At 49.1% G+C, this 116,622-nt stretch overlaps 2 protein-coding genes and 1 non-coding gene across 12 annotated transcripts in view; 2 read left to right on the top strand and 1 right to left on the bottom strand.

The window, feature by feature from the left end:
• The first annotated feature begins 1,073 nt into the window (after positions 1-1,073).
• On the top strand, positions 1,074-91,676 carry Pcnt (pericentrin). 9 transcript variants are annotated; one of them, XM_052164444.1, is made up of 42 exons: positions 1,074-1,395; positions 3,708-3,920; positions 8,001-8,072; positions 8,700-8,955; positions 9,791-9,846; positions 10,050-10,224; positions 10,759-10,895; positions 13,587-13,698; positions 17,332-17,575; positions 18,411-18,498; positions 23,416-23,873; positions 26,242-26,806; positions 28,334-28,543; positions 38,846-38,997; positions 39,308-39,459; positions 39,736-39,968; positions 42,751-42,913; positions 43,482-43,694; positions 47,891-48,120; positions 48,575-48,691; positions 48,797-48,817; positions 50,972-51,175; positions 52,735-52,905; positions 56,644-57,489; positions 59,974-60,654; positions 62,014-62,116; positions 64,156-64,319; positions 65,457-65,621; positions 67,484-67,651; positions 68,110-68,302; positions 69,090-69,366; positions 69,480-69,630; positions 73,063-73,743; positions 78,076-78,320; positions 79,465-79,567; positions 80,665-80,838; positions 86,071-86,187; positions 86,792-87,024; positions 88,012-88,088; positions 88,797-88,938; positions 90,006-90,133; positions 91,213-91,676. In XM_052164444.1, the coding sequence occupies exons 1-42, from the start codon at positions 1,342-1,344 to the stop codon at positions 91,251-91,253; spliced, it is 8,985 nt and encodes a 2,994-aa protein (XP_052020404.1). In that variant the 5' UTR covers positions 1,074-1,341; the 3' UTR covers positions 91,254-91,676. The 9 variants fall into 9 exon arrangements, with proteins under 9 accessions (XP_052020404.1, XP_052020405.1, XP_052020406.1 ...); XM_052164445.1 differs by having other exon boundaries at positions 28,337-28,543; XM_052164450.1 differs by having other exon boundaries at positions 1,075-1,395; positions 73,063-73,512.
• A 5,772-nt stretch (positions 91,677-97,448) lies between these two features.
• Dip2a (disco interacting protein 2 homolog A) overlaps positions 97,449-116,622 on the top strand; it is a 78,760-nt gene continuing 59,586 nt past the window's right edge. For both annotated transcript variants that reach the window (XM_052163580.1, XM_052163581.1), the window contains exons 1-2: positions 97,449-97,657; positions 115,009-115,080. In XM_052163580.1, the coding sequence (XP_052019540.1) occupies positions 97,567-97,657; positions 115,009-115,080 (163 nt within the window). In that variant the 5' untranslated portion in view covers positions 97,449-97,566. The remainder of the gene's footprint in view (positions 97,658-115,008; positions 115,081-116,622) is intronic.
• On the bottom strand, positions 107,976-108,082 carry LOC127670301 (U6 spliceosomal RNA). Its single transcript, XR_007974517.1, has one exon. It is a non-coding gene; the product is annotated as a U6 spliceosomal RNA (small nuclear RNA).

The raw sequence follows: 116,622 nt of genomic DNA on the forward strand, positions 1-116,622 counted from the left end.
TTTCTGGTCCTCTCATTTTTGATACGTGAAATATGACCCCCCCAACATTTCTTAAATATTTCATTGCTCAAAGATTGAGACCAACATATCCTGGAGGATAGGTCAGCCCAGAGGGACCCCCACCCCCACCCCAGTGTTTTCATCAGTGCAAGAAACACTTCCTAAGAGGCCTGGAGTCTCTTGAGTAATGAAAGTGAAACAATTTATTTTTCTGATCTTGTAAAGTCCGGTGTCAGCCTAGAGAGAAGGCAAAGTGGCTGCCGTGCAGATGTGGTATAAAACGGTAGTTTCTATAGCCTTTACCGCATTTCCAACCCAATGATAAATTAATAAGTGCCTAGGCAGGCAAGAACCAGCTGCTGTCTGGGGAAGAGAGGGACCCAATCCTTCCTAATGATCTGCAATTCACTGATGAGCTCTAAACGCGCCTCTTACTAAAAATGGACCATAGTTTATTTCCTTACAGCAGAAAGACTGTTTCCCTGTAGAGGTAATGGAGTGAGGGTCAGGAGCCCGAACACAAAATGACTCTACATTGAAGTGTGTGCATGAATGCAGAACGGCCCTCAGTGGCAACTCCGGAGCTCATTGGGGACAGCGGTCTAAGTTTTAGGTGTCATTCAATGAATAACTCTGGCTGTACTCTGTTCTTTGGATCTGGGTTGAAGACAGGGGTCAGTGTTTAGGAGGGAGGGGCAGAAGCGGTCAAAGAAGGGAGGCAGGAGAACTCCCGAGTGATCCTATAGGTTCACTGCACCTATGAGCCCAAAAAAAAAAAAAAAATCGCAATCACAGCCCCCTCTCTAGAAGGACTAAAGAGGAGGGTAGCGTCCTACCAATGATGAGGGACTATGGGGCCTAAGGTGACAGAGGATCCCCCAGGGTTCGCAGAAACACCTCGAGACAGAAAATCGACTTTTGCCAAGTTCCGCGGGAGAGCATGGACGGAGCGCAGCGGAGTAAGTCCTCCTCCGGTCGGGAGAGGGCGCTCGGCAGCACCGCCGCGGGGCAACGGTTCGCACAAACCTTCCCGCCGCCCAGGCGGCGAACAACCGCGAGCCCCGGGAACGCCGCCGTCTCGCTCATTGGTGTTGCTTGAAGAGGGTGGGGAGCGTCCGCGTACCAATTGGGGACAGGAGAGATGGCTCCCCGCCCTTGGAGCGTCACCGGAGCGCGCGTGCGCAAGGCCACAAGGCGCTCTTGATTGGCGGGGCGGCGCTGACAGTTGTGTGTATGGGGGTGGGGAGGCGAGTGGGTGAAGGGAGGGAGTGTAAATAGAGCGAAGGCGGTTTCGCCGCCGTGCTGCCGCCGCCGAGCGATCCTCGAGGAGGCCAGGTGGAGATGGAAGACGAGCAGGAGCAGCGACGCAGGAAGGTGGAGGCTGGGAGAGCCAAGGTTAGACGCTAGCATCTTTTGCTTTGCTGTGGGGAGAAATCCTAAGGAGGCTCCGGTGCTCGTACTGCCGCTGGACGAAAGCGGTGGCGGCAGGGCAGTGGGAGCTGCCGGGCGCTCGCCCTTCCCGCCGCTTCTGTGGAATTCACTTCCTAGGCGCCGCCATCTTGAATCCAGCGCCCTCGGTTTCGCCCCGCCCTATTGCGGCCGCAGCCAATCAGCGTCCGGGACGCCAGACCTTTTTCCCCGTAGGCGGGGCCGGGACCGTGGGCGGGTCCTGGTCACCTAGCATTCTTAGTTGTTGTGCTTCCGGTGCACCGGCACTTCCTCGGGGCTAAACTGTCCTAGGCTTTTTAAAGACTTTCTTTAGACTTTCGTTTTCTAGGGAACCTGGAGCTTTGCTCCCGAGTGGTGTCCGGTCGTTGTGTTTCGTTGTTCGCTCTCTGCGAACCGGTCCTGCAACTGACATACTTCTCACCTGCTTCAGATTTCGAATATTTGTTTGATACTCTACGCTGGGAACACTTGTGTGTCTTTTAAGATAGTTGGTTGAAAGGTGGTGGGGACCCAGAAGGCACGAACGTTTTGCACGTGGATCCCTGGCCACCTATCATAGCTTCCCATCCTGTACTGTCAGGAGTAGCTCGGTATATCTTCCATCAAAGAGCTGTGTTGATTTTGTGGTTCTCCTAGTAGCAGCATTTTTTTTTTCTCGAGACAGGGTTTTTCTGTATAACCCTGACTGTCTTGGAATTGAGTCTGTAGACCAGGCTGGCCTCGAACTCAGAAATCCGCCTGCCTCTGCCTCCCAGAGTGCTGGGATTACAGGCGTGCACCACCACTGCCCGGCACAACAATTCTTCACTTGAGTCAACAACCCCACCACCACCACCACCACCTGGCCCCCGCCCTGTAAAAAACGTACACAATACACAGTGGAAATGAGAGCACAGCAATATCAGATTACAGGTGCCAGCTAGAAGCCATTGTGGTATTTATCCCTCTGATAGGGCATAAGCCGGGCACATGCTGATGCTAAGAACTGCCAGGGGAACTGGTGCCCGCCCTTGGGTGGTTTGTGAACCCCATTTGGTGTACATAAGGGAGATGGAGGGTAATGAGAAGAACCAAGAGGCCACTCATTGATGGTCCATGGCCGGAGAAGAAGGGGAGCTCTGTGGCCGAGAGTTGCGTTCAGTGGAGGAAGGCAATAGATTAGAACAGAGTTGTTACTGTAGGCAGTGCCCTTCAAATTTCTCTTCACACAGATAAGTAAGTGGCCATGTTAATTTCCTCTGCCAACGAAACTGTGAGTTTCTGTTTTCATCGACAGGGGCACATTTGTTTGGCCTCCGTTGTGATTTGCTTGTGATAGATGTTCCCCCGTGAAATGCTGGTGCTCCAGAGCTGCTTGCCATTTTGAATGGGGTATGAGAGGGAAGATGGTGTGGGAGCTGGAGAGATGGCTCAGTGGTTAAGAGCACTGACTGCTCTTCCAGAGGTCCTGAGTTCAAATCCCAGCAACCACATGGTGGCTCACGACCATCTGTAATGGGATCTGATGCCCTCTTCTGGAGTCTGAAGAAGGCTACAGCGTACTCATATACATAAAGTAAATAAATAAATCTTAAGAAGAAGAAAAAAAAAGGAACGCCGAGAGGGATGCGGTTGAAAAGTCTTGTGTCTGAGGGACTGAAAGAAGCTAGGCTGTGCCTCAGACTGGCAGGCAGGCAGGCAGGCAACATTCTGGGATGGTCCCTAGTGCTTTGCTGCGCTGTGTCAGGAGAAGTAGAACATCAGATTCCGCAAAGGAAGATGCTAGATTGACCTGGCTTAATTAAGTTTTTGCTATTTCTGTACCTTGTCTCAGACTCTATGGCTAAGAAGTTTTGGCTGGGTCATATATTTCTTCCATTAGGGAAGAATGGGGGCAAGAAGGGGATGTTCTAGCTTCAGATAATAGTGTTAAGACTTGAATATGCCTTCATTAAGTTCTCAGTGTGTTAAATAGATGCATTTTTTAATCTGCTGTAAACTTTCCAGGCTGAGACCAGCCAATCTTCCAACCAGCCATATTGTTTTCTCTTGTCTGCTTGTAGGCATAATTAATGGCCATTTGTAGACCATTTGTATAATTTTGAGCTTAATGCCCAGGGCATAGGTGTCCATGAAGCAGCGGTCGCTCGGCCCCCGTGTGGCTGAGTGGGCGGAGCTAGCGCCAACCTCATGCTCCCCACGAGTGTGGTGGCTTTGTGGCTCTGTTACGTTTTTCTCCTTTACCTCTGTTTCTACTCCTTGTCTCAATTCTTCCGCAGCTTGCTAGCTTCCGACAGAGAAAAACAAAAGGTGACAGTCCGAATCCGAAGAAAAAGACGGCGAAGAGGAAGGGCTCGGCTGTCCATGCGTCTGTCCAGGAGGCGGCTTCGGTAGCCGCACCCAACAGCGAGCTCCCCCGAGGGGCGACTGTCTTTGAAAGCCAGGCATGCAGCAACACCCTGGACGGGACCGGAGGGGCGTCTGCAGCTCAGGTAGACTTAGTTACTCGTCACTGTCGGCTAGTTTCTATTTGTTGCTGTAGTCATTGACTAAAAGGGGCCTTCTGCTTCTGCTTTTCAAAAATGGAGAGGGTGAGATTTTGCTTTATAAAAGGTGAGTTAATGGGTTTTCCATGAGTAGATGACTCATCTTTAGAGTTTGTTTCTTGTGTGTGTCCTGCCACTCCTGGGGAGGATGGCTGTGGAGTAAGTCCTCTCCTCCCGCCTTGATGTGACTTCTGGGAACCGAACCAAAGTTGCTTGGATTGTGTGGCTAGGGCTTTACCCAGAAGCCGGGGACTTGTCTTTATTATGATTTTGAAGAGTTTCGGATAGTTGTTTAAAGAGAAATGCCGACCAGGTGGTGGTGGTGGCGCACTCCTTTAATCCCAGCACTTGGGAGACAGGCAGGCGGATTTCTGAGTTCAAGGCCAGCCTGGTCTACAAGAGTTCCAGGACAGCTAGGACTACCCAGAGAAACCCTGTCTTGAAGACAGGTGAGAGTGCTGTGGGTGTGTGTTCTCTGTGTGACATTCCTTCATTTGCTTTTGCATGCACCAGTGTGTTTCTGACTTGAGGATTTGGGGAAGGGAGAGGGTGGGGCAGAAATGATGTATGGCAGAAAGAGCTGGCCTCTGGCTGCTTAGTTTTATGAATAGTGGGGAGCACCCCGACCCCACCCCTCAGAGTCTCCCTCACCTCCCTGGCCCTGCACACTACTCTTTTTTTTATTTTTTGGTTTTTTGGATTTGGTTTTTTTGAGACAGGGTTTCTCTGTGTAGCCTTGGCTGTCCTGGAACTCACTCTGTAGACCAGGCTGGCCTTGAACTCAGAAATCCGCCTGCCTCTGCCTCCCAGGTGCTGGGATTACAGGCGTGCGCCACCACCGCCCAGCTCTGTTTTGTTTTCATACTTAATGTCTTGCATTTTCTCCTGCATTCCATAGAGTCCCATAGCTTCATTACCTCAGCTACTTTTGGGTCGGGGGTGGGGGGTTTGGGGGGTGGACACTTGGCTTTCATGCCTTCCCTTGGTAGACGTATTCTAGTTTTTCTTATAGTAAAGCCTCCTGTATCATCTTTTTCTTAGGACCGCTTTCACAGTGTTCTTTCCTGAGTATCTGAGTATCTGTAAGCCCAGGTTCAGGTTCCTTACGGCTTGCTTGCTTGCACAGGAACTGAGCTGTAGCAGGAGCTCATGATTGTGTGGCTGGCTGCCTCTGGCTTTTCTCTGAGCTGGCCTTCACACGGCTTCACCAACGCCCGGTTTGTGGACTACTCCTAAGTAGACTTTCCTCGGAACTCCTGTGCGGATTGTAAATGGGGGCCCTTGATATGTGCAGCTCTGGCCGGGAAACTCAAATACCTCTTAACCAGAAAAGAATTTCAAGGGCAAAATTTCACTGAAAGTAACGATATGTCTTGACTGCCCTATCTGAGAAAAAAAATAAAAGATCGCTGTCAGTATACCAGGTGTGAGGTCTACCTGCAAATTCGGGATTTTGTTTCTTTTGAAAGATGCCAGACATTCCCTGGGTGCCCCCTCGTGCTCTGGCAAGCTGGAGCTCTCTGGGGCTGCATGTGTGTGCCAGGCTTACTTTCTCTGCGCGCTGTGTTCTCTGGGTCCGGCTTGGCTGTTAGCTGCTGTTCACTGTACTTTCCCCTCAGCTTCTCTCAGTGGTGCAGAAACTAGAAGCCATGCCAACTGGCCCCCCGCTTAGCTCTCTCTGCTGCTGTGTGCGTCTGCTCCTCAGGCTCCCTCAGGAGACGCTCATAAGGAATAGTTGCAGTGAGAGTCGCTTCAGATCATCCGCAGCAGCTGACTGTGCTCTGCCCCGTGCTCTGGCAGGGGCGTGACTTTGCCAGCTGCAGGTAGTTTTTGTGAGTGGTGAACACTGGGAATTCTGGGGACTTTTCAGAGGCTATATAAATGCTAGAGTCCCGATAGAGGGTGACTGGTTGTTGGTTGGTTGCTGTGGGTTACGATTTGTTAAGTAGTCGAGACAGCAAAGATCCGCCTTGCCCCAAGGAACAGGTCACCCCCAATCAACCTTCCTTCTACCCAGTGTTGGGGGATTGCAAGGGAAGGAGTGAAGGGGTGGAGAGGGGTGGAGGGAAAAGGACCGCACAAAGTAGTAAAAGACCACTACATGTAGTGGGCACTTTGTAGTTTTTAAAATGTTTAAATTAGGGCAGGAGAGATGGCTCAGTGGCTTGGAGTACTTGCTGCTCTTGTAGGACACAGGATCCTAGTACCTGGTGACTCATCCCTCTTCGGTTCTAGGAAATATGGTACCCTGCACCCAACACTTACGTGGTGTGCGTACATACATGCAGGAAAAATGCTTGCAGACATAAATATAAATATAAAAATTTCTAAAAAAGCAGTAACTTTTTTTTTTTGTTTGTTTTGTTTTTTTTGAGACGGTTTTTCTGTGTAGCCCTGGCTGTCCTGGAGCTCACTCTGTAGACCAGGCTGGCCTCGAACTCAGAAATCCGCCTGCCTTTGCCTCCCAAGTGCTGGGATTAAAGGCATGTGCCACCACTGCCTGGCTAGCAGAAACCTTTTTTTTTTTTTTTTAAAGATTTATTTATTTATTATAGGTAAGTACACTGTAGCTGTCTTCAGACACCAGAAGAGGGTGTCAGATCTCTTTACAGATGGTTGTGAGCCACCATGTGGGTGCTGGGATTTGAACTCATGACCTCCGGAAGAGCAGTCGGTGCTCTTACCCACTGAGCCATCTCTCCAGCCCCCAGCAGAAACCTTTAAGCAGAGAAAAAAAAAATTTTTTTTTAAAAAGCCAGAGATAATAGCATATGCCTTTAATCCCAGCACTCAAAATGACAGGCAGGTGGATCTGTTTAAGTTCAAGGGGTTCTCAGCCTTCCTAATGCTGGGACCCACAACCATTCAGTGCTACTTCATGTCTATAATTTGGCTACTGTTATGAACTGTAATGTAATATCTGATATGCGGGCTATCTGCCCTAGGACTCCTGTGAAAGGATTGTTGGACCCCCAAAGAGGGCGCCGCCCACCTGTTGAGAACTGGTGATCTTCAGAGTGAGTTCCAAGGACAGTCGGGGCTGCACAGCAAAACCCTGCCTCAAAACCAAATCAAACCAAACCAACCAACCAACCAACCAACCAAACAAACAAAAAACATCGGCTAAGCAACAAAGGGGGTGGCGTGTGGGGCGCATGTGGGCCATGGCTCAGAGTGTGAGGGTCAGAGGACACCTTTTCAGGGGTCACTTCTTTGTGAGATAGTCTCTTATTTCTGCTGCAAGGCTGCAGACCCCAGCTTCCAGCAGATCCCCCAGTCGCCGCAGCTCCGCCCTCCCTGCCTTGCAAGTGGCCTGGCTGGGATTACAGGTGTTAGCGGAGGCCTCCAGCTTTTCCCACAGGTCCCTGGGCTAAGCGAGTCTACCACTGAGATGCCCGCTGTGCTGGCCCTCCTTGGCCCTCCTTTTTGAGTCAGGGTGCTGCTGCTGCTACTCAGGCTGGCTTTGAACTTGTGACAGACCAGGTAGGCCTTGAGTTTACAACTCTCCTGCCTCAGCCTCCAGGGTGCAAGGATTACGGATGTGCCTCTGTGCTCCACTTTCTTTTTAATTTAAAGATTGAGTCTAGCTATCTAGCCTATCCTGGTCTAAACTATGTAGCCCAGGGTGTCCTTGAACTCAGTATCCTCCTGTCTTTCCCTAGATTTCTCTTTTTTTTTTTAAAGTTTATTTTATACTCTATCGCTGTTGCTGTCTTCACACACACCAGAAGAGGGCATCGAATCCCATTACAGATGGTTGTGAGACACCGTGTGGTCGCTGGGAATTGAACTCAGGACCTCTGGAAGAGCAGCCAGTGCTTTTAACCGCTGAGCCATCTCTCCAGCCCCGATTCTGTCCTTCATGTAGCCTGTTCTCACAGTTTGCCTGTATTGTAGTATGTGTTAGTATTTTCCTCTGTTACATTTCATTGTAATGAAGTCAGCTTTTCACATCAACAGATTCGACCAAACGTCAATTGAAGCATTTAGGAATTGTCTAGGCTGCATTCTTTGCTTTCCTCCTAGGAACAAGAAGACTGTGACCTGGATGTGACTGACCTGCAGGGACAGCAGCAGCCACAGCCACAGCCACCCCAGGTGATCGGCAGGGCTCTCAGCCTTCACAGGGTGTTAACTCGTGCTCTGCCAATTTCACCAGGGCACAGTGGGTACGGGTTGCTGGGGGTCAGGTGGGAGAGACTCATTCCAAAGTGGTCAGGTGGGGGCGGTGGCTTGCCGTCTCCCCCTTTGTCTTATTATTTACGCCTTCTGTGAGTCCATTCCCCAAGCAAATGGAAGGTCACGTGTGGACACGCGGGGCTGGGAATCTACCTTGGCTATGTATGATGTGTGTTTGCAGTCAGTCACGTGCTAGCATAGAGCTGGGGGGCCACCCTCTTGCTGTCCATCATTCAGCAGCATAGAGACAGGACACCCTCTTGTTGTCAATCACATGCCAGCATAGCGCTGGGGCGGTACCCTCTTGCTGTCAATCACACAGCAGCATAGGGCTGGGGCGGCACCCTCTTGCTGTCCATCTGCAGCATAGAAACGGGGTGGTACCCTCTTGCTGTCAATCACACAGCAGCTTAGAGACCCAGCGGCACCCTCAAGTTACAAGTGCCTTTCTCTGCCTCATTCTTTTGTCATTTCTGCTTGGTGTGGCCCTTGCCATCCTGGTTTCTGACCTGGGTCTCATCAGGCCTGGCTCCTCTCTGCCTGCAGACAGCCCACAGCCTTGAACTAGAAGCACTCCGCCTGAGCCTGAACAACATGCATACCGCACAGCTGGAGCTGATGCAGGCCAACCTGCAGAAGGAAAAGGAGACCGCGCTGACGGAGCTGCGGGAAATGCTCAATGGCCGGCGGGCTCAGGAGCTGGCGCTGCTGCAGAGCAGGCAGCAGTGCGAACTGGAGCTGATGCGAGAGCAGCACGCCCGCGAGAAGGAGGCGATGGAGCTCCGCAGCGGGCAAGAGACAGGTACAAAGCAAGGGCAGGATGTGGACCCCGCTGAGTCATCTTCCCAGACCCCCTTCAAACACAAACGCCAGCAAACTTGACTGGTTCCATGCTGCTGGCTGGACAGTGCATGGGGTCGGCATGGTCATATTGCAGGTCTGCGTGCTGGATGGACTACACTCGTAGTCTGCTGCCGACCGCCCAGAGAGCAGCCTTGGGGGACCTTCTGTTTTGAGTTAGTCAGTCAATTGTATTTTGAATGTATTGGTGTTTTGCCTATGTATGTGTGTGTATGTCTGTGATGCCCAGCCTTCTAGTCAGCTTGCCTGACTTGTCTGCTGCCACTTGTCCTGCCCCCTGCCTCCTGTCATCAGCTTCGTCAGTCCTCCCCTCTGTTAATCTTTCCATCCTGCCTCTCTGGGAGGCCCCGCTGAGGGGAGGCTCTGTGGGACCCTGTCTTCTTGGGCTTCTGCCTGCTTGAGTTGGAACTTCTCATGTCTTAGTATCCAGTACCTTACCTCAGCGCTGGCCCGGCGGGCACCTGAACTGAAGTGCCCTGCAGCTCTCTAGCCTGAAGGTTCACATGCGTTTGGAGGTGCTGGGACTCCAGCAGCTGATGTCGGCTGTGCTCTTAGGAGATCCTGAGAGCCTGGGAACCACAGTAGTCTTTCTTTTGATGTGAATACGTGTCTTATTTAACCGACCATCCTCTGGATGTCTTGTCCGCCCGAGTGCAATGGCAACTTTCCACAAGTGGACAGTGGGTACTTGAGCCCTGCATCTCCTGGGTAATGAGATTGTGGAGAAAGTTTTAGATCCTGTGGTCTGAATGACTTGTTAACGTTCTGTCTTGCAGCTGAGCTGAAGGAGAAGTTACGTTTAGAAATGGAGAAAAACGTCCAGATGATCGAGGTGTGTGACTGATTGGAAATACAGTTCTGTACGTCTTCTGTCTTCCATTTTACCTTCACATTCCATTGAACTCCCCCACCGTGATGTAGATAAAGTCAGTCAAGGGAACTGGGACGAATGTGCGGGTAGGAAGTCAATTCTTTGTTGACTGCGTTTTCATAGATTGGGTTGGACCACAATCTTCTTTTTTTCTTTCAAATTAGACTCTGAAGCAAGATTGGGAGTCTGAAAGAGAGTTATGTTTGGAAAATCTCCGCAAAGAGTTGTCTGCAAAACATCAGTCAGAAATGGAGACTTTGCAAAACCAGTTTCAGAAGGAATTGTCAGAACAGAAAGCTGAACTGGAGAAGATTTTTCAGGCCAAACATGAGGTTGAAGGTGAGCCCCCTGATTACAGCGAGAATATCTGGGGGAGCACGGGGTGGGTACAGGGTGCTCTGAGTGTCCGTTAGAGTGAGCACTGTCTGCAACTTTCCCGCCTTTGCTTCCAGTCAGAGCTGCTGGGGACATACAGACCAGGGCATGGGTGTTTCATAGAGCCCTGTTACACCTTCAGTTGCTAAGTTATTCCTGAGGCGGGATCTGGTCCCTGCTCACTTTTAGTACCCCAGATGTTACGCAACACAGCAATTCTTCTGAGTTGACATGTGATCTTGTCTGGGTCTGTGTGCCTCTTCTTTCTCTCCATGGGAAGAACAGGCTGGCTCCTGAGGCCATGCCTAGGCAGAGCTTCTGCGATGTGCCATTGGTACATCCTGTCAGGCAATCCTGGGTGTCCAGGATGGAAACACAGTGGACACAATAGTCTGCGTGCAAATTGTGGGTTTGTGGGGAGGTGCCGTTCAGTAACTGCTACTGAAGATGGAAGCATCATCTTGTCACAAACTAGGTGACCTCTGTGCTGCTTTCTAGTTTCCCTGAAGAACCTGGAGGCTCAGCATCAAGAAGCCATCAAGAAGTTGCAAGAAGACCTGCAGTCAGAGCACTGCCAGTACTTACAAGATTTAGAGCTGAAGTTCAGAGAAAAGGAAAAAGCAAAAGAGTTGGAGGTAGGCCCAACATAGCATCTTGAGTTACTTGATTGTATGTGGAGTGTGTGTCTGCCTATCTGGTGTGGGTTCACGTGCACACTGTGGTTGGTGTCAGTGCTTTCCTCTGTTGTACGCCATCTTATTTCTTGAGACGGGATCTCTTACTGACCCGTGAGCTCATAGGTCAGCTAGACTGGCTGGCTGGAAACCCTTGGAGTTTGTTACCCCAGCGCTGGGTGCCAATCACAGTTCTCCCATCATGCCTTGCGTTTACATGGATGCCGCCGACCTGAGTTCAGGCTCTCCTGCTTGAGTAGCAGGCTGTTTATATACCAAGCCATTTCCCTACACCTGATTCTTGTCTTATTAGAGAAGCTCTGGAACAATGTGGAGATGGGCCACTTCATATTTTGATGTCTGCTGAAACTTGAGTGCTGAATTCAAAGAGACTTAGTTCTTGGTACAGAAGGTACTAGGCCAGGCCTGTGAAATAATGTTCAATTTTAAAAAAAGATTTTTATTTTATGCACATAAGTGTTTAGCCTGCATGTATGTCTGTATGAGGGTGTCAGATCCCCTGAATCAGTTGGGAGCTGCTACATGGGTGCTGGGAATTGAACCCGGGTCCTCTGGAAGCGCAGTCAGTGCTCTTAACCATTGAGCTGTCTCCAGCTCCCCACCCATTTTGTTTGGTTTGGTTTTGTTGAGGCAGGGTTTCTCTGACTGTCCTAGAACTCTGTAGACCAGGCTAGCTCTACCACTGAGGTAAATTCCCAACCCCTCAATGTTTAATCTTGAATTCAGAAAATACATCATTCTCTACATAGGTTCCTGAGACTTTTATAAAATCTCTGAACACTAAGCACATACCCTTCAAGCGGCACCACTGCCCAGCTAATACTGTTATTCTCAATAGCCTCAAAAGAGAAACAACACATATGTTCATCACATGATCAGTGGTTAAACATGCGCTGTCTGTGTGCCATAGAATAATATCCAGCCATAAAAATAGAAGACTGAGGGCTGGAGAGATGGCTCAGTGGTTAAGAGCACTCACTGGCTGCTCTTCCAGAGGACCAACGTTCAATTCTCAGCAACCACATGGTGGCTCACAACCGTCTGTAATGGGATCCTATGTCCTTTTCTGGTGTGTCTGAAGACAGCGATAGTGTACTCACATACATGAAATAAATTTTAAAAAAAGAAAAAAAGAAATTAGGGAAAGATAAGTCAGAAGCTGGAGTTAGTGCTGTGTGCAGGGAGGTACAGACCTGAGCAGACCAGAGCGGACCTGCCTGGCCTCCTGGTGCCTCAGGGCCTGTGTGCTCTCCTCATGCAGAGGCCGGTCTTGTGTAGAACCTACCCTGACCTCACGTTTCAGGTTCTCTACAAAAAAGGGCTTTGTGTACCTTCTGTTCCGGTGCCTGTGAGCAGGGCAGGGCCACCTTGCAGTTTCTGCCACTCTTGCAGTCAACTGGAGCCTGCCAAGGCCTCGTCTCTCCATGTCTGATCCCAGGCTAGGGCCCACGAGGAGATGCACATGAGGGTGGTCGGTCCTTCAGCCCAGCCTTCCTGAGCAGGCCTAGAGCCCTAGGCTGGGGCCTCCCCACCGGTCATTGGCACAGTGTGTGTCCTTGCTCAGAGGGAGAGAGAAGCCTTGTCCCGAGAAGGAACTGAAGCACAGGCTCCTGAAAAGAGGGCCAAAAACCAGACTGCATGCAGACAAAACTCACTTAAAAAATGTTACAAGGTTTAACTAAAGTATATCATCATTCCGTCCTTCCCTTTCCCTACTCTGAGCCCACCTATGTCCTCCAAGCCCATACCCCTCAAATTCATGTCTCCTTTTCTCTGGTTATTACTGTTGTACATATGCATATTTATTTCGTTGTTTGTTTGTTTAATGTATATGAGCGCTCTGCTGCATGTACACCCGCAGTCCAGAAGAGGGCATCTGGTCCTGTTTCAGATGGTTGTGAGCCACCACGTGGGTACTGGGATTTGAACTCAGGACCTCTGGAAGAGCAGCCAGTGCTCTTAACCTCTGAGCCATCTCCTCAGCACCACATATATATTTTATATACGCATATATGTATAAGTAAACAACTACAACCTACTGAGTCCGTTTAGCGTTGCTTATATGTGTATCATTCCAGGGCTGACAGCTTGCTACTGAATAACTAACGAAGGGGCTCATCCTTGGGAAGGACTAATTGTAAGGCTCTCAGTAGCCAGGCCTTAGTCGCCTGCAGTTCTTTGTCTAGTAGCCTGGCCCTGGGAGGTTTCCCCAGCCATGCCTGTCAACCTTGTCAAGTTGGGATCTTGTGTAGACTGTCACATTGTGGAGACATTGTAAGCGAAGCTTCCCTGTCATTTCTAAGACACAGTTCCACAGCAGATGCCCTGGTGTTCCCGGCCTATGATCTTCCTGTCTCTTCCTCTGCAGTGTTCTCTGAGCCTTGGGTGTAGGCAGTGTGTCGTGGCTGGGACGACAGTGTGTATAGCACCGTTGATTTTTGAGGTCACCTCGGCCCTGCTTTGTCCTGGCTACTCTGCTGCCTTTGAGCTGTAGGCTCAGGATCTGAGCTCTTCTGTGTTTTCTGCTTCCCTTTGAGATGTGAACCCCAGGGGGGCGTAGAGCCCGCAGCCACACAGGGGCCCTGCTCGGCTCCTTTGGTTCTAATGAGAACATTTTCTTCTTCTTCACAGTTAGAGACTCTTCAGGCATCCTATGAAGACCTCAAGGCTCAGTCCCAAGAAGAGATCAGACAACTGTGGTCCCAGCTTGAGTCTATGAGAAGCAACCGAGATTCAGTGAATGGTGAGGCTTTTTGTGGGACGTCTGGATCCTTCAAAGCTGACCTGTGCAGGTTGTTATGTGTTTGTGGTTTGTCGAGATGGCATATTGGAACCTAGGGCTTTGTACATTTTTTTTTTTGTTTTTACTTTTTAGTTGATTAGTTGTGAGTTTTATATCACGCACCTCAGTTCTGCTCATCTCCCCAGACTCTCCTAGCCACCATTTGCCCTTGCAAACTGCTGCCCCAAAATAAAACACACACACACGCACACGCACACGCACACGCACACGCACACACACACACGCACACGCACGCACACACACGCACACACACGCACACACATGCACACACACACACACACACACACACACGCATGCACGCACACACACGCATGCATGCACACACATAGACACACACCCCCCAGACACACAAAGACACCCCCCCACACACACACAGCATAGAAGACATCTCATTGTCTTCACATCTTCACTTGTGAATGTTCATTGCAATGAGTCATTGTCCTGGTTTGCAAGCTCTGTGATGCCATCAATATTGGATCCTCATTGGGATTCCTCCTGGTTATCCTGTTGTTGGCCTGTGTCATGGAGGTCCTGCAGCTTTGGAACAGCAGGACCGGCCCTTTCACGCGTCTCGGTTGTTCACAGATAGTTTAGACTTTTGGATTGGCCAACTCAGAGCCCTGGGTGTAGGCCTGGGTGGTAGCGGAGCTAGTCAGCCCTCTGACTCGAGAATACTGCCCTGGCTAGGTTAGCTCTCCTGCCCCCATGTCCTCAGGGCTGGCTCACCTGCACCCAGGCCTCCAGAGCCAGCTCCACTGTGCTGCCAGTCAGGGTGCAGCACCTGCTCTAAGGGCTGCAGCCTGTGAGGGGCTGGGCCAGCTCTCCAGCTCTCGCACCCTCAAGGTTGCTCACCGGAGCCTTTCCCATCAGGACTGGCTCTACTGTGTTGACCGGGGGAGGTGCACGGCTGACTCAGCCAGCAAGGGACAGGGCCAGCTCACCTGCTGTCATGACTTTAGGGCCAGTTCTCCCACCTGCCACAGGTGGTGATGGGTGAGAAGGGGTGGGCACTACCCCTACCCCCATGCCACCGCATGGCAGAGGAGTGCTGAGGCTACCTCTCCTAAGCTCTGTGGGCCAGCTCACCTGCACTCCTGCCACCAGGGCCAGCTCTGCTGTGCTGCCTGGGTGGGGCACAGGGCCCCTCTCCCGAGTGCTGCTGCAGGTGAGTGATGGGGCCAGCTCTCCAAAGTACTATATCCAGTGAGGGGTGGGGCCAGTTCTGCACAGCCCAGCTCCACTGGACATCCGGGTCCCCAGCAGTTGCCCTGACCAGGGACATCCCCATGTTCTCTAGTGGTAATGTGATCACTGTAGACATCAATGACAGTCCCTGCTGATCAATGACAGTCCCTGCTGTTGTATAGCCATGGACCCAGACTGGCCCTCAGTGTCAGTTTGGGCTGGGACTTCACCATGAGTCAGGTGGTGGGGCAAGATAGCCATCTCCTTCCTCGAGTCTCAGTTCCATCTCTCTTCATAATGCTCAAGCTGCTTTTCTTCTCCCCTCCCCCATCTGCTCCCCACACACTTACACCTCCACTGTGCTGGCACTAGCTCAGGCCACGCAGCTAGTGCTGCGTGACGTTGGTGCATGGTGTGATGGCGAGCGGTGTCTATGACCCGCCTGTGCTATGCACTGGAGTGCAGGTCTGTGGGTGGCAGGGCGGTCTAAAGGTCTCTTCCTCCAGCACTGTGCTGTCTGGATTTGATGTGACTTGATGTTTGAGTCTCAGATAATGGCATAAGACAGCTTTGGCCACCAAGCCAGGCATCAAGTTAGGACAAACGGTGAACTGCCTTCTGCTCTGCCCCTGACCGACATACAGGGTGTCTCTCTTTGCCCATTGCCAGTGGGGTGACCTTGTACATTCTTAGCAAGGGCTGTAGCACTAATCAAGTCCCAGCCCCAAAACTTTGACTTTTGATAGTTGAACCATAGAGTTTACTAGTGGGGAATGGGGGGAGGGAAGAGGGCGGAGTAGGGAGAGGGAGGCCTGACTTTGACAGAGGACCATGCCTGGTTCCCATCTCCTTCATGGCCGGTCACAACCAGTGTGTAACTCCAGTTCTGGCCATCAGATGCCCTCTTCTGGCCTTTGTGGGCACTACATGCACATACATATATGCAGGCAAACACTCAACACATAAAATGAAAATGAACCCTTAAGAAAGGAAGGGAAATCAGTATATAAAGATCTCTTCTTTTTCTTTTTTGTCTCTCAGCATATCAGCTGAGTGTAGTCACATGACCGTGTTCCTGCTGGTACAGGTTCTTGTCGTGAAAAGTGTCCTTCATGTGTGGGTCTTACCTGGCGACGCTTTTGGGTGCTATAGCAGGGTGAGTCTTACTTAGCCAGGATCGGGGCTCCAAGACGGGGTCTTTCTGCTCACTGAGGAATAGACCCTGTGAGCTTCCCCAGGGCAGCTGCTGTCAGATACCTGTAGCTGCAGCTCTACTTTTGTGAAGCAATTAACCATTGAGTCGCCAGGGCCCAACAAATGTGGCTGCTTTTGCTGGAGGCAGCTCCAGTCTCATCCTGCCTTGAGCTGAGCAGACCTTCCGACTCAGTTCTCTCCTTCTGTGGCAGAAACATCTCCGTGTAGCCAGGCAGCCAGGCGGACATGGCCGCTCAGAGAGCAGCAGAGTCACTTGTGTCCAGTGGTGGAGTTAGAGTTGGCTAGGTCCAGTTCAGGCCCCCACCGCCCAGGGTCGCATCAACCTCATCCCAGCTAGCCTCCTTTTCCTGGCGTTCATCTGTAAACAGAGCCTTGAAGACCCTGCTGATTGCCCTGGAGGGTAAATGTGATTTGGAGCAAGGAACAGTTATGAGAACGGGCCAGAAACAGGGACATTTGGCGAATTACCCTTTGTTACGTGGTGGCGAGTGGGGCCTGGTCTCTACCTTCTGTGAGCTCTGTTCATGGCCAGATGTAGAAGCCAGGATGTCAGTTTGTTGCTCTCTTGGGGTCCTTCTTCCACGGGACTTCACCCTGCTGGAAGTTTGATATAAAACCTTTGGGGTTGTAACTACGCGGTCCACACTGTTAATGGTTGCCATAGACCAGTTGGTAGCATTTGCGAGGTCTCAGGCTTACATGTGGTCTGCGTTACTGTGCAGAACACTGTCACTTTGATAGCCTTAAAATTGGAGCTCAAAGCAAGTTTGGGATGCTGTCTCTCTCTCTCTCTCTCTCTCTCTCTCTCTCTCTCTCTCTCTCTCTCTCTCTCTCTCTCTCTCTCTCTCTCTCTCTCTCTCTCTCCAAGAACTACAGCTCACATCTGGGTGTCAGCAGCTGGGCCTCGGTCCAAACCCATTTCAAGAGTAACTTGAGATTGTGACAAGATACTGTTCTTCATTGTAAAGGGCCGTGTTCCTTGTTGCAGTCAGTCGCTCTGACTCCCAGTTGCTGTAGCTCTTTAAGGGACTCCTGAAGTGTTGAGCGAGCCATGGGGCAAGGGGCCCTTCCCGACTCAGAAGGGGTCGGCCCTTCTCAGAGTCTACCCAGCGGCCATGTTGTCTCTTACCCTGTGTTCCACTCTGGGGTGATTCCGTGCTTCTCCTGCTGAAGGGTCGTGGGAGCCCCTGCTGGCCCAAGCATCTCACCTGGAAGACCTGGAGCATCTGCGGGCAGATTTCTCTCAGCAGCAGCAGCAGCAAGAGAGAGCCCAGCATGAGGCAGAGCTGGAGCACCTGAGGGTCTATTTCGAGAAGAAGTTGAAGGACGCTGAGAAGACATACCAAGAGGACCTGACGGTGTTCCAGCAACGGCTGCAGGAGGCCAGAGAGGACTCTCTGGAGTCTGCGGAAATCAGGTAATGGAAACAACGTTCCGACTCAGCGTACTTCTGCAATGTGGGGACCCTGGGCTGAGTTTGCACTTCAGTTTGTGAGCTCACACTAATGGAGTACAGAAGAGCTGGCTTTTTCGTTTTTGTTGTTGTTGTCGTCGCCTTGGCTGGCCTGGAACTTACAGAGGTCCAACTGCCTCTGCTTCCCTGGTCCTGGAAATAAGGGTGGGAATCACTATGTCAATACTTCTTCCCTGGCCCTAACACCCAGGTTTTCACTGCATTTCCAGCGTGTGGCCCTGTGGTCAAAGCTCATTCTCCAGCGTTATGGTACTGTCTACGCAGCATGGAGACCTAGCGTCATCGGGTCCTCAACTTAATACCTTACCTGTGTGAGGCTGGACCCAGGGTCAGAGAGGGCAAGAAAGGGCTGCACTAAAGCTTTTACGTTCCTTAAAAACATCTTTTTTTGTAAACGAATCTTTTGCCTGCGTGTATGTCTGTGCGTCACATGCCCTTGAAGTCAGAAGAAGGCATTGCCACCCTGGAACTGGAGCTCCAGATGCTTGTGAGCCAGTCCTGGGTGCTGGGAATTGAATTTAGGTCCTTTGTAAGAGCGACCAGGGCTCTTAGCCACCGAGCCGCCTCTCCAGCCCCAAAGGCTTTGTTTTTATTGTATGTATGTATGTATGTATGTGTGTATGTATGTGTGTATTCTCGAGAAAGGATTTCACTGTGTAGCTCTGGCTGTCTTGAACTCACAGATTCGCCTGCCTGTGCATCCTGAGTGCTGGAATTCAAGGTATGCCCCCGCTGTGGGCAGCACACTAACGCTGTTATCCCTGTCTGCTCTCTCTAGTTCGTCCTGTATGTTTCCAGAGGAGACATCTGAGAGAGAAGGGAAGGAGCCGCCTCATCCGCTCCATCTTCAGCTTGAGCAACCGAAGGTGACAGGCCGTGTGGTTTTAATCTGAGAAGGTTGAGAGTCATTCGTCTTTAAGTTAGCAAGTGGCCGTCTCTCACATCATAGAGTGCGTTCTGTCCTTGTCACTTTGTCACCCCGGGGAGCTTGGAACACCTCTCTAACCTCACTCGGGCACCGGGCTTGTCTAAGGAGTAAGGACCCAGTCTGATGCTATTGGGTGCTCCCTTCTCCCCACTGCCGCCTGCTTGCTGTCCTCCTCCTTCCCCAGCTGTCTCTGAGGCTTCCTCTGTCACCTGCCTGCACACCTGTCAGCCTCGACTTGGGCATTCTGACAGGTGTGAAGATGTTAAAAGACATCTATTTATGCACAGGCCTGCGTTTGTGTGTGTGCATGACTACAAAAGCACATGTGGTGTGTGTGTGTGCACGCGCTCGCGCTTCCAATCTATCTTTTTCATGCTTTTTTTAAAGATAAGGTTTCAGGTAGCCAAGGCTAGCCTTGAACTTGCTGTGTACTTGAGGATGACTGTGACACCTTTTGATTTTCTGGTCTTCATCTCCTAAGCACTGGGATTATAGACGTGTACCATCACTTTGTTTTCTGCAGTTCTGGGGCCTGAACCCGGGGCTTGCGTGTATTAGACCAGCTGTGTTCCACTCCAGGCCGTTTGTCTCACCTCCTTAGAAAGATGCTGTCAGCGTGGATTGTGGCTAGCACTTTCGATGCCCTATCTTAAACAGTCCTATCCTGAGGTCCTAGAGATTAGGATGATAGCAGAGATTAGGATATAGCATGTGAACTCGGGAGGGCAACACACACTGCTCAATCCATGACAGGCTTTTTCCAGCCCTTGAAATCTTTTTTGCCCATTTGTCTATGAATACCTGGTTTCCCCTGTTCTGGTAAATGCGCCAGTTTCCCTGTGTCCTGTCTTATATCCATACATGACTGCATCCTACCTCTCGTGTTAATGCTCTGGGCTGTGAGACCCTCACACTGCCTGCAATTTTTATGCTACATGAGGCCTTTGAGTCCCAGGTTCTCTCTTCAGGTATATTCTGTCTGGTCAGACCGTTCGGTGGCCTGTGGGGTTTTTTCCTGTCACCTGTAGCTCTTGTGAGCCCATGACTGGGTTTTGGACATGCGCAGACATTCTCAGGGGCTCCCAGGAAAGGCCCTGGCAGTCTTCTGATCTTCACGCCACTGCCTTCAAGTACGTCCAGATACTTCACCTCCTTCACGGTGATTGTTCAACCACCGTGGAAAGTTCGGACATTTTGTGAGCTTGAGAAAGCTGAGGCCACACCATCATGGGTGGTTCAAGGAGTGTGAACTGGTGTTCCTGTGTTTTGCTGCTTGTATGGTAACTAAACCGCGCTCTCTTCCTCATGCGCTCTCTTCCTCATGCGTGTGACCGTGTCTGATAACGTGCCTTTCGTGACTTCTGCGTTCATGCCTTTGTTCTTCACGAGTAGCTCTGTGGACTTCCATTCTCCATCAGAAGAGAGCTTTTGAGGAATTTCTTTCCTTTTTTGCCTCCAAGTTTGATTACCAAGTTGTCTTTAGAATTAAGGACCAGGGAAGGGCCTGGCGTAAGATAGAACTATTAGAGCCTTGCGCAAAGCCTTCTGTGTCACCTTGGCCCAGACCAGCATCTGTCCATGTGTGGACAGTCGCGGTGTGTGGCCTGCGGTCTGTCCCCACACTTTGCCTGAAGACAGAGTTTCCTAAACATGCTTGTTTCCCAGACTTCGTGTTTGTCTGGAGACTCAGTTTAAGAAAGGAATGTGGCCAGGCATGGTGGCACACGCCTCTAATCCTGGCGCTTGGGGTCAGAAGTAGGTGGATCTTTGAGTTCAAGGCCAGCCTGTCTTCCATAGAAAGTTCCAGGATAGCCAGGGCTACACAGCAAAACCCAGTCTCAAAAAAACCTCCAAACCAATCAATGAACAACAACAGTAATAATGAAGGAATGTGGAATTCTCCTATAGTAATTTTGTTAAATTTTATTGAATTGCTTTAAGCATTTTGAAGTTTTGTTATAAACTCCTATGTTTGTGATTATGTCTCTCAGGAAAATTTACCTTTTATTATTTATGAAATATCTCCTGCTATTCTTTGCCTTAAAATCTTAAATCCTGAAATATTTTCTTTTTAAAAATTATTATTATCATTATTATTATTATTATTATTTTGGTTTGGTTTTTTGAGACAGGGTTTCTCTGTGTAGCCTTGGCTGTCCTGGAACTCACTCTGTAGACCAGGCTGGCCTTGAACTCAAAATCCGCCTGCCTCTGCCTCCCAAGTGCTGGGATTAAAGGTGTGCCCCACCAATGCTGGGCTTTTAATTATTTTTTATCATTCATATATATATGTGACTACACTGTTGCTGTCTTCAGGCACACCAGGAGAGGGCATCGGATCCTATTACAGATGGTTGTGAGCCACCATGTGGTTGCTGGGAATTGAACTCAGGACCTCTGGAAGAGCAGTCAGTGCTCTTAACCACTGAGCCATCTCTCCAGCCCTTGTTCTTAGAATTTTATATATGTATATTTAAAGATTTATTTGTTTGTTTTATGTACATGAGTACACTGTTGCTGTCTTCAGTGCTCTTAACTGCTGAGCCATCTCTGCAGCCCTTCTTCAGCATTTCTTTTTTTGTTTTTGTTTTTTGGATTTGGTTTTTTGGAGACAGGGTTTCTCTGTGTAGCCCTGGCTGTCCTAGAACTCACTCTGTAGACCAGGCTGGCCTCGAACTCAGAAATCCGCCTGCCTCTGCCTCCCAAGTGCTGGGATTACAGGTGTGTGCCACCACTGCCTGGCTTCTTCAGCATTTCTTATTGTGTGGCCCTTTCATATAAGTTTTCTTCTATTTAAAGTCTTTTTCCATCTTTATATTTTGGTGTTTTTTTAATTAAGATTTTTTTTATTGACTTTATATCCTGATCACAGCCCCTCCCTCCTCTCCCCCAAGTCCCACCCTTACAGATCCCTCTCTCCTTCTCAGAGAAAAGGAGTCCCCCACCTCCAACTTTGGTAGCACTCCACCCTGGGACATCTAGTTCCAGCAGGTCTAGGCACATCCTCTCCCACTGAGACCCAACCAGGCAGGCCAGTTAGATGGGAAGAGACCCAATGGCAGGGGACAGAGACCAAGACAGTCCCCACCCTGCTTGTCACATAAAGACCAAGCTGCACATCTGTGACAAGTATGTGGGTTGGGGGGTCTGGGTCCAAAAAAAAAAATCCTGTGACTGAGATCATGGAGAGATGCTGAGGAGTGACAGCACTGTCTGCTCTTTGAAGACAAGGTGTTCCCTGTGCCCACAAGTCAGCTCACAGTGCTCTGTAACTCCAGTTCCTGAGGAGCTGATGCCTTCTTCTGGCCCTCAGAGGATACAGGCTTGCATGCAGGGCATAGACATGCATATAGGCAAAACATCCATACACAGAAAACAATTTTTAAGAATTTAAGTACATGAAAACAATAAGATGAATGAAAAAATAAAATTCAATTTATTATAGAAAAGACCATTTACCAAAATTAAATCAAGATCAGGTAAACTATTTAAACAGCCCTATAACTCCTAGGGAAATAGAAGCAGTCATTGAAAGTCTCCCAACTAAAAAAAGCCCAGGGCCAGATGGTTTTAGTACACAATTCTACCAGACTTTCAAAAAAGAGCTAATACTCTTCAAACTATTCCACAAAATAGAAACAGAAGTAACACTGCTAAACACATTTCTATTGAGGCCCCAGTCACCCCATACCTAAACCACCAAAGACTCAACAAAGAGAATTCCAGACCAATTTCCCTGATGCAAAAAATAGTAGAATACTCACAAACGAATCCAGGAGCACCCTAAAAACATCGTCCACTGTCTTCCTTCCTCCCATCTTTCTTCTTAATGTCCCTGCTGTAGTAATATGCCTGTAGTGAACAGTTCTGCTGTTTTGGTCCAGATTTAGAGTGATTGTTCCAACCCTCTTTTGATGATTTCATCACCTGTGCCATCTTGGGATTGTTGGAAATAGATTGTATTATCTCTTCAGCCTTAGCATGGGCTACAGCTTCCTGGGTTTTGTGGTGGTGGTGGTGGTGGTTTGTTTTTGTTTTGTTTGCTTTACATTCTCTAGCTTTTTGTTAAAATCTGGATATTGTGGGGCATATCTTTCGAGAGTGGATTCTACAGGGCATTGAAAGTCTGCTTTAGCAGGCAGTTATCTTGTTTCCTCCTCTGTTTTGGAAGCGAGTGTTTTGTTCAGTTCTTCTAGCTTTAGCCAGCTTGCGTTTGGAGCCCGTCCTACATCTGCATTAATTTTGGGGTCAGCCTGAATTTGGGCTATGTCTGATGTTGTACTCAGTTTATAGGTCTCACACCAGGGAGAGTTGGTCTGGCTAGATTTGCTTCCCAGAGGATGGCACTCCCTCCCCACTTCCGTTTTCGGTGCTAATTGGCTTCTTACTGATGAGTTTATTCCATACTTTTTTCTGTCTTGAAATTTTAGGAATCTGGTCATCCTTAGTTTTTTTTTTTTTTTAATCTTCCTGTTGAAGAGACCTTTAGAATCCCTTGGTTTGTTATATAGATCAGGTGACTTAAATTGCTTAAACTCTCTCTCTTGGGTTTCTCCTCTTGCGGCTGTTGGGTGTGGTCTCCCCTTGAAAAAGAGCTATAGGTCCATCTTTGCTCCAGGTGCGTGCGCGTGCACGCTTACCTGCTTCTGTGACTGTCCCAGGTGTTGTTTTTGTGGAGGAAAGCGTAGTTTTACATTATTTTAGAGTCTTAGCATTCCCATCAACACAAGATGTATTCCCACTGCTGGATTTTGAAATAAGTTGTACAAGTCTCCATGTTTGGGGTACGCTAGAGTCACTGCATCCGAATGAAGAGAATGTCTCTCCTCTTAAATGAAGCCATGTCATCTTCCAGGTCCAGGACAGTCTGGTTGAAGACTGTCAGGAGAAGCTCAGTAAAGCTGAGGAGAAGATTCAGCAAATGAAACAAGAGTTCCAAAAGAAGGAAGCTGAGTGGGAGCTCTCACGGGAAGACCTAAAGAGAGAAGCCGAAGACAGATTAGCCTCCATGTTTCTCGAGCTGCAAGAAAAGGCCGAGTCCGAGAAACTGTCCATCATCAACAGGTTCGAGCAGCGAGAGTCTAGCATGAGGCACCTGCAGGACCAGCAGGCCGCCCAGATCGTGGACCTGGAGAGATCTCTGCTGGAGCAGCAGGGTCACCTGAGGCAGCTGGAAGAAGAACTCACCCGAGACGACACCCTGCCGTGTAGCCGCTGTGGCCAGGAGCCCTCTGTGGCCCAGGACGAGAAGAACGCCACGCTCCTGCGAGAGAAGGAAGACTGCGCCCTCCAGCTGCTGATGGCCCAGAATAGGTGGGTGAGGTTGTGGGTGGTGCCTTTGGTGTGGAGCCTCCTGCCCAGTGCTGGCAGAGGCTGGAGCTTGGCCGGGGAGGACTTGTGGGAGGAGGTAGGAGCAGGTATTGGTACAACCTTGCACCCCGAGATAGGCTTGCAGGGGTAGCATGGCCCCGTCCCCCTGGAGCTTGAGTCCCTTGCATGAAGCTGAGTGCGCAAGCGTCCCAAGCATCATTCTTGCTTGTTTTTGAGGTCCCTTTTGTCACTAAGCTTTTTTAAAGATACACTACAGTCCCCTAGCCTCAGCCTCCTAAATGCTGGAACTGTAGGTACATCTAACTTTTGTTTTGAGACAGAACCTTCTCTATTGGTTTTGATGGCCGCATACTCTGTGTGTAGCCCAGGCTGGCCTCTTTAGCACCTAACCCTCTGCCTTAGTCTTACACATATGCACCACACCCAGTTTTGCCTTTGTTCTGTGCTGTGCATGTTTAAATATTTTAGTGACAGACTATCTTTTTTTTTTTCTGGTTTTTTTTTTTTTGGATTTGGTTTTTTTTCGAGACAGGGCTTCTCTGTGTAGCCCTGGCTGTCCTGGAACTCACTCTGTAGACCAGGCTGGCCTCGAACTCACAAATCTGCCTGCCTCTGCCTCCCAGAGCAGACTTTTTTTTATAATAAATGGAATATTATTTTTTCATTGCTCACCTTATTGTTTTCATGTGTTTAAGATCTTAAAGATTATTTTCTGTGTGTGGGCGTTTTGCCTATGTCTACGCCCTGCATGCATGCCTGTGCCCTCCGATGGCTGGACCACTGGGAGCCGCCTTGTGGGCGCAAGGGTGCAGTAGCCTGTGCCTGTAACTTCCCAGCATCTCGCCACACTCCCAATGACAGCACCTTTTCTTTTTCCTTTAAGACAAAGTCTCTCTCTAGTTCTCTAGTCCTAGATGTCCTAGAACTCTTTATCTAGATCATTATTTAGCCTTGATCCTTAGAAATCCTCCTGCCTCTGCCTTGGATTAAAGGCGTGCCCTACCATGCCTAGCTTTCTTTTAAGAATCTTAAAGCTCACTTACAAGGTCTTGTGTGGACTTGTCCTTCATTGGGATGAGTGTTTTGTGGGTCTTTTCAGCTCAAGCATATTGTCTTAAAACACAGACATTTCCTTCTAAATCCCACACTTCCGAAGTTACAGGCTTAGGCACAGGCAGATTATTTGCCTCCTTCCGTGCCTCTTCCTTTGTGGCTCTCAATCCTTAGGCTGTAGAGGCTGAGGTCTCATTCCCAAGGGACTGTTGAGTCTGCAGGTGGCTCGGCCCCACTCGCTTCTTCTCCATCTTCCTCAGCTTTTCAGCACCAACCAAGGATGCTAAGGAGTTCTCTGGGTCTGAGATTTAAGTTCAGACACAGACCCGTTACTGTCTGGGCGAGATAGCCAAATCCCCAGGACCTTCGAGTTCCTGTCTCACAGAAAGCCTACAGCAAAGTCTGTGGGAGACCCACGACTGAGTTGTATATAGAAAAGCAAAGTTCTTGGCACTAGGAGATGCCTCAGTGGGTAAGAGAGCTTGTTGTTAAAGCATCAAGGACCCGAGCTTTGAATCCCTGGCTCAGGTAAAAGCTGGGTGTGGCTGCACGCCCCTGTAACTCATCGCTTGGGAGCAGAGAATGTGAGCCTCAGCCGTCCTCGCCACAACAGCGAGTTCCAGGTGCAAGGGAACGAGACAGAGATCAATAAAGAAAAATACCCCTTGCCCTGCTCCAGCCTGTATATGTGTGCACATGGATACATAACATAAGACATATGCAGGCTCTCAAAAGTCAGAACTGACATGTATGTAAACTTGACACACTTAGCATGAAACATAGTCCATTCTGCCAGGGACCTTGGCTGGTCACAGTCCACTGGTGGGATCAGGTCCGCTCATTTAAATTAAGCTTTCTTTCTTTCTTTGGCTTACTATTACTTCCCCGACCCCCCTTTTTGGCCTGCTGTTACTCCCTCCCAACCCCCATCCTAGCCTTGGACTGCTTTATGGCCCCCTAGGTATTATCTTCCCTATCAAGGCACAGAGAATTCTGGGGTAAAATGCTGTCATAGCTTAGCTGTTGAGCCTGCCGTTTGAGGTCTTTGTTGTAGGGATGTATGTACAATTTCCCTTATGGGCACAGTGTCTTTTTTGTATTTTTAAGAGCTGGGGACTCTGTGGCTCTTACAGTCTTTCCCTGGCGTAACTCAGGCTTTGTGTGGCCCCTGAGTTTTTCTGAGGGAAGGTTCAAATCCAGCTCCGTGTGGGCAGGGTATCTCATGGCTCAGAGGGGTTAGGTTTGTTCCTGTGGCCACGTGCGCTATTGCCTGTGTTCTCCTTGAGTGCCGTCTCAGGTTTTTGGAAGAGCGGAAAGAGATCATGGAGAAGTTTGCCAAGGAGCAGGATGCCTTTCTTCGAGATGCCCAGGAGAAGCACAGCCTTGAGCTGCAGCTCCTGCAGCAGGGCCACCAGCAGCAGCTTCTGGCTCTGAGGGTGGAGCTTGAGACCAAGCACCACTCTGAGCTCTCGGAGCAGCTCGCCGCCTTGGAGAGCAAGCAGCAGTCGCTCCTTGAGACCCAGGTGGCCGAACTGCAGGTAACACACAACGCTGAAATGAGCGCCTTGGAGAAGAGACACCGGTCAAATCTGGACGAGTTAGAATCCTGCTACGTGGCTGATGTTCAGACCCTTCGGGACGAGCACAGACAGGCTTTGGAGCGCTTGCAAGTAGAGCTGGCAGAACAGCTCCGGAAAAGGGATTCTTCTCACAGGGAGATTTTGACGCAGGAGTTGGAAAAACTGAAACTCAAGCATACCGAGGAGCTTCAGTCCGTAAGAGATAGCTTAGGAGTCAACCTGAGTGCCCAACACATGGAGAGCGGGAAAGGGCTGGCCGCTGACTTGCCAGGAGCACACCAGGTGAGATGCCAGGGTCACGTGCTGCGCCTCCTGTGTTGGCCACATGTTGGATATGTCTGGGCATTTGTGGATATGCGCCTGCGTGTTTTGGTTCCACATCTGAATGTGTATTCATGTACCCATGTCTCTTGTGCCTCTTTGTGTATACATGTGCATCTCTATGTTGGCACATATGTGTATGTGTGCTAGCATCCGTGTGTGTCCATGTTGTGTGTGTGTGCTAGTGTGTCCATGTGTGTCTGTGTATGAGCAGTGGTGATTGGTGGTCTCGCTGCAGATGATATGGTGACTGCCGGGGTTCTTCTGGGCTTGTGTCATATTTGCAGTGACTGCATTGAGAGCTCTCGGGAGCTCCCTGAAGCCGACCCCGAGATCCCTCCTGTGAACCTTAGTTCTGAGACCACAGTAGGTGAATCTGATTTCTCTGTCCTATGTGCAAAGCCTCACTTCTCTTCCTATTGCAATCTCCTGAAATTAATTTTTATAGGACGAGGGAATTTCTGGCAAACTCGCAGGTGCCCTATGTCTGCCCGCAGGACTCAGGAGCCCTATCTATAAAGTCATCTCCTGTGCTTCGTACGCCCTTTGACCTTCTTTGATGGTGGCTTCTGTCTTCCTGAAATGGATTAGGCTGTTGTGTGGTGATGCCACGGAGCAGCTATAAACCGTGCATCCGTCCTAGTGTCTAGAATGGCCCAGAGATCGGAGTTACTCTGTCTCTCTGGACTGGTTTGGAGAACGGTTTGATACTGCAGAGAGGCCTCCCCTCAGTCCAGTCCTCTGGAGCTACAACCTTGGTCTTAGTGGACATCTGTTCGCGCTTATCACAAGCCAGTACAGTTAAGGGACTGGACCTTGTTCCCAGGTCACAGACCTGAACCTGGAGGACATCTTGATTCATTTGTCTTAAAGAAAATTAGGCTCTGGGCTGCAGTGACGCCTCAGCACTTGATGCTCTTCCAGAGGATCCAGGGTCGGTTCCCAGCATCCATGTCAGGCAGCTCAGCCTGTGCGCTCCAGCTCCAGGGGACTCAACACCTCTGGCCTCTGTGGGCAGCTCCGTGTCCACATGCAGACAACACATGCCATCCATAATTAAAGATAACAGAAATAGAAATAGCCGGGCATGGCATGGCATGGCATGGCATGGCGGTTTAATCCCAGCATTGAGGAAGCAGAGGCAGGCTGATCTCTGTGAGTTCTAGGCCAGCCTGGTCTACAGAGTAAGTCCAGAACAGCCAGGGCTACACAGAAAACGCTGTCTCTGGAAAAAAACAAAACAAAACAAACCAAAAAACAACAACAACAGAAATACGTCTTCAAATAAAATTCTAAGATAATATCCTAAAAACAGAAGCATCCAGATCACACGCAGATACGTAGTTTAAACCCTGGCTGGGCTTTCTTGGCAGAATTACATTACAGGAAGCATTTGGAATCGTGGCCACTTCTTGCATGTACTTTACTCCTTGGGATGGGGAAATCTGGGATACGCCCTTAGCTTGACCCCTGTGGAAACTCTCTCAGCAGAAGGACCAGGCCGTGGCTCTGCACAGCGAAGGTCACCTGCTGCAGGAAGATGGTGGTGCAGCCTCGGGTAGTGAGGACGCTGAGGGCCTGCTGCGCCAAGCTGTGCCTCGTGACCTGGGAGACGCACACACAGCTGAAATACCGAAGTCACAAGCAGAGGTGGCTGAACCTCGGGAGCTGCAGGTGTCACAGGACCAGGTTGCACAGGTAAGCACTGCTGTGGACAGTCCGCCCATCCATGGTCGCCCTTTGGGTGATGCTGCAGTCTTCAGGGCGAGCAGTTGATGGGCATAGCGGAGCGGCGGGCCAAGGGTCCTGGTGTCTCCTCTTGCACCCATACTTTCTTCTCTCATAACTTACATCAGGACCGAGGCTCCCCACCCCCCAATGCTCCCAGTTTAAAAAAAAAAAAAAGACCAGGTCTCCCAGGGAGATCCATGGCCTAACAAGTTGAAGAAAGACTGGACGCAAACTCTCAAATATCAAACTGAACGAATCAGCCCAGTACGAGGAAAAGGGTCCCGAGCCACAGGTAGCGGAGTCAGAGACACCTCCTCTCCCACGGGAACACCAAGCTACACCACTGGAAGGTATATGCCGAGGACCCAGCTCAGCCTCATACGGGGTCTGTGTTTGTCACTTCAGTCGCCGTGAGCTGCTGTGAGTCCTGCCTGCTTGACTCTGTGGGCCAGATCACCTTGTCTTACTATTGAACGTGAGTCTCTCTCTTGAATCTAGAACTCACTGATCCAGCTAGTCTAGATGGCTTGGTGGCCCTGAGGATTCCTTTGTGCCTTCTGCACACTGGGATTGTGGGTAAGCCCTCTTGCTCCTGTGTGGCACTGTCCTGCTGAGCCATCTCCCCCTTCTGCAAGCAGGGTTTCACAAGTGCCTGCTCGCAGTGACAGACACAGTGGGCATCAGGTGAACCTGTTGATCCTGTGTGGGAAGGAAGAGTAGAGGCTGCGATGGAGCGAGCTGCTGTGTGTGGCTGGGACTGTGATGTGGCTGTGACAGCTGAGCACACTTAGGAGTCTCTACACATTGTATGGCTTCTTCAGAATGCGTATTATAAGGCTTATCTTATCGCGTGGCAACTTTGAGATAAGTCTAACAATAGGAAGCCTTCGACTTGTGAAGCTTGCGGAGGGACCTGGCTGAGGCCCATGTCATCTGTGTGGCCTCTGGTTGTCTCCCAGGATGTAGTATGCTAAGAGGTCCTGACCCTGGCAAATCCAATCCTGCCTGCTGGGCCTATACACATAGGCCCAGGTACACACGCATGTATACACAGCACATATGTGTTCATATACACATATATAGAACACAGTGTGTTCACAAATTCTCCATTCTGTGCCTGTGGGCTAGAGCCCCACCCCGCAGTCACTTGAGGACCCCTGGAGCTCACCTGTCTCCCTCTGTGTTCTTAGATCTGAAAGACTGTTTCATGATCATCCGGGTTGGGAAGAGCGAGTCAGGTTGCCTCAGAGGTAACTAGGTGTTTGTGTGAGCCATGCACCAGTACATTGAGATGATTTATTTGTATGAATACTGTCTTTTGAGAAGCTTTTTGAAAACAAGGGGACGGGCTGGAGAGATGGCTCAGTGCTGCTCTTTCAGAGGACCTGAGCTGGATTCCTAGCAGGCTTGTAGCATCTCCCCGTGGTCTGGAACTCCAGTTCCAGAAGGGTCCCACACCCTCTTTCGGCCTTTGTGGGCACCAGGCACTCAAGTAATGCATGGACATACATGCAGACAAAATTCTATTATACAGACAATGAAGCAAATAAGACTGCTAAAATTTATGAGAGTGGGAGAGATGGTTCTCCACAGGGAAGAACACACCAGTGCTTATCCAATACCAAGTGGTTGTCCCCGAGAACATGCACATGGGGCCATTATACAGACTGAGCAGGCTGTATGTGTGTATTTAGGAATATATATGTATACATATGGACATATATGTATGTAAGAACAAATAATGAAAAAAGAGGCCATGGACTTGAACAAGGAGGGGCATGTGTAAGAGTTTGGAGGGAGGAAAAGGAAGGGGGGGTGATGGCATAATTATAATCTTAAACTATAAAGGAAATAATTTTTTAAAGATTTATTTTATGTATATGAGTACACTGTTGCTGTCTTCAGACATACCAGAAGAGGGCATCAGATTCCTTTACAGATGGTTGTGAGCCACCATGTGGTTGCTGGGAATCAAACTCAGGACCTCTGGAAGAGCAGTCAGTGCTCTTAACCACTGAGCCATCTCTCCAGCCCCAAGAAATAATTTTTTAAAAAAAATCTTTAAAAATCCTATTATGAGCCGGGCAGTGGTGGCACACGTATTGAATTCCAGCAGAGGCAGGTGGATTTCTCAGTTCGAGGTCAGCCTGGTCCACAGAGTGAGTTCCAGGACAGCCAGGCCTCACAGGAAAACCTTGTCTCAAAAAACAAAAACAAACAAACAAATCCTATTATGAGCACATGCCTTTAATTCCAGTACTCAATGGGCAGAGGCAGGCAGATCTCTTGAGTTCAAGGCTAGCCTGGTCTACATAGGTCTAGGCTACCCAGACCCATATAGAAAGAGACCCTGTTTAAACAAACAAAAATCAAAGCTGTAATAATATTTTTATGTATCAGATAAAGCCCTCGAATTTGCCTGGGTCTGCTATATTAATAGTTCATCGTTAGAGAGATTATAAAAGTAAAAGGGAGACTGAAAATGAGACCTGCACCCTGTTAGTTACTTAAACACGCAGGCCTTGATCTCTGGACCCTGCTCACGCTGCAGCCCTGCAGGGTTGTGGCAAGTGGCAGGGTGTCACTGGAAGGCCAAGATGGCCACTGCAGAGTAGTACTGAGGGGTGAGGACCAGAAGAGATCTCGTTTGGGGGGCAGCCTTGTATTCAGGGGCTGTAGTCTGCCCACCTCTGTCTGGAGGTGCCGTCCTGAGCTGCCGGTGGGTGTGCTAAGCCAGTGTCCTTGGAGTGACTTGCTTTCCTCTTGCCGAGGTGCCTGTCTCCCATCCTCTCTGTCACAGCACACAGAACTGGCTTTTGGAACTGTGAATTCAGCTTGTTTTCTGGTTTTCCTTCCATGCTTGTCTTGGGTGGTCATGGTCAGTAGTGCTGGAGAAGTGCTTGGGGCATCTGGGGCTACCCTGGAGTGGTGCTGTTAGGTGCTAAAGGGATCTGATCATTTCCAGGGGTGGCATAGCTTTGCTCCCCTGCCCCCCCAGCCTGGGGACGCACACAATGGATGCCTTTTCCTGGAACGTCTGTGTGCAGCTGCTTTCAAAGGAAAGAACAGTTGGGCTGTATGGAGGTGACTGTGGTGGCACATGGCCCTTGGTGAGGCAGAGGCAGGTGGATCTCTGTGAGTTCAGGGCCACCCTGGTGTACAGAGAGTTCCAGGACAGCCAGGGCTACACGGAGCAAGCCATCTTTAAAAAAACAACAACAACAACAATTAATTCTACATATATGTGTGTGTGTGTAATCGTTTGGGTGCAGAGGTTCAGAGGACAAATTACAGAAGTCTGCAATTTCCTTCTACACTGTGGGTTTTAAGGATTGAGTGTCCATCTGTATGACATGCGCTTTTGCCATTTTGTAAGCTCTTGTGTTAACGGTGGATGTTTCTTTGGGGGATTTTGGGGGAGAGCGTGGACTTCAACATTCACAAAATCGAATAGTTCAGTAAGCCTTACTCCTCCGTACGCTGGTCGCATACCAACATTGGCACATCAGTGGCCCCTGCGTAACTTCTCCATAACCCTGCTGGTCCCTGCTGCTGTGGTACAGCAACAGGTCACCCTCATCTATCATACGGTTTCCAGCTTACACTTCTGCCTCTTTGCAGCTGCGGTTGTACGAGTTAGGGTCTGCCCAGGGCGCGTGTGCACTGAGTGTTAATTGTCATGCCTGCGACGGTCAGCCTTTTACCCTTTGCCCTGGATTTGGTGGGCAGGTCTGTAAGCATGGCCAGTCTTGTCACATGGTCAGACTTGCCTTGGCTTTGAGACATTTCCTCCAGCGTCTTCTCGGAGTGCTCCTCAAGATGCCACGGCCGGTGTCCCAAAATAGCAGGGACGCACTGTCCTTGCCGTCCTCTCCCAGGCTCTGTCGAGCCACAAATATCTTGCACCTGTCTGCAGAGCCAGGCCTCTTCTCAGCAGGCTCCGCTAGTGGAACACTTACGGGCGGGCGGGGCGTTTTCCGGATTACTGCCCTTTGGAGTTTGGTTGTGAAAAACCAGTCTCTGAAAAACGTAAGCTGGGTCTTTTTTTGATAGAAGTGCAAGACCAACAAAGGAGTCTACCTGGCTCCTGACCCTAAGCACGAAGCGTGGTTCAGGAGTAGAGGTGACCAGTGCTGGTTGTCCAGGGCTGTTTCGTGTGTTCTTGTATAAAACCCGAGCCTGTTTGCAGGCTAGCCTTTGAAAGCGGTAAGAGCACTGCCATCAGCTTTCTGTAGTTTGAGCGTCTGTACTTGACTGCTGACAATGTCTCTCTTCACTCCAAGCCGTGTTCTTTGTGCCCTGTCTCTCCCTTAGATTCTTTCCCAAGCGTGCTTGGTGTGTTTGCTAATGACTAACCCATATGCAATACTTTCACATGTTTGGGGAAAGCTAAGAGTATGCTTTAAAAAAAAATTCTTGAAAGATTTATTTTTATTTTTAGTCATGTGTGCACACATGTGAGTGTTTGTGTGTATGTCTCTGTGTGTTACCAGAAGAGGGTGTTGGATCCTCGGGACTGGAGTCAGATGCTTGATGGGTGCTGGGAACCAAACTTAGGTCCTCCGGAAGTTCAGCAAGTACTCTAACTGCTGATCCATCTCTCCTGCCCCTAAAATGCCATTTTTTTTACTGGCTGTACCTGGTCACGTCAGCTTTGTGACTGTCTCACGTGAAACCTAGTGAGATTCTGGCCACAGACCTGCGGAAGTGCCTCACATGTTCCTGACCACGTAGAATGCTCCTGGTTTATCCTGCTGTGGGCTAACCTGGGATAGACCAGTGTGTTCTGCCTCATGGCTCTGCTGTCTGCTGAGAGGTCGGACTGCCTGCGTTCTGCTTGCTTCTCGTGGAATACATCTGTGTAGACACACACCTTGCGTGCTTTTGTCCACTGCCTTAAAGTCCTCCTGAGACAGAGGGAGAGCAAAGACTACAGAGCCGGGCCCCCAGCCATGGGGCTGCAGCTCTGCTGTGAGGCAGAGGTCCGTGTCAGCCTGCTTAGCTCTGGGTCAGTGGGGCTCCCTGCTCCACTGCTGGCCTTTCCTGACGGGTTCCTACATGAAGCCACTCTTGTCTCTGCTCTCTGTCAGTGGCCAGAACAGAAGGCCACCGACCGAGTACCAGTGCAGAGTCTGGTAGGCTCTCCTGGTCTACGGCAGAAGAAATCTAAAAGTAACTTTGAAAAAGCATCATTTCTTTTCCTTTTTGAAGGTTTGTTTTGATTCACATTGAATTTATTGATATGTATATGTACATACATACATATATATACACATATATATATGTATGTATATACATATACATACATACATATGTATTTAAATATAACCTGCTTAGTCTATATAATGTCACACACACACACACACAAACACACACACACACACCTTTATCTGGTAAGCCATCTCAACATTTTTTAATTGACTGGCTTTATTTATTTATTTATTTTTAAAGATTTATTTATTTATTATACACAAGTACACTGTAGCTGTCTTCAGACACACCAGAATAGGGCATCAGATCTCATTGCGGATGGTTGTGAGCCACCATGTGGTTGCTGGGATTTGAACTCTTGACCTTTGGAAGAGCAGTCAGTGCTCTTAACCACTGAGCCATCTCTCCAACCCCTTGACTGGTTTTATTAAACACCTTTCCATACAGTTGATCTTCAGTGATTCAGTGCATCACAGCACTGCTATTATCTCTTCTAGCTGCCATGTAGGGCTCAAACTTACCAGTAATACAGCAAGGTCAGTGCACGCGTGCGCATGCACGTGCGTGTGCGCGTGTGCGTGTGTGTATGCGCGCCTTTCAGTTCCAGGTAAGTTGTTGAGCACATGGCACATTGTCATTTCTGTATCTCTTGCTCCTGTGCTGAACACTGGGCACTGGGAATGTGACTGTTTGTGTATGCTTGGCCCAGGGAGTGGCACTATTAGGAGGTGTGGCCTTGTTGGAGTAGGTGTTGCCTTGTTGGAGTGGGTGTGTAACTGTGGGCGTGGGCCCACACCCTTGCTGCCTGGGAATTAGTCTTCCATTGTAGAACTGTCAGCTCCTCCTGCACCATGTCTGCCTGGATGCTGCCATGCTCCTGCCTTGATGATAATGGACAAACCTCTGAACCTGTAAGCCAGCCCCAATTAAATGTTGTCCTTATAAGAGTTGCCTTGGCTATGGTATCTGTTCACAGCAGTAAAACCCTAAGAGAGAAGTTGGTACCAGGGACTGGGGGTATTATTGCTCTGATAGACCTGACCATGCTTTGGTTTATGGGAATGTGGATTTGGGATTTGGATTTGGAAAGTCATGGAATACTTTAAATGGGGCTTAATGAGCCATCCCAGTGGGAATGTGGACGACTTTGTTACTGAGAGGGATTTGAATTGTGCAGATCTGGCCCAAGAGATTTCAGGGGAGAATTTCTGTTTGTGGTGTAGAGACTCTTTTTGTGGTATTTTGAATGTAGCTGCTTTTTGCCTCTGTCTGAAGAGACTCCCTGAGGCTAAGGTAAAGAGATGTTAATTGCACTGACCTAGGAAGTCTCCAAAAAGCCCAGCAGAGACTTTGTTCTCTGGTTAGGTCTCTTGAAGAGCATTTTGAACAAGCTTAGCAAGCTTAGAAAGCAAAGATATAAAATACATGGTTTGAGTATTTAAGGGGGCACCAGGAAGTGAAATGGAACCGAATCCCGTGTTCTAGGAGATAGCAGATTAAGAGACTTGGACTTTGGGGCAAGATCCTACCCACCTTTAATTCCAGGGGATAATGCCAAACAGATCCCTGAGTTCAAGGCCAGCCTGAGATAGAAGAGCAGTTCTAGGTGAAGAAAAGTTTAAGGTCTGAGTTCAAGGTCACTCTACAAAGAAAAGATGGAGGACAGCCAAGCGTAGGCAGTAAGGGAGCTGGAAGAGAGGAAGCTGGTGATGACGTAATAGAACAGGGGCCACGCTCCAGCTCCTGCAGCAGCAGAACTCGGCAGCTTTGCCACGTGGCTCTGGTTTTAGAGTGAAAAATAGAAGAACCTACTGGAACTATTGATGCTTGGTCAGCTGGAGCTGAGAAAGTAGCAGTGATTAAGAGACCAGCATCACTGAGGTGAAATCTTCTGGAAAGTGTTTCCTGAGAGCACAAGAAGCTCTGTTCCAGAGATAGCCAAGGTTGTACCTTATGTTGCGGCTGGACTTGGTAATGTGTACCAGGTGGTACTGGTTTTGAAGGCATGAAGGGAACATGGAGAGCAGTGAGGCTCAGCACTGTGAGAGGTCGCAGCAGGCCATTGGTGAAGGTGCAGCCTCGGATGTAGTAGATGGCCCAGGACTGAAGGGGTCATGCAAAGGATTTGAGGCTTGGCACCATGAAGAGAGCTATGAGAGGCTATTGGTGAAGCCTAGTTGCAGCGGAAGACCCCGGAGTATTGGAGATGCCAGTACCATGGGATGACCACCAAGAACAGCAGCAGCAGTGGAGTGGATCAACCTGAGCTTAGTGCTACAGGGACAGAATGCTTACATAGAATGCTAAGACAAGTCAGTGGGAATTCTGTCATTTTCCAAGTCCTGTGGCCAGCACCACTATCTGCACTATGCATTCTGTTGGAGTGTTGGATGGGATCAGGGCAGCTGTCTAATGGCAGTAACAGGTCAGAGGGGCGTAGTCCCAACTCCGGAGACCTCAGCTGTGCTGAGAGGTGGACTGACGTGATGGTGACTGCACAGGAAGGTGAGCGGCCAACAGGACAAGCAAAGTCTAGGGTGAGGCTGTGGGCACGGCCTGATCCAAACCTGTGGGGTTACGTGGGGGAGCTGCAGCCTTGCAAAGAATTCTAAGGCATAACTTATATGTTGTCAGAAATACTGAAAATAGCAAAGCCCGCCTAGACTGCATAGTGACGCCCTGTCTCAAAAAGAGGAGAGGCAGTTACCAGAGTTAGAAAGAAATCTTAAGCTGCAGCTGATAGAGAAATCATGAAGGTGATGTAGTGGTCCACCCTAGGGAGGTGAGGCTCACAGCTTGTTGGGTGTGTGTGAGGAAGGGGAAGAGGGAAGGACTAGGCCTGCAGATGCCTGTGGCCAGTGGGGTGAGTGGCCCCAAGGCAGGTGCATCTGCTGTTCACGCTGCCACATGTGTGCGTGGATCTGTGTGGAGCAAGGGAAGCTGACCCGGAAGCTGCCTCAGTACCACGTCCTTGCTCGAGAGTTACACACAAGGCTCAGTGGTATCCCCAACTAAGAGAAGGACAAACATTCCTCTAGGTAAACCACACTCCAAAATACTGTGTTTTCATCGTGACCCAGTCTTACCTAGCATCTTTAAAACTCTACATGCTCAGTTAAAATACCATTGTGAAAAACTTACTCCTGTTCTCCGGAGTAAGCACCTCATAGCTCACGCCTCAGTGGTGTTTCTGCGTGAGCTCATACTCCTTCCCTTTTCATCCTGTGGTTTTAGGGTTTTTTGTTTGTTTTACACATATTAATGCGTTTCTTTTTCTTAATGCACTTCTGAATAATACCGCGTGACTTTGTTTTTGGATTTTTGACTACCGTACTCTACTGTTGCATGGGTGGGCATGCGTGTGTCATATCACCTGGGTGGGGGGTCAGAGAACAGCCTGCTAATGCCAGTTCTCTCTGCCGTGTGGAAAGCAGGCTTTGAGCTCAGGTTGTCTGTCTTGGCAGCAAGAGCCTTTACCTGCTGAGCCGTTCTGCCCGCCTTGTTACCTCCATCGGAGCCGAGGAACCGCATGGGCTTCCTTCTGAGACAGTAACCAAAGTGGGGCTGTTGGCCCTTTCCATTTTCCTGCTTTCATTGCTTTTGTTCCTGTGATTTTCCCTTTGTGAATCTTCTCAGGATGTAGCAGAGCTCCGAGCACTCTGCACACACCCCCAGATGCCTAGGTGAATCTGGACTCTCTCTGCTGACTGTGCCTGTGCTGTTCCAGCTCTGGGCCCCTCCCTGGCTGGTCCTCCCTTCTCGCTCACCCTGCTGGCTTTGTGGCTATGACAGGATGCCCTGTGCCGTAATCTGCATTTCCATATTACTCAGAAGACTGTCTGTGCATATGTTTATAGTCAGTTTGTGTTCTTTCAACTGGAGGCCACCCAGTCCCTGTGATCCCCCTGACTCTAATCCTCTCGAAGCTGGGTTTATGATCTGTTGTTCACGACATCTGGGTTGCTACAGGGATGCTGATTTCTGAGAGCAGTCCTCACGGCTGCCCAGATGCTTTTAGCATATCCTGTTTAATGTTTGTACTTTCTAGGTCACTGACTTCTCATGGGCCGCTGGCCCACCCGTGCCCCGCTCTAGTGCTCCCGTGTTGTGGGTAGGTGTGCTCCTGCTCGGTGCTGTACAGTGTGCCACGTCTCTAGTTGGTGGCCACTGGTCTTTGGTGCCTTCTTTCTCTTTTTCCTCCGACCTGGGGTGTGTCAGCACGTCCTCGGCCTGACCTCCGCTCTGATACAGATGTGGGTGTGTGTTGTGGGGTAGAGGAGTGCTTCCGTTTGAGCAGAGGTACCTAGTGCCTTCACGGGCATGTGTGGTAATTGTACTTTTCTCTTTCATTTGAAAGTTGCCGAAACTCTGTCATTCACAGCTGGCCCAGGCCAAAGACCCTGGGATTAATGGTGCTGTGGCTGGTGTCCTGCCTTGTAAGCCAAGCTCCCCCAGATTACTGGGATCTGTGGCTACTGCTTCGGACATCACGGGAAGCCCTAGTAGCCAGCCACAGGAAAGGCAGGTCCCCCTGCTACCTGTCCCGAGTGCCTGAGACAAGTCTTGGCTTTGTTTGTTTGCTTTTGTTTTGTTTTGTTTTTGAGTCTCTTACATAACCCTGGCTGTCCTGGAACTCAGTATGTAGATCAGGCTGGCCTCAGACTCAGAGATCCTCCTGCCTTTGTGTCCTGGGTGCTGGGATTGAAGGTGTGAGCCACTGCTCCAGGCTTGCCTCTGGTTTTGAAGAGAAACACGTAAGAAGGACCCGTGTCTGCGTGTTGACTAATTTCATGGTGAGCGACTAGGCACAGAGATTTTTATTTTGATTTGTTATTTGCGATATGACTCTGCCCTTTGATTTCCTGTGTATCGGGGACAGGTAGACCTTCTTTATATATTCTCCGGTAAATAACGAAGGAAGAACAGTACTCTGACCTTTGCTCCCTCTCATGCTCACCATTGGCCTTTTTTTTTTTTATTTGACGCAATTTAAAACCCGTGATGGACTTTCCCAGCAGTTGCTGGCTTTAACTGAGATCTGCCATGGTCTCCCAACAGGTGAGAGACAAGGTCTTCCTGCTGAGCCGGGAGTTGGAAGAGTGCCGATCGGAGTTGGAGCAGCTGCAGCAGAGGCGGGAGCGGGAGAACCAGGAGGGCGCCACGCTGATCTGCATGCTCAGGGCTGACGTGGACCTGGCTCAGAGCGAGGGGTCAGTGATGACTGCCTGCCCCGCCCCCCCACGGGCCCACACGCCCACACTGTGGGGCTCACACACAGCAGCCATGTTGCTGTCCTAATGATTCAACATTAACTACCTGCATACCCGGACGCTTTCGAAGCTCCTCCCATTTTACCAAAGAGCCACAAAATCTCTCGTTTTATTGAAGCCCTACAATTGAAGCCCTGTAATCACGGCCACCCTCCACCCCACCCCCCAAAAAATTGCAGGCATGTGGTTAACATTTTGTGAAAGGGCCAAGAACAGCTCTGATGATATTTTATTTTTTTTCCTATCTTAGGAAAGCCCTCCGAGATGCCCTGAGGAGACTCCTCGATCTGTTTGGGGAAACACTGAAGGCAGCTGTGACCCTAAAGAGCCGGATCAGTGAGCGTGCCGGGCTCCTCCTGGACCACGAGGATGCGACAGATGCAGGCGATGCCCGGTTAGCAGGTGCATACACCAAGATGAGTTGCCTGTTGGCGCAGTGTATTCTGGGAAGGGGGCTCACTATGCTGAGAGTGCCCTCAGGATCTTTGTGTCCTGCCAGTTCCCATACCCCAGGAGAGCGAGGATCAGGGCTAGGTAACATGATCTGATTCTGAGGTTGGTTCCTGGTGGATCATGCGTGCCTTCCCCACACCTCCATACACTTGTCCCAGGTAAGTAGGTCCAGTTTGTGAGTTCACTGAATGAAGATGTGGGTATCTGTGTCTGTTTGTCTTGTAGCTGCAGCCCTTGGCAATATGTGGTCCGATGAGGGTCTCCTGGAGATAGACAGAACTTTGCCAGAAGGGGCCGAGACATCTTCAGTGTGTGAAATTAGCAGTCACGTGTGTGAGAGCTTCTTCATCAGCCCCGAAAACACACTGGAGTGCGAGCAGCCGATTAGGAGAGTCTTCCAGAGCCTCGGCACCGCTGTGGAGGGCCTCCTGGAGATGGCCCTGGACTCCTCCAAACAGGTGAGGCCCAAGCCCCAAGGCAGAGGCTGCTGGGTGAGTGGGTGGATGAGACAAACCGACAGATGCCTCGCCGACAGGGCTGCCTGGATGGTTATGTTACCGCAGAACCTCCTTGTTCCTAGTGATCACTCCAGCTCGCAGGCTGCAGAGGTATCTTCATTTTCCAGGCAGATCTGAATTCCTGGGTGCACCCAGTATTCCTTACTCTACCACGTGGTTAGAGACAGAAACCCTTAACCTCTTCCGGGTGCCGTTTCTCTTCCCCTGATGATGTTAGTCTTTTACGGCTGATTGTGTAAACTTTCACGAATGCTTCTTTAATTGAACTGAGATTTCCAAGGGAGCATCCCGTGAGAACGACGGCTAGAATCTTGGCTGATTCCCCAGCTTGAGGCCCAGCAGCGTGTAAACCAGGCATGGTGGTGCATGCCTGTGGTCCTAGCACTCAGGCAGAGACAGAAGCATCTGGGGTTCAAGGTCATCTACTGTTTTAACAGTGAGCTTCAGGCCAACCTAGCATAGATGAGAGCCTGGCTCAAAAGCAAAACACAGGGCCAGCTGTGGGAGCACATATTTTTAGTCCCAGCACTTGAGACCCTACCCTGGTCTGATAGCAAGTTCTAGGCCAGTTAGGGCTGTATAGTGAGACCCTGGGCCTTTCTTTAAAATAAAAAGCCACCACCAACCCGAACCTACAAATCCACCTTTTGCACCTTTATTTATTGCATACTATATTTGGAGAGTATCACTAAAAAGTGGAATTTGTTCATTTCTTTCTTTCTTTCTTTCTTTCTTTCTTTCTTTCTTTCTTTCTTTCTTTCTTTCTTTCTTCTCTTCTTTCCTTCCTTCCTTCCTTCCTTCCTCCCTCCCTTCCTCCCTCCCTCCCTCCCTCCCTCCCATCCTTCCTTCCTTCCTTCTTTCCCTCCCTCCCTCCCTTCCTTCCTCCCTCCCTTCCTTCCTTCTTTCCCTTCCTTCTTTCCTTCCTTCTTTCCCTTCCTTCCTTCTTTCCCTTCCTTCCTTCCTTCCTTCCCTTCCTTCCTTCCTTCTTTCCCTTCTTTCTTTCCTTCTTTCCCTTACTTCTTTCCCTTCCTTCCTTCTTTCCCTTCCTTCTTTCCCTTCCTTCCTTCCTTTCTTCCCTTCCCTTCCTTCCTTCCTTTCTTCTTTCCCTCCCTCCCTCCCTTCCTTCCTTCCTTCCTTCCTTCCTTCCTTCCTTCCTTCCCTTCCTTCTTTCCCTCCTTCCTTCCTTCTTTCCCTTCCTTCCTTCCTTCCTTCCTTCCTTCCTTCCTTCCTTCCTTCCTTCTTTCCCTTCCTTCCTTCCTTCTTTCCCTTCCTTCCTTCCTTCCTTCTTTCCCTTCCTTCCTTCTTTCCCTCCCTCCCTTCCTTCCTTCCTTTCTTCCCTTCCTTCTTTCCCTTCCTTCCTTCCTTCCTTCTTTCCCTCCCTCCCTTCCTTCTTTCCCTTCCTTCCTTCTTTCCCTCCCTCCCTTCCTTCCTTCCTTTCTTCCCTTCCTTCTTTCCCTTCCTTCCTTCCTTCTTTCCCTCCCTCCCTTCCTTCTTTCCCTTCCTTCCTTCTTTCCCTCCCTCCCTTCCTTCCTTCCTTTCTTCCCTTCCTTCTTTCCCTTCCTTCCTTCCTTCTTTCCCTCCCTCCCTTCCTTCTTTCCCTTCCTTCCTTCTTTCCCTCCCTCCCTTCCTTCCTTCCTTTCTTCCCTTCCTTCTTTCCCTTCCTTCCTTCCTTCTTTCCCTCCCTCCCTTCCTTCTTTCCCTTCCTTTCTTCCCTTTCTTCCTTCCTTCTTTCCCTTCCTTCCTTCTTTCCCTCCCTCCCTTCCTTCCTTCCTTTCTTCCCTTCCTTCCTTCTTTCCCTCCCTCCCTTCCTTCTTTCCCTTCCTTTCTTCCCTTTCTTCCTTCCTTCTTTCCCTTCCTTCCTTCCTTCCTTCCTTCCTTCCTTCCTTCCTTCCTTCCTTCCTTCCTTCCTTCCTTTCTTCCTTCCTTCCTTCCTTCTTTCCCTTCCTTCTTTCCCTCCCTTCCTTCCTTCCTTCCTTCCTTCCTTCCTTCCTTCCTTCCTTCCTTCCTTCCTTCCTTCCTTCCTTCTTTCCCTTCCTTCTTTCCCTTCCTTCCTTCCTTCCTTCCTTCCTTCCTTCCTTCCTTCCTTCCTTCCTTCCTTCCTTCCTTCCTTCCTTCCTTCCTTCCTTTTTTTCTGAGACAGGGTTTCTCTGTGTAGTCCTGGCTGTCCTGGAACTCACTCTGTAGACCAGGCTAGCCTCGAACTCAGAAATCCACCGGCCTCTGCCTCCTAAGTGCTGGGACTAAAGGCATATGCCACCACTGCCTGGCTTGTTTCTTAGAGCAGGTAATTGGGAAGATATTAAATAGAAACATGAAGCTGGAGAAAGCAACAGATGACTCTTATTTTTTTTCTCTGAGGTTAGCAGTTCACTCAGTAAGTATTTCTGTGTGAAACATTGCTGGGCCAGGATGCTGTGTTGTTGTTGTCTCCTGGGGGTTGTGGGGGGCATTGGGGTATAGGCATTTTGTGTTTTGAGGCCCATTTAGGCCTTAAGTGGCCTTGAAGCCCCAGGTGAGACACAGGTGCCAGGAGGGCACTCAGGAGGCTAAGGAGGAACTCTGAGCCTCGTAGAGAGTGCTCTGTTGGTGGCCCTGCCACCCAGCACTAGTGGTGGTGACAAGCTCCCCTCCCCCACCCCGGCTCCTCTCTTCCTTCCTTCTCCTCCTCATGCCCCCTGTATCTTCTTGTATGTGGTTGTGATCCTCAAATGTCTCTCAACAGCTGGAGGAGGCTCGCCAGCTCCATCGCTGTGTCGAGAGAGAGTTCCGTCACAGGAACGAGGAGGTGGCCCAGGCTGTGCAGAAGCAGCAGGAGCTTCTGGAGCGCTTGAGGGAGGAGAGCGTGGCCAAGGACGGGCTGGCACTGGAGTTGCACACGGCTGAGGGTGAGCGCAACATGGCGGCGGGAGGGGGAGGGAGGCGTCCTGCCTCAGCTGTGCTCAGCCTGGGGGCAGATGTGACACGTGAAAAGTAGGGTCTTTAACGGCAAATGCCCGATCAGACCTTGTGAGGGCGAGCTGCTAGCTCTGCTCCTCGGTGATTTTCTTTGGAGAGTTGCATCCGGGAAGCCATGTTGGTGATCGGTCTGTGTCTGGGCTATAAGAGTCCTGTGGTGACTGCTGTCACTTGGCCCTGAGCTCTCCTGTTCTGTGATTCAGTATCTCAGCCATCAGGTGGCACCCAGGTCCGCCACGGCTGTTCTGTCCCACAAGTGGCAGCTCTGCACAGATGAATGGGCTGGCTGCTGTTCAACTCTCTTCAGGGATCCGGCCTTGTCTAGAGAGCCAGCCCCCCCTTCTCTGAGGGTTGCTGACCCTGTGGTTCCTCACCAGGAGTGGCCTGCTCTGACCTTGCAGTGCTCTGGCCACATCAGCATTTTGTAAGGGCCCCCAGCAGTCTCTGTCACCCTTCCACATGGCTGCCAGGTCTCACTGGGCTTGGCCTGTCTTTTAGGTCTCCTCGAAGGATTCAAGGTGGAGAAAGCAGATCTGCAGGAGGCACTGGGCAAAAAGGAGGATTCGGAACGGCAGCTGATCCTGGAGCTAGAGGATCTGCGAAAGCAGCTGCAGCAGGCTGCCCGGGAGCTGCTCGCCCTGAAGGAGGAAAATGCCGTCTTGTGGAACCAGAAGGAAACTTGCACTAATGAAGCAAGAGAAAGAGAAGCTGGTGAGACGGGTGATGGGCAGGAGGCTGAGTGGGATGGGCAACGCAGCGGCTGGTCCTCGATTGCATGAAAACTTTTCCAGAGACAGAAGGGCAGAAAGCATTTCCCATTGCCTGGGATGGTTGATGGGAAGCGCGGGCCACAGGGAGGACGTCTGGGGAGGAGGCAGCATCCAGTTGCTCTGCAGTGGTCCAGAGGGAGTCTGTCTTCACGGCTGACTCTGCGAATGAGCTGTGCCTCTAGGGAAGGGAACACCTTTAAGGCAGCAGGCTACTGTATTAGGGTCTGGAAAATGAACTGTCGTAAAACCACACTGAAATACGTGTCTGGTGTTAGTCCCCTAAGTAGTTCGTATGTGGCAGCTGACTAGGAGGGGATGTAAAGGAGGAAAGGTTTCTTGTTCACGGTCTGGAGGCTTCAGGCATGGCTGCTTGGCCCACTTGGCTTTCGGCCTGCGGAGAGGCAGCCTGTCATGGTGGGATTGTGTGACAGGAAAGCTACCCAGCTCCCTGCAGTCCAGGAGGAAGGAGAGAGCTCTCTCTTTTTTTTTTTAATAGCAGAGCTCTCACCCTCTGCCAAAGGTCATCCACCGATGAGCTTCAGGATGCAGCCCCTCCCTCAGGCCCCAGCTCAGAACACACACCTTGCTACATCGGAGCTTTTGACAAAAACATGCAACCTTTAAACCATAGCACACTTTCATCAGGTCGTTTTACGTCCTTCGTGTGTTGCCCAGACTAGTCTTTTAGTTATCCTCCTGTCTCAGCATCCCCGAGTGCTGGGATTACAGCATACCACCATGCTCTATATTTTATGAAATATATTTTTAGATATTTTAGCTGTTTAAAATGAAAATGGATTAAACATGACACATAGACTGGATGGACAGGTCATTTTTGATTTGTCAGAAACACTTCCGCGTGTGCCCTGTCCTCTCTTTCCTCTTCATTTCCTGTATGTCTTTTTCCGTGTTTTCAGTTTTCCTTCTGTGGGAAATAGCTGGGCAGGCATGACCCTTGTGCCCATTTCTCCTCCTCGGCACCTGAGGCCGAGAACTGCACCACTGTATTCTGCTTTGTGGGTTTTCACAGCCCTGCTGGTGCTTCTGTACTTCCGCCTGTGTGTGATGAGCTCTCACTCCCAGACCATTCAGTTAAATGTCTTACTTTTTGTTAGGTCTCCTATTCTATTCTGGGACAGTTCTCAGCAGCTGGCCCTTTCTTGTGCATACCCTGTGCCCGAATCCTGTCCCTGGACACCTTGTGTTTTATTCACATGAGGCAGCAGAGACAGAGTCTCTGAGGGCCTGTGGACTGTCTGGCCGCCTCAAGAAGTATCCTGCATGCCTATGTTGGGTTTCTTTGGGAATCTCTTGGGGCTGCCATCGCTCTTGTCCTATTCTTTGTGACAATTGTCACAGTATGGCCTGATGTTCTGGGCAGCGCCATGGCTGTGCTGTGCTGGTGTGTTCCCGACAGAGACTTAGGAGGAGGTTGGGCCAGTACAAGAGCGTGGCAGTGGCCCTCTGGCCTTAGGGAATCTCTTGTCCATTGGTTGTCACCAGCAAGCTCTTGCATCTTCTCCTGGAGTCTCACTTGGAATTGTTTACCCAGCCCTAATTTTTCCTCTTGTCCCTTTATCCTTCCACGGTGGGTGGGGTGGGAGGGGTGGGGGGGGTGGGTGGGCAAATTTATTTTGAGTTCACTTCCCAGACAGCTTCCCAGGACCTTTGAGAACCCCCATTCTGCCTTCCTTTCAATTTTTTTTTTTTTTTGGTTTTTTGGATTTGGTTTTTTGAGAGACAGGGTTTCTCTGCATTGCCCTGGCTGTCCTGGAACTAACTCATTCTGTAGACCAGGCCGGCCTCGAACTCAGAAATCCGCCTGCCTCTGCCTCCCAGAGTGCTGGGATTACAGGCGTGCGCCACCACTGCCCGGCCCTTTCAATTCTTTACGAGGATGCTGTGTTTTCTCTAAAATGACCTCCCGCACCCCTGCGTGCCGGGCTCTGTGTCCGCCTGAGGGCAGCCAGTGGTGTGGTGGATGCGCAGGGCCTACAGTCTGGAATGCTGGCGGCCTACGCTATACCACTGTCCCTGCTCGGGCCTTGCCTCCCTCCCTGTGATGCTGTCTTTCCCGTTACCACAGGCGCTCCTGTCTCGGCAGCACAGCAGGACACAGGTTTGTCACGAGTGAGCTCCCCGCATGCTGAACTGTATGCTTGCATCAGACCTCAAATTACTAAGAGGAGAAAATGCTTCCGAGCTTTGGCGGCAAAGTAGTGGATGACATTATAATCTTTAATAACCATTCCTAAAAAGCAGCAGCGCCGTCCCATGTCACTGTTCCAGTGACATTTACTCTTTTCTCTAATGACTCTCCCAGTTATAAGTCCTGTTTGTGCTGTCTGGCCAGAGTTGATGCTTTGTGTCCATTATGCTGTCTGCCCAATCAGGTCCCAGTGAGGGCTCCTCGCAGGGGACCTGGGGAGGGGCTGGGCCTGCCTGTGTGGCTCTATGCCTTGTGTGTGTGGAAGTCCTCATCCCACAGCCCGCATAAGCCACAACCCCACCACTGAAGGGAAATGGGAGGTGGTGTCATGAGGCCTTAAAGGGACCCGCGTGTTTCTCCATGCTGAGGCCCTGCTTAGACTTCTCCCTTAATGGAAGCTTGGGAATGACATTGTTACAGCTGCATGTTTAAGGACAGTTTCCTGAGACTGCTGACTTCCTAGCATGGACATTTGTTATAATGTTACATTCCTGGTCACAGTTTGTCAGGAAAGTAAGAATTTATGAAATTGACTGGGACAGCAGTGCAGCCTTTAATTAATCCCAGCACTCAAGGCAGATAGCAGGCGGATCTCTGAGCTCCAGGCTAGGATAGCCAGGGATATACAGACAAACCTCAAAAAACAAACCAAGCAAACAAACAAGCAATAAATTGATTATGTTTTGATAATCTCTCAGGATTTGTCACTAGTGAATCCTTTTAAACAAGAGGTTTGTTAATCTATAGTTTCAGTTCCCAGGGGGCCCTCTGTCTATCCATGCCTTACTTCATTTGCATTGTTAAAATCCTGGAAAATGCACTACTATTTGTGTGTTTATTTTGTGACATGGCGGTCAACCCCTTTCCCACGGCCCTAACTCTGGCCGGTGTCACTTGTCACTAATAGAAACTGGTTTTTGGAGGCTGGCAAGTCCATGGTGAAGCAGGCCTGTGCCTCAGAAGCTGTGGTCCCCTTGAAGATACTGAAGGGCCAAGAGAGGGAATCCTCCTCCCCCACTTTTGTTGGGGTTAAACTCATTCCTGAGGGTGGGGTCTACAAGCCTAGTTACATCTCAAAGGCCCTCGCATATCAGCTTCACTTTGGTATTAAATTTCAATCTGGATTTTACTGGGGACAGGCATTCAAACCCCAACCCTGTTTTGATTTACTAAATGCTTTAGTTTTCTCCGAGATATGTCATTGTCCTGCCATAGTTCTGCGAGTGCTTCTCCAGAGCCAGTGTTTTCCCCTACCCCCTAAGCTGTCAGTAGCATGCAGGCCTTAACCCATGTTGGATTTCATGTTGGAGACAGAATGCTCAGAATATTGTGGCTGGTTTACTAGAACACACTGTTTTGGAGGCCCGGGAGTAGAAAGGGGGTTGAGGCAGGCAGGGTCTCTGTGTAGATTAGCAGTAACAGGGATCCACCTGCCTCTGCCTCCCAAGTGCTGGGCTTAAAGGCGTGCACCACCCCTGCCTTCAGGACACACTTACATCAGACTTCTAAACCTTAGCCAGCTTTTACTTAAAAGATGTGACTTTTAAGTAAAGTCACAAAGTACTTTCTGAAGTAATTTGTATTTCCAGAGATCACCTCACAGAGTTGTGGCTATGTTAGGATGTGGGCTTACAGTCTGACAGGTGACAGGGTAGCTCAGGCTTTGGTTGTCACAACTGTGCAGAGGAGAAAGGGCTTTGGAGAGGGGTCGAGGCTTAACTCTTTTCGTGGGGTCATGGTTGAATCTCAGGCTCACAGGGCAGCTGGATGTGGTGATGGCCCTCTGAGTGGTCCTCTGCCGTTCCAGTTTGGATTCCTATGAGCAGTCTGTCAGGGTCTGGTGCTGACAAGCCACCAGTCACAAGCCCTGCTTGGGGCAGCTCGTTCTCTGAGGTAGGACTCCATGTCTCTTTTCTTGGCTTCCTTAGCACTGCAGAAGGAGGTGGACTCTCTTACCAGAGACCAGTGGGAGTCCAGGAAGCAGTCTGAGAAGGATCGTGCCACGCTGCTCTCTCAGATGCGCGTCTTGGAGTCTGAGTTGGAGGACCAGCTTGTGCAGCACCGGGGCTGTGCCCAGCTGGCCGAGGAAGTGGCCACCCTGAAGCAGCAGCTGGCTGCCCTCGACAAGCACTTACGTAGCCAGCGGCAGTTCATGGATGTAAGAAGGATTTTTTTTTTTTTAATTTACATCACAAAAACGTACTAGAGCACAAACAGCTGTAATGCCCACCAGTGGCCTTGTTGTGTTGACTATGGTAGGTAGGGAGTTGTGTGACTATTCTGGCATCTTCTTGACCCATATCTTTTCCTACTATGGTCTTGGGAGAAAATTCTGGCAGTGGAGCTGTGTGCTGGCGACCCAGGAGGTGTCTATAGTTTCTTTCTGCAGAATGCAGAGCTGCCTGTGCTGACTGTGGCCTTCCCGCCCAACAGTTTCAAAACGCTGTGACTTCGTGAGACACGTCCTTTGCAATCTATCATCAGATTGCTACTTTTATCTCTGATTTGAAAACTTGACAATAACCAGGGGGTCGTTGGGTGAGCGGACGCGTGTGGTGTGTGGTTGCAGCCTTGTCCTTGGCTTTGTCCTCACGCATGGTTTCCTGTCCCAGGAGCAGGCTGCCGAGCGCGAGCACGAGCGTGAGGAGTTCCAGCAGGAGATCCAGAGGCTGGAGGGGCGGCTCCGCCAGGCAGCCCGGCCGCAGCCTGCCGGGGCCCGCGACAGCCAGGTAGGTCAGCCTGCGGTGTCCCGTGTCTGTGGGTGACTGGTTGCCACAGCATCTTAAAACTTTGTCTTCCTTTACATTTCCCTTCCTCGGACTTGGAAACTACAGTGCGGCCAGCCAGATGAGGAGGTAGGATGGACGGCACCTCCTTGCTTTGGTCCCTCTTGTCCGCCATGGCTTACAGCTTCCTAGCACAGCTTTGCCCTACGCTGCGTGGTAGTTGGCTGCTGTCTGCACTGCCCTGTTGCTTGCTCTCTGGGCTTTTGTTTGGGGCTGTGGAAGTCTGCAACCCCTTGTCCAATGTAGCTGTGGTTGATTTGCTTTTTTCAAAAATGACACTCGTATTAGGAAAGAATGGGTGCAGCATAGACCTGTCTTTGCTGGGCGAGAGGCCTGCTGTCCAGCCTTGTGCTGAAGGGATGCAGTGAGGCCCCTGCACCCCTCGATATTGCAGGCTTCATGATGCCTTCCCATAAGTTCGTTGGTCTCATAATGGTCTATGTTAAATGTAAAACAGGAACAACTGTGGCAGTTGGTCCGGGAAGGAGGCTGACATATAACACGTGATTCCCTTCAGGGATGAGGTTTAATAGATGAGTGGGTTTCAAGGATATGATCGTGGGGAGAGAGCATTGGAGAGAAATGTATGGAGATAGTGTATAGCACTAAGCATGATGGGACATCAGGGGAGGAAGGAAGCAAGCTTGAAGAGTAGGGGCTGGAAAACAGCCCAGCATTTAGCATGTGATGTAGGCAAAACAACCATACATATAGAGAATTTTTTCTTTTCTTTTTTTTTTTGAGACATAGCCCTGGCTGTCTTAGAACTCACTCTGTAGACTAGGCTTACTTTGAACTCAGAAATCCACCTGCCTCTGCCTGCCAAATGCTGTTTTTGTGGTTATTTGTTTGTTTATTGTTTTTCAAGACAGGGTTTCTCTGTGTAGCCCTAGCTGTCCTGGAACTCACTCTGTAGACCAGGCTGGCCTTAAACTCAGAAATCCACCTTCCTCTGCCTCCCAAATACTGGTTTTAAAGGCATGCACCATCATGCCTGGCTTTTTTTCCTTTGTCTCCAAGACAAGGTTTCTCTGTGTAGCCGTGGCCATCCTGGAACTCCATCTGTAGATCAGGCTAGCTTCAAAACTCAGAGACTGAACCTGCCTCTGATTCTGGAGTGTGCCACCACTGCCCAGACATTTTTCTTTCTTTGTTTTGCAACGCTTTTGTAAAAATGCTTTTTACTTTTATGTGCATTGGTGTTTTTACCTGTATGTGTCTCTGTGATGGTGTTGGGTTCCCTGGAACTGCAGGTACAAGACAGTTGTGAGCTTCGGGTGCTGGGAATTGAACCCAAGCTCTCGGGAAGGGCAGCCAAAGCCCTCAGCTGCCGAGCCAGTACACTCCAGTTCACTCTTCTTGTTTTTGTTTTTGATTTTTTTCTTTTAAGATTTATTTATTATTATATCTAAGTACACTGTAGCTGTCTTCAAATGTACCAGAAGAGGGCGTCAGATCTCATTATGGATGGTTGTGAACCACCATGTGGTTGCTAGGATTTGAACTCAGGATCTTCAGAAGAGCAGTCAGTGCTCTTAACTGCTGAGCCATCTCTCCAGCCCTGTTTTTTTTTTTTTTTTTTTTTTTTTTTTTTTTTTTTTTTTTTTTAAAGAGTGAGAATAAAGAGTCAGAGGGATGCACTCGTACATGGTGGCTCATATCTGTAACTCCACTTCCAAAGGCTCCAACAGCCTCTTCTGACACAGGCACACCCATGGCATACCTACATACATGTGAGCAAAGCACGCATGTTCACAGTTAAAAATAAAGTCTGAAAAACTTTTTTTAAAAAAGTGAGGTAGGTGAGCTGTCCTGAGGCGGTGAGGTGGGCAGAAGAGTTCATCCTGAGCAGTTCACCCCACCCCCCAGGAGGCTCCTGAATCACTGGAAGATAGAACTTTACAGCTTTGTAGGGGAGGCATGAATCTTACATCATGTGAGATGTATAATAATAATTCAGCATGGTACTTACGACAGAAGGGGTGGAAGAACCAGACACCATAAACAGACTGTCCAGTCACTGCACTCACTGCCTGTTTCCTGAGGCTTCCAGGGATAGCTTAGAGGGGCGTGGCCTCACGCAGGCTGTGGACCCTAGGGGGCGTGGCCTGATTCTGGCTGGTTTTGTTATTGACTGTTTTATCCAGAAGTTGTTTGTTTGTTTGTTTGTTTGTTTTTATAAAGTCTCTGTTGTGTTCCTCATACATTTGTTTCTGTGTTTAGGTGGAATTGTTACAAGAGAAATTGAGAGAAAAATTAGATGGGTTTAATGAATTGGTCATCAAGAAAGATTTTGCCGATCAACAGTTGTTAATCCAAGAAGAAGAGATTAAGCGTCTCGAGGAGACAAATGCCAGCATACAAAGACAAATGGCCCAGCTCCAGGAGGAACTGGAAAAACAGAAAAAAAGCATGGAAGAACTAAAGGTAAAGTTCCTATTTGGGTCGCAGTACTAAGCTGGCTGTGGAGGAATGTGGACGGGCTGGCCATGCCGGAGCTGTAGCATCTCTTGGGCATGTATGTGGCTTGAAACTAAGGAAGGGGCTTGTATCTTGTTCCCCATGTTAGGCCTGGACAAGTCCCCAGTGGCTTCAGGACAGCGGGCTGGCTTTGTCAAGACAGGGCCGTCTCATGGCCTAGACTCAGCTGGGTCTGTGCTTGAGTTCACGGCGAGGACTTGAACTTGGGAGTTTTCCTTTGCTTTTTATCATCAGATGTTGCAAAAGTGAGAGCCAAGGAGAGCTACTCAGCAGCTACTCAGTAGCTCGAGGGAGGCGAGCGAGGCAGGGGTCCCGTGTGAAGGGGTTAGTGGAGTTGACAGCGGTGCTGATGGGGACCTGAATTCCCCTTGTTTTCTTGATTCTCCTGTTTAACCTGTGCGTTCCGGATTTCCACCTTGCTCCCGTCATTCCCTGCAGCTCACCTCAGGGCTGTGGCCACCTTATTCTTTGATATAAAGAGAGTGAAAATGCCCATGTGTTCTCCTCACATTGGACCACCTGATATTGTTTGCCGCTTTCTTTATTCCCTAGTATTGTGAACACGTAATCTATGTACAGTAAATGTTCTCTGAAACCTTTCTTTTAAAAGAATTGTTGTATTTTATGTGTGTGGCTATTTCGCCTACATGTAAGAATGCCTACAGAAGGAGGCATTGGATCCCCTGGAACTGGAACTGTAGCTGTCTGTGAGCTGCTGTATGGGGTGAACAGAATCGAACCTGTGACCTCTGGAAGAGCAGCCAGAGCTCTCAACTGCTGAGCCGTCATTCACTCCATGGATACTTCCTCATACATTCATGTTCAGCACTTGGACATATCGTCCTATGTGTCCTGTTTTTGTCTCTGACCCTGTGCTTTTGTAAGTGCCACTGGCCCAGGGGACACTTACATACACCGTTCAGTGATTACCAGGAGTTTCTCACAGTAGGGTCCTTGACACACCACTTCGGCTCCCCTCACCAGGTGGATCTAGCATGATCTCTGTTAGGTTCTGTTGAGCGTGTATAGTCCGGAGATCCACTGAGCGCAAGCGTGCCCGGGTAAGCACCCATGAGTGCAGACACACCCACTTCTGCAGGAGACCTCATGGTGGCTTAGATTTTTATGACAATTGATTCCTTTACCTTCCTTCCTTCTTTCCTTCTTTCCTTCTTTCTTTTCTTCCTTCCTTCCTTCCTTCCTTCCTTCCTTCCTTCCTTCCTTCCTTCCTTCCTTCCCTCCCTCCCTCCCTCCCTCCCTCCCTCCCTTCCTTCTATATAAGTACACTGTAGCTGTCTTCATGTACACCAGGAGAGGGCATCAGGTCCCATTACTGATGGTTGTGAGCTACCATGTGGTTGCTGGGAATTAAACTCAGTACCTCTGGAAGAGCAGTTGGTGCTCTTAACCATGAACCATTTCTCTGGCACTAATAATTGTTTCCTTAAGTCCCTGGTTCCTTAATTGTTTTCCTAAAATAAATACTCATTTCCCCCCTGAAATAGGAAAGAGAGATTCTAAAGCAAGAGCGCACGGGCGGCTTACTGCTAACACCTGTATTGCGGTCCAGGCTGGATGAAGCTGGGTGTCTTATGTTTTCTCAGGGCAGCTCTTCTAGGGGTCCGGAAGCCCAACTAGATGTAATGGAGAGGACACTCTTGCAGCACGAGAATGAGGTAAGTATCATGAGCGTGTGGCGCTGCCCAGCTGCTGCCCCAAGTCCCTTAGCCCTTCTGCATCAAGGCTCACCATCCAAAACCAGGCAGCAGTACTGTGGCCCAAGTGTATACTTTGTAACTTTGTCGGCTTCTATCATTAGAGGATAACAATGCTTAGATTCTGAAACCTTCCAAAGCTACTTTAATAAGTATTAAATATGTTAAAATATTAGAAAAATGTCAACACTTCTTCATTTAGATGAAAGGTTTTGGACTTAAAAGAACAGCTAGCAAAGATCAAAGATGACTTAGCAGCTGGGCGTGGCATCACATGCCTTTAATCCCAAGCACTCTGGTGGCAAGCAGATCTCTGAGTTCAAGGGCACTCTGGTCTACCAAGCAATTTCAGGACAGCCAGGGCTACACAGAGAAAAAAACCAAACAGCAGTGGCTCTCCTGCCCTAGGGGATTGTCAGCCGGTATTGGTCCACGGGGGCAGTGGGAGCAGAGATGACGACCTGGGGGTTCAGAAGCCCTGTTGAATACCCACGGGGAGTCAGATCAGCCTTAGTTGGTGTGATTCAAGGCTTATATTATTTGGGGGACAGGATAGAAATATACAGGATGGGCAAAGGCCGTTGGCTGAAGACTTAAGGTACTGAAATGCTTTCTTAGCATGGGAGGAGCATTCTAGGAATCTCAGGCCTTGTAACCTGAGAGTGGCATCTGCACATACATGTGAATAATCAATCTTAAAAAATGTCAGTTAGAAGAGTCCTCAATGTCTCTGTTTTCTGAAAAGTGGTTAATGTGATGAGATTTGTGATTTCTTCTTTGACTGTCATAGTGCAGGCAGTTGATGTTCATTTAATTTGTGTAGTTCTGATTTTTGTTTTTTTAAAGCGTTGGCTGACCTTGAACTCAAGATCCATTTGTCTCTGACTACTGAATGCTGGGATTAAAGATGTATTATTGCAAGCCTATAGATCTGAATGTAGTTTTTATTTTAGTCTGCAAATGTATTTGCAGAGCAGATTGTCATTTTTCTTTCCCTTGGGCCTTTCTGCATAGGTGTTTATCAGCTCCTGGGTTCTTCTGTATCAGGAGCGTGCCGACCAGGCATAGAGGAGACGCTCCGAGCTTGCATATACATTTCCGTAGTTCCCAATGTGTTTTAGCCATAGGTCAATTCCAAACATCATTGGCACCAGGTTTCTGTTTGTAAGGGAGTTTCAGAAATGGCGTCTTTCAATATTTCTTTGAATCTCTATAATCATGTCCTTGTTCTCCGTTAGCCTGTTAACACAGTGGACTGCATGGTGGCATTTTCAAGCGCCAAGTCAGCCTCACATCCCCACAACACACTCGCCCGCTCATGGTGTAGGCTCCCGTGTGCAGATGTTCTGTGACGTTATCTCTCTGTCCCCACCACGGACATCAGTCAGCACTTGACCTCTTTGAGTCAAAATTTTTTCCTTCTTTTCTGTTTTCTGGAGGAGATAGTCTAAAATTGGTATTAATTCTTAAATGTGAAGTTAAATTTTTGTTTGTTTATTTTGTAGTTTTACCTGTTTGGTTTTTGTTGTTGTTGTTTTGTTTTTTAAAAGATTTGTTTATATATGTGAGTACACTATCACTCTCTTCAGGCACACCAGAAGAGGGCATCAGATCCCATTACAGATGGTTGTGAGCCACCATGTGGATGCTGGGAATTGAACTCAGGACCTCTGGAAGAGCAGACAGTGTTCTTAACCACTGAGCCATCTCTCCAGCCCGTTAGTTTTTGAGACAGGACCTTTCTATGTGGTCCTCGCTGTCCTGGAGCTCACTGTAGAGACCAGGCTAACCTTGACTCACAGGGCTCTCTGCTCCCCTTGGCCTAGGATTAAAGACGTGCATTTTCGTGCCCAGCTGGGAAGGAGAATTTTCAGTGAAGCTGCCTGATTAACCTTTCCTATTGCGGTTTGATTGCATCTTCTTTTCATTTCCTTGCTAATTACAGGACACGTAAAATTAATTTCCTATTGAGAAATTTAGAGCCATTCTTCCTTGAAGTATTTTTTTTTTTTGCTTGCCCTATTTTCTCTTTGCTTAGTGTTCTAATTACAAATACACTGTATATTTTTCATATTATGGATAATTTGAGCCGTGCGTATTTTGGGGGGTAGGGTGGGCACATGCTCTGAATAATCCTTAAAGGTCCGTTCACTGGCCTGTCCCTGTGTGTAGCACACAGAACAGGTGAGCAGAATAGAGCTTTATGTACATTTAAAGGATAAGTCTTGCTTTTCTGTTGCTGTGCTACGACACCATGACCAAAGCAACTTACAAAAGAAGGCATTTATTGGGGCTCACAGTACCAGAGAGTTAGATGGCGTTCATGAGCATCATGGCGGGAAACGTGGCAGCAGGCAGGCATGGCGCCTGAGCGGCAGCTGAGCATTTTCACCTTGCTTCACAAGCAGGGGACTCAGAGCTAACTAGGAATGGGCTGGGCGTGTGCTTTGAAAACTTCCAAGCCCACCCCAGTGACACAGCTCCTCTAATAAGGTCACGCCTCCTAATCCTTCCCAAACTGTTCCACTAACTGGAGACCCAATATTCAGGCAGGAGTTTGTGGGGCCGTTCTCATTCAGAGCACCCCGAGGGTCTTATCTTTGCCACAGCCTTCTGTTACCCGTAGAACATGACCTTCCTGTGCACTGTCTATGTGGTGTACAGCTGATACCATCCTAAGCAAATTGGGGGCAGCAATGGTCGGAGAACTACTTGGTTTGGTTTGGTGGTTTTAGGTTTTTAAGACAGTTCCCACTGTCAGCCGCGCTGGCCTCTTGTCTTCCTTGTCCTGGGATTAGAGGTGTGCACCTGGCCACACCCACTGGCTTCTTTGTGTTTTTATTACAGGCCTGGTTTGTATTTGTGTAGGAACTGTGATGTGGAGCTTTCGAGGTCACATGTTGTTTTGCAACCCTTGATATTTTGAAAGCGGAATATGAGACATTCATTATTTGAAAACTTTTAGAGCACAAATCGATTAGACTTTTCCTGGTTTGGGTCACTGCCTGTGATGGTGTCTTCAGAGAATGGAGTTGGGCCATATTGACATCAGTACCAATCCCAAGTTCCCACTGACTGTTCTTGTAGGCATATTTCCTATCTCGGTTCCTTTAACGTTACTGGGGACTAGGTGAGAGTGCACGCCTAGTGAAGGGGTTCACGTCACACACGACACGGCGGCAGTCCTAGAGCCTGCCACCATGCATACCGTGCCCACTTGGGTGGCAGGAGGGGCAGCAGCTGTGGGTCATCCAGCACACTATGGCCCAGCTCTGGCCAGTGGGACAAGCTAATGTTTAAATTACTGCTTCAGGAGACTGACAAGTCAGTTAGAAGGATAACAGAGTCTGGGGTCTCACTGATGTTGCAGGAGGTGTGTCAGTCCCACAAGTCGGCACAGAAAACTTAAAAGGCCATAACCATCCTTGGCTGAGGAGAAACTGCTGTTGGAGTTTCTGAGTTGAGACGCGGGGCTTTGGGGAGGGCGTGTGTTGAGCTGTGCTGAGATTGGCTCTTCTTTCTTTGAAGAGCAGGTGTACTGTGTTTGGATTTACAGACCAAGAAGCCACCAGGGCATACTGTTGGTTTGTCCCTGTCTCTGTTCTTTTTGGGGGTCAGCCTCCAGGGTTCCGTGCCCTGGAATGGGGAGGCGCTCAGGCTCTGTCTGACTACCTCATGACGTGTGTGCTTCCTCCGTAGGTTGCACACAGCAGAAACTCTGAGATTGAAGAGCTGAGAGCCGTCATCGAGAACTTGCAGGAAAACCAGAGGCAGCTGCAGAAGGACAAGGCCGAGGAAATCGAGCAGCTCCACGAGGTCATTGAGAAGCTGCAGCACGAGCTGAGCCTCATGGGGCCCAAGGTGCACGAGGTCAGCGATCCTCAGGCAGGCAGCCTCCACAGCGAGCTGTCCTGCCTCGGGGCGGAAGGCCTGGGCGCACAGGCGCTGCGGCATGAGCTGCAGGCCGCGCAGGCCGCCAAGGAGGTCTTCGGGCAGCTCCTGGCAGACCAGGCGCACGGGCACAGCCAGGCTCTGGAGGCACTGCAGCGGCGCCTCCAGGACGCAGAGGAGGTGGCTGCAGGACACCTGGCTGAACTAGAGCGCCGTGTGGCCCTCAGAGAGGCTGAGGTGGAAGCCATGGCCTCTCAGCTCCGAGAGTTCGAAGCTGCCCTGAAGGCAAAGGAGGCGATCATCTCGAAGAGAGATTCCGAGATGGACGCCGTGAACCAGTGGAAAGTAAGCCATTCCCTGGAGCTGGAGGCCATCCTTTTGGCTCTGGCTCACTTCCGCCATGCTCTGGGACAGCAGACCCTTGTCACCCCAGGCCAGCCTCCCGAACTGCGGCAGCTGCGAATGCAGTGCGCCCGCCTCAGCCACCAGCTACAAGCGCTGTACCGGCGTTTCCTCAAGTGCCAGCTGGACCGGCATCAGCCTCATATAGGATCCGTCGGCTGCGCAGAGGCACAGGCTGAACATGAGGAGGAACTGGAACAGGAGGGAGTCAGCTGCGGGCTAGCCTTGGCTCCCCACAGCCGGGGCGCACAGGTAGACCTCCATCCTTAGGGGCTCCAGTAGGAAGCCTTCTGCTTCTGTCTTTCTACCTTTAGTGACGTCTTCCCTCCCCCCCCCCCCCAGGGTTTCTCTGTGTAGCCCTGGCTGTCCTGGAACTCACTCTGTAGACCAGGCTAGCCTCGGACTCAGAAATCCCCCTGCTTCTGCCTCCCAAGTGCTGGGATTGCAGGCGTGACCTCTTTTTATTCTGCCCATTGGGCTGCTCTTGTCATTCCTGGCAGGGCAGAGAAGAGCGCCCGGGGCTTGGCTCCCCTGGGCGCAGTAGCTCCCCCTAGCGAATCCTACTAGCTTTAAAATTATTAGCATTTGAAATCGCTTAAGCTTTTTAAAACAATTCTTTCAGTGTTTTGGGTACTATACATAGTGACACAGGTTACTTGGCATTAATTTCATGGGGTTATGTTTATCTTATTTTTTTTAATAATCCTATTTTGAGCTCCTTTATTGTGCAGCAGAAGGCCCTACCCAAGCTGTCTTTTAAAACGGTTCAGTTCAACAGCTTTCAGGATTAGCTGCCTGACTGTTCCTACCTGCTCCTTCTGCCAGTGGCTCCACCCTGCAGTCCCTACCCCAGGCATCCTCCCAGAGTCCGAAGTCCCCGCCTGCGGTGCCTGTGGTGCCCGCTGTGCCTGCTGTGCCCGCTGTGCCCGCTGTGCCTGCTGTGCCTACCGCCGGCTGTGGGTGCTGAGCAGAGCTGGAAGCGCTTCCCTCCAGTGTCTCTGTTGTCTGTGTAGCTCCTATTGCTCAGGGGGTCTGAGGAGCAGCCAAGCCACATCTGAGTCCCTGACTAACCCAGTCCCAGCTTGAGAGCATTGGGTCGCAATGACCCTTTCATTGGGGTCACATATCAGATACCCTGCCTACCAGATATTATGATTCATAGCTAGAAAAATTAGCTATGAAGTAGCAACGGAAATAATTTTACACTTGGGGGCTCACCACAACTGGAGGAGCTGTATTAAAGGGTTGCAACCTTAGGAAGGTGAAGACCACTGCCTTAGAGGCTCTCTGTGTTTCATCTGGTCAAGGATAACCTACAGTCTGCCTTCAGTGTCCTCTCACACTGAAGGATGCCAGCCTCCACAAGGCCCAAGTGTGGTGGCAGTGCTAAGAGGCTGCCAGAGGCGACCGGAAGCAGAGATGCCCTCAGTGAAAGATGCAGTGCCCTTGAGCATGGAGGGTGGCAGCAGGGTCCTTGACGGGATACAGGCGCATGGGCCTGGTGAACAAAGGCGGGCTGGGCCAGGCCCTGCACTTGGGGCAGGGTGCATCATGACAGGGCTGCTTCTGTGAGGTGGGAGTATTCCACGGACTCCATCCACATAGTGGAGTCTCCTCTGAGTCCCTCACCCCTGTTGTGTTGACACTCCTTGTGCGTTCTGCAGTCTGCATGGATAACTCCTGTTCACATAAACACCAATTTGCCCCACTTTCCAAATCCAAAAATCTTAGAGATTTTTAGTAGCCATGATTGGTTTCCAATGACCCTGCCAGTGTCTCTCCAGCTTTGGAAGCCTTGAAATTTTCTGAGCCTGCCTTCCTTCCTTCCTTCCTTCCTTCCTTCCTTCCTTCCTTCCTTCCTTCCTTCCCTCCCTCCCTCCCTCCCTCCCTCCCTCCCTCCCTTCTTCCTTCCCTCCCTCCCTCCCTCTTTCTTTCCTTCCTTCCTTCCTTCCTTCCTTCCTTCCTTCCTTCCTTCCTTCCTTCCTTCCTTCCTTCCTTCCTTCCTTCCTATATCTTTTATTCTAAGAAAGGGTCACTTTTTACTCTGGGAGAGAATGGTCCCTGGGGCAGTGTTGGCATGTTTAGGGTCAGGATTTAATGAGGAAGTCCAGTCCACCCTTGACTGGACCTAGGTTAAGAGCGGGACCTGGACCTGCGCTGTGATTCTGAGATGTATCCATCTCGAGCCCACTGAACACTGAGGGAGTATGCTCTGTGAGGTCTCTCTGGAGAGCAGGCGGGCTACAGCCGACTCCCCATGCTCCGATGGTGGCTCCGCCTGTGGTACCACAGTGCAGGTGCTTGCCAGCGAGGAAGCTCCACGTTCTTGAGCAGTCACAGCAGTTCGTCTCTCAGTGTTTGGATATAGAACCTTCTAGATTCTTTTTTCCTCCAATCCAATCAAAACCAAACCAAACCAAACCCCAAGATCTTGAGAAAATCACCACACACCTTGATGATGATATTTGTCTTTTAGGTAAAAAAAAAAAAAAAAACAAAACAAAAAGCAAAACAAAAACCCCCAAAACCATGAAAAAAAAAAAACCACACTCACCCCAACTTTCAAGCTTTAGTCCTGTTTTTCATGCCATTAAATAAACTCGACATTGTAAGTGTCTTGAAGGTTTGCTATGGATTCTCCCCTTAGGTGCTCATTTTCTGTAAATAGTTCAGAAACACTAGAGAAATAGTGGCTTGTAACTCACCTGTCCATTTGCATATTCTCCTCCTACACAGGCTAAAGAACAACACCTGGAGGACTGTCTGGGCAATGCCAGTCTCCTAGCCCGGGCCAGACAGCTTCAGGAGGAGCTGGACCATCGGGTGCATTCCGTGGACTCCAGGGACACCAGCATGGAAACTTCTGGATTACAGCAGCCAGACCTGTCGGAAAATGGGTCAAGTGATCGTTGTCATAATGGTGGCGCGAGTAAGCCGTCGCCTCCCGATGATGTGCTTGATACTGCTAAAACCACGTGGGATGTAATTGATATTATTAAAAATCAGGATTTGTTGGTCCAAATTGAAATGCCAGATTTCCCCACTCAAGAAAAGTTAACATCACAAGGTGGACCTTTCTCCTCCCAATCCGCGGTGCACCGTGACTCCCTCCTCACTGAGGAGGCTGAGCCCCAGAAGGACACAGTGAGGGCGCTGGACCTGTCTTTGTGGAGCTCCCCCGAGGTTCTCCGGAAGGACTCGTCCTTGGAGCCCCAGCACAGCCTGCCCCTGACGCCGGGCATGGGTCCGGGGAGCCTGCACAGTGTGGACATCTCCTCCCCAGACTGGACAGACCCACTGCTGCAGGCTGATGTGTCGGGGCTGCTTTGTTACCCGGGCAAGCCTGCCACAGGCCAGGCCCCGCTGTGGGCGGTGGCCCCTTCGGCTGAGAAGCACCATGCGGAGAGGGCGGCCACGGTAGGTGTCTCCCCGCACTCCCTGGGGCAGACATTTGTGGGTGGCCAGTGTTTTCGTAGGGTGCATCACAGCAAGGCCATTGTTGGCTCATCTGACAGTGGCTGCCTCACAGTCGCTGAGGAGCCTGGTTTTCTAGAAGAAAGCAGCCCCCCAGCTGCTCTAGGGTCTCTTAGATCGTTCAGTCATGTCTGAAACATGGGGGATAAGTGCACTCCTCAGAACTTCACGTTGTGGGTCCTAACTGATGTTAGTTCTGAGTAGCACAGTCATAATTCTTATGTCATTTACAAAAGGCCTAACTGTCTGAATTGTTTTAGATTTCGTATGTATTATGTGTGCATGCGGAGGTCAGAGGTCAATATTTCTTGTCCCTCTGTTCCTATCATAATTTTGAGACAGTGTCTTTCACCGAACCACAGCTTCGTGTTTGGGCCAGACCCTGGCCAGCAAGCCCCAGGAATCTTCCTGTCTCTACCTTCCAAGGGCTGGGATTGTGGGGACATAGCATCCACCTGGGATTTCATGTGGATGCTGGGGAGGGGCACCCACACTCTGCTAAGGCACAGCCACAGCCCTAGATGTGTTATAGTAATAGTCCTTGTGTGTACATGGTTATACATGTGGTGCTGACTAATTAATTTTTAAAGATTTATTTATTTAATATTATATGTAAGTACACTGTAGCTGTCTTCAGACACACCAGAAAAGGGTGCCAGATCTCATTACAGATCGCTGTGAGCCACCATGTGGTTGCTGGGATTTGAACTCAGGACCTTTAGAAGAACACTCAGTGCTCTTAACTGCTGAACCATCTCCCCAGCCCCCTGATTAATTTTTTTAAGAATACTTCAATTTATTATTATTTAGTTTAATTGCACTTTTCTATTTTGAAGTATTTTTTTATATGAGGATTATTTGGGGCACACATGCCATGCACAATTTTTTTTTTAAACTTGAGATACTTTGCTAGTGGCTGCTTTAAAAAGGTTATATTTTTAAAAACAATTTTTTTAAATCACATTTGTGTGCACGTGTGCTTGTCTATGGCACGTGGACGTCAGAGAACGCCTGTGAGCACTGGCCGCCTTCAGTCATGTGGGTCCCATCGTTTACGCCCAGGCTGCCGAGCGTGGCTGCAACTGCCTTTTCTCACTGAGCATCTCCCGTCGTCCCTTAGAATATTCCCGTGCTGACTGAGGTGTTGGCGGCGCACGTTTCCAGCATAGCCCGAGTTGTTGCACGCTCTGAGTGCTAGGAGCTGGGTTCTCTGTGGGAAGCCGGTATAGTCTGACCTTAGTAAGCTACCATCTGTTGTTACTTACTGCTTTGTGACCTTACACAAATCTGCCTGTCCACCAGGAGAAGGACGTCGAAGACTTTATCGTAACATCTTTTGGTTCTCAAGAATCGTTACCATCCCCTTCTCATGAGTTAGCGAGAAGAAGCGATGGGAGCGGGAAACGTGAGTGCGTCATACCTGTCTATTTATTTTATTGTGTGTGTGCTTTGAGAGCTCAGGGTACCACAAAGGTCCCACCCGGTCCTCTGCTGTCCAGGTGCACCGTCACCTTCTTGTGCCCCGATGGCTGCTTGTCTCCTAAGAATGTCATCTTGTTTCGTGAGGTCCAGGCCCCAGCACGTTGCTTAGCACCTGTGGTTTACCGTGTCCTTGGCTCGCAGGCAGGCTGCGCCCGCTGTCCCAGAGCAAGGGCAAGTCAGGCCTCGGCTTTTCCTGCCTCCCCAGTCTACACAAAGAGCGATCCCCTGTCCTTCTCTGGGCTTTAAACACTGACATTTTCAAAGAGCAGAAGCGGGAACAGTTCACAGGGTCTGGCTTGCCCTTGAGGGTTGAGCGTAGGCTGTGGTTTCCTCACGTCTAGAGGTTCGTGGGGTCAGCTTGCACCCTGTGGGTCACAAGTCTGTCTTTCAGGCCTTCTTTTCAGAGGGCGGAATCCCCTCAGAACATGTGTATTTCTGTGTTTCCGGCCTACTGCCCTCATTCTCTCGTCTCCGGGCTCACGGTTTTCATTAAAGATGTGGGGCCAAACTCTGATCTCCTCTGTTTGTAACCTCTTCTTCAATGGCTTTCTTGTTCCAAGTCAGGATGCGGGCCTGTCTCAAGTCCAGCTAGCCTTGTCCAAGCATTTCGAAGCGTGGAGCATGAGGGAATGCAGTCTACTGGAAGCTGTGGAATGCGTGAAATGTTGTGAATGCTCCATTCGTTCCCTCCACTTGGTTGGAGCGGATGGCTGGGAAAGTTGAGTGGCCTGTGTTGGATTCCGTGGGAACACCTATTCCTCAATACAGGACTTATTACCATATCACATTTACTGTTTAAAATAGCATCTAGGGACTGGAGAGATCAGTGGTTAGGGACACTGACCGGTCTTCCAGAGGACTGAGGTTCACGTCCCAGCCACCGACACGGCAATTCTCAGCTGTCTGTGTAATTCCAAGATCTGACACCCTCAGATAGACAGACATTCAGGCAAAACACTAGTGCAGGTGTAAACAAGCAAGCAAGTAAATAAATAAATAAATAAAATATATAAAAATGTTAGCATCTAGCCAGGCATGGGGGCACCCGCCTTTAATCGTAGTACTTGGAGGCAGAGAGGCCGTCACGTTTCTAAGAGTTAGCATGTTAAGGCTGTGAGTCCCTGGGTCTCTTCTCTTGTTTTCCCACCTCATGCTTGAGAATGAGGGTCTGGGCCTCCTCTGTGCGTATTACTAATGTCTCTAAGATTTCCTTTCGTTCGCTGCACTTCAGTTCTTCTCAGCAGACTTTGGTATTAATCCCTCCGTTGCACGTCTGAGAATGTAGACTGACCTCTTTCCAGGTGGAGATCTGATGCTTTTGCTTGCTCTGAGTCCGGAGCTGCTGCTGCCTCCCTTCAGGCTGAGTGGCTGGGCACCAGGCCCTTCCTGTGCCGCACTGGCCAGTGTGTTCCTGAGGCCTTCCTAGGCCATCGCAGGCTACAGGCCTGAAGAAGCAGCTTGTAAAGCCCCCTGACTATTAGATGCCTTGTGCCACAAGTTCTGGACTGTGTGCAGTCCTGTCTCTATCCCGCCTCGGGTCAAGTCAGGCACATCTAGAGTGGACACTGCTGTCGGTCCAGCTGCTCCCACCCCCTCTAGGCTTGGTGTCCTGTCTGTCCACTTCATTCTTGGTCCCTGTGCTGGGTGTGAAGTACCTAGGCCTCAGGTAGAGTCTGGCTGCTCCTCAGTGCTCTCTGGGGTGTGGTTGCCAGTGGGGATGAGCAGGTCTATCCATGTAAGTGGCTGAGATAACCCTGAGGTTTATAAGTCACAGACAATTAACACATCAGACATGCAAAGTAAGTTCTCCTCCTCCTTCCCTGCTCAGTCTCCTCCGACTTATGTTTTACGGAATGGCCGCCACCTTTGTCTGGTGCTAATCTGTGTTCCATATGCTGTGAGTCGCTGCAACTGTTGGAAATAGATGCTGTGGCTTCAACCCCTGACCCCATGTGCTTCTAGGTGATGGCCCGGACACTGCTGTGATGTTGACCCTGGGCTCAGAAGGATCCGAGACTCCCACCACTGATCGAGTAGCTGCCGCTGCTACGGTTCCTTTGTCTCGAAGGCTTGGGCAGTCGCCAGGAGCAATGAAAGAGAAGGAAGTCAATGCAAAGGAAATGAAGGTAATAGTGGCCGAGAGGACCGGTAGCCCCAGTGGCGTGGAAAACCCCGTCCGTCCCTTCCGTGTTTGCTGACCTGCACCTGCACCTGCACCTGTCCAGATGGTCAGCCTTAGCCCCTTGGTGGGCTAACCTCATCCTGAGCCATCGTGGGAGACTCAGCTGAAGGCCCTCCTCTGTGGTCCTGTGCCAGACTCCAAGGGTGGGCCTTGGAGTGTCTGCTTGAGGGTCTTAGAACTGGTTTGTTCTGGTTGAGCCTGAACTGGAGGGAGGGGTACTGTTTTCTTTAGAGGAAAGGCAAAAGCTGCTGGTTGTTATTGAGTAGTTAAATCATTTATGCCAGGCGTTGATGTCAGCATGACAAGGTAAGTCAGTGGAGGCGTCTTAGTAGTCAAATAATAGCAGTATCCCAAAACAGTGCTTTGTTTCATAACAGGGTCTCAAGGTCTAGCCCAACCTGGCCTCTTAACTTGGCCTGCCTAGTGCTGTGTGGGTTCTGGGAACTGAACCTGGGTCTTCTGGAAGAGCAACCTGCACCCTCAGTTCTTGAAGCACCTCTCTAGCCCCACCAGCAAATAAAACAGTCTTAATGTTATTAAGAATTCTGAAATGAATTTAAAGTAAGTTTAAAGTAAGCTTGACTTTATTCCTTTCAGAATGGGAACCAAGGGACTAGGGAGATTACTCAGAAATTCCACACTGACACGAGGGTCTGAGGGTCATCTTAGCACTCGTATAAATCAGGGCACGGCAACGGATCTATGATCTCAGCAATGGCCGTTGCTGGACTTTGCTGGCCAGCCAGTGTAGCTGAAGGGTCCTGAAGTGAAGTAAGTTTTTAATATTTTATTTGAAGGATTTATTTATTATTATATGTAAGTACACTGTCGCTATCTTCAGACATACCAGAAGAAGGCGTCAGATTTCATTGCAGATGGTTGTGAGCCACCATATGTTTGCTGGGAATTGAACTCAGGACCTCTGGAAGAGCAGTCAGTGTTCCTAACCACTGAGCCATCTCTCCAGCCCCCTAAGTTTTTATTTTTGGTGAAAGAGTTGAGGCGGTGGTATTTGGGAGTGTGGATGATGGTTTGGGGCTGGGGTGCCTCCCCCTTCCTAATGTTTTTTTCCCTTCTGTAGGCTTTGCTGCAGATGGTGTTTGATGAGAGCCACCAGATCCTGGCCTTGTCAGAAAGTCAGGACCCCTCTAGCGCACTGAGCAAGGGTGAACCACGTGACCCCCTAGATGGCTTCCCAAGGGACAGCCAGGCCCTTTCGGAGGTGACAACTGACAGAGGAGAGAAGGTAGGACACTGCTGTTCAATAGATGAGAAAGAGACACATGACCTGCTCCTAGCATGGTCGTGCCGCCATGGCTTTGAGCAGCAAGCCTGCCCCTCGCCACAGCCCCATGAAGCACAAAGGCCCTAGCAGGGTAGCTCCGTTTAGCGTTGGGCCTCTCCAGCCCAGGGCCAGCCAGTGCAGCAGCAGTAGCAGCAGCAGCAGGAGAAGGAGAGAAGGTTGCCCGTTCTGTTTGTTGTTTATCTGTTGCTGTCATCAAGCACTGTGACCAACTCACAGCAGGAAGGGTTTGTTTTGGCTTATGGTTCCTAGGGTGTAGAGTCCGTCATGAGGAGAGGTGTGGCGGGCAGGAGCAGGGAGCTTAGAGCTCACGTCTCGGCCATAGCATGAAGCAGAGAGTAAACTCTAACTGCCTAAAGCTTTCTACTCTCAGAGCCCGCCACCCAGTGACGTACATTCTTTAGCAAGGCCAAACCACCTACACCTCCCCAAACAGAGCCACCAACTGGGGACAGAGTGTTCAAATGTCTTAGAGTATGGGGGCACTTCTCATGCAAACCACTACACCCAGGTTTTGCTCTATTTCATTTCACTACTTCTGATGCCAATATTTAAAAAAATAGTGTTTGTCATGTATTGTGTGGTGAGCGGTTACTCCATTGTGTGTGGAGGTCAGTTGGTCTTTTCCTCCTACCCTGTGTTTTCTGAGTATTGAACTCAGGTCACCAGACTTGGGCACTGGAACCTTTGTCTGCTGAGCCACCTTGCTAGTCCCTGATATCTTTTATGTGTATGAGTATTCTGTCTGCATTTATGTCTGTATAACACATGTGTGCCTGGTGTGTATGTGTGTGTGTGTCTTTATTCTTCAAGATGAATTTATTCTGCCCAAATATTCCTGAATATGGATATGTGGTTGTCTTTAGTCAGGGTTTCTATTGCTGTGAAGGGACACCACAACCACGGCAACTTTTCTAAAGGAAAGCATTTCATTGGGGCTGCCTTACAGTTTCAGAGGTGTAGTTCAGTATTATCATGGCGGTGTGCACGCACCACGGCGGTGTGCACGCAGGCAGAGTGGGGCTGGAGAGGTAACTGAGAGCTCCACATCGGGATCAGCAGGCAGCAAGAGAGAGCCAGCCTGGCTTGGACGTTTGAACCCCAGAGCTCAACCCCCAGTGACACACTTCCTTCAGCAAGGCCTTACCTGTTCCAACAAGGCCACACATCGGGATCCCTTCAAATAATGCCACTCCCTATGAACCCACGGGCCATATTCATTCAGACAGCCACAGTGGCCTTTCCTGGTGAGTCATCAACTTCCCTGGCGCTGCGCTCTGAGAGAACTGGTGATAGTGTTTGCTTCTCATACCCTGAGGCCACTGGTCAGTTCCATCTTCAGTCCGACTGATGTCTGCTATTCTCTGCCTACTCGGCCGCCAAAGAGTTTAGGGCTGTGTCAAGGCCAAGTGTATGAGATCAGACTTCGCCGACTCCTGTGAGAGTCAGTTTACTCAGTTTGCAGTGGCCCCCTCCTTGAACAGTGGAGAGCGCATGCGCTCTGATGTTTCTACAGTTATAACCACAGCATTTTTGGTGGAACCCCGCTGTGTGGTCACAGATCATCTGAGTGGTACACTGTTCTTCACCGTGGAGATCAGGGCTGAGTATGTGAACTTGTGGGACATATTATGTTGGTCACATTTGCAGTGCACACTGAGGAGGACACAGAGCGTCTGTGTGTGTGTGTGTGTGTGTGTGTGTGTGGTGAGTGTCTAAAGCAGGTGCCCTGCCCAGGCTAGGCCAGCTTGTGCCACTGAGCCTGCACCGCAGCCCAGCCCTGAGCCGCTTGCTTTGCCGTACAGGAGTCTTTGGAAACACACCTTACGTGGAGTGAGGAGCTTCTGCGTGTCATCCAAGAAGTGTTCGCCAGGGAGCAGGAGAAGGCTGAGCTGCAGCCTAGACCTCCTGGCTCAAACCTCGGAGACTGTAACTCCCTGGTCAAGAGGCTGGAGAAGGTTCTTCAAGAGCAGGTGAGCAGCAGTCTTGACCGAGGCTTTGGTTACCACCTTCCACCTTCGTCCCTCAGTCCCTCTTCATTCCTCAGTCTCTCTCCCTGAGACACACCTAGCAAAAGAACAGACTCTTTGGGCTATCCCACGCCACCAAGCCCACTGCACGTGGGCTGGAGGACATTAGCATGGTAGGACGATAGAATCCTGTTTGTGTCACTGGGCACAGACACAGAAGTGTAGACTTGAGGCTGAGGTACTGATGCAGTAGGCTGTGAGGAAGGGTGCTCACAGGCCAGGTCCTGGGTGCTCTGTGCCTGCTATGTCCTTACAAAGCCACTAAACCTGTCACAGCGGCACTGGAAGTTTGGGTTTGAAAGGACTGGCAGTGCAGGAGGAGGCGTGCCTGCCTTCTGCCTCTGCGCCTGGGTGCTTGGCATCCACCATTCACACCTCGAGTGTTCTTCCCTGCCCTCCAGGGAGATCTGCAGAAGGCCCAGGAGCACCTGTGCCTGCCAGACAGGAGCAGCCTGCTAGCCGAGATCCAGGCCCTGCGCGCTCAGCTGCGCATGACACACCTACAGAACCAAGAGAAGCTGCAGCAGTTGTGCGCAGCCTTGACGAGCACGGAGGCCCGAGGGAGCCAGCGGGAGCACCAGCTGCGGAGACAAGGTGGGTGCCCTCGCTCCTGTCCCTGCAGGCAGCTTACCCGACCCCTGCCCTGCCGGATGCGAAGGAAGCCCTGAATGGGTACAAGTGCCTGGGGCTCTAGGGATCTCTCAGTGGAGTTAGGATCTTGTCGTATGTAAGTTTTCACATTTAGGGAGGTTTTTATGGATGTGACATCTGGGAACAAATGTCTTTTTTTGGCCATGTACTGATCAGGCCTTAGTAGGGCAGGCTCGCTCACAGTCCGTTTTCCTTCCCGCACTGGTCAGTATATCTGTTTCTGTTGGGTTTCTGTCAGGTAATCACCCTTGGGCAGGGTCGTGCGCATGCACGTGTCTCGGCAATCCCTCAACTTTGTGTCTGTATTTAAGAGTCCTGCTCTTAAACCCTTTTTTGATTCTCGTGTTGGCGAAGCACTGGCCTTGCAAGAACCAGACAGCATTCCCTTCTGTGTTTTCAGAGGACTGTGCAGGACCAGTCTTCCTGAGGTTTCGTGGAGAATTCTTCTGTAAGCCACATGGGCCTTAATGTGTCTCTGTTGCAGGAATACTGTGTGTGAGCATGGCTGGTGTTGTAGGTCTCAGGGCGTGTCCCGACCAGCAGGTGACACCTAAGAAGACACCTAAGGAGGGATGGCTTGGCTCCCTTAGGCACAGTGGGTTCCAGGTCACAGAAATACCCACAGGAACTCCTCTCCCCCAAATCAACATCATTTATGACTTGACTTCATCGGCCCGGCACACTGGGGACTCGTGGGTAATAAGCCGTCTACCGTTTTCATTCTTCTCAGTTGAGCTATTGGCGTACAAAGTGGAACAGGAAAAATGCATCGCGAGCGACCTGCAGAAAACCCTGAGCGAGGAGCAGGAGGCCGCAAGCGAGGTGCGTCAGCGTCTGACGGCGGAGCAGAGCGCCGTCCAGGACCTCAAGTCCGAGCTGCACGCCTGCAAGCAGGAGAACACCAGCCTGCTGGAGTCGCTGGACAAGGTGCAGCAGGAAGTCCTGCGGCTCAGGTATGGCCATGTGACGTGGTCCTACAGTGGAACTTCATCTGCTTCGGCCGGCAGGTGCTGTGGGGGCTCTGGGGTTCCATTTGTCAATGGCGGGAGGGACGCCTGCCCACATGCGCGTCCCCTTTCCATGCGGCTCACTGCCGTCCCCTTGTCTCTCTCCCTCTCAGAGCTGTGCTGGACGGGAAGGAGAACGAGCTCAAGGTGGTGCTCGAGGAGCTGGAGTCCGAGCGGGGCAAGGGGCAGGCCCTCCAGGCCCAGCAGGAGGAGCAGCAGCTGCGGTTCCTGCAGAGGGAGGGCCAGAGCTCCAGGGCCCTGGAGGTGACGACCGCCTTTCTCGTTCTTCCTCTGCATGGTGGGCGGCCCAGGCAGAAGGACTTTAGGACAAAAGAAGGCTATACATTTCTTGATTGTAGTTTTGAGTTTAAAAAATAATTACATCACTTCCCCTTCTCCTTCCCTGGAAACCTTTCCATATATTTCAATTTGCTCTCTTTTAAATCCATGGCCTGAATTTAACCTATTTGATCTGTGAGGTGTGACTTGAATACATGTCATCAGGGCTGACTGTCTGGTATTGGATAACCAGGCAATCACTCTTCTGTGAGGAAGGCTATTTCTCTCACTCTCGGTCGGCATCGCTTGGTTGCTCTTTGTGTCGGGTCGAGGCCTCACGGTCTGTCCCTATCCACTTGGGCATGTCTGTCATTGTCCTTCCTTAGGCCATGTTTAGGCGGCCATGTTGGTAAGGCTTTAGAGGCATAGGGCTAGCTCCTAGGATTGCTCCGAGACACAGATCTCTGGCTCAGACTGTCTTTGTGCAGCCTCTTACCCAGTGTTTCCTGAGCCTTGGGTTGGGGCGTGGTTTTAAAGACCCTTCTTCCATTGGGACTGGGTTCCACAGCCTTGCATTTGGATTGGTTTTCACCGTCTGTTGCAAATAGACGTTCCCTTGAGGGGTGAAGTCTACACGCTTACCTGTGGGTGTAAGGATATAATATTCAGAGCATCGTGCTAGATATGCTCTAGATAGCTTAGAGCATAGGGGATGTGCTGGTTCAGTGAAATGGCGGGTGTGCTTTCTCCTCTGAATCCGTGACTGCGCTGGCCCTGGGTAACTGGTTAGCTTTCCAGCACCAGGCATGAGAGCCCTCTTTTCGCATGGACCTTAAGACCAATTAGAGGAAAGCCCGTGGGTACCACTAAGGTGTGTGTGCCACTACTGCACCCTTGGAGCTGTGGTGCGTAGCTGGCTAGGCGGGTCACCGCTTCCCCGGTGGCCTGCATGGTGCCTCTGGTAGGGTGGAGGCTCGTCCTCAAGGAGCAGACACATGCAGGTCGGTTCCAGTGCAGTGGCCACGGAGGTCATGTATGTGTTTTTACCAACAGGGACTTCCCTTCGTCGCTTTGAGGAACAACCAAGGGCAGTAGCAATAGGCTGTGATGTTGGGGAGTCTCTTGGACAGCCCTGCCTGTCTTGGGGTTACTGTTGCTGTGATGAAACACCATGACCTAAGCCACTTAGGGAGGGAAGGATTTATTTGCCTTGCACTTCCAACATCACTGTTCATTATTTTTTTGCCTTTCGAGACTTTCCTACACTGATAGCCAAAGTGGTTGGACCATTTTTCAAGTTGAGTCAATTGGGTTTCAGTTCCGTCCTTACCTCGGATGGAGTCCTCTTCTGTGTTTCTGTCTCCCTAAGGGATTCTGTTCCAGTCCTGGATTGTCTTCGTCATTTCCGTCAACTGGACGTTTGTGTTATCCTGGGCGACACTCGGCATGTCTTCTCAAGTTCTTTCTCCTTCATTCAGCAGTGTTTTCAAACTCTTTGCATTCTGAGATGTAGTCTATGATTGTTTTTTAAAGCTTGTTCTGTGGTTCCTCTGGGGATTTCTCATTGGCAAACATGTCTGACTGGTAGCATTTGGAGAGAAGACACTGGCTTGACCTTTCCCTCTGTTGTTAGTCCTGCGATGAGATCGGACCTGTGGACTTGTTTTCTTAGCTCTAAGTCTGACAAGGATAGAGCAGGTCGGGTGGAAGACAGGATGCACAGGCAGGCTGGGCCTAGAGGCTGGAAGTGAAGTGCAGACAGATGGGCACAGGGCCATGGGCTGCTGTATCCCGGACTGTGGGGTAGATCTGGTTGGCTGGGTCAACAAGTTGGAAGTGCTGTGGGAAGGACCTGTGGGCTTGGGGATAGAGGTCTGTCAGAAGCATAGAGATTGGTGGCTGTGCAGGGTGCTCAGACTAATCTGGGGCACTGGGTGTGGGGCCAGGACGTAATCTTGAAAGTTGGGTAGGGTGGGTGAATGGTGGGGGTGGGTTAGGGAGCCTTGGAGAAGGCTATAAGTGGGCCATTGGACTTCAGCATAGAAGGGACCAGCGTGGTGGCTGGTAGGAGGGGTCCTGATGGAATCCTACATCTGGTTGTGGCTTAGGCAGGAGTTACCAGATGAAGGGTGCTACATGTGAGACCTGGGCTATACTTGGCAGGCTGAGAGAGACTCACAGGCTCAGCCCTAGAGAGGATGTGTGAGATCTGCCAGGTGGAGAGGATGTGACATAGAAGGGAGTTGCCGGTGGTGGTAGGCAAGGTGGGCAGCTGCTGGAAGAATCCTAGAGATGGCTTGCAGTACGGACAGGGGTGGCCAGACTAGGCCAGGACGCTGTAAGCAGGGCCAAGGCAATATTTAAGTCAGACAGTACCTGGCGAGGGAGCAGGTGGGTGTCTGTGACTTACGGCAATGGTATAATATGGCCTTGATTGTTGCCAGCTAGGGTTCTTGGGCATTTCCATTGTTTGTTTTTTTGTATTGTTTTGCTTTTTCACTTTTTAAAAGTGCTTTTTAATTTTTGAGAATTTCATTCACTATTTCTGATTAGATTTCCCCGCTTTCCCAATATCATATTCTTTCTCTTAAAAAGAAATAAAAAGAACAACAAACATGGAATCTGATTTGTTCTGGTCAACCACCCCTGCTCGCGAGGCCTGCCCTGGAGTGCAGTGTTCATTGAAGCTTTTCCTCCCGATCACTTAATTGCCAGAAATAATGACTCTGAGATTAATTATTTATTAACAAATGCCTAGGCCGTAATCTTACCTATGTTCTCCAAGTAGCTGTTAACTTATTATCTCTTTTACTCTCATCGGAGTTCAGCTACATGGCTGGTTTTCTTGCCTTGTCTTATGTGTGTCTTCTCAGCATTCTGGGGTGAATCTCCTGCTTTCCTGACTTTTTTCCAGAATCTTCTTTCATTCCAGGATGTCCCACCTCCTATTTCCTGTCTCAGATCATTGGCCATAGGCTTTTTTATTGACAGGTGATACTTGAGTCTCTTCAAGTGTGGCTGTTATACCCGGTGTCACACTCCCTCCTGTAGCTATCTGGATGATGCTTAGAATCTAAGGCCTTCATAAAATAGATGTGATAAACATGTGGCGTCTGTGTACCTCATGTTGAGCTGTGTCCTGCAGCTCATGGTCATCAGCTACAGTGCCTGACTTAAACACCACCTTTTTGAACATCCTGGTATTCTGGGACTCCTAAGAAAGGGAGAAAGATGTGTGCCTGTATTTTCTCAATACTAATTCCACACAGTATTTAATCCATGCAGTCCTGAGGATGGTTTTACCCATAGGATGATTTTCTAAACTTGTGATTTCTGAATTAAAATTGTAAATAAGAAAACCTTCTAGATCTTGTCCTTTTGGTATTAATTGTTACTATCTTTTTTCCACCCATGCAGGAGTTGAAAATATCTTTGGAGAAGCAGCTTGCTCAAAACAACCAGCTGTGCGTGGCTTTAAAACACGAGCGTGCGGCCAAGGACAACCTGCAGAAGGAGCTGCAGATCGAGGCCTCGCGCTGCGAAGCCTTGCTGGCGCAGGAGAAGGGCCAGCTCTCCGAGCTGCAGAAGAGCCTGGAGGCCGAGCGGAGCCGCTCACTCGAGCTCTCGGAGGCGCTGCAGCACGAGCGCCTCCTGACGGAGCAGCTGAGCCGCAACGCGCAGGAGGCCTGCGCCCGCCAGGACACCCAAGCGCAGCACGCTCTGCTGCGGAAGCTGAAAGCCGAGAAGGCTCGCGCCTTGGAACTGGAGGCCATGCTTGAAAAGGTGCAGAAGCAGGCTGCCCACACCCAGCAGCAGCTGGAGTCCCAGGCTCAGGAGCGCTGCGTAGAGCTCAGGAGGGAGAAGGAGGTAAGTGGAAACCTGCGGTCAGCCGTGGATGCCCTGCGGAGCCACAAACAGGAGCTGGGATGCTGTCTGGAGAGAGAGAGGGAGAAGGCAGCTTGGTTGCAGGCAGAATTAGAACAGTTATCCGCCCGAGTGAAAGAGCAAGACGCACGCAAGGACGCCAGGAGGATGGAGAGGAGGTCGAGCCGCGCAGACCTGGACAAGCGGAAGTGGCAGAGAGACAAGGAGACGCTGGTGAGAGCAATCCTCCGGCAGCTGACCCTCCAGCAGCTGACCCTCCAGCAGCTGACCCTCCAGCAGCTGATCCATCGTCTTTCCTCCCGCCCGCCCCTGAGTGGCTGGAGGCGGTGACAGACCTGTGCCTGGCCTCCCTCCTGTTCCTCTGTGCTGAGGCCACGCAGTGTGGCTCAGCCTAGCGTTGTAACGGGCTTTGAAGTTAGAGGTGCGAGTGCGCTCGGCCCTTTGGGCTCCCTGCAGGTCTCTGTGAATTTGAAAATGATCGTTTTCATTCTTCTTTAAACTTTACTTTGATTTTTAATTTTCACCAACTCTTCAAGTTAACAGGCAGCGTGGTGAGTGTCATTCTGGCGTTTTCACGGTGTGCAGTTGTATTTTGTACTCAGTTCTTTTCTCTGTCTCTCTCTGCTTGGTGCCTTTCTTTCCCAGGATTCCCCACCCTCACACAGCAAGCTTTCATGTCATACGGATCTCCTTACACTTTCAGTTTCTTAAGACTCCACACATACATATAAATACATACATACATACATATACATATGTATGTATACACACAGTCATATTTGTAAATTTTAATTTTCCCCAGTGTGTCTTATTTCACTTCGTATATAATGATGTCCATTTTCACTCATGGTCTCATTTTTCTTCATGACCGCACAGTTCTGTTGTGTATGTGGGACCCGGTTCATTTATCTGCTCCTGTGCTGATGTGTGTCTAGGCTGGTTCCGTGTCCTGGGCTTGTGAAGAGTGAAATAATCATTGTGGTTGTGCAGGGCTCTGTCTCTGCAGTACACTGACCTGAAATATATGTGCGGTACACTCAGGAGTTATAGCTGGGTGACAGTAGGGCTTGGATTTAGCTTTCTGAAGAGCTATACTGATTTTTTCCATAGAGCTGCACAAGCCGCCATTGTCCTAAGGCCTGGGTCCTCATCCCGGCCAGCCTTCATCATTTCCTCCCTAACTGGCGGCCATTCTGATGGTGTTGGGATAGAATCTCGAGCATTTCCCTAACGGTTCGGGTGATCATCAACTGTTTAGATGTGTTCTCTTGCAGCTGCCCGTCTAGCCGATTACAGCATTTATTGGGAGGGTAATTTGGCTGCTTAGTTCTTGCAGTTCTTCCTCAATTCTAGACATTAATCCCCATCCTGTGTGCAGTCGGCAGGTTTTCCCCCTCCGCTCTGTAACTATTTTCTTCACTGCACTGTCTCTGATGCACAGAAGCTTCTACGTGTCATTGTCACCTCTGGGGACCTTAGGAGGCCTTTGCTTAGCCCTGTACCAGGGAGTGGCTAGTGTCCAGCTTTCAGGTCTTACACTAAGAGGTGTGTGTGTGTGTGTGTTACCAGCTTTTCCAGCACCACTGCTAAAGAAAGGGTATTTTATCCCTGATGCATGTCTTTTTCATTTCTGTCAAAGATCGGGTGGTTGTAGCAATGTGGGAATATTTCTGGGTCCTCTGGTCCACGCTATTGTTCCGCCTGGCTCTTTTTGTGTCCTAACAAGTGTGGCTCGTGACTATGGTCTGTAATGCAGTCTGACGTCAGCGGTGGTGAAGCCTCCAGTGCTGTTCCCTCTAAGCGTCTCCTTGCCTGCTTGTGCTCCCATGTGAGCTTTAGGAAGTTCTGGTAGATGTCTGAAGAATGCCATTTTTATTTTGATGGGGATTGTATTAAATCCGAGGACCATTTTCCACAAAAGTAATTCTCTCAGTTCATACAAAGTTTTTCCCTCAGGGTGCCCACTCCAGTTTCTTCATTGTCTTGACGTTTTCATTGTGGAAGTCTTTGGTGTGTGTGTGTGTGTGTGTGTGTGTGTGTGTGTGTGTGTATCCTGCTATTTTGCTGAAAGTGTTTATTATGTCTAAGAGCTTTCTGGGGAAGTTTTTAGGTCTTTCAAATGGTCTGGAAATACTAATTTGATTTCTGCCTATATCCTCTTATTTATTTCTTTGGTCTTTAGCTGAGGCATATTGAATGGAGTAGAGAGGGTGGGCGCTCTTGCCTTGTTCCAGATTTTAGAAGAAACACTCTGATGTTCCTGTTCAGTACAACACTGACTCTGGATCTGCCACACACAGCCATTGTGTGTTAAGGACTGGCCGCTGAGTACACGTTGAACTGCGTCAGCTGCATTGGGTAGCTTCAGGTCTCAACAAGTTCTCTGGACTCTTGAACACATGTCCAGTCTGATGTCTTTTTACATTTTTTTAACTTATTTTTTTCATTTTTTATGGATGGTGGTTTTGTATCTGTGCACATGTGCGTGCAGTCCCCGTGGAGGCCAGAAGAGGGCATCCGAGCCCCTGGAGCTGGCCTTACAGATAGCTGTAAGCCACTGTGTACGTGATGGTCATATAGGTCCTACAACCTGGGTCCTCTTGGAGGACCCACCAGTGCTCTTGACCACTGAGCCCTCTCCAGTCCTCAAGTCTTTCTGCTGGTGTGTGTGTGTGTGTGTAGGTGAGAGGGAACTCTGGGGTGTTGGTTGCCCTCCCTCGGCAAGGCTTCTAACACTCAATTCAGGCCATCAGACTAGCGGGGCAAGTGCTTTGCTTTGCCCACTGAGGACCTTCACCAGCCCCAGGCTTTTGCTCCTCATCGTGCTGCCTGCCCTGGCTGACCTGTGGCGGCCCAGAGTGGGCAGAGTGGGAGCAGCGGTCTCCCCTCCTGCGTGGGGAAGGAAGATCCAGCCTCTGCTGGTGTGCGTACCATTAGTTTTGATAGTTTTAGGAAGTTCAGATCACTCCCTGGAACCCACGTTTATTTTCGTGGATACACTCGGTCAGAGGCAATTCCCTTTAATCTTTGGTTATTCAGTCTTTTAAAATCTGTTTTAAATTAGATTTAGGGAGTAGGCGAGAACATAGCTAAGCGGGGAGTGTTTTGCCTCATAAATATTTGTAGCACTGCTCCCTCACTCCCAAAAAGCATTTTTGCTAGGTGGTTTTTCAGTGTTTCTTCATGTCTGCAGGTTTTGTGATAGAATATTTCAGCGGTGGGTCTGCAGCAGCCGAGCTGGCCAGCCTTTCATCCCGACTATGGTGAACGATTCTGTTTAGCTGCTGCATTCCCCTTGTCATTATGTTGTTGACAGTCTTTGCATCTGTATTCAGAAGGGATATTAGCCTGGAGTGTCCTTACAGCTTTAGATCAGAGCCATAAGACCCACGTGGGTTAGGCTGGGCTGAAAAGTTTCTCCCTTTCATTTAATTTCCCCTGAATTAGGGTCTCCCTGTATAACTCTGGCTATCCTGGAACTTACTATTTAGACCAGGCTGGCCTTAAACTCAGAGATTTGCCTACTTCTGCCTCCCAAACGCCTGCAATCTCAGCACTCAGGAGGCACAGAGATCCTAGCAAAGCAGTTTTGGGTTTTTTTGGTTTTGTTTTGTTTTGTTTTTTTTGTTTTTGATTGTTTTAGCACAGAAGTGTAGAACCACCAGTTTAGGCTTAAGAAAGGAATGTTCTGTTTCGTAAATGCACATTCGTGCCACATGGGCACATGGAGGTCAAAAGATAAACTTGTGAATCTATGTCTCTACACCCAGCTTTACCTGCTAAGCTTTCTTGGCCTTTCCTGAGACCCCTCTGTTCCCCCTCCCCTTACCCGGTGAGATGACCCCACCTCCATGCCAGGGGAGGGTCTGGGTCTGTTGGTTGCTCCTGGGCTGGCAGCTCTACAGCACCGTGGCACTCACAGATGAACTTACTTGGATTTGTAGGGCTAGGCTGTGAGGCCACAGGGCTACCAGTGGCCTGCATGATTTGTCGCTTGCCCGTTGTCCTCCCGTGATGGTATGTGTGTTGGGAGATGTGTATAGATGAGCTTCAGCCCACGTCAGCCTCACTGGCTTCTCTGCTGGTTCTCCCGTGGCTTCTCCCCGTGGCTTCTCCCCCGTGGCTTACCTTGGACTTAGTGAAAGCCTAAGATGAGACTCCAGTTTAGACTGCCGTGTGAGTTCGCCTGACTGTGTTGTCGGTGCTGGGTGGATTCGTTGTTGGGATCCGAGTATGGCCAATGAGCCATGTGAACCCCTTCTTCCCAGGTGCTGTGTTTGGTTTTGGGGGGCTAGAGGGGGTGTTCCCCTGCGCAGTGCTGCATTATAGTGCCGGTGTTTGGCGAGATGATTGTTTCGGTCTTGTTTTGTTTTGAGGCGTCTTCTATGTTTCTGTGGCTGGCCTTAGTGAGACTTACTGTGTACATCCAGGCTAGCCCTCACCTCACTCATGATACCCTGCCTCCACCTCCCGAGCGCTGGCTGCGGGCATGCCCTGCTATGCCCAGCATAACGGTCTTTGCTTTCGTTCTTGCCGTTGTGACAGCGAGAGTTGGAGATACAGCGCCAGCGTGACGAACATAAGATCGAGCAGCTTCAGCGTGTGGTGAGGGAGCTGAGGTGGAAAGAGGAGGTGCCTGGGGGAAACGTCCCCTGCCGGGGATCCCCCGGCCTGGCTTCCCTGGAGAGGGACCAGTTCCAGGAGCAGCAACAGGAACTGGAGAAGATACGGCAGCAGCTACTGTGTGCAGCTGGGCTGCTCACAAGCTTCACCAACCACACAGTAGACAGGTATGCATGCCCATGATACCACCCAGTGGCCACCGGTACCCACCCCACACGTCCAGCTAAAGGCACGTGCCTGTAATTCCACCCCAGGCAGGCAGGAGGACCACCGCAAGTTCAGGACTGACTACTTACCTACATAGTGAGTTCTAAGCCAACAAGGTCTATATAGCAAGACTATTTAAGGGGGGCAAAAAAAATGAAGTGTTGGGCACCTTTGATTTCAGGACCTGTCTAAAGGTGTCCTCCAATTTTCTCGCTCCATGAGTTTAGTTGAACTAATGGGCAAGGTCTTCTGAAGGATCCCGAAGAAATCACATTTTTACGTTCTCATGTTACAAAAAAATCTTGTTATTCATGGTTTCGGGTTGTACTGAGACTTTTTTTTTTTTAAACATGCACCTAGCTGTTTAGCATCTGGGCCCGGATGACCCCTCAGCTTGTCCTTCTGTGTCCTCCATGCCCACCAGGAGGTGAGGGGTGTTATCAGCTATGGTGGCTCCTTGTCCATATATATCTAGATTTGATTTGCCGAACAGCTTGATTTCATTTAGGATGGTAATTAGATGATTTTTATTGTTATATTTACTTTTCACATTTGTGTCTGTATTGGTGAATGCTCGGTGAATGCATGAGGGTCAAAGGACAACTTGTGGGAGTCTGCTGTCTCCTTCCATCAAGTGGAAGGTCAAACACCGGACTCAGGCTCAGCAGCAAGTGAAGACATTTGCTACCCAGGGAAATGCTTTCCTTATCATCAGTTCAATAGGAAGTGGTAGGATGCTGTGATACGGGGATGCAGGGATGCAGGGATGCAGGCATGCAGGCATGCAGGCACCACCACTGCCAGCTCGGGTTTGGAGGTTTCTGACGCTCAGCTGTGTCTGTTTGCTGGCGTGGTCAGCCTTCACTATAGCCTTCTGGGCTGAAGGGCTGCCTAGGCCACTTTCACAGACACACTGAGTGTAGTGACGCACCAGCCCGCCAAATCACCCACACGGAAGCACAGAGCTGGACCGCTTGGTTTCTCAGAGAAAATGCTGCACAGATACACTTCCTTTGTGCCACTAACAGAGAGCTCTTGAATGGCTTAGGATTGCAGTCCTTCGGGGCATGTATAAACCTTTTAAACACCTGCTTGTTTTCCTAGGACAATTAAAGATTGGACGTCATCAAATGAGAAGGCGGTGTCATCCTTAATGCGCACGCTCGAGGAGCTGAAGTCTGAACTGAGCATGCCCACCTCCTTTCAGGTACAGCTGGGCTCTTAAGTGCGCACGCGCTACACTTGCCTTTCAGGTACAGCTGGGCTCCCCTGTGCGCATGCGCCACACTTGCCTTTCAGGTACAGCTGGGCTCCCCCGTGCGCACGCGCCACACTTGCCTTTCAGGTACAGCTAGGCTCCCCTGTGCGCACGCGCCACACTTGCCCTAGCCAGTGAGTGGCCTGAAGCATGGTTGTCCTCTCAGGAGTTGGTAGAGGATGTCATGCCTTTGTAGCTTGTCTGTTAACTAGCAGCACTTCCTTCCTCCACTGTCGGGTGGGCAAGCGAGTGACTGTGCCCCATGTGTCCTGGTGGGTACACGTATTTTAGCATCTGATTCTGACATCTCGGGGTCTCAGCGGCGCTATTTGCGCATACTGTGTGGTCATCTACACTCGATGATCACCGCACATGGCCCAGGCTCAGAGACTCAGACCCTGTGACTGAGAGCTAGAGACCGAGCAGAAGGCAGGGGCTTCTTCTGCTGAGACCAGATGCCTGGGAGGTAGGGTCCCCGCCCACAGCAGCTCACAGGTCCTCCATGTCCTGGCGCTGACTGTGTCGCTGACCAGTGGTAGGTGAGAATGATAGCATGTTATCAGATGATAAGAGAAGGCGGTGCCACCTTCCGTGACCCACTGCTTACCCCACTTGATGAGTGCCATAGGGAGATGGAGTGTGTCCCATGCTCTCCTCCGCATCCAAGTTCTAAAAGTCTCCATCTAGGGCTAAAGGTTCCAGTTGTAAGCGCACAGCATGTTATAAGTTGATTACACGTGTGGTCCCCTCAGGATGAACAACATTCCCTGGTTAATTTACCACCTTGGTATGGGACTCTTGAAATACTCAAATCAGGACCTGTATCACTTTGTGTGCCCGAATAGTCTAGTCTTGTGTGGCCTATTTTATAAAAGATGGGAAACATTTTGTGATTTGCTGCCCTATTATTTTCCTGACCCATATTTGTTTTGCCTGGCCCCACAAGCCTGGTATCAGACTCCAAATCTTGTGAAAGTTGTAGTCCCCGAAGCGATCAGTAATAATAAAACACAACATTCTTATAAATTCGTTTACTCCTCCTCAAGAAAAAAATGGCTGCAGAACTCCAGGTCCAGCTCATGAATGAACTGCTGAGCGACAACGACGCCCTCACGAAAGCTGTGGGCATCGCCACCCGAGAGAAAGCGGAGCTGTGCAGGACCGTCTCCCGGCTCGAGAAGACCCTGAAGCACCACACGCAGAAGGGCTGCATTCTTAACGTAGGTATCCGTGCCCCCTCCTGGCCTAGCGCCTGCCCACCATCCCTTCACCACTGTGGTCCATCAGCGTTGTCCATTCAGCTGGTCAGGGAGCTGGGCGGCTTCCCCCTAGCTCTGGGCCCCTGTACCACCCATCCTGGTTGGTCTGGTGTACAGCCTGAGGCAGAATTCCAGGATCTTGCTACGCTGCCCAGGCTGGACTCAGGCTGTTCACTCCTCCCGACTCAGTCACCTGCACATGCGCACTGCCGACCAAGCTGTCTGGGTTTCATTTTGTTCTGTTTGCTTGGATTTTGTGGAGGAGTCGGGTTGAGACTGAATCCTAGGTAGCTCAGGCTGGCTTCCAACTCCCCATGTAACTAACTGCAGCTGACCTCGAACTTCTGATCCCCCATCGCATCATTTCAAGTGCTGAGAGTCCAGCCATGTGCTGTCATCCTCGGCGTTCAGTGTTTTGAGGGGTGTGTGCATGTTAGTGTGCCTGTGTACCTGTGTGTGTGTGTGTGTGTGTGTGTGTGCGTGCATGCATGCATGCTCGTGTGCCTGTGTACCTGTGTGCTTGTGTGTGTGTGTGTGTACATGCTCATGTGTGCCTGTGTATGTCTCTGTGTGTGTGTGCCTGTGTACCTGTGTGTGTGTGTGTACATTCTCATGTGTGCCTGTGTATGTCTGTGTGCGTGTGTGTGCATGCGCATGTTTGCCTGTGTACCTGTGTGCTTGTGTGTGTGTGTGCATGCTCATGTGTGCCTGTGTACCTGTGTGCTTGTGTGTGCGTGTGTGTGCATGCTCATGTGTGCTTGTGTGTGTGTGTGTGTGCATGCTCATGTGTGCCTGTGTGCCTGTGTACCTGTGTGCTTGTGTGTGTGTGTGTGTGTGTGTGCATGCTCATGTGTGCCTGTGTGCCTGTGTGCTTGTGTGTGCGTGTGTGTGCATGCTCATGTGTACCTGTGTACCTGTGTGCTTGTGTGTGTGTGTGTGTATACATGCTCATGAGTGCTTGTGTGTGTCTGTGTGTTCGTGTGTGTGTGTGTGTGTGTGTGTCTGTGTGTGCCTGCCTGTGCACTTGTGTACTTGTGTGCCCAGTTCAGATTGAGACTGGAAGTTCACATTAGGTGTCTTCCTCAGTTGCTGTCTCTCCACCTTATCTTTTGAAACAAAGTCTCAACCTGGAGCCCATAGGTTCAGGTTTGCAGCCTGGGCAGCGGGCGCCAGAAACTCCCGTCTCTACCTCTTCAGTGCTGAGGCGGCAGATTCCCACTCGCTGCTGGGAATCCAAACTCAGGTCCTCGCGTTTGCGTGGCGAGCTCTTCAGCAGCCGAGTCGTGCACCCAGCTCACCTTGACTGTCTGCTAGCTGCTTGTCACTAACTGTTCCTTCCTCCAACCCTGGAGATGTCCCAGGGGCTGCTAAATAAACTCTATATCGTCAGAGCTACTAAGAAGTAGGTGTAATTGTTCACAGTTAACTGTCTATGGGGAAGGTCTGGGATCTCTTTCTTGAAGAAGATGGAGGCAGACGCCACCTTTACTTACAATGTATTTATTATTTGTATGGGCTTGGGTGTTTTGCCTTCATATATGTCTGTCTGTGAACCACATGCGTGCTTGGTGACCTTGGCGGCCAGAAGACCTCTCCTGCGACTGGAATTATGGGCAGGTGTGAGCTGCCGAGTGGGTGCTGGAAATCCTCTGGGGAAGCAGCCTAGCAGTGTTTTTCACGGCCAAGCCGAGCCGCCGCCGCAGCCAGCTCCTCTTACTCACAGTTGAGTCTGTCACAGTGTTCTACATCAGGAGTTAGGGTATTGCGCATTAGTTCCTCAGAGAAGAGAGTTTCCTGGAGACCAGCTGGCCCACATCCCTTGCCCAGAACCCTTTCCCAGAACCCTTTCCGTCCTCTTAGCCTGTCTCATGCTCCGCCATAAGCCTTGTCCATCCGCCCTAGTGTTTGAGGCTTCGCCATTTTAACCCCTAATCTTCTAATCCCACTATCCGCTCTCATTGCGATATGCGAGCACCTTGCAGTTCCCACAGAGAGGTAGCTCCTTTCTCAGGTATGTGAGAAATGTTCTCTCCTGGTCTATGCTGTATGCTGCTCTGAATGATTTCTCTTGCAAAGCAAAAGTTCCTGGATTTTGAATTCAATATACTAATTTGTTCTTTCTGGAAAGTTGTAGTTTAGGGTCTTCCCACTCTTAAGTTTGCCTTTGTTCAAGGACGTAGTTGTGTGTACCGTGCTGAAAAAAGACTGTTGTTTCTCTGCTAGCTTGTCCGATGCTGAGTCTGTCAGTGATGGGCTTCGAGGGGCCTGCTGCTGAGCCAGCCTTGGAGGTCTGTCTTTGGTTGTGGGATCAGGGCGTTTCCTTTGTTGCAGGAGCAGAGCACTGGCTGGTTAACCCTCCTCGTATGCTGGTTAGCACACTACTTACCTTTGCGGGGTTTTGCAGTTGGTGCTCCTTTAGCTCAGTTGTTCTTTGCATGACTGCATGTCTCCTGAGGAAGTCTGTTAGTAAGACTTTCATACTGATAAACAGATGAGCTTCTTCTACTTTTATTACCTTGGTTCCATAGTGTAATTTGAAGTCAGGTGTCGTGATACTTCCTGCTATGTTCTCTTTGTTTAAGATTGAAATTGTAGCTGGGCAGTGGTGGCACACGCCTGTAATCCCAGCACTCTGGGGGGCAGAGGCGGGCTGATTTCTGAGTTCGAGGTCAGCCTGGTCTACAGAGTGAGTTCCAGGACAGCCAGGACTACACAGAGAAACCTTGTCTCAACAAAACAAACAAAAATATTGAGACTGTACTCTCCTGGATGTCGCAAGAATGATCTGGGAATCCGACTGCAATCACACTGGCTCTGCAGATGTGGTAGGATGGGCAGTTTCCCAATGAAGGAAAGAGTGAAGCAAAGCAGGGACATGGCCACGCCCACAGCATGGAGGAGAGGAGAGGCGGGGAGGGAGAGGGAGAGGGAGCTGCTGACCAACTGCATGGAGCCCGCATGGCTGAGTTATATATATGGATGGGGGCGGGGGAGGTTTAGGTAGGGGGCAGACTGAGGGGTGCCATGCTGGGAAGAGCCACAGGTACTGAGTGAGAGGTCCTGGATTTGAGACCCAGCAACAATATCAGTTCTTCACGAATATGGAAGGGCTTCCCGTTTTCTTGGGTGTTAGATCTCAAGTCCATTATTGTCAGAGGCAGATTTTAAGTAACTTTAACTCCTTTGAGCTGACCCCAGTGTTGTGGGTTCTTTTGTTTGTTTGTTGTTGTTGTTTTCCCTTGGTGAGTGTCTCAGGCTTGTAGCCAGCTTGGAATGGAGGAGTGTTTTCCACCCAGCAACCGTGCAACTACCATAGCTTAGTTGGTCTGCAACCATGCTGGATTTATTTCTGCTTCAGTGTGTCACTCAGAGTTGTGGATAATCCTCTTTCTCCTTTCAGTTGTTTCTGGTTTCCTTTGTTCTCGGATTTTGTTGTTAGACAGAGGTAAAGGAAAGTCTGTCCTCCCAGCATTGTGCCTGATCACCAGACCCATTGTCTGCTGGGCGGAGGAGCCAGGAAGTGCCTGGGAGCTGGAGAGAACCTCTCCAGAGCCCTCTCACCTCCCACGGTTTAAGGCTCCTTGTTTAGAGTGCCCATTGCACTTTTTGTTTCTCCTAAAGGTTACACCTATTTGACACTGATAAAGCCTGCTGAGCTTTTCTGGGCTTTAGTCACAGTTATGGGTAGCGCCTAGTCTAGAGGGTAAGTTAGCCCAGAGGTGAGGAAATGCTGTCTTTGATGGGTAGATTAAAGAGAGCAGTGGATGAACTGGAGTTCTCGGTTTCCTGGCAGTGACTGATCCTACGGTCTAGGTGATGGGGTCTTTTCCTTTTTCTCATTGGCCACCATAGCCTCTGACTCTCCTCCTGGGGGCACCCCTGTGTGCCCTCAGATATTTCTGTTTGTTCTTATTAAAAATGTTCCTTTAGTGTATCAGTGTCTCAGTAAATAAAAGTGTTCCCCTGATCCAGTGACTTGAGCAGAACTGAAGTGACACCCAGTGTGGCCGGGGACAACACATGGCACGTGGCTGTCGGCTAGTAGTGCCTCCCTGGACCCCAGCCCTCGGGAGATGTTTTCCCAATTTCTACCCTCATCTCAGCTTAGCACCGATGCTGCTGTTGTCCCCTGACTTACTGTCCTCTGAGTCATCTTTCTGGATGTTCCTATTTAAGAACACTTCCTTAGAGGTCTGGGGAGATGGGAGACAGATGTGAGTTCAGCCTGGTGGCGCACACCTTTAATCCCACCACTCAGGAAGCAGAGGCAGGACAGATGTGAGTTCAGCCTGGTGGCGCACACCTTTAATCCCACCACTCAGGAGGCAGGGGCAGGACAGATGTGAGTTCAGCCTGGTGGCGCACACCTTTAATCCCACCACTCAGGAGGCAGAGGCAGGACAGATGTGAGTTCAGCCTGGTGGCGCACACCTTTAATCCCACCACTCAGGAGGCAGAGGCAGGACAGATGTGAGTTCAGCCTGGTGGCGCACACCTTTAATCCCACCACTCAGGAAGCAGAGGCAGGACAGATGTGAGTTCAGCCTGGTGGCGCACACCTTTAATCCCACCCCTCAGGAGGCAGGGGCAGGACAGATGTGAGTTCAGCCTGGTGGCGCACACCTTTAATCCCACCACTCAGGAGGCAGGGGCAGGACAGATGTGAGTTCAGCCTGGTGGCGCACACCTTTAATCCCACCACTCAGGAGGCAGGGGCAGGACAGATGTGAGTTCAGCCTGGTGGCGCACACCTTTAATCCCACCACTCAGGAAGCAGAGGCAGGACAGATGTGAGTTCAGCCTGGTGGCGCACACCTTTAATCCCACCACTCAGGAGGCAGGGGCAGGCAGTTTTGAGGCCAGCTGGATCTACATATCGAGTTCCAGGATAGCAAGAGCTTCACAGTGAGACCATACCTCAACAACACCCAAGAGACAGACAGATTGTAGTGGCACATGTACCTATAATCCCCCTGCTGGCGAAATAGACAAGGGCGTCTCTGGGGCCAACGAGTCAACTAGCCTAGCCTAATGGGTAAACCCAAGGCCCCAGTTAGAGACCCCATCCTTTAAAAATCCTGAGGAATAACACACCTGGGGTTTACTCTGACCTACAGCTGTAGGTGCACACCTATACCCCTCCCCCATGGAAAAAGCAAGGCTCTATAGAGTTGTCTGTGTTATTTTTAACAGAGGCAAAGCAAGTCTTCATTGAAGCAAGATGGGACGGATCTGCAGAGTTCTCTACGGCACTCAGACCCAGATTGGCACTCGCAGACAAGTGGGGACACAAATACCTGCAATATCAAAGTAAGACACGCAGGACGGGCATCAGGGTGTCGGCCACGCCTCAAGCCAGGGCTAGTTCACTGCAGGGAGAAGACCTCCCTGACTACTACAGCAGACCCCCTGGCTGCCCTTAGTGTAGTGGTCAGACCACTCACTATGAGAAAGGAAGTCAGCATAAACTGGCCCTCAGACTTGGTTGGGTTGTATGCGGATACCATGTTTGTTCCTATAGTGGTCACATCATCAAGAGGCAGTTTCTGTTGGCGAAGACAATCTTTTCTATACTTGCCCCTGAGAGGAAAGTGCTTCTCAGAGTTTGGATCCAAGCCCTGTGGTTTCAGTTTTTCCCATCACCTGGCTCAGCTGAGGAATCCGTGATGATATCCCCTCAGAGCCAAAATCCCATGGTCTTCATGGGTCTCACTTGTGAGTGCTGTGGAGGAGGCTTTTCTCTCGGGTGCCTTTGCAAGAGAAGTGCTTCAGTGTGCATGGATGACTGATAACTTGTTAGGTGCCTTTCAGTTTGATTTCCTTATTTTGTAATGAACTGCGCCATTGTACTGAACAGGCTCCATCAGGAGTGTGTCTCTTTCCTCCGACTCTTATACCATTGTCTTTCTTTTAGATGGAAAAGCTGTACCTGCATTACCTGAGGGCAGAGAGCTTTCGCAAAGCTCTGATTTATCAGAAGAAGTATCTCTTACTGCTGATTGGTGGGTTCCAGGACTCAGAGCAGGAAACGCTCTCCATGATCGCTCATCTGGGGGTCTTTCCTTCCAAAGCAGACAAGAAAATCACTACGTCACGTCCTTTCACCAAGTTCCGCACTGCTGTTCGGGTGGTCATTGCAGTATTGAGGTAAAAGTCCCGCCCCCATGCCGGTTGGCCGTGCACAGATGCCTGTGTCAGTGGTAGCTTCCGTCCTTAAAGCTACAGTGTTTTCTCCTTCAGTATCAGTGGCATCGTGGCTGTGAAGAAAATATAATGACAACTGGTCTTTAAGAATCTCCCTGGAGGGGCTGGAGGGATGGCTCCCCAGCCCGCATGGCCATTTACAGCCACGCACTACTCTAGTTCCTGGGGATGTCACACCTCATTCCGACCTTCCTGGTGTCAGGCATTCGTGTGGTGTACATACATTTATGCAGATGAAATGTGCATGCAAATAAATAGACAGATTCATGCTGTCCCCGGGTATGGCATTATAGGATTGTCATCCCAGCACTCAGGAGGCCGAGACAGGAGAGTCAAAAGTTCTAGGTTAGCCTGAATTATATTATATTTGGGACCCGGTGTCAGAATGCCTGAAAGTTTCCAGAGCCTGGTGGTCTTTTTTGGAATAATTTATAGTTTGTCACATCCCAAAGAGGAAAGTTACAGCCACATGCCATTTGTCAGAAAAGCCATGCTAAAAAGAGTGTCAAGTACCCGTGTACTGTCACCCTGCCTGCCACCTTCCTGACAGTTAGCATGATCCTGCTGACGGACCCCTCCGGGCTAGTCAGAAGCAACCAGAAAGAAGGAGTGTATTTTTCTAATTTCTGGTGATATAGTCAGGCTTCTGTTTTGGACTGTGGATAAGCTGTGGTGGATGTGGGCAGAAGCAGCTGGTTGACAAGGGCGTGGCCCAAGGGGGTTTCTTCAGAAGGTGGAAGGTTCCTACCCACCATGAAGGTACAGCCACCTCTGTGTCCATAGCGAACTGGCAGCTGGTCCATGGGCCCACACAGCTGTGGGGGCTGTCTCCTGTGGCCCGGAGGTCACCTTCTGGTGTCTGGTCACAGCAGGAGTGTGGCTGCGTCCTTCCTTCCAGTTTTAACCGCATTTTGTTCCCTTTCTGTGCAGGTTGCGGTTTTTGGTTAAGAAGTGGCAGGAAGTGGATCGGAAGGGAGCTCTGATACACGGCAAAAGCACCCGCCACGGTGGGTCCCGAGTCCTTGCCTCACCTGCTGCTGGTGGCATTTTCTTGAGTGTTGTAGTGTGGGAGGGTCATAAAGCACAGTAAGAAAACTAGGAATCCCAGTCAGTAGCCACCCTACAGCATCGAGAACAGTGCTAACCGGCACTGATTCCAGAGTGTTGACCGACTAGGACTCTCTCCTTTGTGCCGCTGTACCCCTGTGTGAGCACTCGAGGTTGTTTTCACCTCAGTGCACCTGGTCTCTGGAGCTCTCCGCTGCTGCCTCCTCAGAGGAAGTGGCTTCAGGGGCTCCAGAGGGCCAGTGACAAGTAGGATTCTTTGTTAGGTCTCTGCCGAGTGTCTAGGGGTGGTGGATGTGAATGTCCTTCCTACTTAGAGGACATGGAAGGCTTAGGTCACTGAGCCACCACCGGCTGCCCGAAACCCTGACAGTGCCTTCAGATTCAGGTCAGCAGCCACGCTTATCTCTCTTCCCTAAAGCTTTCTGGAGGTCCCCCCAGTCAGGGCTGCCCATGTAGCATTGGCAGTCGGGGCCAGGGTCACTCAAGCAAAATGCAGGTCATCAAAACTTGAGACTACCACGACTTGATATATTTTGAAATCACCTTGTAGGATCTTAAAATTGTTTGTGTAAGCTTAAAGTTTTGGCAGATGGACCAAGTGTGAATTTCTTTTCCTAATGATTTGGCTTTTGATCATTCTTGGGCAGGACATCGAACCTCTCAGAGACAACGTTCCCCATCAGGAGTCAGAGCATCTCTGCCAACCCGAGACACTTCCTCCTCAGGGTACACCAAGGACTCTCGGCCCAGCCCCAGATCTGGGGTAGCCATCCTGCCAGGCAAGGAGAGGTCAGTTGGGCTGCTCCCAGCCTCTTCCCTAGAAACACTGCCAATGAACTCCAGAAGCCCGTGTGGTTGCCAAGAGAAAATTCTGTCTGTGATTGGATCAAAGCGAGGAAGAGGCACAGCAGAGTCTGCAGGAGCCTGGGGACCCTGGTGTTGTTCAGGAAGGGCTAAGATCACCTGGGTTGCCAAGCAGTGGTGGTTTAGTGTCTAATCCCAGTATTGAGTATGCAGGGGCAGGCAGACCTCTGAGTTTGAGGCCAGCCTGCGCTACAGACTAGGTTCTGGAACAGCCAGGGCTACACAGAGAAAAACCAAAAATAGATCACCCATGTTCAGCAAGTGAGGCGTGTCCTGTCTTCCTGGGAGGGTTGGAGCTTGGCTCATGGAAAGTGAAGGGAACATGGGGTTCCCTGGGGACACGGGGCTTTCGGGGGAGGAGAGGGTCACCATGGCAGTCAGACAAGGGTGACTATTGCCCTGGGTTCTGTAGGCCGATTGATCCGTAGACCATCTCAGTCACCGGGTGAAGGATGCTGAGGCCTCCAGTTGTAAAAAGTATCATCTCAAATTTTGCTGAAGTAAATAGTTACATAATTGTTGCCACTTATTCCGACTTCAAAGTGTGATATACAAGTTGATTTTTATTTTTTGGTTTTGTTTTTGGGTATTTGTTTCTGTTTTGAGACAGAGTCTCATTGTGTAGCCCTAGCTGACCTTGAACTTTCTGTGTAGATGAAGCTAGCCTTGAAACCACAGAGATCCAATCTCTTACCTCTGTCTCCCAAATCCTGGACTCACAGGAGTGTACTCCACACCCATGGAGCACTGCATGGGACCAGTGTATAGTTTAGTTGGTGCTGTGCTTGTTCATGAGCCTCTGGATTCTAGGCAAAGAAAAAAAAACCTTTTTTTTTTTTTGAGGTAAAGAACAGAATAGCTCTATGGAGACCCATCCTTATCGGTCAGCTGACCCCTGCTCCTTCTCTGTGTACCTTTTATGAGAGCAGCACCTGTTAACTTAATTCCTCCTTCCTTCCTTCCTTCTTACTGATATTGTTCTTTGTTTGCAGATCAACTTCAACACCAAGTTCAAAGCTAGAAAGATCCCTGACTGCTTCTCAAGATCCTGACCATTCCTTGACAGAATACATTCATCGTTTAGAAATGATCCAGCAAAGACTTGGGGGGTTGCCACCAGGTAAAAACATCTCGTAGTACTTGTTAAAAAAAAAAAAAAAGCATTACTGTACCTCAGAGACATAACAACATAGAAAAGACTGCTAAAAAATTGATAGGTCCTGGCAGGAGGCTTGCAAACAGGTGGAAACCAGACTGGTGTACACAGTGAATACCAGGCTAGCCAGGGCTACAGACGAAGTGGGTACCAGGCTAGCTAGGGCTGCAGAGTAATACCCTGTCTCAAAATAAAACGAAAGCACCTCTGCTCCCAGCTTAGTTAATTGTTAGTTTGAGTGTCTACACAGCTGTGTAAACAGTGCCCTTAGCAGTATGTGGTGGGTAGGTCTGGTTCAGTCACTGGTGGGGTCTTACACTGATAGGGAGCGTAAAGATAATTGTATTGATTGCTTTTCTCGCCACTGTGAGTAAGACTCTGGGAAGCAGTAGTAGTTGCCTAGGGCCTCTCTAGCCTGTAGCTTCCTCCACACTTTCCCAGAGTCTTCAGGCAAAGACTTCAGCCAGAGAGGCCTTACAACAATGTGACCGAGGTTGTCGCAGCACTAGTTTTCTGTTAGAATATTGATCACTGACCAAATATCTGACAGGAGGCAACTCAAGAACGATATGTTTTGGTTCGCAGTTTGAGAAAATAGTATTATCATGTCGGGGTTTGCCTGCTTCCAGTGGAAGCTGACCTGTGTGTGTGTGTGTGTGTGTGTGTGTGTGTGCTCTCGGATGTGTGTGGATTTGGAAGCAGAGGAGGGACAGGAAGTGAGGCTAGGCTGTAAAAAAAATCTCACTTCCTGCTTCCAGTAAATCACTTCCTTTAGTGAGGCATCATGTCCTAAATGGTGCACAGCCTCCTAAAACAGTGTTATTATCTGAACACTGAGTGTTAAAGCACACACTCTTGTGAAGGATATTTCACATTCAAATCATCACCAATTATGATTTGTCCTATATATAATTTGTGTAATTGTTTCTCAGACCTAACCTATTTTCATTATAACTCACATGTTTACCAAAGCTCGACTTCTGAAGTTATAAAAAAGTTTTTTAAAAGTTTTATAACACATTTTTATTCTATTTTAATTTTAGATTCTACTCAGAAATCCTGCCACCAGAAGATTAAGCAATGAATAAAGTCCTTGTGGCTCTTAACCTTTGACATTTCTGTTTGAGGAAAGATGGTTTTTTTTCCTAAGGAAAGCCCATGTTATGGTCTGGAACACACACCTTGGGGGTGGTGACACCAGCCCCTAGGAACCACCGAGAGCTTCCACCTCCACACTCTGCTGAACGGAGGGAGCACGCCGCACTCCTCCCTCCCAGCGAGCCACGGCTGTGCTGGGTCCTGTGCCTGTCGACGGAGCTGCTTATTTTCTTAGCGTGTCAGGATGGGAAGGTCGGTGAAAACGAGCACATAGGAAGGGATGTATTTTAAGGACTGTGCTTGGATGGATGGATGGATGGTCTTGTGTTGTTGTTGTTTGTTTGTTTTTTTAAATCCATTTGGTTTATTCTTTTTTGTTGGCAAAACAAATAAAATTATGTCAAACTTGCTTCTCCTGGCTACAGCCATTCTATAACTCCTTCATTCATATTTACCCCATGCAGTGAATCTATCTGGGTCAGATGCCTTCACCCCTCAATGAATGTATATACGACCAGGTGTGTCGCACAGACATCCACGCATGTGTGGATTCAGGAAACATGGCAAAGTGTTCTTGAAACAATAAATATAGTTAGTGGGTATATTGTTTAAAACGTCTTCATAATATAAGAGGGACAGAAGTTTATGATGCTCAACGTTTGGCCCAGAAATTCTTTAAATCAAATATGTGGTGGTATATCAGTCAGAACCCAGGCTAAAAACAAAGCCTTTCAGGTTTTCAGAAGGAATATATTGAGGTTTTTTTTTATTATTGCTATCAATTATTTTTTAATGTATGAGTATCTGCATGTGCACCTGCACTGGAGAAGAGAGCCCAAGATTTCACTACAGATGGCTGTGAGCCATCTTGTGGTTGCTGGGTCTTGAACTCAGGACCTCTGGAAGGGCAGCCAGTGCTCTTAACCGCTGAGCCGTCTCTCCAGCCCAAGAAGGAGTTTAATATAAGTGTTTGTTTGCTCTCTTGTCAGATGAGCTGAGAACAAATTAAAGCAACCCAGAAATGAGCTCAAAGAACTCTGAAAATGTCTTTGGACTCAAAGAACCAGTCCCCCATGGCAAAAGACAAGTCCTGATGAGGCAGAGCAGCTGCTGGAGGTACATGCATACATACACACATGCATACACACACACACACACACACACATGCATACACACACATACACACACATGCATACATACACACACATGCATACACACACATGCATACACACACACACACACACACACACACACACGCACATACACACCTTGGTAGTCTGATTAGCTGTAGGCCTGTTGCCAACAATTCTACCTTAGCAGCCTGCACAATATCTGGCAGCGCTACGAAGTCCGCAGACATAGAAGGAGGGGCCTTCCAGTGCATGGTGGCACGTGCTTTTAATCACAGCACTCAGGTCTCTGTCTGGGCTACATAGTGAGTTCCAGGACTACCTAGACCCTGTCTCAAAAAGCAAACAAACAAACAGGTATCTAAATAGGACTCAAGCCAGCAGAAGCCTGGTCTTTGAGTGACGGGGTAAGCCCCCTTCACATGCCTCCTCCTTCATCTGTCGGCTGCATTAGCGCTGTATGAATTGGTTTATGTGCTGGTCTCAGTCACTCAGATCCACCAGGGCCTCTCCTACCTCATCTAGGTCGTGCTCTACCCTGGGGTGCCAAAAGGCTGCTAAGGTGTCTTACCCGTCCAGGGGTGCCTACTGGACTTAACTTCCTCCTGTCCTGTGAGCCCAGTCCTCTCAGGTCCAGTGAGCTGGCTTCAGACAGCACATCTCCCCTTCTCAGTTCTCGTCATAATGCCCATCCCCTCTCTAATGTCTCCTGGTCCCTGATATCTATGGGGACCTCAGATGATAAGCAAGGGTCCCTAGTGGCCTGTTTGGGCTGAGCCATCAGGATGTCTCTCCTTTCTCATACTATACACAATCTGTCTTAAGGACTGGATAAATAGATAATTTATCACTCAATTTCTCCATTTTTAACATCATTCAGATTAACCCCATCTGTCCGCTGTCTTAAAGGCTGGGCTGTTCAGTGGTCTTTCACCTCCTGCTTTAAAGACCCTTCCGACTCATGCAGTTTGAATGTAGTCGTGGTTTCATACCCCCAGTGTGGATTTTCCCTCTCTGTCTTAAAGGTCCAACTTGAGGGGTATCTCCTGCTACAGCTCCATTTTCCTCCCCTGCACTCCATTTACTACTTTGCTGTGGCTTCCAAATGTTGGGCTCTCAGTAGTTGTTCTTCAACACGGATATAATTTCTGCTGCCTCCCTTTTGGTATCCCAGCCATAAAGAGCAAGCTCGCACCTCTATATTCATCTCTTACCCAATTGTCCTAAGATTCTTGTCTGTGGCATGTCAAGGTCTTGGCTACACCTGAGCGTGGAGGTTTCCAAGAAGTTTGCCAGGCCTGACAACCAGCAGTGTCAGGCCGTATCTCTTGCTGCTTCTGATAAAAACAGAATGCAGCAAGCCCTTGAATTCTTGCAGGGTATCTCTCTCTCTCTCTCTCTCTCTCTCTCTCTCTCTCTCTCTCTCTCTCTCACAACTGCATGTGTTACCAGCCTCCAGCCCCTTCTGCATGCGGCTCACCTGACTCATTAATCCTCCAGTTCTTTGGATGTGAAGGTGTTCATTGCCAGGGTATCTTGAAAGATTCCTCATAGGACCACGAACCCTGCTACCCAGTTCATACATTCTAGCTTACTCCGTTAAGCATTGTAGTAATCCAGTGTCAGACAGTCCCCTCAGCTCCTGCCTCTATATACGTGTTGACTGTGTATTAGGATTTATGGGTTGAACTGTTCCTTCACCCCAACCAAGGGGATATTGAAGTCCTCATCTTAAGTACGTATGACTCTGATCAGGTTAACCCAAGCTAATTAGAACGGTCTCATGTTAGGCGTGAATGGTGTCTACTGGCAGACATTGGCACATAATATCATATGAGCACGAGGGCAGGGGCTGGGGATGGGGAGGACATCTATAAGGCAGGAATCATCAAAGATAAGAAGCAGCCACCTGAGGCCAGGAGACAGCTATAGAACAGATTACCCTATAGAACTCTATATGGAGCCAATCCTGTTGGACACTTTGTCTTAGACTTTGAACTTCCAGAATTCTAGTGTAGTAAACTATTGAGCCAGCACAGTTTCCAGTCCTTTGTCAACCATTGTGCTAGCAAATGAATACACAGCTTTTTGGAGGGAGAGGTGGGGATTTCAGGGACCCACCCCCTTTTTAATGTCATGTTTATCTGAATTATTCTCAGAAGCAACCATAAGTCTATGTCTAGTATCCAGCAAGTGGGGTATTAGGTTTATCTAGAGGAACAGACCTAATAGAAAGTAAATTGAAGAGGGATTTACTAGCATCACATATACAATACAATTACTTGGGCAGGGGAACAGTGGCTATCTGACAGAGAGACCAAGAGCCAATGGCTGCTCAGCCCAGGAAACTAGATGCCTCAGTATTCCTGATCTCGTGCTAAAGGCCTGGAGGATTCCTGGCCAGTTGCTGGTCTTTAGTCCATTTTGGAAGAAGGACCTAGTTTCTGATGCCGGCAAAGGGTCAGAAGGGCTGTAGCAGCAACAGCTCCATGCACTCACCGGCTAGCAGGCAGGCAGGCCAGCAAAGCTGATTTTATTCATCTCGTTATGCCTGAGGCACTACTGTAAGGCAGAGCCCACTCTGGAGAAAGTTTCCTGTCCTGAAAACGCCCATCACGTACCCATTCATGGGTGTGTCTCTTGGTTGGTTCTGGCTTCTGCCACATGGAGGAGGTGGCAGCATGCTAGGTTTAATTAGGACACTAGTCTGTGGACAGGTGTAACTTAAGGGGTCAAAATCTTTGAAAATAGATAAACAGGCATCTCCAAGCCATGTGTCACAGGCCCAGCTTTTTTCCCCAAACAAGGCTCCAAATTTGGTTTTAGAGAATTGTAGGGAGAATCTCTAGTGCACCGTGTGGACGCATCATTTGCCAATAAAAGCTGTTGGCCTATTAGCAAAAGGCAGGAAGTGGGAGTTCCTGTAGAGAGATTAGAACTCAGGGAGAGGGGGGAGATTCACGGCAGACTTGGAGGAAGTCGGATGAATGAAACCAACGAGAGGTAACTAGCCACATGGCAGATAAAGAATAGTCTACACGGAATAATTGAGTTCTGAGCCAGTTGGGGAACAGGGCTAGCTTAAAGGCCTAGCATTAATTCATAAGTAAACCTCCGGGTCGTTAATAGGGAACTGTGGCGACCATAGAGAAGCCCAAATGGCTTCAGAGAGTTGTTTCATTTGAGCATTTTACAGTGTTCGGAGTTACTCGGGATCGGCCTTCCTGGCGCTTGTCCCAATTACACCGCTGCAGATGAATTTTTTTTTTTTTTTTTTTTTTTTTTTTTTTTTGCATGCAATTTCATAGGGTTTGGCTCTCGTTCGCTGGGTTTATACCCCTGTTCAGCCTGTTGAGCTGTGGAGAAAGATATAGAAAGATCCAATTTTCCCTAGAGCCCTAAAGCAGCGGCTACTGACAAGTAGATAAACAGGAGACTGGTGAGACAGTTCACCGGTTAAGAGTGCTTGTTGCTTTTGAAGAAACCTAGCACTCTTATGGTGGCTAAGGGCATCTGGCGCCCTCTCTGGTCTCCTTTGGTATTGCATGCATGTGGTGCGCAGGTACACTAGTCTGTTAATGGGCGGTTTACCTACACATAAAATAAGCCTTAAAAATTGTTAAGTGCTCTAAAGTGTTGTTAAACGCTGTTTAAAACGCTTTGCGTTGAATTTTAAAGTCTTTATTGTAAGCGCTTTTTTTTTGTCCTGAAGTCAATATGTAAAAATTCATCACTTGTTAGAACAAATAGGCCATCCATTCCCTTATTCCAGGTATCCCAGAGGGAGGGACTGTCAGCTAAGCAGCTCCCGCCCCAGCAACCTGCTGGAATGCCTTCAAGTCTGGCTGTCTGGCGTACTTTACAATCAATGTGAAAATACTCCAGTAGCAAGACAATGTTCTGCAAATGAATCCAGGACACCCGATCCAGGAAGCCTTGCTCTGGCCACACCCACTCCGGAGTAGACTGCACCCGCCTCAATAGGCCGAAGCCCAGTTTTTCACAACCTGTGAACTTGCAGCAGCTATGATTCATTCAAGATGACAGGGAACACTTCCTTAAAAGAAACCAGTGATTGGAGACATGTGAAAACTGTTGACCAGTTTTCATGCAAAGCTAGTGATTGCTTCCTATATGATGAGCCTGTGACCCGAGGAAATAAAGAGTCCTTCGTCTGAGTACCAAGCATCCTGGCTGTATAACCAGATCAGTCAGCTCAGATGTTTTAAAATCAGTTGGAGACCCCTTCCTATGCTGTTTCCTGTGGATGTAATATGAGGCTCACTAAAAGCCTCCAAAATGTTTTGTTGTTGTTGTTGCTTACCTGGGATTTTTAATATATGTATGTAGAGAGGGCTGGATGATATGGTAATAAGACAGTGACAAGGGGGTGGCTAAAGAGTACTAGAAATGAAATTGTGTGTGCGCGTGCATGCGTGTGAGCATGTGTGTATATGTATGTGTGTGTATGTTTATACATATATACATACATATATATATATACATATATATATGCCCCTACTCTGGGAATAGCTCCCTCAAAAAACCCACTAAGGTTCCCAACTTGTCAGATCTATGCTTCCACGCCCCAAGGTCATCTCAAGGACCGAGACACTGCTGGAGCTCCTTCTTGGTCAATGTCAGAGTGCTTCCAGGGTTATTGTGAAATACAATAAGCAAACACACTTTCAGGCCGGCGAAAAGTGTCAGAGTTTGCTGACACCATAGCAGGAACCCCAACCACAGTTAACGCGTGTCAGCACGGCTCCTGAGGAAGAAGAGGCTGGGGAACCCGGAGGAGGGTCACCTGGGCGACATTGAAGCCAGCTCGCAGTGGGGGTCGCACGCACCCCGAGGCGCCTCCGTCCAGCTCCCGGCCCGCTGCTCCTCTCGCGCCCCCAAAAGGGGGACTAAAGCTCCGGGCTCCTCGGCCAATGGAAGCCAGCCTTTAAAGTTGCTGGGCGGGGCCGGCCCGGCGTACCCGCGCAAGCGTTGCCCCGCCCCTCAGCCGCGCACGCGCGTCCCCGGCGCGCTCCCCGAGCCGGAGCCACCCGCGCTCGTGCCCGCGCCCGAGCGAAGCAGCCCCGGCCGCGCCCCGCCCGCTGCCCGCTGCGGGCGGCCGCTGCGGGTCTGCAGGCCCCGGTTAGGGGAACGCCTGAGCCACCGGCCATGGCCGACCGCGGATGCCCTCTGGAGGCGGCGCCGCTGCCCGCCGAGGTGCTCGAGAGCCTGGCGGAGCTGGAGCTGGAGCTGTCCGAAGGTGAGAGCCGCGGGTTCCCCGCCTCGCCGGGGACCCTCTCCCGAGACCCCGCCCAGGGACCTTCGGGAGCGTCACCCCTGGAACCTGCGGGGTACCTCATACGCGATCCCTGCCGGCCTCCCCTCGGCATCCCTGCCTGGGCGGCTCGCCGGAGAGAGCCCGCCAGCTTCTGCAGACTGGCGGGTGCCCGGCCTCCGAAGGACACCGGGAGGGACTGGCTGGGAGGTGGGCCTAGGCGCACTCTTGCTGCCCGACCGTGGTCTTTAGAAGCGTCAAGGCCACGGTCCGGGCTTCCAGAGTCTGCCTTGCAGCTTGTCGGCCGGCAGGAAGCCCGGGATGCAAAAGCCGAGCCCCACCCCTGGAACCTCAGACTGCCTCGTGAGCCTCAGTTTCCTCATCTATAGAAACGAGGCAAAAGAACACTCGCCTTATGGATTACGAGGCTGAAGTGCGTTAATCTAGCAGACGTAAAACGCGATCACACTTCAGAAGAGGTTGAGTTCTTTATGGGATTTTGATACAAGTATTTTACACTGGGGGCTTGGGGGTGGGGCAAGCAAGGGTCGCAGTGCCTGCGTGGGGAGGTCAGAGGTCAGTTTGCACGGAGCTGGCGCTCTCCTTCCAGCTTGTGAGTTCTGGGAATGAACTCAGGTTGTCAGATTAGAGGGCAAGTGCCCGCCGGGCCAACCCATCAGCTCTCCCTAAATGAGGATTTTAAAAAGTTAAAAAGTCAAATAAGTGGTTGTTAGAAACAGACTAGGGAAGTAGTAGGACCTCAGAGATGGTTAGTGGCACCCTCAATTTGGATGCCTGGGAAAAGAGTCCTGTTGTCCATAAACTGACCCCTCAACCCTGGAGGAAAAGCATCTATGCCTGTTAACTCTGCTTTTGAGACGTAAATGCAATATGAACTTGTTAGAATCCACACACACACACCCCCGCCCCACCCCCCCAGCCTCCATTTAGATTGTGCTGTAGTCGGTTTAGTGAATTTTTGAGAATTCTCTTTTTCCTTTTAAGTATATGGGCATTTTCTCTGCCTGTTTGTATTATCATATGCATTCCTGGTGTCTCTGGAGGCCAGAATTGGGCACTAGATTCAGGTTGGTGCTGGGACTTGAACCCAGGTCCTCCGGAAGAACGGTCGGTGCGCTTAACCACCGAGCCATCTCTCCAGTTCTGCTTTGAGAATCCTTGTCTCTCTTTGGAGGCGTAGTTGGGAATGATTCTGGAAAAAAAAAAAAGTCTATTGTACTGGATTTGATATGGCTCCTCAGGGAAATTCGCATAGTTGTAGTTTGGCTTTTGCATATCAAATGTGTTTTTTGCAGATTGCTCCTCATTTCAGCTCCAGAATATCTGTTATTTCAGTTCCTTGGGGTTGTAGGTTTTAATGCCTGCTAGGAGTTTATAGTTAATTAAATTATTTCCTCAAAGCAGAAACTTCATAACTGTGACAGGGCCTGAGTACATCAGCTGAAGAAATACCTCTTAAGTCAATTAAAATCTACTTATACTGATACTCTTTTAGACATATATGGGGTATATGTAAGTAAAGGATATTTATTAGGTTGTGTGCCATTGTGAGGATCTGAAAACAGCTTACTCGGAGAAAGGGGGCAGACAGTGCAGAGTTAATAGCAGGCGATTGCAGAGTGCGCCAGAAACCCCGGAGTTAGTAACCATAGTTTCTTGCTCTCTCCTAGACTGGCACGTTTCATTTTGCCACATAGGGTTAAGTGATTGATTACCTTGGCAGAGTTGCCCTTGACCCTGCTCACCGAGAACTTCACACCTTAACCCTGGACCCTATAACTTGTGATCTTAGTTCACCTGTAGCTTTCCCTGTTGGGCTCAGAGATGCCTAGTGATGCAGGCTGTGTTTTAGGCAGACTTTTGGGATACTCACATAGAGGCTGGTATCTCATAAGTGTCACTTGGCAAGTCACTGATTTATAACGTGTCTGAACTTGAGCTTGGCCATCCGAAAAAGGAGATGAACGTTTTTACTGATGTTTCAAGGTTCTTGTAAAGGTTTACTCAATGCGCCTAAGTGGTTTGAAACAGTCAAGGTGTTTTATTTAGAAATGAAAGGAATGTGTTACTAATGTGTCATAGTCCTAAGACTAGCATTTCAGTATTTTTAACTTTGTTTTTTGTTTTTGTTTTGGCATACAGAATAGTTTGATTGTGACCTTTTCATACATGTCCATAATGCTTTGCTTCTATTCACCCCATTATCCTCTTTGTCCCCCAACTTCTATTTCCTTTTTCCTCCCCAAACAGCTCCCTTTCTGCATTCAGTGGCACATAAGTTTGTATATGTAGAGAACTAGCTCTGGAGCCCACACAGAGGTGTAAACATAAACATTTGTCTCTCTCTCTTTTTAAAGAAGTTTATTTTTTTAAAGATTTATTTATTTTATTTATATGAGTAGCTCTCTACAGACACACCAGAAGAGGGCATTGGATCCTCATTACATATGGTTGTGAGCCATGTGGTTGCTGGGATTTGAACTCAGGACCTCTGGAAGAGCAGTCAGTGCTCTTAACCACTGAGCCATCTCTCCAGTCCATCATTTATCTCTCTTTTGTGTCCCTAACGAATAGATTTTTCTTTACTTAGTTCCCTTCTGTATCTCATATATGTGTGTAGACATAAACAGTTTCTACATTTGTTACTAGTATTTTTATATTTTACTCAACCAAGGATTGTAAAAAAGAGATCTTAGGGATCTTTCTCTCTCTCTTTCTTTCTTTCCTTCTTTCATTTTTTTTTCTTTGAGATGACAGTTTCTCTGTGTATTTCTGGGTGTCCTGGAACTTACTCTGTAGACCAGACAGAGATCCGCCTGCCTCTGCCTCTGCCTCTGCCTCTGCCTCTGCCTCTGCCTCTGCCTCTCAAATGCTTTTCTTACAGGCATACACCGCTCTGGGATTCTCTTTTTTCCTGGGTCTTTCTTTTTCCCATATTCAAAGCGGAGAAAAAACTTCTGGTTTAGAATAACGTGAGTTTCATTATACCCACATGTGTCTAAGTGAAGACTTCCTTAAAACTTGGGTTTGTCATTGGTGGGCACATTGGAGGGGATGGGAAGAACTCAATATAGATAAGTAGCTGCCTTCGTGGGAAATCGTGCTGAGAGATAGTACCTGGACGGTCTAGAAAACTGTGTGCCTCCCTCAGCTACACCCAAGCAGGGAATAGTTGGTGTTCCCTGGACAATCTGGAAAATCCTGCAGGTCTCCCCTCAGCAGTGACTAGATTAGAAGAAGCACCTCTCTGTCTTTGTTCATAAAACATGGTCTCATTCCCCATAAAGCATTACTACAGTATTTATCATCTACCATGCTGATAATGGTTGGCTCTCAGAGAAGGTTCTCTGTGCGTGTGTGTGTGTGTGTGTGTGTGTTGGGGGTGGGGTGTGAATATACATGAAATGTGGTCTGCGTTTAGAGATCAGGGGACGCCATTTGGGAACTCTTTCTCTCATCCACCATAGGTTTCAGGGGTTGAACTCGATCATCAAGCTTGGTCGATCAGCACTTTCACCTGCTGAGCCGTCTTAACAGCCCTGAAACTTGAACATGTTGAAATAAATCGTAACTTTTCTTAAGTTATTTTCAAAAGCAGCAGCAACAACAGCAAAGATGTGTGTCAGTCGCAGTTAGGAGCACTTGTTGCTCTGGAGAGGACCCTGGTCCAGTTTCCAGCACCCACATGGTGGCTCACAACTACCCATACCTCCAGGTTCAGGGACTCTAACACTCTTCTTCTGACCTCCATGGGCACCAGGCACGCATGTGGTACGTAAACATATATGCAGGCAAGACTCTCACACACAAAGATTTAAGACGGGGAAACCAAGGAACAGAGTGGAGCAAATGCAGTAGAACCCCCCCCCCCCATACACACACACACTGACGCACAATTATATACACTTGAGCCTTTGTCCTAAAGAAAGGCATGTTCTGATCTACCCCTTAACCTTCTCTTTGTTGGTAGAGCGAAGGAGGGACTATGGGAGGTTACTGTAGAGTGGCAGTGGACAGCTTGGGTGACAACAAGGGCATCCTGTGTAGGTGGGCTTGTCATTGGTCATGGTCCTGAGAGGAATGGGGTAAATGAACGTTATAATGAGCAGCTGTATAATGAGCAGCGAGGGGGAAGCAGCCTCCCCACTGAAAAAGCCCAAGGCCAGGTGGGTTCACTGCAGAACTAACTCTACCAGAACCAACTGATTCCAGTGCTTCTCCAAGTAGAAGAGGAGGGGAAGCTTCCAAACTCTTACCAAGTCAGTATGACCTTGACACTGAAAACCACATAAAGCCATCGCACGAACAAGAAATTCATGGACCTACCTCCCTGATGAAGACACAGAATCCTCAGTAATTCAGCATCACATGGGAAAGACCATTTATCGTGACTAAATTGGCTTCATCCTAGCACCGTAGAGGTAGCTTGGTGTACATTAATCAATAAGTGTGATTCGATACATTAATGGACTAAGAGACAGATATCACCTTCTCTAGTTGTAGAGGAAAACTGTAAAAATCCATCAACCCTTCCTGATCAAAGTCACGGAGAGTCTTAGGAGGGAGGGTTCACATCTCAGTAGAATGAAGTTTGTTTACGACAAACCTACTCAAGTGTCACACTCAAAGTGTTCCTGTAACAAGGTAAGGGAGGCTGCTCTCACCACTTATTATTCAATATAGTGCTTGATGTCTAGTAAGGACAATATAATAAGGGAGGCAGCTAACAATTCAAGAAGGAAAAGAAGATGCTAACATATTCCCTTTTTCAGAAGCTATGATACTATAGATAAGAGACCCCAAAACACTCCACCAAGAAACTCTTTTTTGTTTGTTTTTTGTTTTTTTTTCCAGACAGGGTTGCTCTGTGTAGCCCTGGCTGTCCTGGAACTCACTCTATAGACCAGGCTGGCCTTGAACTCAGAAATCTGCCTGCCTCTGCCTCCCAAGTGCTGGGATTAAAGGCATGCACCACCATTGCACAGCCACCAAGAAACTCTTAAGAGCTCATAAAGACACCCATCAAAGTGGCAGGGCGCAAAGTCAGCATACAGAAACCAGTAGCCTTCTTGATTACCAATGACTGATCGAGATCATTGAGACAGTCCCATCTGCAGTAGCCACACCACAGGTGAAGGACCTAGGGGAAGGCTGGCCAGCGAAAGAGGAGTCTGCAATGAAAAACTGGAGACACTAAGGAAAGGTCAGACGTTAGGAAATGGAGGCAGCCTACACTTGTAGATCAGAAGAATTAATACAGTGAAAATGATTGACCTACCAAAAGCACTCTACCACCACAATGCAACCCTAATAAATAAACCACGTATAGGCACGGGTAATGGCTGAGTCAGACCCCAGTCGCACAGAAAAAGACCAACAGTCAACACACGGCTGCAGAAAGCACAGCAAAGGCACCTGAGGTGACAGAAGAGACAGCCACAGAATGGGGAAAACCTTTGCTAGCTAGCCGATCACTCCACACAGGGCTTGTGTCTAGAATGTACGAAGAACTGGAAAGCTAAACATGAGAATATAAACAACCCGGTTTAAAAGGACGGGCCAAGGAACTGAACAGAAATTCTCAAAAAGAAGAGATGCAAATGGATAGGTAACACTTAAAAGTGTTCACATTCTTACCCATTAGGGAAATGAAAATTGGCCTCAGTGTGAGAGAGTGCACTGAGCCCTATAGAGATTTGATGTATTGGGGGAGGGACACCCACTCACTCAGAGGAGAAGGGGAAGATGGGGGGGGGAGTTGTGGGAAGGGATGACTGGAGGGAGGCAGTGAGCAGGATATAAAATGAATAAGTAAAATAATAATAATAATAATCATCATCATCATCAAGTTATTTGAATAAAAAAAAACCTACTTAAAATTCTGTTACCACAGTCAGATGGTCATCGTCAAGAACACAAATGACAGCAAAAGTCAGTGCTTGTGTGGAAATCAGGGCAGAGGTTTCTTAACAAAGAGGAGAGAGAGAGCGAGTGAGCGAGCGAGAGAGAGAGAGAGAGAGAGAGAGAGAACATATAACTCAGCTATACTGCTCCTGGGCATGCACCCAGTAGGTTTTATGCCTCCTACAGAGATACCCGCTCATCCATGATGTTCACTGTTGCTGTATTCACAACGGTTAGGAAGTAGAACCAACCTAATGTCCGTAATAGATAAATGGATAGGAAAAATATGTGGTAATTTGCAGGATGGACTGTTACTCAGCTGTAAGGAAAGGTGAAACAACACAATTTGCAGATAAGCGGCTGAAACTTGGGGGGAGTCATACAGAGTCAGCTGAGGGCCAGAAAGACACAGGCCCTGGCTTCTCTCTCTACGCAGAGCTTGGCTCAGATCTCTCTTTAACTTGGTGCACAACCGGAAGCCAGGATGGAAGGAAAGTGGAGAGATGGAATTCTGGGAGTGGAAAGGCTTAAGCAAGGATGAGCTGGGAAAATGGGGATGGGGGTGGGGGGCAATCTAGGGAGCAGGAAGGAAATGTGTGCACAGAAGCCCATGTGGAAGGTGCTCTTAGCCAACACCTAATTCTATCTAACAACCTAATTCAAAAATAGTTGGAGAGCTAGGGCACATGAATTGGAAGGAGGGAAGGAATACTGAGGTGAAAAAGTTAAATGGGGGTCAGGGCAGGGGGATGAAGAAGAGGGATAGTTGGTGGGGTGAGCAGAACTAAGGGCGCATGAGAACACCCCTGGAAACCCACTGCTAAGCTACTTTTAACATACAGCTTTAAAAAGGGTTTGAATAGAGTTGCCCTGCGTGGGTGGGTGGACAGCGTTACTCCTGGGATACATGGATTATTACATGAAAATCTTGGTGTAAGGCATGGGAAACCTCCCTACAAGTTACTGATAAATGTTCCAGAAGTCTGCAAGGTGACATAGGTCGTTGTCCTTGGTCACCCATTCTAACTGCTCAGTAAGACTACATTGCTGACGACACCATGTATTTTGGTTGTAGGACATAGAGAAGCCAGTTTCAAACTGATCAGGAAACTTTCTCCGCACTGGCTAGCGTTCATAGTTCCAGAAGGTTCTATGTAGACTGCTGAGGAAAAAAAGACATCAGTGGACTTACCCAGTGCTGAACCCGGCAGGACAAACTGGCTGGTCAAGATGGATGGTTGAGTGTCATAGTCTCATATAGGATAACAATTGGATTTGAAGTGTTCTCCACAGGAGGAAGTATCTTGCTTGCTTCCACAATCCTGATCAAAAGCCCATGGCTGATGAGGTCACAGGTCCTAGGGTAGATCCTACCATTGTTACTTGCTGAACCGTCATGCTCCTAATGCACCCCTTAACTATCTATGTTTATAGTCATAGATCCATTGCTCTTGACTGGTCAGAGACCCTTCCTTTTGCAGTGAGTGGCAGCCAGTGGAGAGATGCGTAACTGGTCAGAATCTTGAGCCTGGAAGACTGAGGTGCTTAGCCCTGAACAGGGCGTCTGTATCTCGCCCCCTCTCTCCCCTGCTTCTCCCATAAGGCTTGAGGAGGCAGAAAGAATTTAGGAACCGAAAGACGGGGAGGAGTGTTCTGCAGTGCTGTCATGTCTGCTCATGGCTGCACATGCATGGTACTCCAGTGCCATCATGTCTGCTCACGGACGTATACTCATGGCACTCCAGCACTGTCATGTCTGGTCATGGCTGTACACGCATGGCACTACAGCGCTGTCTTCTGCTCATGGCTACACACTCATGGCATTCCAGCACTGTCATGTCTAGTCATGACTTTACACACATGGCAGTCCAGCGCTGTCATGTCTGGTCATAGCTGTACACGCATGGCACTCATGTACGAGCCCTGTAGAAGAGTAAGCCAGTCAAAATTCTGGCATACATGGGGTGGGTGATCTCTAGGCCACAGGCCCTTCCCTGCTACCTTGCTGGTGCCAATTGCCAGTTGCCAGTTTCTAGGGAGGAAAATCATTCTTTTTGAAGATGTGAGCGGTTGGATTCCCATGATCCAGCTGGTGTCTCCACACCAATGCACACCAAGGCAACAGTGTCTGGGCTTAATGGATTATTTAAAAAAAGACATAAAGTTGGAGTGGGGAATGGGAGCAGAAATTATTATACTTCATTGTGTTTATGTGTGGTTGTCAAGAATAAAGGAAAAAAATTATAACCAAGTCTTATGTCTGGAACAGTAACGACTGTTGAACAGTAGACGCCCACCCAGTAATTTCACATACCACCTTTTGTTTTAGACCAGGTGTCACTGTATAGTCCATGGCTGGCCTGAAATTCACTTTGTAGAACAGGCTGCCTTCTAATTCAGAGAGATTGACCTGCCTCTGCCTCTGCCTCTGCCTCTGGGATTAAAGGTGTGTGCCACCACACCCGGCTTCATTTCCAAAAGTAAAACGAGAATAACCAGCCAGGAAGCTGTGTTTCCAGAAAGGCTGCCCAGACAGAGCAGTGGCTGCAGAGGAAGCAGGAGAGTCGGAAGGACCTACAGTGACTTCTGATGGTGGAGATGAGGGCGCAGGGTGGGAGGGCGAGAAATGAAGGCTTTGGGCTTTGCAGTGCTGGTGTGTAATCACGAGGCGGAGAGAGTCGCAGACGGCGGGATTTGACGGGAGAGGCATGCAAAGACATTGAGATTCTCAAGAAAGAACCTGCCTGAACAGAGCCCCGGGGAAGTCCTGGGAATTATAACATGCCAGTCTGAGCTCTACGGCAAGGTTGGAGCCCCAGATGGGCGTTCTGTTCCTTGTTGCCACCAAGTGTGTGCTGAAGGATCGGCCCTGGCATGGATGCTCCTGACTGGGAGGGATAGTAATATTAATAAAGGCGAATGGTAGTTTTAGGTCACGGCTGGTGTTGAGAGCCGGGGAGGGGGGGAGGGGCAGTACGGGGAGAGTGAATGTGTCTGTTCAGGACCAGGCTTCCTTGAGGTTGAACAGGAAACACATTTAAGGAGGAGTGGCATTTAAACTGGGAAAGTTTCATTTAGGACTCTGCAGATGGGAAGTCCACGCAGGTGAGGGCCTATGATGTAGGAGAACCGTGTTCACAGAGCGCAGAAGACAGAAGGGGCCGAAGGCTCTTCCACAGCCCCTCAAACCCCTTCAGGACTGGCATTTACTTTAAGAGGAGGAGGGTTAAATTCTCTTGAATGTGTTTGTGTAGAAACCCTGTTCTTGGGATGAGACTGGCCGAGCAGAAAGAGGCCAGAGGCCGAGAGTAGGGGTTCAATCAATATGGGTGACCAAGATAACTGGATGGCTTTGCTGTTTTGAGGGCACGTCTGTCACCCTATCCAATGTGTTAGCTGAATGCCCTTTGCGTGTGACATGTCAGTAAGGTTAGGAAATTGCCGTCCTCACGCAACGTCGCTCTTGGTTGGTAATTTTGAAGGTGTTTGTACCCTGCTAGGTACGAAGCTTGCTACTGGAGTGACCAGAAGAACTGAGGATCTGGCTGGCTACCTCAGCTGGCTGAGTCTTCCTGGGTGACGGGACACACCCTCTTCTTTCCCCTTGCCTTTAGGAGCAAGCACCTGTGTTATCTTTCCCACACAGCAGTGCTTAGACTTGGAAGAGAGTTGACATACTCTTCTGATGGTGTTGGCCAGGCCCGCAGATAGCCTCGGTGTCTCACCCCAGGCCCTGCTGGCAGGGGGAGAGGACTGTGCTGTTTCAGGGGCTTCTCCCTTGAGGGAGAAGACTGTCATCTGTGCAGGCCAGCCTGTCAGCCCTGGCAGAGGAGTGTGGATCAGGCTGTGCACTCTGAGGGCTTCTGTTGTCCCTTAGGTTCTCTTTATCCTAAAGGTCAAACTTTAGTTCTGTCAAGAGGGGTGAACATGCGTGTAGGTCTCAGAAGTTTGAGAGGAGATTCGAGGGCAGGGTGCTCATCTGCTGGAGTGAGCAGCCTTTGCCAGATGGAGTGTCCTCACGGAACCAGCGTGAGGGGGTGGAGTCACCCTGCGCCCGCTGCCTGGCCCCCTCTCCTGTGCTATATCCTCAGTGAGCCATAGCTCTGTGTCGCTGCAGTGATTCCACCATTCATCCCGCAATGTAGCTGGTCTTACAGGTACACGCTATAGCATCTAGCTTCCCAAGTGTATTCCAAAACAAAGAGAAGGTGGTCTGCTGAGTTTCCCACAACGTTTTTTCCCACAGTCCACTCAGTGGTTAGCCTTGAACTCTCGACATAGCTAAGGCAGGTGCTGATCTTGTGACCGCCTTATGACAACTTCTCAAATAGCTAATGTTTTGTGTGTGTGTGTGTGTGTTTCTTTCTCTGATGGAGGACAAAATATGGAACGCTTCACGAATTTGCGTGTCATCCTTGTGCAGGGGCCATGCTAATCTTCTCTGTATCATTCCAATTTTAGTATATGTGCTGCCGAAGCGAGCACTCAAATAGCTAATGTTAAAGGCACTGTCCATCTTTGCAGTTTTGATACATATCTGTATGTTTCCTTGGCCATCTTTAATTTATCTTCATGATGTTTTTGATTTATAGTTTCACATACATCAGTTATTAAAACTATTCTTGGACTTAAAATGATATCTTTCAATTCTTGGTTTTAGCTATATAAATTTACCCTCTTGCTTTTTAATTAATTCACAAAATATGCGGATCATGGTTATATTTAAATTTCATGGTTTTTAGCTATAGTTTCACACTGTCCTGTATGTGTAATCACTTCTAAGCAAATGCTAGACCTTGTATCTCTGGTGTGAATTTTGCTTGTAGTCGATGTCCTATTCTCTCCTTAGTGGGTTTACTTTTGCCTTGGCATTCAGGTAGGGCACATGCCAGCCAAGATCTCATTGTCTGCTCATGGTAATGTGAATTAAAGCTGGCACCAGACCCCCGAAAGTACCCTTATTTTTTTTTCCAAAAAAAAAAACCCCACTTATTTCTGTCTGTCTCTCTGTCTCTCTGTCTCTCTGTCTCTCTCTTGCTGTGTGTGTGTGTGTGTGTGTGCATCTGTGCCATGAGATGCATATGGAGGTCAGGGGACAACTTTGTAGAAGTCTGTTTGCGTCTTCCACCGTGTGGTTTCCAGGGATGAAACTCAAAAGTCACCAGGTTTGGTGGCACACACTGTTAACCCACTGAACTATTTTTCGGGCTTGGACCCTCCGTGCTCCACTCGTGTCTGAGGTACAGCTGTCACTCAGGGGGTGGCCTGTCTGCTTTCCAGGGCTCCTTTCCTCTGTGAGCGCAGAGTGCCTGTGCTCTAGTATATCTGTTACAGGTCCGCTTAGCCCAGTGACCTGCTTTTTACTTTCTCTTTGGCAGACTCTTACAGCAGAAAACTAACCTCTGGTTCTTCACGTCTTTTCTAGTTTTATAATGTCTTCAGAAAAAATAAATAAATAAAAAAAAAAAACCAAACTTTTAAGAATCCAGTCTTCCAAATGATTTCCAAGAAGAAGGAAGGAGAGGGCCCTGGTCCTGGAAAGGCTTGATGCAGCAATGTAGGGGATTACTAAGATAGAGAAGTGGGAGGGGGTTGGTTGGGGAATGGGCGGAGGGAAGGGGGCTTATGGGGAGGGAGGAACTGGGAAAGGGGAAATCATTTGGAATGTAAACAAAGAATATAGAAAATAAGAAAGAAAGAAAAAAAAAAGAATCCAGTCTTCCCAGGTGTTTCAGCGAGGCTGTGGTCCTTGAGGGCCCCACACATCTGCTGTTACCGTAAGTGGAACTCTCCTGCGTGAATATGCAGTTTAGTGAATACATCTTCCTACGTCTTTAAAATCTTGGAGATAAAAGAAGATAATTATTAAGCTTAACACGTAGGAAGTCTGTTTTGAATTAAAAATGAATGAGTTAGACCTGCAAACCCTTCAGAAGAATATCTGATATTCACTTTTTAGTGTTGACTATAAAGAACTTACGCTGTGCAGCAAGGTGGTGTCTGTGTGTTTTATGTCTTTATATTTAGAACCTTGTCTTTGGAAACAGCCATGAGGCCGCCCTTTTATGATCCCGTCCCACAACCCAAAACACCTGCAACTGTGGGTGTTTTCTCTTCCTTATCACATTTCTTAAGTGTCACAAAGGTACACTTTTTGAAAATGGGTTCTTTCATTTGTTTTAATATCATATATATATACAGACATACATATATGTGTGTGTATATATCCATATATATGTGGATTACATGCACATATACATGTATATTTTTTGGTTGTCTGTAACCCATTCTTTTTATTGCTGAGTAATCTTCTATAGTTATACCCAAGATACCAATTACCAATATCAGGAACGGAAGAGTTGCTGTGGGCCCAGCAAGTGCTAAGAGGATGAGAGTCTGAGTATGCTACGTATGTTCAATAGCTCAGGGAAAAAGAATCAATTTCTGATAATCAATAACCACTCGGACTCAGTGAAATGAAGCAGGTAATGTGACTAGTCCCATAGCTATTAAGGAGATTGCATTTATAATTTAAGTATCTTCTGGAAAATAAGTCTAGATGATAAGGTATTGCTGGCAGGTCTATCAAGCACACACACAAACACACACACATACATACACACACACACATACATTCATGCACGTAAAATTGAAGTAAAAATTAAAAAAAATAATGCTAATTCTATAGTTTCCAGCAAGTATTGTTAAACTTTTTATTTCGAAACAATCTTAGGTTCATAAGAAGTTCCAGAAGTGATACAAAAAATTTCATCTAGTTTTATGCACTAACATCTGTAACCAAAGCCTTGCCAGATGATCTTCCACACATTCCCACATACCAAAGGACATGTGGTTATTATGCTAAAGGATATGTTCAGAAGTGTATGAAATGAAAATAGAATCTGTCTGACACCTTACCTGAAGCCAAAGAAGCAGGATTATAGTGTCTTGTTCCTCTCTGCAATATATTCTGAACATACAGATAACTCACATTGATGTAAGTGTGTGTGTGTGTGGGGGTGTGTGTGTACGTACCTTTTATTTTATCAGAGCAAGATCATTCTCTCTCTCTCTCTCTCTCTCTCTCTCTCTCTCTCTCTCTCTCTGTGTTTTTTTTTTTTTTTTCAAGACAGGGTTTCTCTGTATAGCCCTGGCTGGCTGTCCTGGAACTCACTCTGTAGACCGGGCTGGCCTCGAACTCAGAAATCCACCTGCCTCTGCCTCCCAAGTGCTGGGATTACAGGTGTGAACCACCACCGCCCAGCAAGATCATTCTCTCTTGTTGTTGACTTGCTCTTTTACTTGGTGGGAGTTCATGCATCGTGTCATGCATCAGGATGTGTCGCATAGCCAGCAGTCTGTAGTGAAGATGTGCGACAGGCTATAATAGACACTTATTAGCTGTCACCCACAGCATTTACTTGCTACCTTTGTGGAGTAATCCGGTGCTTTTGACAATAAGTTTTTAGACATCATTTGGTGAGTGAATGCCTTCATGGGCTCTGGACTCCCAAGACTGTTTCTGTAGCAGCAGCAGCAATCGGTGATCAGCTGCGGCTTCATGTTGTACCTCCCAGGAAGTCTGGAAGAGCAGCCGCCTGCCCTGCAACCAGCAGAGATGTCTGCCCAGGAGTAGCCAGGGCTCTCTCCAGAGCACACAGATGCCTGGATGTTCAGGCATAAACAGCTCTCTCTGCCTCCCATTGGGAACAAGGCTCTGTTGTTCGTCTCTTTGTTTGAGTTTTATTGTTCTCCATGAAAGAATCGATCTTGGCTTTAGAAAGCTTGCATTTGAGTCCCCTCTTCCCTGTCGTACCAGCTCTGTGCCAGGGTTGCATTATGGGATCCTACCTGCCCCGGGTAGCTGTGTCCTATGTGGGGTGTGCATGGGATCTATATCTATCATGTCGGGCTCATGCAAATAACGGCAGCTGGTTACCTGTGAACACAGAATACACATGACCACTGACAGAGTGGTTTCACTCAGCATCAGTGAGCTTTTGATTGGTTTAAAAGTCATACATATTTAGCAGCAAGCAGACCACAAATTTTGGAGTTTGATCTTTTCCCGTGCCAGCGATCAGCCATTTGTAACGTTCATTTACAATATCCTGTTGAAAGCTACTGAGCTTAAAGCCCAGGCTAAGGTATGGTGCTGGAAGTCTCTGTATTAAATGCAGTTTAGAGTCAGGATTCATGTAACTTCATGGGATGTATACCCACCGTAACATGGGAACATCCATCTGTGGCTGGCTATGTCGCAGTTGATAAAATGAGCTTGCTTTTATCTTATGCTGACATCAAGCAGGCACCTGACATGTTTAGTATCTCAGTGTCCTTTGGTGCCTTCACCATTGTAAACTTAAGACAGGACCACAGCTGGGCATGGCGGTGTAGCCATGCAGAGGCAGGGGCACATGGCTCAAGGCCTGATCTTCTCAGAGAGTTCCAGGGCTGTGTAGTGAAACCCTGCCTCAGTATTTAAAATTTTTGATTTAAATTAGTCACATTTGAATATATTCTAGGGTAAACCTAGTATTAATATATGCTGTTTTAGAAATACTGATGCTTTGGCCCTGGGCTCAAGTGGCAGTGTTGATAAGCACACTCATGCAGTGTCATCTTGAACCTAATGAGAGGCGTCCTCATGTCCCTGTGCGTGCTGCAGTGGGGAGAGTGATGGGGCTGAGGTCTGAGCATCCAGTGCGCTGAGAGTGCCCTTCCACATCATCCTGGTTGCTCAGGCCCAGTGAGTTGAGGATGGCGCCTCTCCAGGTATCCTGCGGTAGAGCAGCGGATCGGGCATGCTCATTGTTGAGGATGGATTGGTGTTAAAAATGGAGCATTTAGTGAGAAAAAAACCTGACAGCAAAAGGAGAAATAGATTTATATGAGGGATAACGCAAATTCAGGTCAAATGAAAACATATAGACACAAAGCAGCACACACACATATATCACAGACACACATATACACATACACACATATACACACATACGTGCTCATATATACACATGCACACAAAGATACACATACACACATACATATACAGACACACATATATACATATACACATACACACATACACATACATATACACATATATACACATACATTCACACTCATATATACATATATACACATAAACACATACACACATACATGCTCATATACACACATACACACAAAGATACACATACACACATATACATATGTACATACACACATACACATACATATACACACATACACACAGACATACACATACACACATACACACATGTACACATACATTCACACACATACATATACACACCCATATACACACATGTACACATACACACATGTACACATACACACATACTCATATATACACATACATATAAACACATACACAAACATACATATACAAATGGCAGGAGATACTCTATTGTGGATATACTAAGTGCTACAGAACAGTTGCTTGTGAGGGCAGAGCCCCGTGAGGACGGAGACATGGGTAAGGATAGGACTGCCAGTCTCCACGGTCTGTTACCCAGCAGGCTTAGACAAAGGGCAGGCTAGTGGGCAGGGCTCTGTGGTGGCCCGGCTCATACTCTGGCAACTGCTTGTCTGTCCCACAGACCTGTCCCTGGCTACGGATTCATGTGCACCCAGGACGTTTGTGAGGCTTAATCTAAATGTCAGACACTCCAGAGGATCTGTTTCCACACCTACAAACCCTAGTCAGGATGGCTGCTTCTCAAGGAAATACTTGGCTGCACGCTTGATAGCAGTATTTTCTGATACTCTGCAGCCTTCTACTTTTTTTGTTTGAAAGAAAGTACAGGACGAAGGAGGAGAACTTAGAAAACACCAAAAATGCAAAAAAAGAAAAAAAAAGGTGGTAGTGAAGCTGTATCAGTCCGCATTTTTACTAAAGGCAAGTAATAAAACTGCTGCAGTGCACATGCGCAGTGTACGGGCCTCATGAGAACGTTGAGGATCCACTGACAGCACTCCCAGTTTTGTGTGGCAACCAGGCAGGACCCAGGGCCCACGACCAAGCAGGAAATGAGAAGAGCGTTTCCTACTTCACTGACAAGTGGATTTAGCTTGGTTTATATACGGGGACTGCAGGCCTTTTCCTCGTCTAGGCCACTGTGGTTGTGGGAGCTGGGCTTCTGGGTCCCTTCTACTGTTGTTTCTTCAACCTGCACACGTATCATCTAAGGGTCTTATAAATGTAAATGTGGATTCTGCTGATCTGAGGGGTTACCTTAGAGCCTTTTGTAAGATTCAATAAAAATTCATGTGTATCTGTCTGTGTGTGTGTGTACTACACGTGTGTGCCCGTGGAGGCCAGAAGATGGTGTTGGATCCCCGGAGCAGGACTTGCAATCAGGGCTGAGCTTGTCACGTGGTTTCTGGGGACCAAACTCAGGTCCTCTGGAAGAGCAGGCAGAACTCATTAACTGCTGAGCCATCTAGCCTCATAGTCTCTATTTTGACAAGTTTCTAGGAGACATTGATTACCTTTTTTTTTTAAAGTATTACTTACATACAGTAAGCTGCTGTTTCCCAGTGTGGCGTTCTGAAAACTCCCGACAGGTGAATACAGTTGTGTAATTCCTGCTAGATTTGAGTCATGCAAGTCTTACACCATCCCGGACTCCTTGTCCCCTCTGACAGTCTGCTCCCTAGCTGCTGGCAACCATTGCCTATTTTGTTTCTGTGGTTTTGTCTCCTCTAGAGTGTCATTGTATAGCATAATGTATAGATAGTATACAGCCTTTGCGCCAGGCTTCTCTCACTCAGTGACATGTATGTAAGGTCTGTCACATTCAGCTCTGCGGGTTCCGGGAATCCAAATTCAGGCTCTCGGTGTTGCTCACGAAACCTTTTACACACTGAGCCATTTTTCCACCCCCAAATTCTCATTTTTTTCCATTAAAAATCTTGAAACTGGCTAGCAAGGTAGTTTAATTGTTTTACAAGCATGATCTCGGGATCACCGAGTTGGATCCCGAGATCCCACGTTAAAAAGACAGGTGTGATACATGCTTAAAATCCAGTGCTGGGGAGGCAGGGAAGAAACTGTTCCCCGGGACCCCTGGGGCCTGCTGGCCAGTCAGCCCACCTAGCCTGGGCTAGCTCCAGGCTCAGAGGCAGACCCCTCTCATAAAACAAGGTGAATGGTTACAAGCCCCTAAGATTGACCTCTGACCTCCATGTATATATGTGTGCAGCATACTCACCCTCTCTCTCTCTCTCTCTCTCTCTCTCTCTCTCTCTCTCTCACACACACACACACACACACACACACACACACACACACGCACACACACACACACATGCATACCCTCCTACGTATACACAGATGTTTTTGGAACGTTACAAGTGATGAACTTCTCTCCCCTCTGTCGTTGCAGGTGACATCACTCAGAAAGGCTATGAGAAGAAGAGGGCCAAGCTGCTGGCTCGGTACATCCCCCTCATCCAAGGTACGGCGGGCGGGCAGGCGGGCGGGTGGCCAGGCGGGCGGTCGCGGCCTTCCGCTGCTGTCTGGACACACACTGTCTGGTAGAACTTGGCACTGGGGTGCAGTGTAGCGGTAAAGCACTTGCCCAGCATGGGCTAGGTCTTGCTTGGGTCCCCAACAGTGCAAGCAAAGAACAGATAATAATAAGTTAATAAGCAAGAACTGATTTTGGGTTTTAAAAATTGGTAAATGTGCCGGGCAGTGGTGGCGCAGGCCTTTAATCCCAGCACTTGGGAGGCAGAGACAGGCTGATCTCTGAGCTCGAGGCCAGCCTGGTCTACAGAGTGAGTTCCAGGACAGCCAGGGCTATACAGAGAAACCCTGTCTCAAAAAAAAAAAAAGGTAAATGTTTCATATTTTATTAAGGGCTAAATAGCATGTCTGTTTTTAGAATGCGAAATCCAAAGGCATAGATTATAATTTACAGCTTTGGCTTGAGACAGACCTCACTCCCAGATAGGACTTAGTCTATTTCTGTGGTCATGGAGTGGCCTGATATATTTCCCTAGGCAAGGACACATTATAAATTTTTGGATTCTTTGCACACTAATTTGTAGATTTGACACATTCATTATTTTGGATATTTTTAATAGAACTTTATGACCTAGTTCTAAAATGTATGTTGTAAGTACAAAAGGTCAAGAGATCCAAAGCATGATGGGAGGAGTTGTCTGGCTAGTTATTAAGAATTATTATGTAAATGATTTAATTATTCAATTAAAATGAAGAAATCTAAAAAGAGAGTTATTCTAAGGCCATCTTCCCTGAGAATAGGTTACTTTGCAAAGACAGGTGGCTAGTGGGACAGAAAGGCCAGTCCAGATGTGTGTCACACACACACACACACACACACACACACACAGACTTGGTTTAGGAGAGATAGCATGTCGCAAGGGTCTTAGCATAGCTCCCAGTACCTATGTAAAATATATAAAATGAGACATCAAAGTTAGCTTCAGGTGAGTTAGGCCCCAGGGCGAGAGGCAGAAGATCTTAGAGGGGAGGGTCACCATCTCAAGGTAGGGAGGCTTTCTTCAGTTGCTGGAGATGCTGTTGGTATAACGGCCGCCAAGAAAAGATGAACAAGTTGCGATACATTAAACTTCATAGCGTTTCTTTGTAAAATCAAAAGGTACCTCAAAGAGACAGAGAAGCCTCAGGCTGTGGTCAGATGGTGACAACACAAATGATATAAGAAATGATGGCCCCAGGGTGTACAGGAAGTACTGCCTGGTGGCTTTCTGCAGCTGCAGACTGGCATCTGAATGGCCAGGGGGCTAGCGTGGGAACAACTGAGCACTAGGAGGCTAGCCTGTGCCACTAAGAGTCCAGACTGCTGAATGTGAAGAGGAGAATGGGCGAAGGCGTACGTAGATATTTCTCCTATATTCATAGGAGAAAGTAGCTGGTGATGATGATGATGATGATGATGATGCCATCTAGCTTCTCAGATAGTCAGAGAAGTGCAGATTAAAACCTGTTAGAGTCAGTGTGGATGCATCTG

The sequence above is a fragment of the Apodemus sylvaticus genome, chromosome 19 (assembly GCF_947179515.1).
Source record: "Apodemus sylvaticus chromosome 19, mApoSyl1.1, whole genome shotgun sequence".
NCBI lineage: Eukaryota > Metazoa > Chordata > Mammalia > Rodentia > Muridae > Apodemus > Apodemus sylvaticus.

Bases quoted from the DNA above. Each gene is read 5' to 3' on its own strand.
- Pcnt (XM_052164444.1), top strand. From the start codon at position 1,342: ATGGAAGACGAGCAGGAGCAGCGACGCAGGAAGGTGGAGGCTGGGAGA. The intron at 8,956-9,790 runs GTACAAAGCAAG...TCTGTCTTGCAG, and splicing joins CCGCAGCGGGCAAGAGACAG to CTGAGCTGAAGGAGAAGTTA. The intron at 23,874-26,241 runs GTGGGTGAGGTT...GTGCCGTCTCAG, and splicing joins CTGCTGATGGCCCAGAATAG to GTTTTTGGAAGAGCGGAAAG.